General features: G+C 43.7%; 1 protein-coding gene across 1 annotated transcript; it reads right to left on the reverse strand.

Annotated features, from left to right (window-relative positions):
• Positions 1-10,024: 10,024 nt before the first annotated feature.
• HS3ST3A1 (heparan sulfate-glucosamine 3-sulfotransferase 3A1) lies at positions 10,025-103,561 on the reverse strand (the record flags this gene model as incomplete). Its single annotated transcript, XM_079796780.1, has 2 exons — positions 10,025-10,646; positions 102,969-103,561. 2 exons carry the CDS (start codon positions 103,559-103,561, stop codon positions 10,025-10,027), a joined length of 1,215 nt encoding a protein of 404 aa, XP_079652906.1.
• Positions 103,562-144,179: the final 40,618 nt, after the last annotated feature.

The raw sequence follows: 144,179 nt of genomic DNA on the forward strand, positions 1-144,179 counted from the left end.
TTTTGGAGGTTCCCTGGTAGCATTTTTCTGATGTCCATTTTCCAAGATGAAGCAACAGGAACTCATGCAGAGCCTCTCATTGGGTGACACTTCCATTGTGTGGAAGTGAAAACAATGCATCATGGCTCCACTTGTTTTTATTAATAGTAATCTTAGTAAGTAGGCTCCAGTTAAATTTTGTGCATTCCTTCAGGGTAAGAAAGAACTTATGACTTTGTATGCATGCATATGAGCATAATCAATGGACATAGATGGGGTGGGGGAGGGGAGGGCATGCATTGGGGGGTGGGGCAGGTGGGGAGAGATCAAGGGGGAAAAAGGAGACATATGTAATACTTTAAACAATAAAGAATTTAAATTGAAAAAAAAAGAAAGAAATTGTGACTGAGTAGAGAAGCCCTGGACTGTGCTTACAGGTTGACAAGCCATTGATGAATATATTATCGGAAAAAGGGACGTGGCCTGTGAACAATGGGGTCTGCTATTTGGAACTTGTGTGTTTATGGCTGGTAGTGAGAGACCTAGACCATTTACTCAAAGTCTGGAGTGGGTCAGAGGGCCACCTGAGTGTTAATACCATCAAAAAAGTGTCACCTGAAAAAAAAAGAAGAAAAGAAAAGAAAAAGTGTCACCTGTGTGCAAAACAAGCACCTGGCAATCTCAGGTCAGGGTGAGATTAAACTTAAACGCAGTCTTTGGGGAAGGACAATGGACACTTGGGTTGCGAGCGTGGGTGAGGCCAGTGATTGTGGGTGCCCTGGCCATGTGCTCCCTGGGACAGGAAGAAAAAAGGTACAAGTTGTTCAGCTGCAAGGGCCCCAGTGGAGAGACCGCCTGGCTGGGTGGCTCAGCTCTATCCAGGCGAGCCCCCGCTTGCTGTCAGGGCAGATGGTCAGGAGGCTGCTAAGGCCTGGGGGGTTTAAAGGAAGGCAGAGGAAGCAGTGAAGAAGGTGGAGGGTTACTCAGTTCCTGTTGTGGAAAGAAAAGGGGAAAATTCAGGGACAGAGAGGGGGAAGGAAGACAAGAAAGGGAAGGAAATGAAAAACGAGTCTGTGTACTTAAGAAGAAATAACAATTTAAAATCACCCTAGAAGGATGACGAAAAGGACAAAACAAAACAAAACAAAAGGACAGGGCATCCAGAAATAACGACTTGGAGTTCAAGAATAAGAACAGGACACAGCATCCTTTTTCTTCACACCTGTTAGGATGGCTATTATCTACACCAGTGATGGCGAACCTATGACACGTGTGTCAGCACTGACACCCGTAGCCATTTCTGATGACACGCGGCCGCATGCCGAGGATGAAACATTTGCTGCTCCTGAGGATGAAACATTTGCGACTAGAGTCTTGGAGTTAGTTTTTTCCTCAAAGTGACACACTACCCGAGTTATGCTCAGTTTTTTGGCGAAGTTTGACACACCAAGCTCAAAAGGTTGCCCATCACTGATCTACACTAATAAAAGGGAAAGATGCAAATTGACCGTACCTTCACGACGCCCACCAGCTAATCAGGAGTGAGTATGCAAATTAACCCAACAAAGATGGTGGGTTAATTTGCATATACAGACGCTAAGTGGCTGGTTCTGCACCACCCCAGCTGCTCTGGGCCTCTGGGCAGCGTGGGAAGGTGGAAAGGCAGCTCCAGGCAGGAGCAAAGGTGGTGCCAGCAGCCAGGGGAAGGAAGGTCCATTGTTGCATGAATCTTTGTGCATTGGGCCTCTAGTAAAAAATAAAGTGAAGAAAGAAGCCAGAAACAACAGTGTTGAAGAGGATGTGGAGACATGGGAGCTTCATGCTGTGCTGGTGGGAATTTAAAGGGTACAGCCACTGTGGAAACGTTTTGGCAGTTTCTCAAAAAGTTAGGCTCAGAACTACCACCTGATCCAGGATTCTGCTCTGAGGTGTGTTCCCTAGAACTGAAAGCAGAGACTGGGGCAGATATGTGCACACCCATGTCCATAGCAGCATTATTCACAACAGCCAGGTGTCCATTGTTGGATATACAACACACACACAATGAAATAGTATTCAGCCTTAAAAATGAAGACAATCTAAACACACAATGTGGGTGATCCTAAAAGACATTGTAAGTGAAAGAACCCAGACGCAAAAGGACAGATATTACATAACTCCATTACATGGGGTACCTAGAGGGCTAAGTTCCTGGAGGCAGAAAGTAAAATAGACTCCCTGGGGCTGGTGGAGGCTGAGTGGGAGTTCATGTTTGATGGGTACTGGGTTTCTGTTTGGGATGATGAAAAAGTTCAGCAGATAAATAGTACTGATGGTTGCACAACAATGTGAATGTACTTAATGGCACTGAATCATAAGCTTAATGGCTGACGCGGTAAAATTTATGTTATGTGTATTTTACCACATGGACTTTAAGAGACACCTTGAAAACCAAGTAAATTCTCAGGAACCAAAGCAGAATGGATTTAATTGCAAGCACCACAGACCTGGACTCAAGCAAGCATATTCACTTTTGGTCACTTGATGACCATCTTGGGGAACCCGAGGCTTAGAGTACAAGAGCATGATTGATAGAGGCAAGGAGCACTGTCCCTATTTCCAAAGGATGACACAGGCCGCCTTCTCTCAGTATTAGGATTCAAACGCCCGGATTCAACCTCCTTTTTAGAGCAGGGAGTGGTCCAGAAGGTGGAAAAAGTAGAGTATAAAAATTCAAAGGAAAACACCGTCTGTCTGGACCAGATCAAAGTGATGATGAAAGCAATGCTTAGCACAAGAATGAAGGCGCTTTTTTATAGCTCTATTTGACTGCTCAAGGTGGGGAGTAGTCTCTAAATTAAAGGGCCCAAAATGGATGGATTAAGATAGCCCCAATTTAGAAACTGTTATTAAGGACCTTTTTTTAACGAATTTTTTTCAGAATCCCAAGAAGGTATGATGGCCCGGCGTGAGGGAGCAGGGCTCTGCAGGGCTGCAGGAGCAGGAAGGAGTCCGGGGTCAGCGCGGGCACCAGCCTCAGCCTCGGCAATGTGGCTGAGTGCAGGGGGAGGGAGGTCTGGGGGCCGCCAGCACTGATTCTTATTAATAAAAGCACATTTTTGTTAAGAGTTTTCAGTGCCTCATGGGAAATAAGAAAAGTGATTGATTTAATGATAATCATTTTAAGAGACAGAAAAAAATAATGATTGTAACAGCCCCAAGCATGCGATGTTTGCAGACATTTCCGCTGGCATGAGGCTGCCAGCACAGTTGTCCTCTGCATTTTTTCAATGAATGAGAAAACTGAGGTTCATTGGTACCGAATGATTCATGCAAGACCTCATTATTCCCAGTCAAATCAGGACTATTCACAAAATTACACACAAAATATGACTTTTCATCATTATGGAACAAATGTCATTTAAAAATGGAAGGTAGAGTCAAGAAAATGAATGGAAAAACTATAGCTTCCTTTCAGTATACACACACACACACACACACACACACACACACACACACACACACACACGGTGGTAGGTAAATCTAATGACTGTGTAATCATATAATGTATCCATAGAGCTATATCTCTGGCCTCAAACAGTGAGTAGAGAAGAGTTAAATGACGTAGGAAATAAAGAAGGGCTGCTTATGAAGATGGTAGGTGTCAGGGAAAGACAGACGCAGACACCAGAGAGTAGCATTGTGGCGATAACAGAATAAGGAAGGCAATCGTAAAAATGATGACGCTCAGGCTGGAGAAATTGGCACCGTGAGTCAATTAAATAACGAAAGCGTCGTTGGAATGAATGGGCATGAGAAAGCAGAGAACACACTGGTGAGAACCGTAGGGACCAGCATGGAAGGATCGATGAGGGAAACGGGATCCGGGCATTGTTACCACGTGGGGGATTGCTGCCTGAGTTAGAGGACTGGGTGGGGCTGGGAAAAGCAGATTGCTTCCAGTTTTTCTGTGTATCCATTCTATATGGCTCTGGGGCGTAGAGCTTATTTTGTTGATACAGAACTTTTTGTTAATGACCTCATCAAATAGCAAGGGCCAAAGAGTCTGAAAAAGAGCTCATTGTTTACGGCTCGATGGAAGCAGAGCAGACGAGTTCAATGCATGCGGAGTCACCTCACAGTGGGAGCCCATGCCTCGGAGGACATCTGCATCTCAGTGGGCAGGGGGGTCAGAGGCACATGCTGGAGGCCAGGGGAAGGGACTTTCTCAGAGAGAATGGTTCCTACGAGGTAAGGGCACAATCTAAGGAAAGGGAAGGGAAGGAAAGGAAGGTAGACAAAAGGCTGAGTTTTGAAGTAAAAAAGAAGGTGTCATTCTGGGGCCAGATGGTTACAAAAAGGGAAAAAGTAGCAAGAGTCACAGTGAAAAGAAAGGAGGAATTAAAAAAAAAATTAAAGCCGCAAGATGACATTTTGGCATAAAGATTTGGATACAGGAAAATACTGAAGGGGAAAAAATTCCCTCCCAAGAGAAATGGCATGGGAGTAAGAATGATATGGAGGGACGAGGCTGAAAGATGTTTGTCAGTAACTCAGGTGAGAGGAAGTGTGGTGTGCTGGAGTGGGAAGGAGCTGTAGCAGACGGACACACTTTGTATCTAGAAAGAAAGAAAAAAGGAAAAAACTATTCAAACCTAAGTGGGGTATAAAGTGCTTTGAGTCATTCCATCTAAAGGTAAGATTATTATTATAGGATACTGAATTGGACTTTTCATGACAAAGAGCATCTGATCTGGTTTAAGATCAAGTCATCTGAAATAAGAATGAGGCTTCTCATGTTCCCTCTGAAAACTTGCAGTAAAATGACTGGACAATTGTCTTGCTTCCTCCTGTCCTCTGCTTGACCAGCTGTTGCAGGCCTGCAATAAAGAAACCTGAGCTTAGATAAGGGTTTATGGGAAAACAGGTGGGGAAAATGCCGCTGCCCAGACCCAAGGCAGACAACCTGTCAGAAGTGAAACGCCACGTGACTGACCCTGGTTCCTCAGGTCAGTGGTGAGGTGTGGGGCGTGGAAGCTGGTAAGTGACCTTCCAACAGCACCGCCATCTCCTGTCAAAAACGGGCCCCATGCTTTCCTACTCTGCTTCATCCTTCTCCCTTTGGGCCCCCTTTTCCTAGTGTAATACTCCTGGGGGAAGGTAAGCCCATCTGACCTTCATCGGTTTGGGGATATGCATCAAACACTTGGACAGCTTTCCCTAGGGCTGACGCTGAGGCCCAAGGTGGACTGAAAGGTTTTCCCCAGGAACCTGAAGTAGGAAGTAGACACATCGGGTTTGGTGCATTTGAAGAGAGGGCAGAACTGAGGCTAGAAGAGGCTGGGGTACCGGGCATCCTTGGACACAGCAGGGAGAGAAGGCACTACAAGGTGGAAGAAACAGGAGGTGGGAGGTGGGAGGTGGGAGGGAGGTAGACACATCCCTCCCCTTTGCCATGAAAACGAGACCCCAGGTTTACTATGAGTGACTTTGGGAGAGACCAGAACACATAGACTTCGTTTGTCACTGTGGGGACCAGACAGGGACTTGAAAGCTCTCTTAGGAATTACCAGCTTACACGCAGCTAGAAATCTAGCCTATCATGTCCCAGCCAGCAGAGCCAATCAAAGGTGCCACTTCTCAAACCTGATCCTTTGAATGCACTTAAGGTAGCAAACCCAAGAATTTGGGGATGAAAACTAGGTTCCCAATATATTGTTACCTTTTATTTGACAGTAAAAACTAGAGGAAAGTAGGTTGTGGAACATATAGCTATTAAAACGACACAACCAACAGTTAGAAATTAAACTAGAAAATTAGGGTGATAGCCTAATTTTACTAACTAAATATCCTAAATGCACCACAATGGATCCATATATTAGAAGCGATTTCTATTTCCAGTTTTATTTCCTCCTGGCATAATTAAAAATTCATTATTTTACTATTCTTTGTATGAAGGTGCACTGCTTTGAAATTTCCCAAAATTCACCTCTTTTTAAGAGGAAAGGCCTCCCATTCTCAAACTACATGATAAAAAGGTGAACCTTTCACCATCCATGTTTTCCATCCGTATAACTGTACTTGAGATTCTGAATGCAGAGCTGTTTTCCTGCTGATGAAGGTATTTTAAGGACCACAAATTCTACAGTCATGTCGTTGCTTCCCTCCCAGGGCTTGATGTTTGGGTTATTGAAGTCAGATTCTTCCTCAGTGACCCCGAGATGCAAGAGGAGGATAGGTAGGGTCCTTTATTCTGCACCAAGACTTGCATTGAATCTCAGCCTCACATGTCTATGTTTGCGAACCATAAGCTCTTCTCTCCCCCGGTTCTATGGTAACTAAATACTAAGTTCCCAGGTTTCTAGAAAATGTGTCCCAGTAAGAATTCTCCTTCCTTTGCTGTTACTCAGCAGCTCAGGGCATTTGTAAACCATGGCACATCCATCTGAAAACAGCTGCTTAGCAGAAGAGGAGTCTCGCTCTTGTCACTAGGTTGTGTCTGGCGACAAGAAATACTGTCACAGCATGTCATGGAGGCAAATCGAAACTGAGAGACTTGAACTTGAAAAGGCCTTTGGGAATGTCTTCTTGGAAGGTCATTTTCCAACTGATTCCACTTCACAGAAACGTAACTATTTGCTCGTTACAAGCTGCTCCTGTATCTCCGGAAATGCCCAGTTCCTTGCTGTTTCTCTCTGGTCCTCCTCCTGGCAAAGCGCACCAGTAAACGCCTGTCTGTTTATTATGGTGCAGTCACGTGCAGAGTTACAGAGAGAAGGATTTTTAGGAGAAAAACCCGGAGAGGTGAGTGGAAGAGTTACCAGTCAAGAGCCTGGTTTGTAGACATGGTTCAGATACTTACCACCTGGGACAGGTTTACTTCTTCCACCAGAGCCTCAGCACCACAGGCGGTTGGGTGGGTGACTGTGATGGGGACTCGCCTCTGCATCGTGAGATGTTTAACAGCATCCCTGGCACTCACCCACCAGAAGCACCCTACATGCCCCACCTTTGGGACAACCCAAATATCTCCTCCAGACACGGCCTTGGGATGCAAAAGCAGCTTTTGTTGAGAGTCACTGTCTTAAGGATTCGTTTCCTCAATGGTAAAGTGGAGCCAATGAGAGTGGAGAGCTGCTGGTGGCTTAAGGTGAAACGCTGCCACGTGACTATAAGGTGTTATTACTTACAAATATATTTATTTGTTCACACATTGAATTTAGGTACTTTCATGGGTAACAGATTTGGCAGGTCTCAGCTGACAGAGCAGGATCAATGTACAGAGAGGAAATTTATCCTCTTAACAACTGCAAAGCCAAGAGTTAAGAATTTCAGTTCAAGAAAGAGTACAATGTCAAATGGGGATGTGATCCAAAGGACCCTTGAGGTTTATTCTAACTTTAAGGATTTTTGGAAATGGGGAAATTGGAGTGGGATTAATACTCCTAGATTACTTAACATCCATTCTCTAGAAGCTCATTAATCCCAGGTTATAAGAATAAAATTATTTTTCCTTAAAAGTTTCTAAGTTATCTGGAGAATTTATACACAGATGTCACCTCGAAAGGAAACTACTGAGAAAGAAGCTGTGGACGTCTGGCTGTTCTGGAGACTATTCTTCCCTTTTAGGAAGAGTTAAGGAGGTCAGCGGGCAGGCTGAGCCAGCCAGGTGGAAGCAGCAAAACCTACTGTTTGGTGCGGCTACATGGACAGAGAAATCTGAGCCCACGTCCATGCACAGCAAGTGTAAGTACCACAGAGAAGCAGATATGGAAAAGTCCTTTTCTGGAGGAAACAGAGTACACTGATTCTAGATCTTTACACATTTTTTTTTTTTCCTGGAATCTATAACTTCTAACACCATCATGAAATCTTAGAAGTCAGGTTTTCCTAGAGTGCTGTTTAGTCACTCATTTAAAAAAAAATAATATGAACAAAAAGAAATCTACATGCAAGAAGCGATTATTTGCACTCAATTCTGTTTTTTTATTATTGTTTCTTAACACAAAAAAAAGATGAAGATTGCTGAATACAATTGTTTCCTTGTGCAAGCTACTTTTGCATTATGTCAAACAAATGTTTATAAAAGGATCAGAAGCACAAACAAAACGAGTTAAGAAAAACAGATAAAGAGTTCAAAATGAGTATCTTGCTGCTGGTAGTGGCAATGCTAGTGGAACAGAGACAGGCTGTGGCCCTGGAAAGCTGAGGGCAGGGAGGGGAAGGAAGTCACCTGGGAAAAGGGACCTGGATTGGGGGCTTACTGAACTCCTAAAGGTGGGAATTAATCAATACAGCCAAAGACTGGGAGCGATCATGAACTATCTAGAAACTTAAGTGATTTCCCCCACTCCTTTTAGTCCTGTGTTAGGCTTCTCAAGAAATACTTCCTTCCTGATGCAACCTCTGCGGCAAATGGCTAAATTGTACTGCATATTCAAAACAACTTTAGTTTCTTTTGATTGACAACACCGGAGAAGAAAAAGAATGCGCTTTTAGAATACTAGAGTGTTTGGTCCTTTAAATTCTGGCAGATACAGCAAAGTTCCATGAGATAGGAAACATTTTCCTCTTGGGTTTAAACCTGTAATAAAATGTTGCCGACAGGCTAATTATACATGTTTTATATAGCTCGTGCATATGTGTTCCTCTCTAAACCAATTTAATTCCCATTAATGCTAATCTTGTTAATGCCCACTCAGAGAGGAAAGGAGTCCTTTTAATAAACAATTGATTTATTTGCGATATTTAAGTGGGGGATGGGCAGAAACAGATGGGAGAGGAGGAAAAACCACCATTTTTACCCATCTGCACTTCTGAGACTATTTTCCAAATATTAATGGATATTAGGTTAGACTAGGTATGAATAGAAGTGAGGGAAAATAAAGTGTCAAAGTTGACAGTCCTCCACGCATGAAAAATAAGGGCATGGTAACAGATGTTTATTGATACATGTTTAGTGCTAGCTCCAAGGTTAGAAATGAGATATTACAAACAGAAGCAGATTTTCTCTGTTAAGAAAAGGGATAAATAAAAATGCGATTCATACTTGTAAGCTCTTAGAGAAATGGCTTTTTCTTAATTAAAAAAATGGGACAGTCAGGCCCAAAGAACAAATAGGATAGCTGTGCTCCTACCACACCTTGTCTGTTGCCAGTGGGACTGTGCCCCTTGTTCTCGATACAAGAATCCAGTAATTTCTCTCAGCTTCATTCAAACCGGGATTAGCTCTTAACAGAATCTGTGCCCAGGTCTGGTGTTCTCCTGGAGAGTACTGTGGTGTGACCGAGGGCCGAGGGCCGGCCTGGCGCTGAGAAAGCCAGAGGAAACCCTCTCCGTCCCCTCGAGCCCATGTCCAACCTGGCTAACCAATTTTAAAGGTACAGATGTTTATTTCCAATTCTCCTGGGGAAAGTGGCATGTAATAAAGAACAAGTGAAAAAAGCTTTGTCCAGGAGTCACCACCTGGCCCTAAGATAACCTCCCTGAGACTCAAGTTTCCTTATCTGTAAAGTGGGGATCATAATCTCTGTGTACCATGTTCTTGGACCACACAGTAGTATAAGGATCAAAAAATGTTTTGTTTTAAAAACACTGTGATAACTGAAGTGGTGTAAAACCATACAGTATTATTAATTGGGAAATAGTTTTAGAAAAAGTGGCACAAGAGAAGAACAACTTAAAGGGAGAAATACACAATACCAATTTTTGTCTGGGCCTTGTAAGCCAGAGAGAGAGACTGATTTCCCCTCAGAGTTCTCTTAAAAGGTTTAATGGCAACTGATGCTCTTACTTTATAATCATGTATACAAAACATAAAATAAAAATTAAGGATGGAAAGTATTTAGATGAGTAAAGTTTTCCTTTTTTTTTTTGTTTATCCAAATGTTTGGTGTAAGTTAAACACATGAAGATGGGGTCAGAGGTGAGAACAATCTCTTAACATTCATTGAAAAAACTAGTGAAAGGAATATTTTCAGCACAAATATTAAACTGCCTTTTCTCTACCGATTGGTAAAAAAATATATTATATTTGATTCTTTTTTTTTCTTTTTAAATTATATTGTTATCCATCCCAGCCGAAGTCGTGCCCGGTCATCTGGTAGAACTTGCGGTTGAAGGGCCGGTAGAACTCGCGCAGCCGCCGCACCACCTCGGGGTCGATGTCGGGGTGGGGCCTGCCCTTGGTCTTGCCCAGGCAGTGGGGCTTGCTGCTGCCCTCGGCCTTCTTCAGGCAGGGGAAGCCCTTGGTCTTGTTGAAGTAGAAGTGCTTGTCGGTGATGATCCTCTTGAGGCCCAGGAAGTCCTGCACGCGGCCCAGCTCGCCGGCCGGGTCGCTGATGAGCCGCTCGCCGCTCACGAAGAGCATCTGGCCGCGCGGGAAGTGGCGCAGCCAGTGCTCCAGGTGCTTGGCGTAGATGCCGATCTGGATGGCGCTCCACGACGTGTCGATGAGGCCCGTGCTCCGGTTTTTGAACGTCAGGCTCTCGAAGGTGGGGATGTTGGGCCGCTTGGAGAGCGTCTGCGTGTAGTCCGAGATGGCCCTGGTCACCGGGTCGCGCACCACCACGATGAGCTTGGTGTCCTTGGACATGGCCGAGATGCGCGCGGGGGCCTCCCGGGTGACGAAGTAACTGGGCGTCTTCTCCATGGTGATCTGCCCGTCCAGGGTTCTGGGCATCAGGTCCCTGAGGGAAGAAAAAGGCACGTGAGCCTGAAACCCAGCGACTGGCCCTGGTTTACACAGAGAGCTCATTCCAAGGGGAGGGGGTGGGTATATACTCAGAGCCGGACTGCCGCCCCGATCCCAGCTCTCCCACCTGCTAGATGTGTGACTGGGGCACCTCAGGTGCCTGTGCATTTAATGGGAAATAATAATAATAATAATAATAATAATAATAATAATCTCAGATGATTATTGTGATGATTGAGTTAATGTACCTCAATAACTTAGAAAAATGCCTGGCACAGAATACATGCTATCTAATTTTTATTTTTTATTATTACCAGCCCACAATGCTGTAGAAAATAAGCTTGATCAAATTCTTTATGTGAATTAGAATATTGTAATAAACACAATCACACTGCTATGAGATGCTATTAAACTACCCTGAACACTTTCTGTAATTTTCTTAAAAACAAAGCAACTATCCTATATAATAGAAGGCTAATATGCAAATAGACCAAACGGCGGAACAACCAGAACAACCGTTCGCTATGACATGCACTGGCCACCAGGGGGCATGCGCGGAACATGGCAGGCATTGGCTATGGTGGGATGGTGGAGCAGGTGAGCGGGGGTGCCAGACCAAGGTGGGTGCTGGTCGCTGTCATCGGGACGAGCCTCTGGCGGTTACTGAAAAGTCTTTGCTCCCGTGCGCTGAGGTCCTGCCTGCCAGTCACACCCGCTGTTGGTGCCCTGCACTGGTCCCGATCACTCGGTGCCATTAGCGGGTGCAAGCGGTGGCTTGCCGGCTTCTCCACCTCTCCCTGCTCCGGAGGGGCGATCGGGGCAGCAGCCGCAGCTCGCACCCGCTGCTGGTGCTGGCCCCAATTACTCCGCACCGTCAGCGGGTGCAAGTGGAGCCAGCACTGTCAGCACCTGGGAGTGGTGGCAGCAGGAGCAGGACTGCCAGCAGACAGAGGACTGGGCTGCGGCGGGAGGGGCAGGGTGGGGGTGCAGAGGATGGGCTGAGACCTGCCCCTGTGCCTACTGCAGCCTCTCGGCCCACAGTTCCTTTTAAGGTACACAAATGTGTGCACCGGACCCCTAGTATTTAATATCATACCATAGCATATTACATAAAGTACTTCTCTTTATAATTCTGGAATTTTCCTACAACAAACAAGACATTTAACAGTACACCTTTTATCTAATAATTTGAAATGTCATTATTACAATATTCTAAATATCTTGCTTCCTCTCTTCATTGGCCCAATTATAGGGTTATTATAATATTAGAGTACATTTTTATGTACACCAAAGTAAATTCTGACTCTATTCAAAAGGTTCTTGGCGAGTCTTGTCTGTCTAGTCTTCCTGATGAATGTTAGAATCACTTTGTCTCACACACACACACACAATCCCACTGGAATACAGTTATTTTAATATTGATTTGAGGAACATCTATTTCTTGTAAAACTTGAAAACTGGAAAACACTGCCTTAACATATACATATTTAATATGTATTTTTTCTAATAACTAGTGGATTTAATGACAGTACACTTAAACTGGAAAAGTAAATAGGGTTTCTCTGTCTGGCTCATAAGTTTTGACTGGCCCTGAGACCCAGCCATTCTCGGGAGGAAAGCATGTGCCCTGACAGGGAGTCAAATCCACCACTTCTTGGGTGAACTGGATGACACTCCAACCAACTGAGCCACCCAGACAGAGCCCACGGGACTCCCTGTAAAGTGGATACTGCCACCCAGTTCCAGCATGCTTTCCTCCCGAGAATAGCTAGGTCTCAGGGCCAATCAAAACTTATGACCCAGACAGAGAAACCCTATTTACTTTTCCAATTTAAGTATACTGTCATTAAATCCACTAGTTATTAGAAAAAAATACATATTAAATATGTATATGTTAAGGCAGTGTTTTTCCAATTACAAGTTTTACAAGAAATAGATGTTCCTCAAATCAATATTAAAATAACTGTATTTTGGGGATTTCCAATGACTGAATGTGTTTTGTCCTTTCATTCATCAATAAGAAAAATCAAACTTATAAATATCCTTATATTGGATTCACTTTTATTCCTGGAATATATTCTTTTTGATCATAGTATATTATTCTTTTAATATAGTCCTGCATTTGAATCATCTTTACTTTGTTTTAGATTTTTCATCTATATTCATTAATGAGATGTTTCTGCAGTTTTTCTTTTGATTAATAGCTTAATCAATTGTTAAAATATGAATTATTCTACAAACGAGTCCAGAAAAGTTTCATCTTATTATATATCCTAGAAAACTTTAAGTACCAAAATAATTTTCTATTCTTTCAAAATTTGATGCTTGTCACATACACAGCCATCTAATCCTGGCACTTTTAGAGTGAGGGTAGCAAAGGAACTGGGGTCTTCAAATCTCTTTTCAGTTTCTTCCCTGGTTACTGGTTTGTTGGTTTGTTTTTGTAATATTCTGCCTCATATTGTGTAAATTTTAGCAATAAATATTTTTCTAAAAATCACCCAGTTGAGGAGTTGATTTAACATTTTCTGCCTATCTTTCTGCTTTCTCTATTAGGCTATCTTCTTTAATTCGCTGATTTCCCTTTTAGCTCTTTGATGCCCCTCTATACTTTTTCTAGTTATGCTTTGTTATTCTTCTAGTTTATGTAATTGACTGTTTAGTTCATTTATTTTCAATCTCCCTTCTCAATTAATAACAGCGTTTTGAGGATTCTAATTTCCCTTTAAGTACAGACTTAGTCAAATTCCACAAGTTTTTTTTTTTGTTGTTGTTGTTGTTTTTAATCCTCACCCAAGGATATTTTTCCAGATTTTTAGAGAGAGTGAAAAAGAGAGGGAGAGACACAGAGAGAGAAACATCAATGTGAGAAAAACACATTGATTAGTTGCCTCCCACACGTGCTCTGACCAGGGCCAAGGATTGAGCCTACAACCCAGGTATGTGCACTTGGCCGGAATGGAACCCTGGACCCTTCAGTCCAAGGGCCAACGTTCCGACTACAGCAAATTCCACACGTTTTTATATATACAGTTGTAATTTTCATAACTTCATGATTACTTAGGAATTGCATTTTGCACTTGTTATTTCCATTATGGTCCAGGCATTATCTAGGATTGATTCTTTATTTTTATTTTTAACTCTAATGGCTGATTTGATGTTGTTGTTTTTTGTGGTTGTTTTTTTTTTTTTTGTGTGTGTGTGTGTGTGTGTGTGGTAATTTTGTTAATTTGTATGCCTTTGTAAGAAAAGAATGTACTTATGATATGTGAGTTTGCTTTTGTTGACTTCCTATTATTTTTCTCACCTCTACTATTTCCTAGCTGTATATTGTGAAAAATTTCAAACATACACAAAAATACAAAGAACTGTAACATAAATCTCAGTGCCCTACATCCAGGTTTGAGAAGTGATCACCTGTGGCCAGTTTGATTTCATTCATAGCTTTCCATTTCTACTTCCCCAAGATCCCAAGTGGATTCCCCGGAAGCCTAGCTCAGAGGTCACGATTGGTTCTTAGACATTGCATTGGATCTGGCATAGATTCTCCAACCTTGTGGCAATTCATGGCCTGACAGTGCCTCAGTTGAATGATGCAGGTTTCCCCCATTTTTGCTTTCTTTGATATTGCAGTCAGGTTATCTTAAAAAAAATTATTTTTTGAAAGGGAGAATGATAATTAGATTTCTGATAGCTGGTTGTTTTGTTTGTTTGTTTCTTTAAGAAATCTGCAATTTCCTTTTCAAATGAACTTTTAATGTGCCATATTCTCCATTTCTTAACTATCCTAAGATCTGGGTAACGGTAACGAAATAGTGCACAGGGAGCTGCAGGCTGCCATTCCTCTCTGAGCTACGCTGGTGCCACTGGGAGACACTTTCACAGATTTTGTCACTGCGCACCTCCCTTCAATGGACTCGAGAAATTGGCTAGGCCAACCCACCCTGGAAGCTTAGGTTACACTTTCATCAGATGAGGCAGGAGATCTATCCAGAAATTGTGGGAATATCTCAGTGAAAGAAAGTTGATCAGATGTGTGAAGAAGTTTGGACTGTAAAAGCAAAGATCAAATATCACTAACGTGATAAGAACGATTAAAAAAACACACCACGATTTTAAAAAAGGCAGCATTCTTGCCTCCTTTCCTGGAATCTCTGACTTTTAACTACTCGACCTCCTATTTTGGCCTGTGAAATAGAGATAACATCCTTCGCTCCGGAGCTGCTGGCGGGCGGGCTCAGCTTTCCTTCCCTGGGTCGCAGGGGGAGGCCGGTCCCCAGCAGCCCGTCAGCAGAGATTAAAGCTACAGATTGGGCTGGGCCAGAGGAAATACTACTAATATCTCTGAAAAAAGAAACCATATTTTAAGTTATCTCAACAGAGTAGGAAAAGCGCTATCCCAAAGAGGGGGAGGTAGGAGAGGAAAAGCTAAAATAGAATTTCAGAAGAAAAACACATTAATTACTGTCATCCACAGGATGAGAAAAGTCGCTGGGTTAGCATGGGGTGGGGTGGGAGGCCAGGTTAACCATAAACTGACTGCAAGCTACTTTTTCCAAAAAGGATGAAATGATAGTCTAAATAGATCCTTAATTGAGCGTACAGTGTAGAGAATGGTTGCTTTGTAAAAGGACTCAGGACAGTTTTTTTAAACCAGCAATGTCCCTTTTAATTTCCTCATTCATTGTCTTATTACAATTTGAATTTTAGTGTTCAGAAGAGGGCTCGTCTCTCACATTAGATGGAATGCACGTGTGCTTTGGAGTACCATATCTCAAAGTGTTTAGAAGGAATGGGACTGTCTTTCCCTACCCGAGTGAAGTATGTGCCGTGGCCGGCTCGGTGCCAGGGCATGGTCAAGATGGGCAGTGGTTGAACCAGCCCCTCCCTGATAAGAGCTTTGTAGAACTATAAGGCATGCTGTGGGGCAGAAAGGTCTGTTCGGCTGAAGACAGAAAACGCTGGGGTGGGAGTGAGAAATTCATCTGGACGATGGCAAGGATAGACCCCAGGAGGCCTTAGCTTCTAGGCCTAGCATGTCAAACTTGTGGCCCTCGGGCCGCATGCCTCGCTTATTTGGCCCATGTTAGCCTTTGAGTTTGACATGCTTGGTGTAGGCTATTCGAATTTCACCTCTAAATAATAAAAGGGATTTGAAGACGTTTATAATAAGTATGGAGATGCATAAATGTGTAGAAACCAAAATTACAAAGAAAACTAGAGAAGCTTATTTGTTTTCTCTGGAAGAAGACAAGGATAAGAAGGGATTTCACAAGCAAATTGAGGATTACTACAAGGTGGTGGCACATGTTTGCTCTTTGTTCCTAAAAAACATGAGAATTGACAATAACCAAAAGGTAGAAGCTACCCAAGTGTCCACATGTGGATGAATGGATAAGTAAAACGTGATGTGCACACACAGTGAGCTAGTACTTGGCACGTGCTACACCATTGGTGAGCCTTACAGAGGTCATGCTAAGTGAAACAAGCCAACCACAGAGAGACACGGACATGAGGAACTAGAGGAGCCAAATTCACACCCACAGAAAGTAGGATGGCAGCTTCAAGGGCTGTGGGAAGGGAATCAGCAGTTGCTTACTGAGTATAGAGTTTTCGTTTTTTGAGATGAAAGAGTTCTGGAGAGTGACTGCTTAACACTGAACTGTACCCTTCAAAATGGTTAAGATGGTAAATTTTAGGTTATGTCTATTTTACCATACTTTATTTCAAAAAGGACTCCCCAAGAAGACAAGGACTCCAATTGTATCCATAGAATTTAATTAAACAAGGGTATCATTTTGGCCTTGAAGATAATTAAACATTAGCACAAGGTACTCAAGGGGGCTGTGGTTTTGCTTTTCTCTTGCTGAACCAAAGGGGGATAGAATAATTTATAAGATTTTTGAGGAACTACATGAAATTAGAAATTGAGGTCTGTGGCCTGTCTCTGCCCATTCCCAGTTGGGTGACCACAAGCTAGTCACTTAACCTCGTTAATCTCAGGTGACTCACCTCACCAGAAGAATCAAGCCAAGGTTTGGGAAATCTGGGTTGTACACGGAGTGCTGGCACAGCCATTACTACAGGGATTATACCAAACCCTGCTCTCAGGAAAGTGACGCCTGCTGCTGTTCAGAATCCCCAGCTTCCAGGGCCCAGAGGAGTGGGAGCCCTCCAGCATGGCCCTCGGACATCCACACACCTGCCCTTTGAGGCCTCCTGTGTACAACATGCAGAGAGTGAAGACACCTGACGTGAGAGCCAGGAGCTGGCAAAGCCAAGTTCTGTGGAAGGACACAGGCTGGCCTGTTGTGATGTGAGAGAGGTGAGCTCAGGTTTTAAGGGGAATCAACTTTTCCCCAGGAGGTGTGGTGCAGTTGTGCCAAGAGGGAAAGTGTTTGGTCACACTTCCATCTGATTCCAGACGCTGTACCACCGCAGTGTCGTGGGGATTTTATTTTGGGTAATATATCCTGGTAAGTAGTTCGTTTTTTTCTACTCGAACTGCGCTGCTGATTGGACAGACCTGCCTCCAGGGCTATGCCCCATTGACAGTTATGGGGGCAAGGGCTCCTTTGGGAGAAAATGGCCCATCACGTTAGCGCTGTCTGCACCACCACCACCTCCGTGGTCAGGAGAACCACCCCAGAGGCAGTCCTCGTTGGCATTCAACATCATGTTCATTGTGCATATGACACATCAGGAAAGTACGGAATAGGAACCCACCTCACGTGCTTCCCCTTATATCTTTGGGCCATTTCCCCTAAATCCTCACTGCACTTCTATTATCTCCTTGTTCCCCCACCATCCACTGGAACTGCTACTGGCTCTCTCTAGAGGCACTTCTTCCTAAAAACCATATCCTTCCCCATCGTACTTTTAATAAACAGTGTTCGGTCAATTAGCTAATTACATAGAAAAATAAATCTTAATCTCTTACCATATGCAAAGATAAATTCCAAATGACATGAAAATATAAATAAAAATAATAAAAAAATTTTAAAAAGTTTGAAAGGAAACCAAGAGATATCTTAATAATTTTTAGAGGGGGTAAAGATTTCTAAAATTTCTTGAACGTATACTGAATGTAAAAGACAGTCTCCAAATGGTCAATACAAGTATGAGAAGATGCTGAACTTTATTAGCCCTCAGGGAAACCCAAATTCAAACACAATGAATGCCATATGATGACACCCCCTCCTGAGTGGCTAATATAAAAATCACAGAGCAATCTGAGTGTGGGGAGGATGGGGAACAGCTGACTCTCCACTGGTAGGAGTGTAAATAACATGACTTTAGCAAACTGTTTGGCACTATCTACCAAAGTTGAACATGTGCATGTACTATGGCCCAGCAATTTCGCTGCCAAGGATATACTCATCACCACAACATGTTCACCAAGACATGTTCATGAATGTTCAGAGTTAATCATGACAGCCCTAAATGCAAGCTAACCAAACATGAATATCCTTCTATTTGTATGATATATACATATATACACATATATGTTTATGTATAAATGTATATATGTTTATATACAGAATCGGCATGAATGACTCAAATCTGTGACTCTCATACACCCAATGTTAGCAAACACAGCCAGTCACAAAAATGTCTATACTGTATGCTTTTCCTTATAAAAAGTTCAAAAACAAGCAAAACTCACCAGAGTGTTATATGTCGGGACAGTGGACACCCATGGAGGAGGTAGTGACTGGAGGGGACATTAAAGAGATCTGGAGAGCCCTAACTGGTTTGGCTCAGTGGATAGAGCGTTGGCCTGTGGACTAAAAGGTCCCAGGTTCGATTCCGGTCAAGGGCATGTACCTTGGTTGAGGGGACATCCCAGTAGGAGGTGTGCAGGAGGGCAGCTGATAGAGGTTTCTCTCTCATCGATGTTTCTAACTCTCTATCCCTCGCCCTTCCTCTCTGTAAAAAAATCAATAAAATACATTTAAAAAACAAAAAGAGATCATGAGAGATGGAATTGTCCCTGGCCATGACCTGGGTGCTGGTTACACAGTGCACCCAACTTGTGAAAAGTCATTGAGCTGTACCCCAGAATCTGTATCCTTTTCTTAATTTTGTTATACTTCAACAAACGTTTACAACAGGTATAAAAAAATAAATGGACCCAAATTTTATATTCTCCAAGAAAAACATTCATTTCAGAAAACTGCATTTGCCAAACCAACTATACCTCCACTTTGTGGACACTCAGATCATAAAGGAATGGCAGTTGAGCTCCCATTCTTAGGAGTCAGTGGACATCTTAGTGGCCATATCTCACTCATCCCAGGGAAGTTATCAGAACAGGAGCTGCTGAGCCTCTGTCCCACTCATGGGCCACTGATTCTCATGGTGCTAAAAGCACAGTGTTCACAGAATCATAGAGGATGTGTCTCTAGAGTGTGGACACGAGTACAGAGGTAGCTGAAGAACATATTATATCTGCACAACAGTTTAACAATTACTTTCTCACTTAATCTTTACACAGACATAGGAGGGATAAGGTAGATATGCTCTCCAAGTTTTCTGACGAGAAAGCTGAGATGCAGAGAGGCCATGTGGCGTGTGCAAGTTCCCACAGTCTATGTATGGAAGGCCATGGCTGGTCTTCCCCAAGCCTAGGGCAAGGTTACTTCTGCTGCACTGGGTAAGAGAAAGTCAGCAAAGAGGGTAGGAAAATAACACGCAGAAGCTGGCTCAGAGCAAATTTGACAGATGGAGAAAGTGAGAATGTGAAAAGTTATCCAGTGGGGAGCTGTGAAGGTCCTGAAAGACCCCTAATCAGAATTGAATACAGACGAAGGAATCTGATTGCCTGAACTGGAAAATTGTGTAAAATTAGAATGAGAAGATGATGGTACATTTAACATCAGTAATAGGTTAAATCCTGGGTGATGCACAAATAGAATGAGCAAGAATAGGCAGCAGGTAGCGAAATCCTTTAGGAAGCTCTTCCAGGATAACCCCAGCTTGGTAGCTAACAAGCTGCATTAGAGGGATTAGAGTTGGAGAGAGGGGTGGTGAGAGCGTGAAAGGTACTGAAGGGAGAGCCAATGTGGCTGGACAGCTGATTCATGAAGGGAGCAAAGCAAAAGGAGATCCCAACACTTTAAAGTGGAAAATGATGGCAATTGTGCTAAAACAAACAACAACAAAACAGTCATTGAAATAACTAAAAAAGGAAAGAAACGTAAGTATCTCTTTCAGTAGAGTCAAGACTCATTCTCCAAAGTTAAGATTTCTGCCTAAGAATTCTAATGAAGACAAAAAACATTATTAGTTTTATCCTAAAACATGGCACAGACAGACATCTCCATGAGGACAACAGTTTCATCGGAAGCTCAAATCTGGGAACAAGCATGGGGATTCAGTCTTGATTCAGTCTTGATTGTTCAGTCTGGGTGATCTTAAACAAACCACGTTAGTTTTCTGGGCCTTGTTTTCTTCATGAGACGAATAAGACTATTGTCCTCCGTGTCTCCAAGGCCTTTCCACCCACTAATTAATTATTCACGTGTCAAATGGAAAGCTCCGCACAGCCTCACCCTGCTCTGGGCCGAAGGGAGACTCCACCAATCAAAGAAATAATTTTGTGTAAATCATCAGACAAGGCAATTCTGCATCAACAGAATGGATTTCAAAATCACTGAGGTCTGAAAGAATGCAGCTCATACAGTGGCTGCCAATAGAAAGCACTGAGGTTAGTTCAAATGGAGGCTCGCCTGGCACCTCCCTAGCACGTGGAGGGAAGGAAAGACCAGGCAGCCCATGAGTTGAGCGATCTCACTGCATCTGATAAGAAGTGACTAAGAAAACCCATCTCTGTCCCCTGCTCCTTCTGTGCCTGAAGCATCAAAGCTGTCATAGCGAGAAGATGAAGTTCACGGATAAGACTAAGTTAAGAATAACAGATACAGGGCAGCCAAGAATTCAAGTTCAGGTGCCTTAGACAGAACATGGTGAAGGCAGAGCAAATGGATACTTAGTAAGTATTTACTATAGACAAAGCTCTGATGCTTTATTTCCTGCCTCTCACAACAGTGAAAAGCTGGAATTATCAGAATTTCTCAGATGAGTAAGTAGGCTCAGAGAGGTCATGTGACTTGCCCAAGAAACACAGGGATGAGTGAAAGGGACAGCTCCACAGCACATATCCTGTCAACCGTCCAGACACCCAGGAAACGTCAGTGGCACTCTTCTGGTTGCTGCTATTGGCCGTCTTTGGCATTTTGTCAAAGCATGTGAGTGTTGAAGGCAAACTTCACTGTTCACCTCAGAGGGCAAATGGCCCGCCTGGAACGCTGCGAGGAGGTAAAACCATCGCATGTTTTTTCAGCAGCTGCTTCTTTTTTTTAAAATATATTTTATTGATTTTTTACAGAGAGGAAGGGAGAGGAATAGAGAGTTAGAAACATCGATCAGCTGCCTCCTGCACACCTCCTACTGGGGATGTGCCCGCAACCAAGGTACATGCCCTTGACCGGAATCGAACCTGGGACCCTTCAGTCCGCAAGCCGACGCTCTATCCACTGAGCCACACCGGTTAGGGCCAGCAGCTGCTTCTGTAGTAGAAGGACATGCCGCCAGGGAAGTCCCTGAGCTGTAACTAACGCAGAGGCAATTCACCTTGAGGAACAAATAAATCTGGCCCAGGGACACATCACATTTTTCTAGTCTACACAACCAAACAGAACCATGTGTCTGCTTTTGAGAGCTTTCTGTGAAGCCTTTGGCAGCAGAACATTCTAGGAAAACACGCTCTTTCCATGGCCACCGCATGAAGGCCGTTCCCGTGGGTCCCCAGTGGCATGAGGCTGGAGCGGAGGAAGCTGCTGCAAAGCCCGGAGCTCCCAGCCCGCGTCCCTCGGGCCAGGCCTGACCACATCAATACTCCTTTTCCTGCCGTTGCTACGTGCAATCCACTCAAAACGTGACTTGTCAAGCTGGAAAGAAGCCTCCCTCTAGTTGCTGTCTGACTTGGCTTCTGTGGAAGAAGAAGACGTATGTGGCTAAACCACCTCCACACTGACTGAAGGAAGATGTGTAATTCTAGTCATCAAACCACTGTCCAGATAAGTCACACGGTAAACCTGACGGTTGGCACAGCTCCCAGTGCCGGTGTTAACAGACTCCTTCTCAACCTCTGAGCTATCCAATAAAGAAAGAGAAAGAGATGGCTCTTACTCTCCCCGGGCTCACGACAAAGGGAGAAAGTTTATTCCAAGAAAGCAACGCCATGACCTTGGCCCTCCAGGAGAGGAGAGGAAGGTCAGGGATTCTGAGCTGATCATTTTGGGGAAGCTCATTAAAGGACAGCAGGTACCTCGGCATCCAGGTCAGAGAGAAGAGTTCTGAAATGGAAGGGGTACGAGTTATCCTGGGCCATCAATTCCAGCAGCAATGCTTTCTGTGTGTGTAGGCCCTTATTGTTTTCCAAGCAATCCCGCACGTTACTCATGCACCGACTCTTCGGGAATACAGGCTCACTGCTGCGCCCTCTGCTTTCCTCCTTCTCAGTCTACTTGACTGAGGAGCTCACACATTCATGAGACGTAATTATCATCTCTAACCCTGTAGACAGGATCCCAAACTCCGCCTGGCTCTTGGGAACCCAGGTGTTTCTCCCAGTGTCCTATCAAATTATCAAAGAATATCCAGAAAAAAAAATAACATTAAAAACTAAAACTCACAGACACACCTAATAACGTCAGAATATGTAAGCCAATCAGAGCCTCAGCAAGCACCTGGATAAAGACAGGGACGTGCCCCACCCCTGCACAGTGTCTCTGGATGTAAAACAGTCTTTATGCATCGAGCTAAGAAGTGGCGATTCTTCTGTTACTTCGTGTGCAGAGCTCAACACTCTGGGAGGCGTGCAGGACCCTCAGTGTGAGCAGCTCCTTAAATCGGTGCTGCCGGCGCCTCACCTCACTCCTTACTCTAGCGTGGCAGGGAGCCGCACCTTGAAAAACATTAGCACATTTTTTAGAGTTTCAGAATAAAGGAAGTATTTCCTAGGCATTGATGCAGAAAACAAACAAAATAACATAATAACTAGGCTAGTGACACGTGGGGAGAGGGAGTTTGGCCTTAGACTTTAGTAAGAAGTGCTCAATGGTGGTGAAAGATTAAAGGAAAAAAGACCTTTGTACTCAGCTAAGTTTTACTTCATTTGAAGTAGCCTCAGAAGGACTTTTCCAGAGAAGCAATGAGTCAAAAATCTTAGCACTCAGGGAGGCTTAGCATCTACATGAGAAAAGCAAACACTGAAGTTTCATTTCAGTTGGACAGAGCTCAAGAATGAAGGAAATCTAAAAGCAGGTGGAATAGAAGTAAGTCAAAGAATGATTCCAAATCTAGTTATAAAGAATGGCCATAAATAAATAGCAGAAATAACTACAATTAAACTAGTCAGGATCTAAAGCCTGATATTTACAAACCCTTAAAGGCAGTCTGAGAGAGAGAGAAAGAGAGAGAGAGAGAGAGAGAGAGAGAGAGAGAGAGAGAGAGAGAGAGAGACTGATTACTGGGATACAGAGAAGAGGAGACCAAGAAGGTGGAGGAAAGGGAATGTGCGGAAGAAAGGAGGAGTGAAGGGCTGTGTCCTCCTAAGCAGCAGCCTTTCTGAACATTAGACCTACGAGGAATCACAGAAATCTCCTAATCCAGCCTCTTCTCACGTAGCCAGCTTTCTCGAAATATAGTATGTGCAGGGCTCAACCACCTTGACGTTCCAGATCCCTGAAAAATAAAATTCACCTGCGGAGGAAAAACTCCCTTGAAGTGCTCCTGAAGGAGGGGAGTGCCTTCACCATGAGCCCGGATGAAGGGGGAAGCACCACATGGACACCGAGAACTGCTTTACCACCCACAGTCTGGAAGAGGAACTCGGAATTCTCCAAGTGCCCAAAGCATGGGTCAAGGATAGGCACCTCCCAGCTCCGTGGGATGGCCCAGCAAACACCCCGCCCGTCTAACAGGTCTAACAGCTCCTCAGGGCTTCTGAGGGGGTTTTTCTACATGATGGGTTTGGGAGCTGGGCTATCAACTGCGTGATGCTGTGGACAGAGGCCTCGGCCCAGTCTCCCACCAGCCGGAGTTACCAGGTCTCACAGGTGCTGCTGGAGATACGGGAAGAGCTGCTTTTCTGGCCTGGAAATCAACAATCTAAGGGCAAGTGAGACAGAAACATGTTGAGGGAAAAACCTAAAATTTTAGATAGGTTATTTGTTACATTTTGGCAATAATGGGTTTTTCACTAGTTTTTTTGTTTCCTCGATTTTTTACAAGTTTTTTTTTAATATGCGTTTATTGATTTGAGAGAGAAAGGAGGGGAAAGGAAGAGAAACATGGATGAGACATATCAATCTACTGCCTCCTGCATGCCCCCTACTGGGTATCGAGCCTGAAACCTAGACACGTGCCCTGACCAGGAATCCAACGGGTGACCTCTTGGTGCAAGGGATGACTCTCAACCAATTGAGCCACACCGGCCAGGGCTCCTTTTATTAATTTTTGTTTGTTTGTTTATTAGGTTCTGGACGCAGAGTAAGTGCTAAATCAATATATATTCTGAGTTTAAAACAGGAAAAGCCACCCTACACCATGATTTTGCATGATCTGGGGCCATGGCCTGCCTCGATGTTCTCCTGAAATTGGCTACCGGTTCCCTGACAGCAGCCTCCACGATTTTCAACAGTAGAAAATGACACAGTCTGTCTCACTAACAACAAAGCAAAACTTCCCAAATAATCGCACTCCTTTGGCATAAAACAACTTTGCAAAATAATAACATGATTATGAAATGAGGCCTGCAGACAAAACAGACTCCAGGAAGCAAATCAGTGCGTGTCCATTAGACACAGTCCATCAGCATGGCTGTACCACGTGCCGCCACGAAGGAGAAAACCATCGCTCCAGCAGGACAAGATGAGCCCCAGCTCCGCGTCCCACAGCGTGGGAAGTCCCACACGACAGACAAATGTATTAAAGAGATCGTCACTCCAGCGCTGCACGGCGCAACCCCTAAGCCCAGATACCCCCTCTGGTGACCGACGCTGCTCAGGTACAGGAAATGCTTCTCCCAGCCTCTTGCCCCGTGTTTTCAAAACAAAGCATCAGGATGCTGAGAACGGGGTGGGTTTGAACCTGGGCATTGAACCTGGGCATCTCTCTGCTGGGCATTGAACCTGGGCATCTCTCTGGGCATCAACATTGAACCTGGGCATCTCTCTGCTGCAGGCAGAGTTGAGTGAGGGAAGGAGTTAGCAGAGAGAAAAGACAAGTAAGTAACTTACCAAATCTTCCTATCAAAGAGCATGGGGTGGCTTCTTGTTAAAAGTATCATTTGCTAGAATTACTGACTGCTCCTATTCCAATGTATAGCCCCTAGAGGGGAAGGGACAATTTGTATTATTAAGCCGATCATGCTACTTGAAAACTTGTAAATATGTAAGTCAAGGTGAGCCAGGTGGGGCATGAATTGGCAACTCGATGGACATTTCAGCTTAGAACTGAAAACAGTTCTAATTTTATGAAAATCTCTAATAAGAAAAGGAATAAATATAATCAACAAAGAACCTATCTAAAATTTACAATTTTAAAAATGTATAAAATTCAACTTTAATTCTGATTTCAAATTTTGCTATTTATTAATTATAATTTATATTTTTGTCTTTGCATGTTGATAGATACCTTGGAATACTTCAGAAGAAAAAAATGACTTTTAAAAAGGTGAAAATAATTTTAATTTTTGTACCTACTTTGATTTGCAGTTTGGATAAAGATACATTTAAATTTGTACACTGCCCTTTAAAAATCCTTGAGACCAAGAGCTGCTGAACTGTGGCCCACAGGCCAGATCCAACTATTTTTATTGGAAAGTTTTATGGAAACAGAGCCATGCCTACCTGCTTACGTATTGTCTATGGCTGCCTCTGAGCAGCAACAGCAGAGTGAGCAGTGGTGACAGAGACCAGATGGTCTAAAATATTTACTATCGTGACTGTTTCAGGAAGTTTGTCAATTCTTGCTTTAGATCGTTATTGTCAATAGAAGAAAATTAATAGAAAATCTTGATTGTAACATAATTAGTATTTTGTTGAAAGTGAGCATGAAAAGCAAGTTGCACTGCATAAATAGATGAGCTCATGATTTGTGTAGATCTTTATTACTCATCCAAACATCGCTGGCCCATCAACAGAATACCCCGCTGAGCAATAATAATTAAATCGAGTCATCTTTGGTAGTTTGCCAAAACTTTCAGACATATAAAAACAGTAGATTTAAACATACTTTTCTGCTTTGTTGTTATGAAGGAATAGTTGTCAAAATAGGAGAATAGAGTATATTTCACTTAACAGTTTATTAGCTTAATTTATCACTTTTTAAATGCTTAGACATGTGAGATGTGGGGCCTCCATTTGGACTCTTGTCCAGCGACCCGACAGGGTGAAGGGTGGGCCTGGGGAGAATGTGCCAGGGCTCAGGGAAGTCATTACAAAGGAAAGGGCGGCAGAAAACGAGGCCCTGGTTCCCAGCCAGCTGAGGGCCTAGGAGCTGGACTTTGCTGTGAAGCAATTCCCGGGGACTGGGGCTTCTTCACAGCAGATGCCACAGACGGCTCCGGCATTTATGTGATTGAACAAGTTTCTCTTTTTCAGCGCAGAAGACAAAACACCACAGGCTCCAGGGGAAGACCACGGAGACAATAGCTGCTTTCCAAATGGACTTTTTTTTACAATTAAATGTTTCAAAACTTAAAAGTTACACAAATGACAAAGGCTCATTATAGAAAAATTGAAAGAAACACAAAATTCAAAAAAGTAAAATCACCCACCTAGCATGCAGATGTAGCATTGTGAACTACATCCATCCAAACCATTCTATTCTGATCTTTGTAAATTATTTAGAAAATAGATCATTTTGTACATAGGGTGTTTAAAATGCTTTTTGCACTTAGGAATAAATTGGAAACATCATTCCCGGAGTTAAATACATGTCAACTTCATTTTAAATGACGGTGCAGTATTGACTAGGTGAACTGTGTGATAAAGGGTTTAGTGCAGGCGTCCTCAAACTACGGCCCGCGGGCCACATGCGGGTGTTTTTGCCGTTTTGTTTTTTTTACTTCAAAATAAGATATGTGCAGTGTGCATAGGAATTTGTTCATAGTTTTTTTTAAACTATAGTCCGGCCCTCCAATGGTCTGAGGGACAGTGAACTGGCCCCCTGTTTAAAAAGTTTGAGGACCCCTGGTTTAGTGAATCCCCTACTGTTGGACACTTAGGTTGTTTCCAAAGTTAAACAATTTATTCATATGTTTAATTATTTCCTGGAAGGGAAAATGAAGGAATGCATGTTTAAAGGCATCCTTTAAAGAATCATATTACAAACTTCCTTCTGTGAAGGCATTTAAATTTTGTCTTTTGAATTTTAATATATCATTTTTAATATTTTATTACTAGTTCAATATATTAAAGTATATGTTTTCTCATGCACTCATTAACACTGTGTTATCATATTGCACAATTACTGCCAATAAACAAAGAAAAATGATTTTCAACATTTTAATACCTGTTTTAAACTAGTGAGCATTATCTCATATACTATTAGAAATATAAATTTTAAAGACATTTCCTGGTTGTGTGTTATTTTTTGCCTATTACTTTCTACTGAATGATTTTTTTCTTAGATCTTAAGTATTTCCTTTATATTAATTACATTTATTCCTTTTCTTTTATGCAGCATCTAATCTAGTTTATAATTTCTCATTTCCATTTTTGTGGCCTTTAATTTTTTTGTTTTTAAATCAATCAGTCTTTTTCTTTATGACTTTTGCATTTCTTTTATGATGTCTAAATAAGCTCTTTCTTACTTTAATATAATATAAATAAATATCCATCTTAATTTTATTTATTTTGGAATTCATTATCTCTCAGTCTTTAAAAAGAAAAGTATTTAAAATTCAACCTCAGCAATTATCTAAAATTAATTCCAATACTGATATCTACCAATTTCTTATAGTAAATTCCTATATAATCTGCATTTTGTATGTCAAGATTCTATATGCTGTTTGTATATTTTTTAGATTGTGTTCTCTGTTTATTTTGGCACTACTAGAACACTCTTTTAATTATTGTAATGTCCTAATATGTCTTAAACCTAACATAAAATTGCCTATCTATTCTATCCTTGAATATTTTTATTAAGTGTGTTCTATTCCAAATGACCTGAAGAATTATAAAATGTTTGTATCAAATCCCCTACCTTCTTCCATTGGAATTGGGATTTCATAAAATGTAGAGATCACTTTGAGGAAGAAATGGCATTTTTCTATATTGGGTTTATCAATCTGATATGGCTTTCATTTATACAAATTTTCTTTCATACTCCTCACTAAAGCCTTTATTTTACACTTAAATTAATATGTAGTAAAATTGACTTTTTTGGAGTACAAATATATGCCATTCAGTATTTGTATAGATTTGTGGAACCCAACCACAATCAGAATATAAAACAGTTCCATCACTCCAACAATGTGCTACCACTTTATAGTCTTCCCTGATTCCTGACAAACAAGGATTGGAATTGCTGAATAATTGCTGAATTATTTGATAAGTAATTTTGTTTAACTTTATAAGAAACTGCCAATTTATTTTAAAGAGTAGCTGTGCCATTTGCATTCTTCAAAACAATGTGTGATGGTTCCATTTGTTCCACATCCTTGTCGCATGTGATATAATCTTTGCCTCATTTTTTAGCCTTTCTAACAGTTATACTGTGGTCTCTCACAGTGGTTTCTAACTTACAGTGCCGAATGGCTAATGGTAGTGAACATCTTCTCATTTGCTTAATTGCCTCTTGGTTGAATGTTTGTTAAAGCCTTTTGCCCATTTTAAAAACTGGGTGGTTTATTTTCAACTGTTGAGTTTTAAAGTTCTTTATATATTCTAACTAGAAGTCCTTTATTGGATACAGGATTTGGAAATATTTTCCCAGTCAGTAGTTTGTCTTATCATTGTTTTTTTAATGAATATTAGACAACATTAACAATTAAATTTTGGACTTCTTTTTTCGGTTCTTTTCTTGTGTGAGAATATTTAGTTCTACTCTCTTAGTAAGTTTTAATTACACAATACAGTGTTATCAACTATAGGCATCCTGTTAGACATGAGATCTTCAGACTTATTCATTTTATAAATGAGAGTTTGAACCCTTTTACCAACCTCTCTCTACCTCCCCCATACCCAGCTCCTGGCAACCAGTTTTTTACTCTGTTTCTGAGTTAGATGTGTGTGTGTGTTTTTCTTTTCTTTTTTTAAAGATTCCACACATAAATGACACCACGACGTATCTGTCTTTTAAAAAATAAAAAACATATTGCTCAGTCTAGAACTGAGCAATATTTCTTAAAATTTTTATGAAGCTCAATTTATCCAATTTTATGGATTGTGCTCTTAATCATGTCTAAAAACTCTTTTCCCAGCCCCAGGTCAGGAAGCGTCAGTAAAACTTTTTACAGGCTACTTTGAATGTGATCCTGATGTTACATTTAAACTGTATATAGCTTAAAATGTTTTTAAAATGCTGAGATCATACTTTTATTTGGTGATGTTTTTCTTCTAATAAATCAAACATCCATGTATTTGCATAGTTATGGTTAAGTTGTGTCAAATAAGTCATGAGGCATACATGTGGGAGAGGTTTACATTTGCATCTATGGCATTATCAGTAGCCTAAAATAACATGGGTGTCTCTAAAACTATTTTAGGGGTAGGAAATATATCTACAATGTAGATAAAGGTATAGCTATGACAGACTCCTTATTCTGGCAACTTGTACAATTGTCATGCGTAAAGAATGAAGACTTTGATGCGTGGGTCTAAGCTCAAGGTCCCCAAATCTGTCCTTGGTATACCTTAGTCTGACACAGGGCCATGCTCTTATCAACTAAAGGCAGAGGTTCTTAATCTGAGTCCCAAAGAATGAGTATCAGAAAATAGCGAGCTCACTGGAAGTGCGTGTAAAAACATGAACAAGAGCATGCACGCGTTTTTTTCTGAGAGAAAAGCCTGAAATTTCATCAGATGTTCTTGAGAGACCATTCCATTTCGAGAAGGTACATTCACATTCTCTCCATCCTCTCATTTCAAACATGTCCAATTCACTGTACATAGTCAATACATATTTATTGAATGAATGAACAAATAAACATTTATTGAATTATTATTATGTGGCTACCTTTAGGTTTTGACCTCAAGTATAAAATTTTTATTTAGCAAACATTTATTGAGTGCTAACTTTGTCTAAGCACCCTATTAAAAAATAGAATTACATGGACAAAAAGATAATGTTCCTGTCCACAAAGACCTTACCATCTAGGGGGCATATAGACTTAATAGCCAATGTATTTCAATGGGAGAATTACTGTAATAGGAGTGTTTATCAGGTTCAGAAAAGGAACACCTGATCTGCTAAAGGAATTTAGAGATGGCTTCACAAATACAGTGGTGCTTGAGGGAAGACTAGAATGTTTATGAGGGTAGAGCTATAAATGGCTTCCCAAACAGTTCAATTGCATATACTGTAAAGCTGAGATGTTTCAGAGTGAGTCTGATATGGAAGCTTGGAGCCAACCACCAATCACGTTACATATAGACTTACTTTATCACTGTAGTTTAGGAGGGTCAAAGGAGAGAATTCTAGGGGATAAGTTTTTGGAAACATGGAAGTATTGGCCTTTGAGGCATGTTCAGGGAACTACAAATGGCTCAGTTTTCCTGGAGGACAAAGTATGAGGGAGCCCACAGACCTACTTTTGCAGGTTCAATAGAAAGAAATACAAATGTTTCTGTAAATGAGAGTCCACTATAGTACTTTTACAAAAGCCTCAAAACAAGAAACAAATGTCAATCATTAGGGGACTGGATAAAAACTTCTGGTGCAGTATATCCATATAATGGTACATCTTGGAACAAGTTAAAAACATTGACTTACATTTGTTTCACATTTTAAAAAATCTTCAAAATAGTATAAGCCATACAATGATAGGATATTATCCCACATTTTAAAAAAACAGGCAATAAAAAAAGAATGCTTGTGTGTTAATGCGTTTCAGTGATTATTAGGTTGAGTGTATTGATGGCCCCAATTCTTCATCCCTCTCTATTTTTACCCTTAACCATAGATTTTGCAAATGATTCATCATGAGTACAATCTATCTTTCCAACCCTTGATATTGAGTTCAGCCATGTGACTTGCTTTGGCCAATGGACACTAGCAGTTGTGATACAAGAAGAGGCTTGAAAAACTTCTTATATGTCCAGTTCACACTCCTGTGTCTGGCCACCACTCTGAGGACATGTCTGGACAAGCCTCTGGAGGATGAAAAACAAATGCTTGAGCCACCCAAGTTATCCCAGCAAAGAACACCCTAGTTCCGTCTTGAGCCAGCTGATTCCCCAGACATGTGAGCAGACCCAGCCAAGATCAAGAGAGACATGCGGTTGACTCACAACTGACCACAGGCACATGAGCAAGGCCAGCTGAGATCTCAAACTAGCCTGGATCCACCGAACTCTTTAGACTTGTAAAATAACTATTATTGTATGTTTCTGAGGTTTTGTGGTAATGTTATAAAGCAGTATTTGTATATAATATAGACTTGCCAAAAATCTGGACAGTTGTACACCAAACTATTAACAGTGGTTACCTCTAGGGAATGGAATTATTGGTTAACATTGTATTTCCAAACACTTGAAAGTATTGCTATACTCTCTAAGAAATAGAGTTGCTATTTCTGATTTGATCCATTTTCTTTCCTTAACTTGTTCTTAAAATGTCAAAATAGATTAGATAAAAAAAAATAGTCCAACTTCCAGTAGCTGCCTAGGGTCTTAAGATTAAGTCTAAATGGTTACAGTACTGACTTCTAGAATGGTTGGTTTTTGTTCTTGTCTGCCATATGGATGGTCTGAAATGAGTGAACAAGCCCCTTAACCCCTATTTTAGCCAATTTTTCTTTTATACAGATGCAAGTGGCTCTTGTTGGAGTGGAGTCATCAAGACAATAATTGTTTCTACTATGAACAGGAAAGCCATGATGAGAAACTGTTAAAACTACCTGAAATGCTGTACAAATGAGCAAAGAAGCTGAAAGCGCTTAGCGTGGACATGGAGATGATGATGATGCACTTATTTTTATGCACAGTGACAGCCAACTGCTGTATAATCTCTAAACATCTTGCAGTGGATCTACTTTGGACTTTCAGATGATTAAAATACATGAGATACTTTATAAATAACTAGATACTGAAGTATCTAGTTACTTCATTCAATCATGCCAATTGTCTGGGAGAAGATATGATTATTGTTTCATCTTTATCAAGTCTAGAAAAAAGAAAATAATTATAAACTACTAGAGGCCCAGTGCATGATTCAGTCATGCACCTGGTGCACCAGCGGGCTGGCTGTCCGCTGGTGCCCCAGGCCTTCCGAAAGCCTCCGGCGCTGCAGAGGCTTTCGAAAGGCCTTGCGCCGGAGCAGACAGCCGGCCGGGTCCCCCGCTTTGGCCTTTGATCGCAGGGGACCCGGCCGGCTGTCCGCGGGTGCCCCAGGCCTTCCGAAAGCCTCCGGCAGCCATGGCACAGACGCTGAGCTCGCGGCGCCAGTGGCGCCGGGAGCTCAGCGTCCTGCTGGCCCAATCAGCTACCCCGGCCACCCTGAGTCCCGCCCCCTGCGCCTCCTGCTGGCCCAATCGTGGGTGTAGCGGAGTGATGGTAATTTACATATTACCATTTTATTATGTAGGATTATTGATTTAGTTGGATTGTTATCTCCACATTAAGCTTCAACAAATAGTTAACTGCCTGAAATACATTTAAAATAACTGTAGAAATCTGAAATGCCAGAGGCTCATCCCCTGGTGTGAAGCTTGGAACTTAGAGGGAATGGAATGAAAAAATAGTAAGAAAATTGGACAGGTTTGGCGACTATAAGTATCTGGTTCCATTTCCTAATAACCGTGACCCATAAGTGTTTTAATTTATCTGACTCAGTTTCCTCATCCATTCAATGGAAATAATCAAGGTACCTTTGTTATAAAAATCAAATTAAGTCATTTGCCACCATCTCCCTATTTCTACCCTTCCATCAAATTAGTAAGAAGCCTGGCAAAGGGTCAGTGAAGAACTGATATGCTATTGCTATTGACAAGAGTGTCAATATTCCTTATAACCAAAACATTTTGACTCCTGACTTCTCTTCCTGCAATATGCCTCTGTTTTCTAATGTCTGCTAGATTAGTGATGTGAAACAGGAGCTGCTGTACTTTACAGTTCCATCATTACCCATCCTCTTACACCCATAGTATGTTCAAGGGGAAACAGGCCTTTAGCAATCACAGCAGTCCAAACATACGTTTAGATATTATAAGGGCCTGGCTGGGAAACAAAATAATTTACCCAACATTACACCAATCAAATAGGAACAAAAAGCTAGGACCCCACCTCCAGGGCAGAGTGACCTCTAAAACATTTCCCAACTACTGCATGCCTATAGAACTAATGCAGAGTGATTATGGCTAAGAATGTTGAAGAATATACAAAATATTTCTGTTTAGATAAAAATGTATTGCTTATTCATAGGAACACCAAAATATCATCCTTACATGTCAAGTTTGATGAGCACTTGCTGTGACAACTTCAACCTTCCAATCAAAAGCAGCTTCACATGCCCCCTTCCAAATTCTCTACTGTTACATGAATTTCATTGAGCTTTCCTAGTCCCACTGCCACCCTTTCTTGCTCCACAGCATCAGCTGTCCAGGGTGGCACGCCTCCCAAATCCATGCTTCTGAGTTCTGGTCACAGCCAGCTTCTTGGCCGGGCTGGTCCACAGACTACATTAGAAGTCCCTCCACTTGGTGATCTGCTTTCAGATTCTTTGCTAATCGCCTCGTTCTTTCAGAGGCACAAAAACTCCCTGAACTCCCCTGCCCCAGCAGGCAGGATGTTCTCTGCTTTCAGATGTCACAGCCCTTCCAAAATACTGTCTTGATCTTGGGAAAATAAGTAATTAGCCTGATGGGGAATAAACAGCCAGTTCAGCAGTTTTCTCACTACTGGGTTTTGAAGTAATAGAAGCCCAAGCAGGTCAGAAAGAAGGTGAGTGCTGTTGGGTCTCAATGCCTCACTGAGCTCTAATGCCAGCTACTGGCACCCAAAGCTCATTAGTTCCAACCCAACACTGCTAATCGCCTTGAGTGCTGATTCAGCTTTCAGGGACACTTAAGGAGGCCTTCATTAACGTTTTAACCTCACAGTGCCCTGTTCGGCCCGAAGACCCAAGTCTCACAAGTTGATGTAAACTTGAAGAAAGAGTACACCAAGCACTATAATAAGGAAAAATGGGTCCACTTTGTAAAGGCCCCAAAAGACAAAAATTGTTCTTATCATTCCTCTTGGAAAAACTTTGGCATATTATCATAGACAATGTTCTTTCCTTTTTGGTAAATGTAGAATGAATGTAATTTGAGATCTGTTGGCACAACCCTTAAGATCAGGATTTCTCAACCTCAACACTATTGACATTTTGGGGTGAATAATTCTCTGTTATGAGAACTATTTTGTGTATTGTAGGATATGGACAGCATGCCTGGCCTCTACCCACTAGAAGGATCCTCCCTAGATCCCTAAGGCATGACAACAACCAAAAATGTCTCCAGACATTGTCTAAAGTCCCTTGTGGGGAAAACACCCCTGTTGAGACCTAATGCTTTAGAAGATCACAATCTACATTAAAAATATAGAATAGAATAAAATAGGATAGGATAGAAAATATAAGACAAAATCACAAAAGGTAAGAAAAGTATTCTTTATGAACACATATTTCATACTTATTTGTATGTACATGCATAGAAATAATGTAGATAATGGTAAAAAAAAAGTGTGAAAAACACTGATAGAGTATTTTGATTCTCAAAAAGCAATTATTTATCTGCACTATTGCTAAGAGAAGGGTATTGTCTCCCACTTATAAATCTCTATTTTTGTCCCAGTAATTTATTGCATGCTTTTGTTTGATTGTTTTTAATTTAATGTGGTTTCATTTCAACAACTAATGGGCACTTTGTTTTCTACCTAATTACGGCAATTGTGGTTTATCTCTCTATCAGATGATACAAAATTATCAAAATAGAACATCACTAATCATCTAGCAGACTAGTGAGTCTGCTGTGTGCTGCAGGAAAATGTGGGAATAAAACCTTGCCCGCTCAGTGCCATCATCTACTTCAGGGGATGATCTATTCAAAATGTCTCTTTAGGTCTCACTTTATAGTCAGATCACAGAGTTAATTGATGAATATCAAGTCATACAAGAAATGCTATCTTCTTAGTGAGGGACATACAACATGAACATATAGAGACTGAAACAAGTATATAATGGTAAAATAATGTCTAACAACACCAAAGCTTCAGTTTCAAGTCAAGCTTCACAGACCACACACACACACACACACACGTACAGAAGATATGCTCTTAGTTTTGGCCATATTACCATAGAAAACAGAAGTGAAGTTTTATAAGCGGTGGTAGAGGAAGTTCTCAAATTGGAAAAAAAAATCTGGAGTGAGCTAGAAATGCTGGTTGTGTGGGAATGAAACAGATGTGGGTAAAAATAGGAAGCAGAGGCAGGAAGTATGGTCAAAAGTGAGAAGTTTTACAACCAAGGAGGTTCACAAAGAAGAGATGAGGAGCTAGGTCTCAAGGTTCCAGCATCTCAGACTAGAATCAAGCAAAAGAACAAGTGAAGCTTTGTCCATGTTTCCACTTACATATTTCCTTTCCAGAAAAACGGGATTTCAAGACCTGGCCATGTAGTTGTGCAGAAAGTGGGTGGAATCAGACAAAGACAAAGAATGTGACCTGGCCAATCAATTTCTTGAGTAGGAAACAGGATCAAGTAATAAAGACAAAGGACATAACAATTTGTAGGACAAAGCCTGGACCTTTGGGGGCCCACATGGGGTAAAATTAGGAAGAAAAGGCAATGAAAGAGGAGGGTGGTGTCAATGGGAAGTGAAACCAGGGGATACAGGATAAGGCCTTACAAAGCGGTCAAATCCACTGTGTCAGGTATCAAATGATACAAAGATATGAGTAAAGGTGGAGAGGATGACAGGCTGGCAGCACAGGGCACTGCTGCTGCTCGGAGGGAACGGTTTCCCTAGAACGTGTGTCCCCGTGTGGGGCCGGTTTCCTTGTGCTTCAGATGACAGAGGAGAGTGAGCCTGACAAGGAGAAACCCCTGACGGTTTCTCTCTGCAAGTTTTTGTCTGCTTATGTTTGGTTGCTTTTGATTTAATTTGGATTGTCTTTCAACAACTGATGTCCCCTTTGTTTGCTATAGTTTTGGTGATTTTTGTCTTTCTATAGATTATACATTATTTCAGAAATTCTTTGAATTCACTCTTACAGAGTGATGTTCTCTAATTTCTTTGACATTTGTAGCTATATCTATTCTCATTGTTTTATTATTTCTAGCTCTTTTTCTGTTTTTTTTTGGGGGGAAGGGGATTTGAATGCCAACATTACTCATTTTCATTCTTTCTAGCTTGATATTAAAATATATGAGGATTGGATTCATTTTACTTACATCACTGACTTTACAATAATAACAGGTATGTAGTGTTATCATTTGACTCTTACCTAAGTGCAGATTTCATTTCCTGGTAATTCAAGGGTTTTAAAGAAAATACCTTTTAACCTTGTAGTAATTTTATAAATTTTATGTTGCCCTCTGTTAAATTTTAATTTTTACTCAAAGTGTGAGTTTAATCTTAAACTTTCAGGAAACTTATTATGCTTTTGTGGCCATGCATACACATGCTTTTATAAATGTTCTTTGGACTTTTGAAAAGACTTCCGATTTTCTGTTTGTAGTATAGGTAGCCTTCTTATACCTATTTATTAAATTAAAATTAAGTTTATTTTTGGGAGTTTCATATGTTTATTTTTTAAATGCTGTGACAAAGATTCAAATGAGTATATTAGAATATTTCATCAAGTTCTGATGTTTTAAAAAAATCTCTGCTTGTTTGGTGGATTATATCCATGTCAATTTCCTGGTTTTGATAGCCTATAAAATAAAAGCCTAATATGCAAATCGACCGAATGACCGGCTGCTATGATGTACACTGACCACCAGGGGGAAGACACTCAATGCAGGACCTGTCCCCAGCCCACAGGCTCCAGGCCAGCCAAGGTGGGTGCAAGCAGGCCCACCCCCACCCCCCACCCCGATTGCCCCATTGGTCACCCCACAGAGGGAGGCGACTAGCGATGGCAGCAGGGGGTGGGGCCGGCAAGTGGGCGGCGCCAGGCTGGCCAAGGCAGGTGCCAATGGCCCCCCCTCCCCTGATCGCCTTGTTGGTCACCCCACAGATCGGCCTGTCAGGCCTAGGGACCCTACCTGTGCAAGAATTTCATGCACCGGGCCTCTAGTTATACCATAATTATACAAGATGTTAAAATTGAGGAAAGCTGGGTAATGGTACATAGGAATTTCTGTACATTCATTTGCAATACTATAAATCTATAAATAATATCAAAATAAAAGGTGAAAAAATAAAATAAAGTAAAAATCCGTTTGTATTTCTAACAGCTTTCACTTCATGTATTTTGATGCTAAATGGTTATGTCATCTCAGAAACTAAGTTAAAGGTTGTACTCTTGATTATTAAAAACAGATCTTTTATTTCATTTAGTCTTTATGTTGAATTTTACATTGACTCATATAGATGTTATCACTTCAGCTTTACTTTTATTTCCTTTTCTCAGTTCAGGTGTGTGTGTGTGTGTGTGTGCGTGTGTGTGTGTGTGTGTGTGTGTGTGTGTGTTAGCTTTGACCATTCTTATATTCCTAAATATTATTTTGTATTGCTTTTGTATTCCTCTTGTAAACAATGAATTCCCATCATAGATTAATTCCATGTTGTACTATATAATTTCAGCTCACTCATTTTTTGTGATGTCTTAACTTTCTGTACCTTAGCCATTTGAGATCATGTGGATGGTTAAAAATTCTTAAGTCACAAAATTTTCCCTTCAAAACTCTCTACTAAGCGGCTAAAGTTTTCTGAAATATAATATTTTGAGGAAGACATCTATTGCCAACTTCATTTTTCTTCCTTTGAGGAAACTGTTTTTGTCATTTAGATGATTGGAGGATTTTGTTTTGTACCTCCCTTCTCCCCCTTTCATCCTTTGATCAAACTTTCCTCTTTGGAGTCAGGATACATTTAGGCCATTTTCATTACTTCTGCATGGTATTCAGTTAATCTTTTCAACTGGAGACTGAAACCTTGTTGAGGAAACACATGAGAGCTTTCTCTGGTTTTCTATTTCATACTGAAGCTCTGCATCAGGGAGGGCTTGATGAGAGGGTGTTCTTTCTGATTCCTCCCATCGGCTATGTTCTTTTGAACAGCCAGCACTTAGGTCTGATTCTGTTTCTGCCTGCTGACCCTACAGGGCACCAAGGGTGAATCTGTACTTGCCCACATGTAGGCTGAAATGACTTATTGTTCCTAGTTCCTACTGCAATCTGTCAGGGCCAGAAGAGGGAGAAGAGAAATGTCAGGTATTTTCTGGGATTTACTTTGTCAAATTAAAAGTGAAATAAATGGAGAGGGCGGGCAAATGAGTATGCGGCTGGCTTTCTCAAGAGGGAGGGAGACAAAAGCTCCCGAATGCTCTGAACTCCAGTTCTGGGTGAGACTCTGGGGACCCAGACTCATTCGGGAAGAAACTGGACTGTCTGGCAGCGGGCGAAACTTGAGGGCGCTTTCTCTCAGAAGTGCTGCAGCGATTACTGCAGGACACTGAGACCCAGGAGCCTCTTAGGGCAGGGCTGATGGGAAGCCAAGGCTGTCTGCTCCACCCTGAGACTCCACCTCATCCAAGCTGAGCATAGAGGCTTTTGCAAGTCTTGTCTCATAAGGGTGTCTCCAGCACAGAAGTTCTCCCATTGTAGACACAGCTGATCCTCACAGAGAATTGGCCTGGAGGTCAATTCCTCCCAGTGATACCAACAACAATCAAGGCTTAACTACAACAAGGCTGTGCACATAGTCCACAAAGGGGTGTACCAAGAGTGTCCACCTCAGGTAACTGGGGAGGCTGAGCCACTGGGCCCGATTGGACACCTAGCACACAAAGCCACTCTATCAACTCAGGGAAGCAGCCAAAATGTGGAGGCAAAGAAACAGGTCACAAATGAAAGAAACGGAGGAAAGCAAATGACTGGATATAGAGTTCAAAACCACCGTTATAAGGTTTTTCAAAAATTTTCTAGAAAAGGCCGATAAATTTAGCAAGACCCTCGAGGATATGAAAAAGGACCAACTAGAAATTAAGCATACACTGACTGAAATAAAAAATAATATACAGAGATTCAACAGCAGACAAAAAGATCACAAGAATCAATTCAAAGATTTGAAATACAAAGAAGCAAAAAACACCCACCTGGAAAAGCAAAAAGAAAAAAGAATCCAAAAATATGAAGATAGTGTAAGGAGCCTCTGGGACAACTTCAAGCATACCAACATCCGAATTATGGGGGTGCCAGAAGAAGAGAGAGAGCAAGATATTGAAAACCTATTTGAAGAAATAATGACAGAAAACTTCCCCCACCTGGTGAAAGAAATAGACTTACTAGTCCAGGAAGTGCAGAGAACCCCAAACAAAAAGAATCCAAAGAAAACCACACCAAGACACATCATAATTAAAATGCCAAGAGCAAAAAACAAAGAGAGAATATTAAAAGCAGCAAGAGAAAAACAGTTAGTTACCTACAAGGGAGCACCCATACAATTGTCAGCTGATTTCTCAACAGAAACTATGCAGGCCAGACGGGAGTGGCAAGAAATATTCAAAGTGATGAATAGCAAGAACTACAACCAAGATTACTCTACCCAGCAAAGCTATCATTCAGAATTGAAGGTCAGATAAAGAGCTTCACAGATAAGAAAAAGCTAAAGGAGTTCATCACCACCAAACCAGTATTATATGAAATGCTGAAAGGTATTCTTTAAGAAGAGGAAGAAGAAGGAAAAGGTAAAGATAAAAATTATGAACAACAAATACATACCTATCAACAAGTGAATCTAAAAATCAAGTGAATAAAAAATCTGATGAACAGAATAAACTGGTGAGTATAATAGAATCAGGGGCATAGAAAGGGAGTGTACTGACAATTCTCAGGGGGAAAGGGGTTTGGAGGGTGCGGGAAGAGACTGAACAAAAATCGTGCACCTATGGATGAGGACAGTGGGGGGGATAAGGGCAGAGGGTGGGGTGGGAACCGGGTGGAGGGGAGCTATGGGGGGAAAAAAGAGGAACAATTGTAATAATTTGAACAATAAAGATTTATTATAAACAGCAAAAAAATAAAAATAAATAAAAGTGAAATAAATAGCCTGGCTAGGGGAGAAGGTAGGGGGTAAACACAGGAGCTACTGTGCCTGGGTTGAGCCCTGAAGCCAGCTGTGCTGAGCCCCACCTGTACCCCACTGTCCCTGGAGGCAGGGCATCTCCAGGCCCGGCCCCGCCAAGGCAGGTGTGGGCGCTGATGTTCATCCTGGCACTTGGTGTTTCCCAGAGTCAACTTGAGATCTCCACTCAGTCTCTGCACTGCTCCGCACCCTCTCTGGGGCTTCCTGATGGTCCCTGAGCTTCCTCCTCTGCTCCTGGCGTGACCACCCCTCCTCAATCCAGTTTCCCCTGCTTTATCTCTGCGAGAAGTTTCTTTGGCACGTGGAGGTGACTTGTTTCACTGCTGGTACTGCTTTTTTCTTATTGAAACGATTTCTTTGGCCATTTCACTGGGGATTTGGGGAACAGGGAGACTTACTTGCCAAGGTGCATGCTACCACAGTGAACTGGAATACATCTCAAGTCTCTGGTTCTCTGGCTAGCCCGTGATTGATGTTCATGCCCTCAAAGTAGGAAAAGGTGGATTCTCTTCACCGAGGACCCTGGATGTCTCAGCGAGGGAAGCGGGCTCTGGCGGAGGTCACCTCCTGTGGGGCCTCAGGGGGCCACCATGCTGTGCGGGCGACAGGGACCCAGGTTCCAGAGGCCTGCACAGTGGCATGTGCCAGACCCACGGCCATGCTGTGTCTATGCCTCGCCCGGAGCTGGTGGCTCTATGGAGAGGAGAGAAGGGCAAGTCTGGGACAGGAGCCGGCAGCTGGTGGCACTTCCCCCACCCTCCGCCTGATCCTTTCTGATGACTCTCCCCCTTTCTGCCTGGTTTTAGAAGCGCAGACCACGGCTTCCTCCTGCATGTCCCACTCCATGTCCACAGTGACGCTTTCGGGAAGGAGGAGGGACTAGAGCGTGAAAGAGGAAAGAGGCAGAATGCTCACGGGACACAGAGGTGGTTCTGTCCAATTATACGTTTTGTATCCCCCTAATTGCTCTGCTCAATTATTGATGCGGAGAGTGTTTCCTTGTAGGGAGCTGAGTAATCGAGCACCCCCAGGCCCCAGAAGACCGACCTCACCTGCTCTGGGTCTGGTAATTAAGGCGTCGGCAGTCCCAGCGAGGAGGGTGGCCCTGGGGAGATGTCCAGGGCGCCAAGAGCCCTGATGCCGGTCGCAGGAAGTGTGTCTAAGGCAGCCTTGGCGTTAAGCAGGTTCTAGAAGAGCGACTGACAACCAGGGGAGAGCAAACACTCAGCCACGCCAGGATTTGCTCCCCTCCTGCTCACGCAGTCTACCTTCCACAGACAAAGCCTTGTTCACAGGCTCTGCCCGCGGCTGCGGTGCCCCGGCTCCGGGCCCCACCCCTTCATTGTCTGTAATTGTCTGGGGACTTGAAGTCGCAAAGCCCAATATTCAGAGTGCCGGTACTGTTTGTGTTAAATGTGCAATTGAACTACGATGGTCTCTGCAGATCTCACTAATAATTTCCTCCTTTTTTTTCCCAACCTCCCCCAACATCATTCCTCTTGGCCCCAGGAAAAGGCAGCGCCTCCTGTGTGGCCAGATAAATAGATCCTGGAATGTCACTGGAATGAGGGAGTAGGAATGGGATGGATGGATTGATCCAGTAGATTCTGATTTGGGATTCAATTCAGTGTGGATCATACAACGAAGGCAATCCTGTGCAGTGTGGCTGGCTGGCAAGTGTTCCTGTCTCCGTGTCTGTAAAATGTGGAGGCTCCACTGCGTGACCTCAAAGGTCCCTCTGGTTCTAACACCCCGGGCACGTGGGGGAAGGAATGAACTGACAGGGGGACAAAGATGGAAGGCACCCAGCTGAGCCACTCTGGTCTCCCTCACCGGAGGACTGCGGCCCAGCTGTGTGAAGCGCGGTCAGCTGACAGGTTCCAGCTGTTAGAATCCTTACGGTCATTTCAGCTACGGGCACAGACTTGGCACAGGTGGCTTTTGGTCAGTGGTTGAATGGAGGTGACACAGGAGCGTAGCCCAGTCTGCCCTGGTTGCAGCTTCTCTGATGAGCGATGGTGGCTCCAGATCTCCTGGTGGCTGGCACTGCCCACAGGTCTGCCCAGTCGGCTCCCTTTTCTTCCTCTCTACAGGTGGCCCTCTCCTAACACCTTTGTATTCGTAACGCCTTCTCTGGATCTGCTTTCTGGAAAACCCGAAGAATGACAGAGAATGGGCTGTAGCCAACGAGGCATACAACTCAGAAAAGGGCATGGTAAGCCCAACCACGAAGGGGACACTGGGAAAAGCAAAGTCGCACTGTATGAAGAGGAAGGATGTGGGACAGGGTACTGGGCGGGAAGAGAGTGTGCCGTGGTGGGGGCAGGAGGAGGACTTGGAAGATAACGCTGGAAAATGTGGGATCCAGGATATACAGCTGCCACATATGCTCTACGTATGCAGCCTTGTTGGTTTGTAGACTCTGATAAGGAAAATGGTAATCCTTGGAGAATAATGAGCGACCTACAGCAATGAAATGTGGAAAATTCCATAGCACAGAACTTTTGACAGCCTTAAAAAAACGATGTTTTATTCTTCGTAGGTGGTTTCCTTGAATGAATAGCACCTGCTATTTGTTAGGGAGAAAACGAACTGCTTGTCCCATGCTACAGCAAAATCAATCATATCGTAACACCAGTCTCTCATGTAAAAATCAGTCTCTAAAACCAGGTTTCCAGGAAAGAAATCGGCAGTTAATATTCCCATCGCCATCTACTTCCTCAGGAGGAGAAAATGACCTGCTCATGGGATCCAGAATAGTTTCCTTGAGACCATTATCAAATTATAACAACAAAATTCATCCATCCTAGCAAAGTTTTCATTTTATAAATCACAATTTGCTATAATTAAAGAAAACACAGCGTTTCCCAAACTGTGTTCCAAGGAACACACAGTGCTGTGGATGTTCATTACAAACACTTTCCATTGTCAGAAACACTGCAAATGACAAAACCCATTTGACTTGTCACAGTGACCACAGTGAGGCTTAGAAACACAACTCTTAAAAGTCTACTGTAGCCCAGCCGGCATGGCTCAGTGGTTGAGTATCGACCTAAGAACTAGGAGGTCACGGTTCAATTCCAGATCAGGGCAGATGCCCGGGTTGTGGGCTCCATCCCCAGTGTGGGCTTGCAGGAGGCAGGTGATCAATGATTCTCTCTCATCAGTGATGTTTCTATCTCTCTCTCCCTTTCCCTTCCTCTCTAAAATCAATAAAATACATTTTAAAAAGACCTTGCCTTCTATAAAAATATAAGTCCACTGTAAAAAAAATGCATTTGAATTTATTTCCCATTCACAGTTGACCACAAAATCCTCCTACTTTCATAACATCATGGAAGTGACATTACAGTGAATATATTTTGCAGGCTGACTTTGAGGAATCCATAAACATTTCATATCAAAATGCGATCATAGTAAACAAAAGAACTGTCATCAGTTTCATAAAGTTTCATCTCTTATTCCTGAACTTGCTGCCCCTGGACTCAGAATAAAGTTAGAGAAGGTTTGTTCCTCGCCTGGTATGTGGATGGTCCTCACTGGTCACCTGTGGAGGGTCCTGTGGCAGTGGGACTGGGGAATAGTCAATGTGCTCTTTCTGTGTAGAAAGAGAGCAGCTTACAGCTGGAAACACAGTTTAAAGGTATAAATAAGAAGTTCAAAGCCTCTGGTTTGCTGGATTGCCAAACAATCATCTATGGAAAGAACCTCCAATTCTGCCAATTTAGGGAATATTTGTATAAGTCTTTCTTAGTGTTTGTGACCACAGTGAAATATTCTTGTGTTCATTTGAAGTTTCAGTGATGTGGTAAAAGTTGTGCATTACTAAAACAATGATGCAAACCTGTCCAACGCAGAGACAATGCAAGCCATTGAGCTGTGCATTCAAACTAGGCTGACGGCAACCCTAACGGCTGCTTGATAAAGTTTGAAGGTGTTGCCCTATAAAGTGAGAAAGTGGGCTAAGCAGGTGGGTGCCAGACACCCTCCCTCCCTCAGTCAATCAGCACAGATTCTATGATATGGTAAGAGTTGGCCACTAAGGATGAGTCCTAAGGGTACAATCATTTGAAACCACAACTGTAAACTATAATCTATCTACACACACACACACACACACACACACACACACACACACACACAGTGGAAGGTAAGTCTGTCATTAGAATAAGGGGGATGACCAGGGGCTTGATTGTGGGGAAAGAAATGCCTCCATTTTCAGTCTCTGAATAGTGACAACACAGAGTTCCCAAGGGATTCTCCTGGTCAGACACGGCCACAGTCCCAACTAAAATACATTCTCATTGCTACCCTTGAAACTTAAGAGAAAACTGCAGGGCCCAATGTCTCCAATCGCTTTAAGTGTAAAAGATGTCCACCAACGATGGGCTCGAAAATGATGGCTTCCTGAGGTCATGGGTCAAGTGATCAAAATCACAACAGTAACAAGACGGCTCTCACGCACCATCTCTGCTCCAACACAAGCTAACCAAGGCATAAATCATCTCTACCTTTTCAGGTGGCAAAACTAAAGTGTGGACAAGCTAAGCAACTGTTCACAGTTACCTAAGTGCTGGGACTAAAACCCCAGACAGGCAGGTTTCAAAGGCAGTGCTCTTACGAAAGCATTATCTGTTCAGATATGGGACAAACTAGATTGTTTTCAAAGCTTCTAAGGTTAGCTTGCTTTGAGGAACTTGGGGTAATCTGCTGTCACCCAGATTTAAGTGCTACAAGCTTCAGAAGCTCAAACCTCTGAGTCATGGCCTTTCTTTGCTCACTCCATTCAGTGGCCCCTGTCAGTCCGGTGCGGTCATTGTATGTGGAAACTCCTCAGTCTCCCAGTTTTGTATATGTGCCTTTTCATTTTCCTAGTGTGGTAAGCGAGTACAAGGTAGGCACTTCCTGTCTTCTGCCATGGCTATAGAGCACCCCAAGTCTCTCCTCCGCCCCTGAGACCTCTTTGAGGAGGGCCAGTGCGGGCTGTTCCCTGCCGTCCACCCAGGAGTGAGCCCGCTGCTCTCGCACGCCCATCAACAGAATCAGGATGCTACTGAGTGTCTCCATGTGACCCAGCCAAGCAACTCTTGAGGGCACTTTAGTGTCGTCTGGAATTCCAGAGAACTCATCTATTGCTAGAGCCTGAGAGTCTTGATTAATTCAATCAAACACTGAGGGGATAAAGAATAAATAGATGGCTGAGTAATGTTATCATTACTTTGCTTCTAAAGGAATTCAAAGCGAAGCGTGGATTGAATTTGTTTGAAGAATAGCCAACTCCTTAGACATGCGTATTAATAAATAGCTTATTCTTCAAAACCCAGAAGCCAGGATTATGTTTTCAACAATTTTTGTTATAGGTGCAATTCTGGAGTGAACAGCTGTGTGTGTTAGGGTGCAGGGGGGGTACCGATCCTAGTCACATCCCTATATCGGAGAGAGGAAGACTAAACAGGTTTGTTCCCTTTAAAAGTGCTTCAGACAGGAAAGACCTCTGTTAATGTTATAAACCTGAATAGGAAAAATGTCTCTTCTCCTTCCCAACCCCCACTCTGTTCCCAGCAGCTTTGTTTGAACTGAGTCTCAAAAAAACATGTAAATCTGGGCCCAGACTAAGCAAAGCACCTTAAAAAGGAAGGTTAGAGGACTGTTTATTATTTGAAATGTCTCCCTGGACCTTATTTTTGATAAATTGGCTTCAGCTTCATTACTTCATGATATATCTCCCTTGACATTTAATTATACTCACTCCAAACACATTAAGCGAATCAGTCTGAACAGCTTCTTATTAATATGCAAATTTCTCCTTTGAAAACCCATGAATCTGTGAAAAATCTCTTTAGGCTTCCATGAAGCCCCTCAGGAAGTTGTATACCTCACACAGACACTCGCCTCATTCAGGGACTCAATGATTCAGCATTTACTAATTGTCTCAGTTCACTATTCTGGCCACATCAAGGGGAGGTGGTAGGAGAGACGGGACAGGGGACCAAATGGGAGTCAGAGCTGAACACTTCAAGATGAATGACCAGAAGGCCAGGACTGAATCAGCGCTGTAATTAGAGTTGAAAACCAAGCCTCTTTGCAGCACAATCAGCCAGATGAGTTGAAACAGCCCATTTTGAGGCCATGTAGCTGTGGGCAGGGCTCACCAGTGACTTGTCTGGCAATTGCTGCTGCGCTGGAGTGGGGACTGCTGAACTGGGACCTAGGTGGTTTCCTGCACACAGAGAGATCTCTCGTGCACTGGCAAACCCTCCCTGCACACCTGCGCCATCAAAAGTGCATTTACTAAAGACCTGGTTATCACGTGACATGGGCACCAGAGGCAGACTCTCCTGTGCAGCAGAGTAACACGGGGCAGGATGGCCGGGAGCAAACCACCAGGAAGTGCAAACTGCAAACTGGCAAATGAGTGATCCTAAGGCAGGAAGGAAAAGAAGCAGCAGCCACGGTTCCAGAACTCTGGAACTAAAGGCCAGCGCTTGAGGAACAAGCAGGAACAAGCCACGGAAGACCTGGCCACAAGGAGACAGGGGCATCTGGGAAGGGAACGAGTGTTCCTGAAGAATCCAAAGCCTGAGGGTCAAAACCAAGGGGAACCAAGTGGAGATAACACAGAGAAGGAATCTGGATACTCAGAAAGTAAGAGAGAGTTAAGAATTTCGTTGGTATCTGTTGATAAGATACCCCAGATGAGGGGAAACAACCATTCTCCGGAAGTCCTGAGGCCAAGTGTGAATAGGGATGTCTGGGCAGCAGACAAGAGGATCACAAAGCAGCTTCTTTAAGTTGGGTTCTGCTGGTTTTACAATCTTGGTGGTTTTGACCATTTTTAAGAAGCATTCATTTACTAAAGCAATATGGTGACTTATGAACATGGAGGAAGTAGAACAGGTTCCTTCCAGGGACATGTGTGATCTTTTCCTGAGCGCTCTCATCCTCTGTAGACCCCCATGTTATCATCTTACTAAAGAAGGCAATGACACCTGCTTTGTCCTTTTTCAAGGTTGGTGTAGCTAGCTAGTTATTAATATTAATAATAGAAAGAAAGCAAAGGGGGAGGGGGCAGACATTGTAAGCACGATCATCTGGGCAGCTTCACCAGGAAGCTGCAACTTCACACTCTCCAGGGAACCACGGGTCCACTCCCCACAGATCACTGGGTGAAGGGGTCCAACAAAGGGGACGATGGATGCAGGTGCAGTAAAGGCTGGGTGGTGCAGGGAAGGTGCTTGCCTGTCAGTCTAACCTGGGACAAACATTGGCTAGGAGGGTGAACCCCAATGCAAGCCAGTGAAACTTTGGGAATACAAAATCCCCAAAGGAATTCTGTCTCTTGTTCGTCGTTTCACTCCTGCTCCCTTGCTCCCATATTAACCACATGGTCCTACCTAGAAGCCACACCGCCATAGAGGCCCTGCACACAATGGGCTGCAGCTGGGGACACAAGCCACACTAGCTGGCTGGGCTGTGCCTCATGTGGAACGGAAACTTGGGGCCATGGCTTTCATCTTAGCTCTGCTGAAGATGAAATGGGAGCTTTTCCTTGGCAGGTGGAGGAAGAGGGGACCTTGAAAACTCGGGGCTTTAATTCACAGAAATAAAGCTTTCCATGATGCCTCATTCTCCCATGGGATCCTCCGGAAATTCTTATTCCAGTGGCACCCCAAGACTCCCACTTCCACTAGCAACTGGTAGGGACCGATAACACTGTGGGGATTAAATTGAATAAAATATGTGCAGGCGATGTGAGGGGGCTCTGTAAACTGTAGAGAATTCTGCACAGCAATATGTACAAGTTGGGTTTTCTTATTTACACACTAGCCTTACAAGTGGCCTTGACTGCTAACCAGAGATTAAGCTGCTTAGTAAGCGGAATAGAAAATAAACTAATATTTAATGAGTCCTGCTATAATCAGGTGCAGCTGAAGGTGATTTTTATGTTATTTCCCTTTATCCTTATAGCAACCTTGAAGGAACAGGACAAAAATGTCATTAAGTCCTGATTGGATGGGAAAGTCCTGGACACAGACCCTGCTTTAATAGAGTCCCCAAACCTTTAAAGGGAAGACAGGACAAGAGATTGGAAAACTATTACATTCATTTTTAAGGCAAAATTAAACCACTCCATGTATACCTGTCCTTGAGTTTGATTAATCTATTACAAAGGGTTTAAGTTAAAATAATACAATTGGAGGAATCTGATAGTTTGGGGGTAAAAAAATGTTACTTTCATGGAGACAGTTTACTAAAAGTTTGGATACAATCTATAAATTGATAAAAAAGGACAACAATACCCCCCAAATTAAATAATATTTATTGTAGTAAAGGATCATAGTCTTGAGTTAAAGTTGTTTTCTTGCTTGTTTAAAATTCCTGTGGTATATTTAATCCAACAACTCAGAAAAAACAGACTGATATGAAGAACTATAAATTTTACAAGAGCTTCTCTGAGAAGATTTTTATAAATATCTCAAAGCAAGCTAGAGGGAGAAAGTAAGATGGGCTTGGTGGTTTTGAGGAAACAAACCAGAAATATGTATTTGGTACCTTCTTTTTCTCATTCTCATAGTGGCAGCGTGCATGTTTCCTTCTCCTTGACTAGACAGCAGAGTTTGAGAGGATGAATGCATGATTTGGGGAGTCAATGATTCGGGTCCAGCTCCTGGCTGTGCCACTTAGGAGCTGTGCCAACTTGAGTCTAAGTTCCAACAAATGGTTAAATGCCCAACTTACAGGATTATTTGGAGAATTAAAGAATATCCTATATAATAAAAGGCTAATAAGCAAATGGACCAAATGGTGGAATAACTGAACAACCGAACAAATGGTCACTCTGACGTGTGCTGACCACCAGGGGGTGTGCGCAGAACATGGCGGGCATTGGGCGCGGCGGGATGGTGGAGCAGGTGAGCGGGGGGTGCCAGACCAAGGTGGAGCACCTGTCGCTGTCCTCGGGGGGTGAGCCTCTGGTGGTTACTGGGAATTCTTTGCTCCTGCACACCACAGTCCCGCCCGCTTGTACCCATTGCCAGCACCTGGCACTGGCCCCAATCACTCGGCGCCATCATCAGGTGTGAGCAGTGGCTGCCCAACCCCAATCACCCCTCAGGGCTTCTCCACTTCACCTTGCTCCTGAGGGGAGATCGGGGGCCGGCAGCCACCTCTTGCACCCATTGCCAGCGATGGCCCCGCTAGCACCTGCAGCTGGTGCCAGAGCCACTGCTTGCACCCGCTGACAGTGTCTGGCGCCGGTCCTGATTGCTCGGCACCATCAGTGGGTGCAAGTAGCAGCTGCCGGCCCCAATCACCCCTCAGGTCTTATTCACCTCCCCCTGCTCCTGAGGGGTGATCAGGGAAGCAGCTGCTGCTCGCACCCACTGATGGTGCTGGCCCTGCTCACACCTGCTGCTGGTAGCGGTCCCAATCACTCCACGCCTTCAGAGGTTGTGCGAGCGGGGCCAGCACTGTCAGCATGTGGGAATGGTGGCAAGGGGAGCGGGGCTGCGGCAGACAGGGGACTGAGGGCCGAGGCGGGAGGGGCCATGCAGGGGCATGGAGGATGGGCCAAGACCCGCCCCTGTGCCTACTGCAGTCTTACAGCCCACAGTTCTTTTCAAGGTGCACGAATTCATGCACTGGGCCCCTAGTACTGTATAAGGTGCTTGGAATAAATGGTAGTAAGAAATGGTCACACTATGATTCAACACACTCCCTGAGGACGGGATGCCCTCTTCTATTGCACGTTGCAGCTTCAGGACAGCTGAGCAGGGTGGGTTCTCAACATACACAATGGATTCTCATTATTCAGTGTAGTTATGTCCTATAAAGTGAACACTGAATCAGCAAATACTGACCTGCTGTTCCTAAGGGAAACATAGGGTGAGGTTCCCAAGAGCCTTTGGTCGCAGCACTTCATCAACCAATCAATACCTAATAACCGTGTTTTATGTGTTTCTGTTTAAAGACACCCTTTTAATATATATATTGTTGATTCATAACATTGAGCTCACAGTCCACTGCACTATAACTCATGCCTGAACAAAGTTGATCTAACACACATACTTGCTCTGTGGGATATATCACAGCTTCCCTGAGCTTAGGTACACTAGACAGTACTTTAGCATTACACTTGGGGGCCACTTAAACAGTGAAATTGCCAAAAAAAAGCACAGAAATGCAAAAAAATATATTAAGCAAACCCAAAAAACCCTCATGGTACTAAATAGACCAGAAAAAGGACACTTGTTTGCAGTACAAGGGCTAAAACGAGAAGCAGAGTGTGTCCCTGTTTGACCTCTGCTGGGAACACATGTGCCCTTTACTCGAATGTTTTGTTGCTCTGTACATGCCCATCAATGACCGAGAATGTGCTGCAAGTACTAATTTTGGGATTACAAATAAATTTTAGGAAGTAGACAAATTCACAAATACAAATCTATGAATAACAAAGGTCAACTGTACTTGCTAAGTGGATGAATTAAAAACCTGTAAAAGTATACCAAATGTATTGCAAGAATTCTTCCAAATCAGGCTTTCCCTATTACAAGACAACAAATAAATAAATAAAAGAAAGCAAAACATGAATTGGTCAGAAACACACCCAAAATGGCAAGTCGATGTTAAATCATTTTCCCTGTGCTAGTGAATAGCTTGACTGTCCCACTGTCTATGCCCTGGGTCCTGAGGGGGGAAAAAGAGCAGATCTGCAGAATTATATTAGCTTCTTTCATCACAACCAGAAACTGAAGCAACAGCATGTTTTCCTGGCGACTCCAGAACCTTCCCTAAATGACCTAGAGAACCAGAGTTACTCATTTCGCAGCTGCCAGACACAGAGTGATGTTTCTCAGGACTCACAATCCAAACCTCGGTGCTCAGGGTTAGTGATCCTGTTATGGTCACAGAAAGAAAAGTGAGCCTTCATCCCATTCTCATTTGTCATCTCCCAGAAGTTCAATCTCAGAGCCCAAGCTTTACAGAAGGTACTTGGGTTTCAAGGTCTCTTTTCAAACAGATAAACCTGCCAGCGTGGCCTAAAGAGTCAGGTCCAAGATAAATGAGCATGTGCTATTTTTAAAATCTCTGTTGGGAACCCAAAGTTGTTTTAGAAGAAAAGCAAAGGCTAATTTTCAATGCAACTGAATGGACTTGATTTTATTTTATAGACTAGAGGCCTGATGCACGGAATTCGTGCAAGAGTAGGCCTTCACAGCCCCACCCCCCACCCACTGGTCATTCTGGAAGGTTGTTCCACGTCCGGTCTAATTAGCATATTAGCTCTTTATTATATAGGAATTATATAAGATTCGAGAAAATATTCTCTTAACTTTTTAATTTCTTTTTTTGCTTTATGAGACAATGGCCACAAGCTTTCTACTCCCCACCTCTTGGGTACCTGAGAGAATCCATGGATCTCCCTATACAAATCCATGGTTTGAAGAACAGGATGGGGAGTGGGTTTTTGGAAGTAAAACTTGAATTCCATTAATAATGTTGCTGACTCCATCCATGTTTCACCCCCACCCCTGAGGTTAACGTTGCTAATCACATCTCATCAGTGCATGTTAAATACATGGAACCTGACAACTCCAACGAGAAGCTTCTTGTTACAAAGTCATGGAGCCCGGATGGCCTGATGGGCATGAAGCCCGTGCAGTCTCGCAGGGTCCACGCTTAGAAAGGCTCTGCCCTCTGTTTAGTGCTTTGATGTTGCAGCCCAAAATTCTCAAAACTTTTAAACAAGGAGCCCTCCATGTTCATTTTGCACACTGCCCACACATTATGAACCTGGTCTTGCCGGGAGCCAATTACTGAGAGAGGACTACGGATTCCTGGTCCGGTCCTTCCCGTCTACTCTAAGTGGTCCTACAAGGTCTGCAAGACAGGTCGCAGACACTTCTGTGTGGCGTCAACTTCAGGCCTCCGAACCCATCCATTCACCAGGGTGGCTGGGAGCCAATCTCTCGCACTACCAGACTCACACACTCTGGGACCAGCGCCTGGGCTCTGCTCTGCACAGACTCCTTTTATCTGAATGAAAAGAATGAGCGAACAGTCAGGCCAGTTAGGAACACGCTGCTTCCTGGACAAACACCGTGGCCTCCAGTCACTCGGGCAGCATCAAATGGCATATTTTATGCATATGTATTTTCATAAAGTAGCTGGAGAAATGAAGTGATCTTCTATCATCTAAGAACAACAACCTCTCTATTTGGCAGGCTGCCCTGCATCCCTTCCTCGGCAGCCCCTCGTCTCCTGGGGCTCCTGAAGCGGCCTCCCTCCTGTCCCCGTACATTGCACAAAGGTGAATAAATCAACGTGAAACTCTTATTATCTTATTTTCTCTCTGCTCCCTCCCACTCTGTCCTACCAATCTTGAATGGTCTGAGAAGAATTAATGCCGGTGTCTCTGGAAAATGTATTGCACCTATAATTCAGCTTTAAAACAAGCACAGCAGCAGTGGCCAAACCTTCGGAGAAGGTTCATTTTTCACAAGAGTAATTGAATCTTTCCTTTCCATTTTCTCTCAAGTAGTAAAGACAACTGATGCCTCACTGAAAACTCTTATAAAATTTCCACCAGACACTTGTCAACTGAGAGTAGAGCTGTCTCTTATACAGGACAGGAGTGGGGGGAGGGGAATGCAGAGATGACGGTGGGAAAGCAGTGCCCTGTTCTTTACAGCCAGAGGTCATTCCGAGGCAGTGACAGTAACGAGAATCCTTTATTTCATCAGCCCCCGCTGTGGGCGTCAATACTTCTGTAAGGTTAAAATCTGGGTTTCGGTGTTTTCCTAAGTGACAACATTGCTCAATTTAACTGAGTTTCAACTAATACGATACACATTCTTTAGCAGATTGCTTTGCCCTGCCAAGGTTTTAAATGGTGTTTTATATCAAGAAATATGTATTTGATATGAAGTGCAGCATTTGTGCATTTTAAGTGATACATCAATTTTATAGTGTTTTCGATCCAACAAAAGGGACATGGCTTACTGCTTAATGGTCAGGCATCCAGCCTCTGTGTTTCCCGGAGTGAAGCTCGCGGTGTTACTGCATGGGCAAGCCACCTTTGTGTTTACTAGGACAGGGGGGTTCCACTTTTTCCCAGACAACTTTCTTTCACAGTTGACTTAGATGGCATGGCGCAGTGACTGACCAACCCCCAGCCCTCGGATCCGCCACTTCGCAGGCTCCACCTGCCCTGGTGGAGTTGTCATTGTGCAAGTCACTGGAGTGGATTCTGGGTATTTTTGTGGTAGCACTTTCTTTTCCTGGAATTCATTTGCCACCCTTCCCCTATCATTGTCTAATTTCTCACTTCTGATCCTTATCACTGCCTTCTTCTCCCTAGGTTTTAAATCCTTTAGGAAGTAATTGTGTGCCAGCTGTCACTATCTTCCTTTGCAATGGGAGCTGAAAACCAAGCAAAGTAAAATATGGAAGAAAATAATATGGAATGTATAAATATGAAATGTATAAAATATACATTAGTGACCTCTCCTACCCAGCTGAGAGCCACAGGCAAACACTGTGGCCAGGTCCCCCAGCCCAATCACCCATTCGGATGAAACGGAAGGTTGTGCAGGGCCCACCACTGAGGAAGTCCCTGAGGCTTTGTTTCAGTTTTGCTTTTTCTCACCAAGAATCTGGGCAGCTTTGGGAGACACAAAAGCAGAAGACTCTACTGGAGGAAGGAAAAGTATCAGGGCAGAGATATCTACTGTTTTCTACTGTCATTCACTGTTGCCTAACAAAGCAACAAAATCCCATGCTTAAGACAACACAAAGCATTTAGTTCCTCATGATTCTGCATTTTAGGAAGGGCTTGGCTACGAGGTTCTTCTGCTCCATATGATGTCTGTAGGACTCACACAGCTTCATTCATCCAGGAGCTCAGCTCAGCTACAATGATCAAGATGGCTCCATTCATGTGGCTGGGTCTTCCACTGTGGTGGCCGAAGAGTTGGGGCTGGCTGGCCTCTCCCTCCAGCAGGGTGGCTGGCCTTCTTACATGGTGGCTCAGGGGTCCGTGGGAGCAAAAACCGAAGCTGTCAGGCCTCTACATGGCTAAGCCTGGAACTGGCACAGCATCGCTTCATTCAATTGGCCACTGCAAGTCACAAGGCCAGCTCAGATCCAAGGGGAGAGGAAGTTAGATTCCCCCTCTTGATGGAAGGAGTGGAATGCACAAATAAGAATGGGAAGAATCGCTGGTGGCCACCATTGGAGACAATACCAATGTTCTTCTAAACCCAGATCCAGGCTCAGGGGAGGGTAGTAAAGGTCATCCGAGGAAGTTTGCAGTCACCCTCCATAATTTCTCTTCACAGTTTAGAAACATTGCCAAAGAACACCTTTTCCATTAAGCATCACTGCATATTTGTTACTACATCCTCATTTTAAATTTATTTGAGTTACAAGTCAGTCCTATCACCATGAGTCAATTTGTGGGTGAAGTGGGACAGTTGTATAGTGGAGTCAGATCAAGGGCAATTCCTCAACACAGTCAACCAATGAAGCTCCAAGCATATAACATAGTTATGCTGCCTTGCTCAGGTGAAAAATGACCTTGGCTTCCCGCATCACAGGAAAAGTAATATATCAGCCAATTCTCTAGAGACAAAATACAGAACTTGTCTTTGAGCTTCTAGGAGCCTGAAGGATTCTCAGAGGTGATTTTGATTTTGTAGGATCTTTACCTTTTACACTGATTTTAGAAGCTCACCACCAACAATGTAAGATGGGAGCCCACTCTGTACGTCCCAAACTTGCCAGTGCAGAGCTATAGGGAGGGTGCCCCTCTGCCCCTCAGCTGGGCTTAGGTAAACGAGCCTAAAATCCTTCCATGAACATGTTTTATTTAGACTTGTGTTCCAGGCTGATAGACTTATCTTTTGTGTTCCAACCAAAAGCAGTTCCTTGGCATTTATCTCAGGTATAGATGAAATACATTTCTGCACAAGAGAAAGCAAATGGTTGATTTTAAATTTCCTGTTGACCTTTGATTACTAGGTTTATACCACTGATCGAAATGTCCTCAAGCAGCAATCAATAATGTTCTAGTGTCCTCTACATCACTGACTAGCTGCTTGACACTGAGCAAGATGTTTTTACCCTTCTCTGAGCTCCAGCTAAAGGCCCAGGGGTTAAAGATCAAAGGGATATTAAAGTTAAAGGAAGGGGGTAGACATCATCATCATGAATGCTTATCCTTGCAGAATGTTTTCTAGGTTAGAAAGCACTTTTATCTAATTACCTCATTTGATTTCAATTTCCAGGGTCCCTTTCATTTTCACCATTGTATGATTTGATAGATTAAAAATGCATGCTCAATTGATGAAATACACCTGCTTTCAGCAGTTTGCTTTAAACAAAGAATTTTAAATGTTCCTGCTATGAGGGAAATCTACTTTCTTTAACCTCTACATTTATTTTGGAAGACAAACTATAAATTTAAAAATGTTTTTCAAAACATAAGAAGTGTGACTTACTACTTAATGATCAGCTTTGCTCACATATGTTCTGTGCTTTACTGGAGAAATTCACTGTAGAATAAGAATCTCCCAGAGAAAAGGCATTTAATCTATCTTCTTGAAAGATCATGGCATTCCTTCTCATTAAGGTCTACCCACAAGAGTGAAATGGAGTGGTGGGGGTCCTTGAGACCGCACATTCTTATTTAAACGGAATTTTACTTCAATGAAAAATTTCATTTGAATCCAGAGTTCTAAGAGCATCAAATGTTTGAAAACTACTGCTTAAGGGAACACATGTAGCTTTGTAAATCTTGCTAACTCTACTTACATATTGTGATATGAATCTCCCTACTGATACTGTAAAATACTGTTTTTGTTTTACTGAAAGCTATGATATAAGCTATTCAGACTGACCCTGCATACTCCCCAAAACCTCTTTTATAGTTCTGCCCTGTAGTTTGAATGAGTTCTGAATGGATGCCAGACATTTCCTATCTCACTAGATTAAGAGACTAAGACTACAAAAGAAGTCAGGACAGAAAAAAAAAAAAATCCCCAGTCATGAAGTTTTAAAGAATTCTCAGATGTTAATTCTGACCCAAGTGCCAGAGTGATTCACTTGTGGGCAATGCTGAGTCATCTTACTCTGGACTTCTTAATCCATGTTCTAGTAATGGATTTGAGCCACTGCACCAAAGGTTAGGAGTGAAAGACCCCATTTCCACTTCTTTTTATTAAATTATTCTAACCTCATCCTGGGTAATTCATCACTGTCTCACTCACCCTTAGTATACATATTGGGAATGGAAGAGCCAGTTATATAATTACCCTCTCCACCTTCTACAACGAAGAATAAGAAAACAAAGCCTGAGTCTGGTTTCTTTGAGGTTGGAGCAGGTGACCTTCCAATTTTCCACCCTGTGCTACAAAACAACCAGTTCCAAGAAACCCGAGATCCTTGAGAATTCTCTTCCTTTATGGAATCATATCTCTTGCCTTGGGCTTGATCATTTCAATATGAACGTAGGTTGAGTCTTTGAGCATCATGGCTGGAGGACCATCTGTTGGCCGTTTACATCGCACATTCAGGGAAACAACATCTGAAGGCTTCTTGAAGAAGACAGAGGGCGGGTCCTTCACACAGCTCCAGACACCCCCTCCACTTGTGAAAGGTACTGGCTTTCTCTGTTTCCTGAACAGCAAAGTATGCTAAAGCCATGGAGGCCTTCACCTAATTGTACCTGGTATGAACTGAGTTGTTCCCCCACACCCTGCTGTATTTGTCTGTTAAAGGCTTAAGCCCAGGTGTGACTATATTTGGAGATAAGACACTTAAAGAGGTAATTAAGGTTAAATGAGGTCATAAGGCTGAGCTTTATTTAATCTAATAAAACTGGCGTCCTTATAAGAATAGAGTCACCAGGGATCTGCAAGAAGGCCCAGGAAAGAAGCTTCAGGAAAAACTATCCTGGCTGACATTTTGATCTTGGACTTTCAGCCTCCAGAATTATGAGAAAATAAATTTCTGTTGTAGAAACTATCCCATGTTTGGTATTTTGTGGTGGATCCTTAGAAGACGAGTGCAGTACACTTAACCTCCATCCCGGGCATTGGCCTTCGGAAGGAAAGTTTCTGGAAGACGGCGTGGCTGTCTTTAATGGTCTGAGAGGCTCCTGTGTAGGGAATCAGATTTGTCCTATGTACACCTGGGACGAAATCTAGAATCAGCTGGAAATGATAAAGAATTTGGCCCAATTACAAAAAAAGAATTTGTAATTTTTAAAGTTTTTCAAAAGAAGAATGAGCTAGACACCAAAAGGGAGTGAATAAGTATTCGCCAGGATTGAAGCATCACGTAGAATGTTGGCTGCTGCGACTCCAGGATGCTTTTAAGGTGGTAAAGCTAAGAGAGAGGACACCTCACATAAGGGGTCACCACTAACCAACTCATGATCCTGGGCAAGCTGCTTGAGGTCTCTTAACCTCTGTTCCCAAAACCTTCTTAGAAACAAGTTCAGCTTTTGTGAAAAATCAAAAAGGACTGCGCTGGTGAAGCATTACATGGACGGAGAGCATCAGCACCATCACCATCACCATCATGTCGCAGGTGCCGCCAAATGAAACCACTCCAAGGACAAAGCTCTTTGTTCCCTGTGGATTGCTTAGAAATAGAAATGTTTATTTACTAGAAAGGCTATCATCTAGACCAGTGGTCGGCAAACTGCGGCTCGCGAGCCACATGCGGCTCTTTGGCCCCTTGAGTGTGGCTCTTCCACAAAATACCACGGCCTGGGCGAGTCTATTTTGAAGAAGTGGCGTTAGAAGAAGTTTAAGTTTAAACAATGTGGCTCTCAAAAGACATTTCAATCGTTGCACTGTTGATATTTGGCTCTGTTGACTAATGAGTTTGCCGACCACTGATCTAGACTCTGAAACTTTGTATTCATCAGAAGAAGAAAAAGTCTAGGTGAGAGTGGACGGATGGTCTCCTTTCCAACATGGTTGAGATGCAATCAGAACAAGCTGTGCCTGTAGAGAGACAACTTAAAAGGGTCATTAAAAGGACCTCTGACCTTGGGAATGGGGCAGAGCTGCCTTTTCTGTGCGTCGCCCTTTGAAGGAAAGGCTTGTCTGCTGGGAGCAGCTCTGCTGTGCCCCATCGCTTTCCTTCACCACCGTCAGGCCCCGCCACGTCTGGCACAGCCCCACCCTCTTCACTTGCGCGGCTTGACTCACATGGCTGCGGAGAAGTGAGCAGGGGCTCTGACTCAGGTGAGCAATAAGGAGCAGATGGTGCCTCCACAGCCCCAGAGCCCCTCTGCATGCCCCGATCCTTTGAACAACAGTAATTATTATAAATGGGTGGGTGATAGGATGAGCAAAGATGCAGGTTTTCCAAGGGGACCTGCGAAGCAGCATCCTCTAAAGAAAGATCCAGCCACCGCCGCAGGCAACACAAAGGCATTCTGATTGGTGATTCTGATTGGTGATTGTTTATGGACGTGGTGCTCACTCCCGGGTGATTGTCCTAATCTGATTAATGAAATGATGATGCTAACAGGGTGTCAGCTTGCCGCATCTCGTGGCTGACCCACGTTAGCCAATTCCCCACAGAACATCCATTCTCAGTGCCCTTGTCAGATAATTGTTTATGAAAAGATGAACGCGTGTGGCAGTCCTGGGCGAAGGAGGCTGATGTATGCCTTGCTAATGATTGAAGTCATCAGTTTGGTAATAACGGGCACGTGTGTGTCAGTGCGCGCTCGGGAGCATTAGCATTCCTCAGGCACTGCCGTCTGACAAGTCCCAGACCACCCTGAACAAATGCCCAGCCTTACCCAGACATAATTAAACTGCCAATGCAGATACCCCTAAATAACACTGATATCTTAATGACACCAGATAGTGTTCAAGTAATGAACAGGGTGAGGGGGACGTGCACAATGAATGGGGAAATCAGAGCTCTCCATTCCACAGGGAGCGTGGGTGCCTCCTCCCAGCGTCTGTCTGTCCCCAGGGGAGGAGCTTTCCTTCTGCGTGTTTCTCTCTCATGGTTTGCCTTCGCCATCTGAGCAGCCTTCCCTTCCCTCGCCCTGGACCTGGGAGTTAAGCATCTCTTTGCATGGAAGAGGTTTTATATTTTCTGCCATAGAAGCTGTGGTCACATGGCTTCCAAAGGACCAGGCTGTGCTTGGGATGTGACCCGTTGCGGACCCGGGTCTGAGGCTGTGCCATCTCTCCGTGAGTTTCTGGAAGGGATGCCCTCTTCCTCATGTCTGCATCACCCTGAGCATCTAGCCTGAAACTCAGAAACCCGGTGGATCTTCACTTCCCAGCCTCTGTCATTTGGGGAGCGCTTGAGCAGTGGGTTATATATGTGTATTTCTCTGCTTAATTTCCACTCCTTCCTCTCCAATGTCATAAAACCGACTGTCTACTGGTAGACCCTCTCCAATCATTGAACGATGACGGTGCATATTCCTTTTCCATATGCCACCCGAGAAAAATGTGCCTGCCCCCCAATGTCGTTCCCGCCACACCACTCGCTCAGTTCCAAGATCCTGCGTGGACTTTCCCACACTGACGTCCGTATGGAAATTAACCTCCTCCTCAGCCTCTCTCTTTACCTCCTCTTTTTACTGAAATCTGACTATTCACAGGCTTAACTTCCTCTTCTGAAAAATAAAGAGGTTGGGCAAGATCAGCATTTCTCAGTTGCGTTTTCTAGGTCACCAACCTTTCATAGCACAGTCCCAAGTAGTAAATGCTCAATAAATATGTGTTGAATACATAACATTACATGTACCATGAAAAAGATGGACTTCACAGACAAATAAGTTTGGGAAGAGTTGAGATAAGTGTGTTTAATCTTTAGGAGCTTCCACACCCTCTGAGTGCTAGCAGGCACTGTGAAACTCCAGGATCACGTGGTCTGTGACACTTAGCAAACACATTGAACTGTCGGGTGTGCATGTGTGGATTGCCTAGGAAGCCCTCCCAGAACACACACCAGACTCGGTGATTACTGACTTTCCTATTCTGTTAAATATTCACAACCTATTCAATTCTATGGCCAACTATCTCACATTGAGACCCACCTTCCACTCCCATCATCTCCGAGGAAGTAAAGGAGTCTTCAACTCAATCGCTGTCCTCAGCATCTGGCCCTGTGCCTCACCTTTTTAAGTCCCCATCATTTAAGTACACCAACAGCCCAAGTCTCATTTCATACTTTAATGCTCCCCAGTAGCCATTTCCTTGGTCTTTAATGATTTTCTGGCTGCATTGCTTTTATATATTGTCTTAATCAGTTCAGGCTGCTAAACAAAATACCATAGGCTGGGTGGTTTAAACCACAGAAAGTTCTGGAAGGTCCAACATCAAGTTGCCGGCAGATACGGTGCATGGCGAGAGCTCTCGGTTGGCAGACATCACCGCCTTGCTGCAGCCGCACTGGCAGGTAGGGCACTGATCCCAGCACGGGGGCTCCTCTATCATGCCTTCACCTGAATGCAATCACCTCCCAAAGGCTCCACCTTCAAACATCACCACATATAAATAGGGGGGGGGGGGGAGGGGGGCCATGGATATTCAATCCAAAGCATATATTCACCATGTCCCTTAGCACCCTATATACTAGTCAGGCTAAGGACTCATCTATAACCTTGATCTGCCGTCCATCCTCCTCAAAGACTTCACTGATAAATCTCCACGCCGCATCTGTCAGCCACAAACGGGGCACACACTCAGCTATTGCACCACGCAGTCTCCGAGTTCTCCAAACTTTCCTGCTTTCTACCTGCACATTTTCTCCTGCGATGTTTCCCTGCTCACCGCTGTGTAATGATTCTCTGAGCGCAGGGAAATTTCCCCAACACTGATCCCTCCCAGTGAACCAGATCCATCTGGCTTCCTCTAACAGTAGCCGCACCTCACTCTGCCGGACTCCGTGCCCGACACATTCCTCACACTTCCTCACACACGTCCCTCCAACCACCACGTGGACTTAATCCGTTTTACCTGTTGTCACATTTGGAACTCCCGAGCCATAGGCCTTTACCCTTGTAGCCTCAAGGAAAGGTACCCGGAAAAGTCACAAAGCTACCCTTAGTTCACCATAAATTCTTGCCGACTAAACGACTGAACCCATTAATGGCTAATGGTACTCAGAGGACCTTTTATTCATTTCTTATTGATTATCTTAAGACTTCCCTTTCCTTTAGACACCATTCCCCAAGGTGCTCACAGGAGATTGACAGATATTCTAGGAAAAGAAGATTCCATGGCTACCTATGTTTGGGGAACATAGAGTTAAATTAAAGTTTCATTTATCCACCCTGGCCGGTGTTGCTCAGTGGCTTGGGCATTGTTCCATGCACCAAAAGGTTGCTGGTTGGATTCCCAGTCAGGGCACATGCCCAGGTTGCAGGCTCTATCCCCAGTAAGGGGCATGCGGGAGGCAGCTGATCAAGACCAAAATTTTAGCATAAGTTTAAATTTTTTTTGCAGGACTTGTGACAGAGGGGTCTGGCTAGCTGTTCACCCAACCTATTTCCTTTTCTTCCTGAGAACACAAATACACCTATTGACCACCCACTGCCCACCATGGGTGGCAGGTGCTGAGCTCCAGCCGGCGGTCCGAGAGCAGAGCTGACTGCACCAGCTCCAAACCTGGTCTGTGCAGACCTCCCCTCCGCAGCCTCCCTGTTCTGTCCCACTTCCAACTGCTGGACCAGAGGTAACCCCAGAGCAAGCCGGGCGGTATGTGTACGTCAGAATCACCGCTTGCAGCAGAGTCACCTGACCAAAAACACCTGCACTGTCGGTTACCTGAGTGACAAGTACACTTTTCTGTAGATGCTCAAAGTTGAGGATTTATTCAGGGCCATGGCTAGGTGAGATGACTGAGGTATTTTTCTCAGGTGAAAAATTTAAGGGGGCACCAAAAATTCAGGAATCAAGATGAGCAAGATTTTAACGCAATATTTAAAAAAAAATCAAAATTGATGAAAAAAATCCCTCAGGAACACATTGTCAATATGTTAAATGACGACAGGATCACCATTTACCTGCTTCAGCAGCCACACTTTCCTACTTGACAGAGCTTTGCACGTGCACACAGCAGCCTGTGAATCACACACCACTGTGGTCACATCGGCCCCATCCAAAGGGCTCCTGGGTGATGCTGACCTGCTTAGCAGAGCCCTTACTTTCAAGCTCTGAAATATTGTCCCTGCTTAAAGGAATCTCATTCTCTGAGAAAAAGAAGTAATTTTCAATCCCTATTTTGAATAAATTGTATTCACTTCTGTCTCTATGCTATGCTTCAACTGTTTCCATTCTTACATTTCCATTCTCTACCTTCTCCATCTTGCCTCACCCTTCCCCATTAAGGTCCCACTATCTCCTTCACGTGCCTTTATCATAGTGATCTCTTTGCCTTGTGGCATGTCCTTTTCCTCATTTATGTTTTTCATATATTATCTAACTCAAGAATTACAATTTAACATTTTAGGTCAGCATCTGTTCTACCCAAGGAAGCAGCCAATTTCCTGAAATAAGACCCTGTCTTCATCTTCTTTTTATCCCACACACAGAGACATCAATTGACGGCACTTACTGATCTGATTTAGACCCGAGTTTATGGCTGTCTGATGGCCACTGCTATATGTGGTGCCTGAACCCTTTCATTTTCCCTGGCTGACCATGGTGGTATGACCCCAGAGCCAGGCATGTCAGGGGAAAAGATGACGGAGGCATTGATCACTACAACTTCCCCATAAAGGCATTCTCACGGGCAGCATGGGAAGTGGATGTGTGCAGGGGATGGGGGCAGCGTGGGGGGAGGGTGGATGCTCCTTCTGCCTCTTCTTAGGTGGCTGGCTTATGCCCTATCATCTTATTTGAAATTTATTTACAGAAGGTTCCCATCTGCACTGAAATGTGTTTTTCACCCAGAACCCTGCCTGCTAGCTGAAGGGACAGTGCCATATCTGCCTTCACGATTATTCAGAGCTGCACTTACCATGAACACTTCAGGTGGGCCTTGGGGACTTTTCCAAAGGCAAATGAAAACAAAAATGGTACAGCTACAACATCCTCAGCAGCAGCCCCTGTGCCCAAGAAGGGAAATGGAAGCAGCAGATGAGGGTGGGCCTTCCCAGACCTTACCTCTCCCACCCAAGCAAGTCACCTGGACCTTGACTACACCCCGATGGGGAGTTCTCCCCTCCGGTCACTGACCAACACTGCTCCCCTTTAGCAGGGAGGAGGACTGTCAGCTGACCTGTGGATCCCTAGGCCTAAGGCTTCCTGGTTTTCCATGATCAACTAACTTCAACTCCTGTGGCTGTTTCTTGGTCATGGGACAGAGTGTGCACAAGAAGCAAGAACTGCTGTGGCCCAAACTGAGAACAAAATGCAGAACCCAGTCAGCACCAGATCAGATGACGTCTCCAAGCCTGAGTGTAGAGCTGGAGCTAGTTCCTCCCTTCAGCTTCTCAGTGGGGGACTGTGGTTGCACAGGACAGGAAACATGGTGCTGCCTGGCCCAACTGGTGCAACCCGGGGATGACCAAGGAGGGCGTCTCCCCAGGCCCCGTGCAGGAGAGGCTGCTGAGGAAGGGAGGGGAGCTCCGGGCCGCCCATCACGAGCCATCATTGCAGATGCACAAGGGCAGTGAAGAGGATGCCTGCCATGATGACGCTGTGCCTTCCTCTTAGCTGCAAAAACTAAGCTCTTCTCTACCTGTGGTTCCCTCAGGGTTCTCAACACTTGTCCATGTACCAAAATTCTAAAGCATAGCTCAGATCTCCCCGAACATCTCTGAGATTGTCCTCAGGAACCAAGTTCCCATCCACAGCCCTCCTTGCTTTAAAGACTTTTCTTCTGAGCTGCCCCTGGCCAGCTGATACACAGCTTTCTGAACGCTCCTGGAGTTCTTCCAAGGCACTTGAAATAGTTCTGATTTCTTTAAAAAAATGTTATGTTCATCATCCCAGTATTTCCTTCTAAAAGTGTAAGTAGGCTCTTGGACTAACTATCCATCTTTATCAAGCATCCCTTAAAATGGTGTTCAGAAGAAATTGTATTCCTTTGATACCCTTTATAGAGAGGGACTTTAGAGCAATGGATAATCTGATAATTTCCCTATGAATACTCTAGGCAGCAATCTGCAAAGGAAATTAGGCACCAAGATAAGGGAACGATGCCCCTCACGTGCTTGCCAGAAAGTACGGAGGCTGGAGACATCAACAAAAATCAGAGATTCCAAGGGAAAAGGACGTTCCTGGCGCATTAACCAGAGTTGGGGACTTCTGCTGCAGAGACAGGACATCTTATCCATTTGACTGATCGCAGGCTTGCTCCTTTTGGTTCTCTTGTGGGTTAGTTTGTTTCCTTCTGCTCTATTTCTAAGAGTTCCTGTTGAGTAGCAAGCCTGTGCTCCAGGCTCAGAGCGTCTACCTGCCCAGCTGCAGAGCCCGCGGCCCAAGCGCTGCAGTGTGAGCAGCTCGGAGCCTTCTGCCGATGAAGGAAAGTAGCAGGAAACTCACAGCACTCAGAGAAGCAGCTAAAAATGGGGAATGCAAGCGTTCATCAGGGGAATGGCAAGTCCACGAAGACACAGTTGTTGCCAGAGCCACCACCTGACAGCATGAGGCCCCATGGGGAGCGGATGTCTCTGGACGCAGGCCCTGGGGATGCTCAGCATCCATGCACGCCCTGACCAGGCAGCTGGTCACTGCCTCCCTCACTGGGCGCAACTGTCCAGTCTCTAACCTACAAGGACAGTCGAGGTAGAGCACACTCAGCCGTCCTTCCAAAGAGACAAAGCAAAGGTTTGTTTTCAAACAGGAAGAGTCAAGTTCCTCCAGATTTTCAAACCCTGCCAGGTGGGTAAGATACCATCCTTGAGGCTGTAACACGCCACCTCCCTTCACCACCATCCATCCCCCACTCCACTCTGCCTTCTTATCCTGCAACTACCCCCTGCAGGCAGACTGCCCACCATCGGATTCCACCCTGAACCTCCATGCTGCCTACTCTTCCGCAAGCCCCTGAGGATGATGTCACTGGAAATAACTCAGTGGCACGTGGCTGATCAGCACATTATGAATGGACATCTTAGTCTGGAAGTCACAGTTGCCCCAGATCTCCTGCCTGTGTAGTGTCACAACACGCTCCTCCCCAGCCTGAGACCCACGTTTCTGTGACCCGGGACGCCCAAGGCTGCCTGAACACAGACCTAGGTTTCATGCCTCCTCTGAGCTGCCTGCTGGGAGCGCACCCGCTGCGGAGCACTCTGGGAAGCGTCCCCAAAGCCTTGCTCTTATAAACCCACCATGTGGCTCATGCAGACACAAAGGAGGGCAGCTAGATGGAGCAGTGCAACCACCCTTGTTTAAAGGGGCGTCACATTGACACCCATTTCACTTACACAGGGTCAGCGTGGCAGGGAGGGCACACATCTGAAACAATGCAGGGGACTCGCCCTGGCCTTCGCCGGGAGCATATGCCCGAGAAAGAAGGAATGGTCCCTGCTCGCTGCTCCCCTGGGGCCCTGCAGAGCCCCTCGCCACGCAGCACGCTACACTTGACTCCAGGTTCCTCAAGTAGACGACTCTATGAGAATTTACCTTCCATGTGGAGTTTAAGTTAACATCCAAGTGAGACTATCCCCCTTTGATATGAATGTGGCACATTTTTTATGAAATAATGAACATAAGAAAGGTGTTTACACTCATCAGAAGGTGAACTACCTATTTGAGACAAGATATGAAGTTCTATCTGCACCTCAAACCACACACCCAGTAAATTCCAAGTGTTAAGAGTTCCACGTGTAGTTGGATATGTAGAACTGAAGATATGTAGTCACTCCTGGAGAAGTGTTTTCTAAGCAAAGGAACAAATTCTAAGGTAAAAGATACCTGAGGCTGCATTAACACCCCTGCCCCTCACTCCTTCCCCAGGCTTAGGCAAAATGACCAGAGGCAGGTGGATGTGTGCAAACCCCTCCCCTGGGGCTGACAAGTAGTAAGGTGACCTTGGCGTGCAGACACAGACAAGCCAAGTTAAGAAACGGTAGCTATGGCCATCGTACCTGGGCATCTTTCCTAGAAAGGTAGACTGTATGGTGAGTAGTAAGTAGGGGCGCCCCACAAAGGACTCCTTGAATCTCGGGAGACATCACACAATAAATGGAGACCCACTCGGAGACACGATGGCAATGGGCCGGACCCCGTGGAAAGCTCACTGAAAAGACAGGTAGCAGCACAGGGAGCAGGGCAGACCCAGCTTGTCACTGACACAGAGAGAAGGCTCAGCCACACCAGATCCAAACAGACGAAACACCGCTAAGACACAAAGGCCACGTGGAGAGCGGCCGCCCAGCCCAGCACATTTACAACAATGAGGAGGGTGGGGGGCGGCCAGAAACGGCCCTGGTGGGTGCTGAGGCGTGGCCTCTTCCCTCCTCTCAGTTGCTGAGTCACGTCATTAGCTGGACCTCCTATGTATCGGAGGTGAGTCATGCATCCTATTTTGTAAGCAAATTAAAGACCTGAATAAAACCTTGAACAGTCAACTGTGAGTCAAAAGAGGACAAAGGACATCAGTTCTGAAAGAGCAGCCGCAAAATTAAAAGAAAGGAAAAAAAGTCCTAAATAAGGAGAGACTACAAAGGTACATTTTGGAGAGAGAGAAAAAATGATGATGTATAACAAACAAACAAAACCTGAAGTTTAAGGGCTCCCTACCAATATGCTCACAAAACTTAAATATAGACCTTCTAAAACCAGGGGGAAAAAAATGAAATACTAAGGATAAGACAGGCTATGAAGATGCTACTTGAGTGGTAAAGAGAAATGAAAAGGGGATAAGGAAAGTAATTAAAAGAAACACACAAGTAAAAAGTGAATGATCACTGTGGAGGCCAAATGAAGCCGTCTCCCCTTAAAGTGCAGACAAACCCTAGGCAGAGACGACAAGAGGCTGGAGAAGGGCGGACACAGACCCATAGATCCGGGAGCAGAGCTTCTGCCGTGGGCTGTGCCGGCACAGTCCTCACGGTCAGATCTGCAGCCAGGAAGGTCTACCTTTGACAGGAAAATTCCTGAAAGGGGACAAACACAGGATGCCCTGGTAAATGCTTCAAAATTTTAAGAACAAATAAAGAATACAATGAGTTGCCTAAGGCAAGTCAAAGTAAAGTAAAAGTAAAGGCAAAGAAGTTGAACAAGCAAAAATGAATGGACAATTTAAGCATAAGAGAAACACCAAATAAGTCTGAGTTTATGGATAAATGACCTAAATAATGGTAAGAATGAAAACCCCTGGTTGCCCATAAGAACCTTGATGCAAATTTGAAAAAGGACCTTATTGCTGGGCTCGGCGGCCCTGCGCCAGGATGCTGGGTGTGGCCGCGAGCATCGCCCTCAGTGCCTGGCCCTGTGCTGGGCACTCTTGCAGAGGGACCCGAGGGAGACCATTTCACATACGGACAGTAAGTACCTCCCCAAACACCTAGGACCTCAAACATTCACAGGTGAAACTCTAGTTCCAGATTACATTTACAACTAGGAGGGAGATTAGATGTATATCACACACACGGTCCATATCTGTGGGTTCCGAATACACGGATTGAAAATATTCCAAAATAGTTACATTGTTGCTGACGCATACTATGTCGTCAGGCCTGTGATGCGTCCGTACTGAACACGTACAGACCTTTTTTCTTGTAATAGCCCCTAAGCAATACAGCGCAACAAGTCTCTACATAGCATTTCATTGTATTAAGTATTGTAAGTAACCCAGAGATGATGTACAGCATACAGAACAAGTGCATAGGTTCTGCGCAAATATTGCATCATTTTACATGAGAGACTTGAGATTTTGGTATCTGTGGGATGTCCTGAAACCAATCCCCTGGGGGTACTAAGGGACAAATGTATTATATACCATATACTAGAGGCCCATTGCACGATATTAGTGCAAGAATAGGCCTTCCTTCCCCTGGCTTCACTCCCGGCCGCCCAGGAGCCTGCAAGTCCTTGCTCCCAGCCGGAGCACCACTCCTGTAGCTCCCTCCGCCACCCCCCTCCCCCTTATAGCAGGTGCTCTGCCCCTCCCAGCCACTCTGTGCCTGAATATGCAAATTGACCCACCATCTTTGTCGGGTTAATTTGCATACTCACTCCTGATTGGCTGCAGGCATAGCGGAGGTACAGTCAATTTACATGTTTGTCTATTATTAGGTAAGATAGCTATATGTTATACATATATAAAGGTTTTAAGCAATTTATTATCTCTATGATACCATTCCCTTCTGAAATTCTAGAAATGAGCTCATTGCTAGTAGACAGCCTCAGCTAACAGGCAGCTGACAGCAACTAGCACTTCTTCCTCACATTCTGGGCACAGAGTGTAAGCACACACCGACCTCGATGTCACTCAGGAGGTTGGCAAACGGCACACAAATACAGATTTTTATTTACTTATTTACTTTGCTCAGATTGTACAAACAACTGCATTCATTTTTCAAAGAGTTTAAATTATAGCTGGGCCACCATCTTTTTAAATCAAAGTCTTGATTTAGAAAATTTTTATTTTTAAATATTTCAAACTTACAGGAAAGTCACAACCATAGTGAGAGTGAATTGTCCATATACTCTTGACTGATTGACTGTGTTTACTTGTTTTTTGCCACACTTACCTCTGTGTGTGTGCAAACACATATGTTCCTTTGCTGAACCATAATATGGTTGCAGGCATTGTGACATCTCACGTGTAAATACTCTGGGTATATCTTCTGAGAAAAAACAATGCTCCTAAGGAATCCTAATGCAATTATCACCCTCAGGATAGGTCACATTGAGACCTTTATTTTATTTTATTTCTGGTCACAGTATGTGTCTATGTTTAGGGTTAGCCTGATAATGCCCAAGCTAAAGTGATCGGACCTCTTTCAGCGCAAAACACTGCAGGCTCCGTCACTCCATATTATGGACAAACACCTCAACATAATATTGTCATTCTGTTTTACTCAGAGGACAACTGCAACCCAGCGAGGTGCCTAGTAAAGAACCTGACATTGAACTAGAGTGCTTAGTGCTCCAGGAAAACCATTTAAAATGTTTCCTTCTTTTAAGAAGATAAAGACACCAAAGTTTAGGAACTTAAAGTGGCATTCCTGAGCTACCCCTGGGTGAAATTCAGACTAATTCCAGCAATGCCACCCCGCCCAGCACAGAGCCGAGAAATGCTTACCCTCTGGGGGCGGGGGAGCCACTCAGAGCAGAAAGGAGCTGCTTCCGTGGCCTAGTTTCTGCTCACACATCTGAGCGAGGGCGCCGCCCTGGTGCCCAGCAGAAGCAGGGGGACCTCTGAAAGGACACACAGATGCCTTCGCGGCCCCGGGGCCAATTAACCAGGAGTCTCTGGGCAGAACCAGGGCACCAGTGTTTGCGAGCTCCCCAGGTGACTCACAGCCAGCGTGGGGCCCATGCCCGGAGCAGTGGGAGCCCAGACATTGGCTGCAGCTGGGTATGTCTGTCCACCTCCAGCCAGTGTAAGTCTCTCGCCTGAGGAGGAACACCAGACGGCATTTTTCTCTCCCTGCTGCTAATTTTCTGGCCAGCATTCACCCTGAGAAACTGCCAAGCCGCAGCCCTTCCTAAACTCACTGGCCACAGCCCTCCCACCAGGCCGGAGACTCCAGGGATTTTAGCAGGAGGCAGACACAGTGGCCAATGGCAGCACTTTCGCTCACACAAGCATCCAAAAGACAACGGTGTGTTTCACCAGCACAGATGCCCCAAACATAGGCGAGGAGAGAAGGAGCCAAGAGCAAAGTGAGGATGCCGTGCGGTGTGCTGGTCTGGCTGAGGCTGAAGGCCCGTCCTCGGCGATGCTGGCATCCTGGCTGGGCAGCGAGCGCAGCCACAGAGAAAGCCGTAGCTGACACAGCACAGGCAGAGGCCCCTGTGGGCAGCCGGGTCCTCAAAGGCCGGTGCTGGCACTGTCTCAAAATACCTACAAATGGGAACAGGATGGGTGGCCATTACCACCCTGTCTTTGGGGGACAGGCAAGTAGTAACTCAGGCTCATCTCTGGGAGAGGAGAGCCACAGCCTGCCACCTGCCAGGGTCTGAGTCAGACGCCCGGGTGGCCAGGCAGTGCGTCCAGGGTAACTCACTCTGCAGAAGGCAGCAACCACCAAGTCTGCCTCGGACAGACAGACACCCAGGCCGTTCTGTGAACACGGCACATCCTGTCACCAAGGTGGTGGCCGGGGCAGTAACCCTATCCGATTCCTGACACTGCAGCCCCTCCCACCCACTCTGATCTCCCTACATCCTGGGATTGAATGGCCCATAAAAATGTCCAGCGTGAAAGACAGGTTCAGAAACCTTACCCTGATGAGGCCCTTCAGCATCCTCCACCTTCCGCCTCAGGCCCTGCCCCTGAACCCCACCATATCACCCCCCTGGCCAGGAGACAGTCAATGGCTGTGGGGTCCCATTTCCCTACATGGATAAAAATCACTGACAAACACATCCACTGGCCACACTCAGCCCAAGAGTCAAATGTCCTGGCACCCGGCTGAGCTCCAGAGGGCGGTTCATGAAGCCAGTCCACAAGCCTGCGACCATAAACCGTCTTATGTTTACGATGACGGGGCAGTGCGCACGCTGATAGGAAGACGGTTCTCGTCTGACTTGCCTTGCCTGCAGGCCCCAGCTGCTTTTCCAGGGGACTGTGCAGCAGGAGCGGACACGGGACCTGAAAAGACAGCTCAGCAGCTGTTGTTTGCTCACTTTGTTGGAGTAAAGGAGCAAGTCAGACCTCGGGGTGCCCTGCAAGTAAGAAAATGCGTGCCTGATCTGCACATGCTGCGGAGAAGGCAAGGCAGGGAGCCCACTTCACCCACACGCCAGCTCCCACTCCTGCAGGGGGCAGGGTCCCACGGGAGAGGGGAAGTCACTGGTGGCTGCAACTGAGCTCAGAGCCCAGGGAAGGGAGACCACATGTCATCATTCAGGGTGGCTGCAATACCGAAAGGAACTGAGGCTGGAGCACAGGAAGTGGGGGGAAACTAAGGCCTGGAGCTCAGGAAGTGGGGGGAAACTAAGGCCTGGAGCACAGATAGTGGGGGGAAACTGAGGCCCAAGACCGTGTTATGTCTCACTTGGTCATTGTGCAGGAGGACTTGGTGTTGGCTGGGCCGTTCAATGGGAGCAGGGATTTTGAAAGTGGGAATCCAGCCAAAGTGAGAAATGTGAGGACGCCCACCTATTTTGTGAGGGGGGGATTTCGCTCCCTTCATCTCTGCAGCAGACTGACAGGTTGATATTCGGAAGGTTCCTACCAGCTCTGACCAGCTCTGCTACCAGGAGTGACTAAGTGGACCGAGTCCAGAGGTGTCAGCCCAGCAAAGCATCAGGAAACGGCCCAACCTCCAGGCACAGGTCCCGATGCTGGCCGGAGGCTGCCGCGCTCTCTGGCTGGGAAATGTGTCCCAGGCAAACACAGCTGCAGCCCTTCCTTCCCTCAGCCTATGCTTCTGAACTTTGTAAATGCTTATAATTAACTGTGAGAAAGCAATTTAAAATCACAAAATTGCAACTTTTAGCACTGGTGCCAGGAATAGTTTTTCTGAGTTATCAGTGAATGAACAGTCTGATCTATTATTACACAGTGAAACATTTGGACTCATCCCATTGACCAAAATCTGCATCGCCATTGCTCTGTAGGAAGCTAGAGTTTAGCATTGGTTTTAGGAAGTTTCTAATGTTAATCCAAGAAAAGCAATTCTTGCATCAGCAGCACCTCGGGACATGTGTTAATAATATGTTTCTATATACAGATCTCTGCTCTCTGCACAGCAGCATGTATTTTTATCCCTTGGTGAAGATACGGGTGGGAAGTGCATTGAGGAAGCTGGAAGAGAGAGTGACATTTCCCCAAAGACCCAGGATCTTCTTGATGGAGATCCATATTTCTGAGAAAATTATCCAATCAGAGAATCTCTCCAGGTTTACATTTATTTTCATTACTTATAAATTTGGCCTCGTTTTCTAACGTCTTATTGGATTGGTCAAGTTTAGTTGTAGTTTGGCTTAGCATCTCTCCAGTTTGAAGTTATTTTTATTCTTTTAGTGGTTACATTGAAATGTTTTTCATGACAATTGACTTAAGAAAATCTAAAGCTGGTATCTCTATTCTTCGCCCTATCAACACAGACTTTAAAATACTTCAATGCTGCCCCCACTTCACCTTCCTCTTTCTCATTAGTGATCCAACCAGTTTCTTACTTTTATTAATCTTCTAGTCTTTGCTCATTTAGATGCACTAGCATGTTTACCGATTTCTTGGCTTAACGCTGCATTTATTACATCATGGTTTCCTCTGGATTCAGTCTTTCTGGCTAAAGTATGTCATTTAGTCATTATTTTAGGGGAAGTCTGTGTGTGGTTAACTCTTTTTGTTTATCTGAAAGTTCTCCAAGTTCTGTCTTATTAAACATATATTGGACCTAGTTATTCTATTCTCTGTCTCTATAAATGACCTTTTGCTAGTCCCCCATCTCTTTGGTAACTTTATCAAATATTTCAGTGATTAATATTACATGGCTGTTTTGCTCTGCTGTTTATCAAGTCGATATTTTCATTATTATGTTTCTCTGCTATTTTATTTTCACTGAGTTTTTAATTTCAACTCTATTTTTCATTTCACATTCTATTTGGTTCTTTTTCAAATCTTTATGCTGTCCAACCTTTTCATTATGATTTTTATATTTTCTTTTCTTTCTTTAATAATTTGAAACAAGCATGTAAGTATCTTTCAGAGTATATATTTTTGAGGTCTGTCTTGGGGTTTGTTGCGTCTGCTGCCTACCCCTCATGGTTGATTTCTTTCCTAAATTGCTAACTGTGCACTTGTCCTCAATTGTGGTTGCTGACTGTGGGGAAGTCTCCTGGGAACCAAGTTATGAAAAATTATGGGACAGGTTTCAGTTTCCTTTTTGCCAAAGATACCAGGGTGTCAATGGTCCTGAGACCAGTCCTTCTGTTGACGTCTGAGCTGTGGTTCTCACACTTCACAGGAAGTATGAACTCAGACTACATGCGAACATACAGCTCAGACTGTGGTTTTCATTCCCTACGGTCGATTTTAAAAATTTGTCCAGAATCCTGTCTCTTCAGCACTGTGTTCTGGTCCTGGGAGCTGAGGTTTTCTAACCCATAAGGTCAAGACCATGGGGTTTGGGCGTTGGACATTCTGGAGGGAGCACAGTTTTGTTTCTCTTGACAAACACAAGACCGAATTCCAGCCCTGGGCTCCTGCCTGGCCTGCAGGAGCTGAATTCCAGCTCCTCTCTCCCACTTACCCTCTGTGGGTTCCTGCAGCTCAGCCTCTACTTACTGCTCCGGCAGAATTTCCTTTCTTTGAACTTCAGCGTGGTGAACTTGCTTTTGTTGTGGTGGTTATATTTATGCAACATTCCTATGTGTTTATTGTTAGTGGGCGGAAGGGCAGGAATTAGATCACATCTTTCCTCCGCTCAGTCCATCTCGTTGCTGGAAGTGTTGCTGAGATAATGAAAGGTTTTAATTATGAGGCTATATTGGTACCACATCTCATGAGCGAGAAGCTAACCACCCCACATCCACTGCATTGCTGGAATGCTCACAGAAGCACCAGCCTGGGCCTTCCAGTGGGGACTGCTGGGGGTGCTGGCCGGTACCAGGTACACACACCTGGATGTCCCGAGGTGACACAGAGCGAATCGGATCACTCACTGCTCATGTCCCCAGGCTTGCCTGCCAGCTCCTTCCATTTTCATCTGTCTGCACAACCATTAATGGTTTCTGAGGTGCTCATTTTTCACAACTATCAACTTGTGAAACTTTCATTCAGGAGACTAGTCTGGAAGCAAAATCTGATGTACATTCATTCCCTTGGGGGATAAAACTTAAAATAGAAGTCTTGGATAGCACACCTAAGGAATCTCATTGCTGCCTCCCCCTTTAGCCTCCTGGTCTTCACATGCTCTGGTCTATAATCTAAAACGGGTCTCTAGCCATTCCACACTCCTCCCACCTTCCTGTGCAGCAAGCTGTGTCCTACATGGGTAGATGGGAAGTTCTATTCTGGGAGTCGCCACTAATCCAGCTTGGACCGCAGCACAGTGCAAAAGCTAGGAGAGAGCAGGTTAACCAGCAGTTCCTCTGGCCTCCCAAAGCTTTCTTATAGTTCAAAACTAATGAAATAGTCCAGAATTACTGACATTTGAATATTTTCACCACATTTGAGAGATTCCAGCTGTTACCCAGGAATGCAAAATAAAAGATATTCTTAGGATATCCTATATAATAAAAGGCTAATATGCAATTGTCCCCTCGACTGGGAGTTCAACAGGGAGTTCCACCAGGGGGCAGGGCCAGCCGACCAACCGCCTGTGGCCCCTACCCCTGGACCTGGCCCTGATCAGCCACCCCCCCCCCCCCCGCCACCCTGATCAGGGAGGGCCAGCTGGACCCCACCGATGCACAAATTCATGCACCGGGTCTCTACTAGAAGGGATAAATCAACAGTCAGTACCACATTGGGCAAAAAGTGTTCATCCCTATGATATTTCCATTTCTCTCTCAAATGACTGGTTGTTTCCTTTATCTACTATCTACCACAAAAATTGTTTCTTGCTTTCTGTTCTAAAATGATAAGAACACAGATGTTTAGTCCTAATCCCCATTTTCACGATAACAGTAATAACACCTTATAAACAATTTTGGAAACAAGAAGAGGAAATCATCACTCATCCTTTTTATTTATTTTTTAATCCTCACCTGAGGATATTTTTCCATTAATTTTTAGAGAGAATGGAAGAGAGAGGGAAAGACAGAGAGAAATATCAATGTGAGAGAAACACATCAATCGGTTGCCTCCTGCACACGCCGTGATCAGGGCCTGAGCCAGGGAGAAGCCTGCAGACAACATATGTGCCCTTGACCGGAATCGAACCCGGGACCCTTCGGTCCCCAGGCCGACACTCTACCCACTGAGCCAAACTGGCGAGGGCTCGTCCCTCATCCTTAATTCTAGCCCACACACACATCTTAATGTATTTCTTCTCAGTCTATTTTTTGCCTTAGAACTTTTCTTTAAACAGTTAAAATCATAGTGCCCCATGTATTTTTAATGCCTTTAAGAAAGTTTTGGGTCCCTAAACATCTCACTCTTTTTGTCATCTAACAACCTCTAACCAGAGCAAACCAAAATTTCTTGGCCGAATTTTATAGAAAAGGAAACCGAGGTGCAGGCATTTGATGGCGAGTTGCTGGGCGTGACCGGGAGACACGGAGAGCGGTTGTTCTCAGGCTCTTTGTGGGTGTCCACAAGCCCAGGGGCCTCACCTGCTGGGCCGCCACGGGCTCCTGGGCAGTGAGGGGAGGCTGGGGGAGCTGCGGGGAGCGAGGGGACGGGGTGGCTTGGAGAGCAGCAATTACATGTCTAATCATTCATTACAGTGTCTGCCTCCCAAGAAGCAATGAAACCAGCTTTCCTGGGAGACATTTAGCTCCTAAGGGAATTCCAAAAGAAAGAATCCCCCAAAACCTCTGTGAGGGCAGCACAGGGCAGGCAGCACGAGGCTGGGCTCGCTGATGAACCTGCTCAATAGGATCTGTAATTTCTCCACTAACCGCCCTGCCCCCCCCCCCCCCATCTCCTTAGCTTCAGGTTTTCCATTGCAGAGCGGGGTATTAGCGCAGCAACTTTTCTGCTCCGCGATTGCAGGAAGAGCAGCTCCCTCAGAGGGCATCCACAACAGTGAGGGCTGTCCATGTGCCAAGTCCTGTGTGTCTGGATGGTAATTAGCAACCGTCCCTCCCTCTACCACAGCCCTGGGAGGGAGTCCGAGGAGTCACGGGCCCTGAGGAATCATGAGAACAGAGGGATCCACACTGGAGCGAGAAGAAATGGGTGGAAAGATATGCGATAAAACAAGTGTAGTAGGATGTGAAGAATGAGCTCTAGGGTGAGCAGTTGTGTGTTCACTGTAAACTCCTTTTAGCTTTGCTACGTACTGAAATTTCTCATAATAAAATGCTCTTTAACCGCAAAACAAGACAAGACAGAGAGTTCACAGAAAAATGGTCTTCTAAATGACAAACTGCTCCTGCATAGATTTTCTTCTCTCTTCACCTCACCCTCTCACGTGTCCTTTTTACTAGTACTTCTATGAATTGCTTGAAAACATTCCTCTAAAGGTAAGCAAATGTGATCAAAAAATAGTGAGTCAAACCCATTTATTTAAAAAACATGTTTATTGATTTTAGAGAGAGAGAGAGAGAAGAATGGAGAGGAAGAGAGAGAGTAATATCAATGAGTAAGATTGATTGCCTGCCTCCTGCACGCCCCCTACCAGGGATCCAGCCCCAAAACCCGGGCATGGGCCCTGACTGAGAATGGAACCAGCGACCTTTTGGTGAACCAGACAACGCCCAAGCAACTGAGCCACATGGGCCAGGGCTCAAACCCATTTCTGAGAGAACAAAACTGAGTCCTAAGGAGGGGATTAAGGTCCCAAATCAAGTAACCAGAGCGGGGTTGGAGCAGAACGCAGGTCCCGTCTCCCAGCTTACACGGCGTCCCCACACACGTCTCCCTCGGGGTGGAGAGCTGATCTCTTCCTTGTGAACCCTCACCTGGAAGGACTAGGAAGCTAGTGCATTTGGAAACTTCCAGAGGAGGTTTAAAAGGAGTTAGGGTGCTAAGGACAGCCCGGGAGCGAGCAGAAGGGAAGCAAGAGCGTCTGTGACTGGATGCTGCGGTTGAGACAGGGCTCACAATTGACCTTTGGCTTCTGTTCCTAGAAGCTGGCTCCCTGGACAGATGTCCGGCTGTGTTTTAATCTGCTGAGGTCACTTCACCTGCTGACCTTTAGACCCATTCTCTCATTTGAAAGGATTTAGAAGATGGAAATGCAACAGCCATTTTTGGAGCTTCTACCAGGTGCGAGGTACTGGACCAGAAACCTCAGGAAAATTATTAAAAATGAGCAAGACACAGATACAAGGATATCACCACCCTATTAGGGATCTGGGAGAGCAAAGGAGTAAGTGAAAATTTTATGTACTGAACTGCAGAAAAGCGATGACCCTTTTCTACCATAGGCCACACTTAATGAACACCTTGACCCCCGTGGGCAGAAGGAATTTTTATGGAAAGGCCTGGAGTTCAGAAGGTCCTGCAGAAACTGTACAACACACTCCATTAAAGCTTTCCCCTTACACCTGGATTGCAGTCAAAATATGCATGTCCTTGCGAATGCTCACCCTGACCTGCTAAGTGCCAAACCTATTCGATCTGCGGAGGTCTCGGCTGCCCCCAGCCTCCTTCCTGTCTGCATTTAAGATGACACTCTCCTGGCCGCTATGGCCTTTCAGTTGCCCTGCGTCTCGTCTGACCTCTTGAAATGCACTTTAAAATATTCTCCCAGAGCCCAGGGCCCCCAGCAAGGCTTCCTCGGAGCCTCCTGCCCTCGGTCTCTTAAAAGCTCAGTCCACCTCTGGTTTCTCCTCTCACTGCTAAGAGCACTCCATGTCCACATTGGTCGTGTTACACCTCTGCCTCCCCGCCGACCTCTGTGCATTCAGATCCACACCCCTCAGCCACTCAGCCTCATGCATTTCCAGACTAACATGATAGCATTTGGGGAAGAGTCATTTTTAATTCCTTTCCCTTCTCCCAAACCAACCAGACACCACAATGCGATGCTTCTCCCGTCCACTCTCCCCTGGCTCAGGTCTTCATTAGCTGTGGCCCAGTGACCGCAGGCGGTGCCTCGGTGAGTTCCCACCTGCAGTCCAACCCCACACTGAACACCAGCCTAATTCAGTCGGCCTATCTAGCTCCTGAAAGCATTTAAGGGCCTATACCACTGCCTTGCTCAAAACCTTTTCCTATTTCCACAGGGAAAAAATTTTAAACTTTTAAACTAACTTTCAGGACCCCTACAGGGAGGTTCTAGTTTTCTTTCTCATCTTATCTCACAACACTCCTCACAGGCAAATTATCCGCTCCGGTTAAAGTGGCCCACCTCCCACCACCCCTCACGGCACTCTCTCCCCCACTTGCAGTTGCCCTCCCTGCACTTTCTCCTCCAGGTCTCCCTGTTTATCGAAGTCTATTCATTTCTGAGACCCCATCTCCTCCCGGAGGTTTCCTCCATTGTCCCAGCACATGCAGGTCTCTACTGCGCTCTCCGCTCTGAAATGTTCTGATGCTTATCATCTGCACGCCCTCAGGCAGCACTGCACATGCTACCCGACACGGCAGCTTCTTCCTGATTCCCCAACCGAACGGCAAGCTCCAGCACTAAGGGGAAAAGTTATCTTTACTGGCTCAAAAAAGTTGGGTAATGATGGTTGAAGTCATAAAGCAAGGGAATTCCCAGCCTGCATTTTGATTTCATAATTTTCCAGTTCATAAGACAAATTGTATGTGACACTGCACAGCTCAGATAAAGGTGGGTGTGTGCGTTAAAGAAAGAACCACAGACACAAGCTTGAGTCTGCATGCAGTCGACACCCAGTCCCAACAACGGGAAAACCATCGTTAACCTTCAACTCCCACAATTTCAGCTTCCAGCTTATTCTAAACATCACTCAGAGATTTTAGCTTCTTCCACATTTGTTGAGATTCCCAGACAACGCAAGACCATACTAAGCGCTACCAAGAGTCTGCCCACAGAAGCTAAGAAAGGAGGGAAACTGTATTGGGAAAGAGTGAACTGAAAACAGACTCACTGCTGGAATGGCTACCAGCAGACCAGCAGGCTGCGAAGCCTCCAAAGCGTCCATTGGAAGTATTAAGCTTCATTCCAGCTCCAATGCTGGGCAGCAAGGGGAGGCAGCAAGTGGCTGGGAGGCTAGAAAGTTCTCCCAGGACAGCACCACGGAGAAGCTTGCCCTGCTGTGGCCACGGGGACAGCGAGGTTCTCTGGGAGCTGGTGACGGCCTTCTCATTTAAAGGATGGCCCCCAAGCCAGCAGCTTCGGCATCATTTGAGCACCTGTGAGAAGTGCCCACTCTCAGCCCCACAGGAAGCCTCCTGCATTGGATTCTCAAGCAGACAGACCATGCTGGTGGTGTGTCAGCAACTGCTGTGTAACAAATGATCCAGAGCTCAGCAACTTCAATAACAGACAGGTTATCTCACAGCTCCTGAGGGTCAGAAATCCTGGAGCAGCATATCTGGGCGGTTCCTGCTCAGGTGTCCCCTGAGATTACAGGCCTGTGGTCAGGGGGGTTGCGGTCACAGGCAGGCCGGATGAGGCTGGAGGACCCATTATAAACACACTAATACTGCCTGGCTGTTGGCAGACTTCTGGCCCTTCCCTGTGGGCCCCTCTACGGGCTGCTGACTTCCCCATTGAAGTCATCCAAGACAAAGAACACACCCGTGTCGGAAAGTAGTCCTTTTACAACAGAACCCGAGAGTAGCAGTCTATCACTTTTGCCACACTCAATTTGGTCTGAGTGGTAGACCCAGCCCACACTGGGAGGAGGGGGTTAAGTCCAGCCCCTGAAAGAAGGGGTATCACAGGATCTGTGGGCACAGCTTCTAAGCCACCAGGACGGCAGTGTCGGAGAGGTCCAGAAACCCCGAGCACAGAGCAGCTAAATCATCCCATTTTAATTAGGATGTTGCAGTTATAAAATACATACATCATGAGGATGTACTGTATAGCTTGGTGGCTATAGTTAATAATCTCATATATTTAAGAGTTTCTCAGAGAGTAGATCTTAAAAGTTCTCATCACAAGAAAAAAAAAAATGTGTGGCTATGTATGGCGACGGATGTTAGCTAGACTTATTGTGGTGATCATTTTGCAATTCAAAAAAATAAAATCTCCCCAGCACACGATCCTAAAAATCAGTTGTTTATTCCTAGATATACTGCCTGGCCGGCATGAGACGAGAGCTGGCCAGTGCAGAGACCTCTAAGCCGTATGGACATTCCACTGACAATGGGCCCATGGAGTGGCTTCCCAGCTGCTCACCACAGAGGGCCTACGCCTACCTTCTCACCACCTTCTGCCCCAAAGAGCCTTTAGGTCTGGCTGTGGAGGGACCCGTGAAGCCAACTGGCCTACTGGGTGAGAGGAGGAATGAGAGCAGGACTGTTCACAATGACGGGAAAGCCAGGCTTCCGTGGTCCACATCCATACACCAGGACATACAACATGGAGAACGGTGCACTTTCCGGCTCAGTGGGAACCAACAGAAATCACTTACACATTCTTGCTTTGCAGATGAAAAACCTCAGTCACGAGGAAGTCTAGAGCATGGTATAAGTTCACTAATTAGTGAGGACGCCAGGCCCGAATTCCAGGCTTTTCCATGACCGTCCACATGACTGCCATTGGCATCAGCTCAGGCTTTCACTCCACGTTTGTGCCCATGGCTACGGCAGGACCCCGGGCAGGGCTGACAGCAGCGCTGTTATTCATAAGGAAAAGATTGCTCAGGGTAGCTGTCATCTGGAATGCTATCGAATGCACTCGCTCACACCACCAGTAGGAGCATTTGAAAACAGTGTTTCCAAAGGGTAATTTTGCAGTGTCTACCAAAAGCCTCAAAAAATGTGCCTGCCATTTGACCCAACCATTTTTCTCCCAAGAAGTCACCCTAAAAAATAACCAGGAATGAACACTCAAGATCTGTTCCTGAGAGCCCACTTCAGTTTTGTTTGTCATCTTATCTAATAAAGAGGTAATATGCAAATTGACCATCACTCCAATACACAGATGGCCGCCCTCATGTGGACACAAGATGGCCACCACAAGATGGCCAGCAGGGGAGGGCAGTTGGGAGAGATAAGGCCTGTAGGGGAGGGCAGTTGGGGGGGACCAGGCCTGCAGGGGAGGGAAGTTGGGGAGAACTAGGCCTGCAGGGGAGAGCAGTTGGGAGGGATAAGGCCTGCAGAGGAGGTCAGTTGGGGGCAACCAGGCCTGCAGGGGAGGGCAGTTGGGAGGGACAAGGCCTGCAGTGGAGGGCAGTTGGCGGGGGGGTCATCCAGGCCTGCAGGGGAGGACAGTTAGGGGTGACCAGACTAGCAGGGGAGGGCAGTTAGGGGTGACCAGGTCAGCAGGGGAGGGCAGTTAGGGGCAATCGGGCTGACAGAGGAGCAGTTAGGCGTCGATCAGGCTGGCAGGGGAGTGGTTAAGGGGTGATCAGGCTGGTAGATAGAAGCAGTTAGGGGCAATCAGGCAGGCCAGCAGGCGAGCGGTTGGGAGCCAGCAGTCCTGGATTGTGAGAGGGATGTCCAACTGCCCATTTAGGATCGGGCCTAAATGGGCAGTCGGACATCCCTCGAGGGGTCCCAGATTGGAGAGGGTGCAGGCTGGGCTGAGGGACACACCCCCCATGCATGAATTTCATGCACCAGGCCTCTAGTAGTGAAATGCTGGACTTGAACAGTAAGGAGTTCTTAAGCGCCTCAGGGCACAGCCAGACAACAGAATCTCTGCCACATTAAGCACCTTTAAGGGTGGGGGTTTTGCAGTGGTGTTTGGAGAGCTGTACTTTCCTCACTCACGGCCTTCATCCAGTCTGGGGCCTGGGCCCCACCCATCTCCTCCCACGGAGACCCAGTTCCAGCACAGTGCTCTTGCGGGGAAGGGGTCTGGAATAGTTAATGAATGAGTAAATGAGTAAATAACAACTATTCTTACCGTGACACCAAAGTGCCTTAATAGCAAAGTCATACTCGGGTAAGAGAAATTACAAATACCATGTCAATAACAATAATTATTTGCAAGTATGGTGATTATTGAAGTTTGAATTACTTCATGTATTAAAAATAGCATTGACTTTCCATTATTATGATCCCCAAATTTTCTATTTATATTAATTGTACAAAATGTATGAATAACATGTCTGATGTCAGAGTACCTAAGAAAACATTTTACTATTAGGTAAGCTGGAGATTCTCTGACCACATCACACAACTATATATTTAAATATCTGATGCCCAGCACTGTGCATCTTTTTTTTTATTAAAGTATTTGTGTAATTGGCCACATTTTGGCATTCAAATGAAATTTTCTCTTTGTTGTTTCAATCAATTTAGCAGTGTGTATGAATGTTCATAGCCTTTGACCTTATGATTCTATTTTTGGGAACACATTCCATACAACTTGTACTCAATGTAACAAATAACATTACAAAGATATCCAGCAAGGTACCACTTATAATAGTCCCAAACTTAAAAAGTACCTAAAGGCTAAATAAGTAAATTATGATATATTCTTAAAACGGGATTTAGAAGTCAATACAATATATATAAAAGGCCTATCAGTAAACTTAGAAAGGTTTATACTATTCTCCTAAGTGATAAAATGATTGTACATCGTATATATGCCCTGAGCCTCATTAGGTTCAAACGTTTTTAAAAAATGAGTGATACATAGTAGAATGCCTGGGAGGAAGTGCATCCAGTAGGCTGCAAGGGTAGTCTTTGCTGTATTTGCTACGTTTTCTGTCATGGGTCAGCTATGCAGAGCTTGTGCGAAGAACTCCAACATATGCAGTCCTAAAATCATCACACTGCATAAAACCACGCAGTAAAAGTTACAGGGCTTATGGGGAAAATAGAGTTAGGGTACAACACTCAGAAACGTCACCAGTAGCACCGTAAAAAAAGGTGGGAACCTAATAATAATAGTAGCACAGTTTTACACACCTTAAATGGTTATGAAATTCATAAATACTACAATAAACATGGCACTTAACCTGGAAAACACCCTAAAGTTTTCTTGTGAAAGTGGGCACTGGAAGGCCGCAGCTTGTCAGTTGCTGTGAAGTGGTACCTAAAGCTGGACACCACACACGTGTGTGCCCTGTAACATGTGGTGAGATGAGGGCTGTGTGTGTGTGTGTGTGTGTTTGTGTGTGTGTGTGTGTGTGTTTGCATGTGTGTGTTTCCTTGCATGGCTGGGTCCAGCTGGGTACAGTTTTCTGCATTCCTTTAGTCTTTCTTGTGGATGAAAATGCACATAAACAAATGCAAAATTCACTTCATGCTCAAATTATCCCCTAATATCCTCATTCCCAGGAACAGATTCACTTGATTAAAACAAGCATTAGAGCAGAACTGCCTGTCCTGTCTTCCTAATAAATAACTTTGATACCGGCAGTAAAGGCATACTTCTACAGTTGTCTACACACGCTGTACTGTCTCAAAACCACTAGCCACATGAATAAAGAATAAAGAATAAAGACATATGAACCTACTTGTCAACCAGTAGGCAAAGGAAGCAATGGGCTGACTAAATATTTTACTCTTCAAACACGTTATATCACTGTTGTGAAGACATATCTCAGAAGCATTACTTGATGACTAGAAGAGCTATGAGCTGTTTAAACAAACTCTGGTCTATCAGGTAAGTGTTGGACTAAATGGCCTGGAGGCCATTTCCAATGCTGATAATGAGATTTGACGATAGTGGGCTTTTTTCTTATTAATAAGGCACTTTATTTTGGATAAGAGGAAACAAGTTCAGTTCCCAGTGGGCTGGGATTTAGTGCTCCATGAATTTCAAACAGGAATCAAATGCAATAAAAGTAAATCCAGTCACACCATTCTGAGCCTAAATATTTCAAATTTATAAAAATATGTTTAAAGTACATTCTACATTTTGTTGTGTGTCTAAGAAAACTGCAAATATATGGACCATCTCTTATTTCTGCCATTTTTATATGAACATATGCTGTTAAGTAGTCCAAGTTACGTTCCTCTGAGGATGGAAGACACTTGTTTAACTACTGTCTTAGCATCTCTGTGCCAACAGAATGCAACCCAGAGACTCAAACTTTTTTATTCCCTAAATGTCACTCAAGAACAATAGGAAGTTTTCCTCTATTTTAAAATCACTGTGACTTAAACAAACACAAGAAAAGACCTTTCCTGGGAAACAGTTTGTCCAAATGAACACTTCCCTTTTTTTCTGATGGATGTTATAAAAGGGGAAACGACTCATTTGGCAAAGCAGAGTACATCATTACTCAAATCGGAGTTCAATAGTTCAGATTTTCAGAGGCCATGGGGAGGAAGAAAAAGAACTTTCTGTTTTCAAGGAAAATGATTTTGCCCAAGCTTTCCAAACTGAGCTAGTATATTCTACAACATTCCAATCATAGGCACTCATAAATCAATATATTGAAATTGCTTACATATCTAATTATTATCTGATTTTGAGAACTTCCTGTTTTGAAGGACAATGATGTCACCCAAACTTTACAACTGTGCTGGCATCTATATACATAAAAGCCTAAGCGACCGTTTGACCATTCGACTGGTCGCTCTATGACACGCACTGACCATCAGGGGGCAGATGCTCAACGCAGGAGCTACCCCCTGGTGGTCAGTGCACTCCCATAGTGGGAGCGCCACTCAGCTGACCAATGGGCACAAGATGCTGGGCTCACGGCTGGCAAGCGCAGCTGCAGCGGCCTCTCCTGCGGACACTCCCCTAGCATGCCCCTCTCCCATCCAGACTGGGACCAGAATTGGGACCCGCATCTGGACTAACGGGGCGTGAGCCTGCAGCCGCTTCTTGGTCATGGGCACACTGGTATTGCCCTAGGACGGATGTGCAGACCACAGCAGAGCGGCAGCAAGCCTACCGAGTGGAGGCACTGGCAGGCGCAGCTGGGCCAGGATGAGCGGGAGTGGCACGCCCGGCCTGGGCTCAGGCTCCTCCCCGGCCACCTGCCACTTTGTGCACTGCTACATCCCTCAGGGGATGTTGGACTGCCAGTTTTGGCCCAACCCCCGAAGGCCCACAGGGGGGACCCCACCAGTGCACGAATCCTCTAGTATTCGTGCACCAGGCCTCTAGTATTATAATAATAGATATACATAAGTCACATATTTAAGCCAATTAGTCATCAATGAACTATTAACTTATTTACTTTTTTATAAATGAGGGAAACATGCTTGCAAGAAGACAGCTGAAATATAACCCATCCATTGGCATACTTTGCTAGACAATTAAGGGGTTTGCACATGGAACGAGACAATGAATGGCCAATGGATTTCTAAGCATTTCGTAATAGTCACCTTCTGCGTTTGCACAGCACTGCTCATACATTAATTAGATCACTTAATTAATGATTTTCATGCTTCCTCTGCCTGAGAAGTTAATCATCTCTTATAAGAAACCATATTTGAAATACTGTCATATCTCTCTGAATGCCTTACTTTTCAACCAGCACTGTCATACAGAGTAGCCCCCGGCAGAGACTTTGATGATGTGTAAGCAGACTGAGCTGTTCATGAGATCCTGTCACTGTTAATTTTGTGGAGACAGATGACTGGCATTCCTGTAAGGACGGTACATGTCTTCAGCTCCACAAACATCGGGAAATGTTACTTATAAAAAATAAACCAAAGAAAAACACGATCAAGTGAACAAAATTATGAAAAAGCAATAAATTTAAGGCCTGAGGAAATTTACCAGAAACCCACGGCCGGCCGTAGAAAGGATGACCAGGAAAACAGACATGGGGAAGCAGGGACAATGAACATTTCCACATCTAAGAATTTCAAACTCACAAAAGTCTCTGGGGGTACCCACTGCTGACCATGAACGATCTCGGAAACTGCTTCCGCATCCCACTCCAATGCACGTGGTCTCCTTGACCCTTCACTGGTGGCCCTCCGAGCACGTATTTGTTCAGTGCTGTTTTCTACTTTCGCCCCTGCTGCAATTATGGCGAGTTCTGGTCATGCAGCTCAACCTTTCAGAGTTCTCTCACACATACACAGAGGGTAGCATGGCAGCTGCTTTATCTCAGGCGGGATAGTAGATGAGTAGAGTGAAAATGCAGCCATCTGTATAAACATAAGCCCACTAGCTTTTTAATTCTTCAGCTCTCTGGACTTCACACACTCTCCCTCTGCTCTCCTCCCTCATCCTCTCCAAATGGATCCCCTGAGGTGCTGCTTGCTGCGGAGGGCCCACCTTGCGTCTCTGGGTGCACTGGGATCACAGGCTGGTGCAATGGATTCCTTACTGCAATATTCCAGCACCAAATCTAGAGAGATGCCATGGAAAGCATTCCTGACTTTAGATGCAGCAAGTCCCCTTGTTTAAGCAACTCTCACCTTGAAACGTCTTCCAAGTCCTTTCTCTAGGAGTTTATATGAACTGGAGAGAAATTATCACCATCAACTAGTAAATGACAAATAAAACACTACAGTTTTTCCATGAGCAATCAATTTGTGAGTCAGATAATTGAGAAATAAATTGGTTTGGTTTTCTCAGGGTTTCCTTCTTCTCTATCTCTCTTTTTTTTTTTTTTTTTGTGTGTGTGTGTGTGTATTCTCATCATTACCAAAGTTTCCTGAGAAGAGAAAGTATCAGGAACATAAGAAAGAATGTTTGATATTTGGCATTCATACAGGAAAAATAAGAATGTGTCACTGATAAAAAAATATTCAATGGCTGAAACTTCTTTAAAAATTTCAGTGTGGGTGAGAGAAAATACAAAGCATTAAAATTTCTTCATTCTCTCATGGGCCTTTCAAGTGGGGTTAAAAAGATGGAGATTCTTTTTTTAAATGATGTTTTTAATCCTCACCCAAGGAATGAGGATACTTTTTCCATTGATTTTAGAGAGAGTGGAAGGGAGGGGGTAGGGTAGGAGAGAGAAAAATATCCATGTGACAGAGACACTATTGGTTGCCTCCCACACATACATGGAAAGGGGAGGGGAGATTGGCCCTTGAACCCAGGTATGTGCCCCTGACCTCGAATTGAACCTGTGACCTCTGGTGCACAGGCCAATGCTCTAACCGCTGGGAATGCCAGTCAGGGTAGACGGAGATTCTTAAAGCAAGTTTATGTTCCTTCCACTCCCACAATGCAGTTTAGCATAGGCTATTGCAGCACACCTTAAAACAGAGCCACTATGCTTTTCCCAAAATTTTCAAGAACATTAAACAGGCATAGCAGACACTACTTGTGTTCAATAATTAATACTGAAACCTTAGCATCCATCCAAAGAGCACAATCTGCAATTTAAAAAAAAAAAAATCTGTCTAGAAACTTCTGATAAAAAAAAAGGCGTTGATCCAGTCACCATGCACATGTAACCATGTCAGTGCAGAAAACATTACGCACAAAGGCAGTAACCAGGACAAAGACACACTAAATACATTCTAAAGCCTCCTTCCCTATAGGGATTTTTATACCTGGGTGACTAGCAATGATGGTCCTAAAACAAAGATAAGGAACTCACTGGCCAACTCCAGTCCAGCGAAGGAGACGGCATAGAGCAGACACCTGGTGAAGTCCCTTACACTCCCGTCTCTCTGAAGCATTTCCATTCTCCCGCTGCCGGCTGGCTCTGTCACACCACAACAGCCCGCCTGGTCGCAGGGTCGCCAATCCTTCCTAACAGAAGACACACATCCTTTCATTCTGGACCTCCTCCCCTTTCCTTAGCACTCGATACCACTGACCCTGAAACCATCTCTGCCCGCTCCCCCCCCCCCCAACCCTGTATTATGAAAACTTTAACCGCGGCCACAGTAGGAGAGAATGTACAACAAGCACCATCTACCTACCAACTAAATTCTAAATACATATTTTTATTATCATACTTTCTATATTTTTATTATCATATATCTATTCATCCATCTATCCATGCTGTCATTTTTAATGCATTTCAAAGTAAGTTATAGACATGAGTACAGTTCCCTCTAAACACTTCTGCCTTCATGGCATGACCTACGGAAACTGTCTCCCTTTGGGGAAGAATACACACATGTTTTCCTGGTCCTGCGCCCCTTCCACCCCCTCCTCGTGTTCTGCTACACACATTGTGACCAAGTCACGGCTGGCACAACCTCAGCAGTCATGCCCTTTGATGGCTCCCGAGCCTGACCTCATTCATGAGCTGCAGCTCACCCCGATGCACTTCTCTCTTCCCGGTCTACAAGAAACCTGTTTGTTCTCCTTGACAACTGTTATTCCTATCAGTTCCCTATCATAGTCACAGTTACTACTAAACACACCTGAGCTGGAAATATTCTCCAATTTCTCCCCCTTTCCTCATTGCTAGCATCCCACAAAAAGCTTTACAATTCCTATTACCGAAATGTCTAGCAAATCATCCCCCCAGCCCCATGCCTACTGCACCGCTCTAGCTCAAGCCTCCATCGCCTTTCTTTTAGGCCCTTTAACCGTCACCTGCTCAGTATCCTCCAACTGTCAGAGGCTTAGGCTCCACAGCAGAACCGGAGAAGATCGGAAGACTCAGTCCTCTACCGAAAGTCTTCAACACGCACTCCCAGGCCCTGCCCCCAGACAGAGCTGTGCTGTCCTGCTGTCCAGCCCGGTAGCCACTGGTCTCATGGGGCTAGTAAAACCTTGAGATGTGGCTGGTCGGCACGGAGACTGCTGCATGCATAAAACCCGCACTAGGCCTGTCATATCTTGTACGAAAAGGCAAAATAACTCATTGATAATGTTTTATTTTTTGTTTACATATTGGAATGTTAATATTTCAGACATATTAGCTTTCGTAAAAATATTATTAAAATGAATTTCACCTCTTCATTCTTACTTTTTTTTAAGGTAGCAACTAGAAAATTTTAGATGACATATGTGGCTCCCGTTACATTTCTATTAGACAATGCTGATTGAGAATAAGGTCCAAACTCCCGAAACATGCCTTGTAATAATCCTCAATGATCTTTCCCGGTGTCTCGCTCCTCACTTGCCGAGGCAGGTGGTTGAATTAAACCACATGGTGGGGCCATTTCTCAGAGCGGAGGTCAGATGATGAGCTATTCCCTCATTGTGTCCTCTATCGCCATCCCAAAAACAAAAGGGAAAATGGGAAAGAAGGGGAAGATCTGTAAATTATACATGTATTAAAGTACAAAGTCAAGGAAATATCGATGAGTTATTAGGTTTTTAAAAATGACCCAAGACTGCTTTGTTTTGTGTTTATGTGGTGCCTTTTCTAAAACAGAATGCTTGTAGTGGAGCATATAATCACTTTACATGAAGTGCCATCACCCCAAACAACTCCAACGATTTCAGAAAGTTCCCCAGGTCACTGCCCTGCAGATCTGGACGGACTGTCCCCTCCTCACACAGCTGCAAGGAGCTCTGTCATTTCTGAGCTATATCACTTCTCACCTACATCAGGCACTCACACCTCCCATGAATCAGATGGTGGGCACTCACCTGAGAGTGACAAGGTAAGTAAAGAAGGAACCACCTTTAGCCTCCCTGGAAGTCTGCTCACTATGACCAGTGAGCTGAAGGTTTGTGTTGGTAAATGCAGTTGTTTTTAAGAAGTGTTAAATACTCTTTATTTAATATTATACATAAACCACACTAAAATGCCTTTCATTCAGTAAAAGGCAACAGCTTAGAGACAGGGAATTTTATTAAATTGGCATAGTTGGGACCAAAAAGATAAAATGGTCACTGCCAGCGTACCTGCAGCCCTTGCCTTTTAACAGGCTGATGAACACAACTTGAGCAAGTCTTGCAGGTCTAAGAGACAGTGAAGGGTTTTCCTCAGAATTTAAACATATTAACACAACCAGTTCTATAAATCTACATGTAAGCCAATCTCCTGCAGTTTTGAGATGGCACGCGCCACCTCTGTGAAAAGTTGAACACCAGGAATCAAGTCCAGTCGTGTTTTTAGAGGGAAGGACTGTGACAGCACTTGCTGAACCCAAATCATCATCAAAGATCAAGAAGCTGCCCTAACTGGTTTGGCTCAGTGGATAGAGGGTTGGCCTGCGGACTGGAAGGTCCCAGGTTCGATTCCGGTCATGGGCATGTACCTTGGTTGTGGGCTCATCCCCAGTAGGAGGTGTGCAAGAGGCAGCTGATTGATGTTTCTCTCTCATCGATGTTTCTAACACTCTATCCCTCTACCTTCCTTTCTGTAAAAAAATCAATAAAAATTTATATATTTTTTTTAAAAAAAGAAGAAGCTAACTATATTCATTTAACCACAAGCCAATCTTACTTAAATCAGGACTGCCCGAAAGACATGCTCTGTTAGCCATCCATGATCTGAATTCTGGTGTAGGAGGTCAATTACACATGGTAAATATGGTACACATAAAAAAGTCATGAGACACTCATAATAAACAAGGCCGTGGCCAACTATTCCTCATGATAGCTTTTTTGAAATCAGTTATCAAGTCTGCCCTTTCTGCACTCTTCTCAATGCCAGCGAAGAGCATTTTTGTTCTAGGGACGTACTCCTGGGGATTCTCCAAACACTCCATCAGAGTAGCCTCACCCCAGGTGATACCTTTGTTCTTGCTGGCATCCGTGTAAGACAATCCAGGGGCTGACCTGTCTTTCGCCCAAACAGACCATGGAGATTTGGCCCAGACTTGTGCTTGCCTCCCTTCTCCACATTATGGCACTGGGCACACTTCTGAACAAAAATCTCCCTGCCCTTCTCAACATCACCCATTTTTAAATCGCTCGTTAGGCACGCGCGACACGGAGGTTCCCACTCACACACCAGAGGTTCCACTCTCCGATAAATACAGTTTTATTGGGCCATCACAATGCCCACTCACTTACGTACTGTCGAAGGCTGTTTTCCCGCTCTAAAAGCACAGCTGAATAATTGATGGCGACCATATGGCTCACGAAGCCTAAAATATTTGCTACCTGGCCCTTCCCAGAAAAAAAAAATACTGACCTCTGCCTTAAAGGTCATTTTCAATATTTTTCATTAAACAAATAGTGAATCTATTACCTGACAGGTACAGTTTCAGGTCCTGGAGATACAAGATTTAGATCCCCAGCACAGAATGCAGCATATTCGCCTTAGTCTCTTCACACAGGACTCCTGCTCACACCAGCCAGAGTTTCCCAAACTATTTTACCATTGAGATCCACTATAGCAAATACATTTTATGCCCAATCCTTTCTGCACACACTCACACACACACACACACACACACACACACACACACACACACAACTGAACCATGTTTGTCAAGATGCATGGATTGCTAGCTACCTGGATTCACTCTTGTAGTGTATCCTATTGTAGCCCCTTCCATTAAATCGTCTGATTTTATTATACTTGAATGTCTTGTGACTCTGTTTGAAGACTCTTGGTTCACCAGCTTTTTATTGTCTCCAGCTCTGGTCTTCCCCAGAAGCCACAGTTTACAAACTAACAACTATTCCCCTCAGATAAGAATGATCTGCTTCATCCAGGCAGAATTTTGTTTTGTTTTAGATTTGGTTTTGGTTCTAAATATATGAATTATTTCCCAATACGTTTTTTTAAAAAAACATGTTCCCCAATATGTTTCTTCTTTAGTGTTCCAAGAGCATTTGAAAAATCAGAGGGCATGGCAGTCAGGAGTCCACTTTCTTACTTGGTCACCACCAGCTGGAGCTGGGAAGTCTTTAGTCCAACATTTGCTTCCAACCTGCCAGCCTTCGCCACAGGAAAAATGCACCTGAAAATCCCAAGAATTTTTATCACAAGCATTAACTCCCCATGACTTCCCCCCCATATAAATATAAAACAGATCCAATTTGTTTTCTTTCCATCGTTAAACCTGGCAGGGCTTGGAGTAGGCCCTCTGGCTTTGGGGAAAGCCGTTTTAACAGATACTGTTGGAATCCAGGTCCTCCTACACCGAGAAGAAAGAGTAAGGTCTCATTAGAAAGAAAAACAAGTGGCCTTTATTTCTTTAAAAAAAAAAAAAAAAAAGAAAGAAAACACACACCCACAACATTTGATGAAAGAAACTACAAAAATAATTAGAGTCCACCAGGAAATTAAAAAAAAAAAAAAGGAGATGCCCGTTTTTGTTTATTGAAAAGCGTTGTTTGTGAAATGAAGTCACTGGTGGCTGCAGCGTTTTCCTACCAGACTTTTCAAAACAGCGAGTCGGGGAGAACATGGCTTCAGTTAAGAAAGGTGCCGAGGGGAGCAGCGGGCTCTGGGAATGGAACTTTAGTTGCTGCTTAATCCAGTTCCCTTTTTAAATACCTGAACTTAATGAGACTCTGCCAAGATTTATGACCGTAACAAACACATCATTTCTGACTTTGTCATTCAAACCAGCCTGGCAACTTTGATATTTTCTATTGAAAAGAGAGGGCTAATCCAAGTAAGAACTCTGTAAAAGGGAAACGGAATTTTATTCCCATAATTTGATTGATTACTTCCTACCCTGAACACTCAAGAGAGAAAAAGCAAACTTTTTCCTGCCTGTGCTCGGATTTCTCCCACTAATCTTTTACAAGCAGGCAACAAGCATAAAACACAAATTACTTACAAGGATCCATAGGCCAATCGTGCTAGCGGGCCCCTAAAATCTCTAAGCATCACTGATTCAATTCAATTTAGTACTTTAATTCACCAGTTCTGGGAGGAGAAAAAAATAATGCTATAACTTGTTCCATTCTCTGGAATATTTTTTTGTCATTGGTGCAAATCCTCCAAAATTACACTTATGTAATACAGAGCCTGCAATTGTTTCCCACTTGTATTCTCCAGAATTAAACCCTGGCCATCGGGAGCCTCAAGCTCCTGTGGTTCGGCTTAACCCTGGGCCAGGCACCTCAGTTTCTCCATACGAAGAAGACTCTAAGTGGCTTTGAATTCCAACATCCTTTATAACTTACCACTCTATCTGACTAGAGCCACATCTGATGTGGCAAAGACCTGGCCACTATACTGAAGGGTTGGGCAGCTGGCCAGAAATTAATTAGATGAAAGTTACTAATAACAATAATGAAAATAGACAGAATAGTGTGTGGAGGTAATAAATGGGCCCTGCCCTCATTGGGAGTATGAATATATCTAAAAAATAAAAAAAAAAAGTATCAGTCACAAAGTGCAAATACAGAAGTAAGTGAGAAAGATGGACTTAGGCAATGACTCAGCCACATTTGGGGGGGGGAGGCTGTGAGGGGGGTTTGGGGGGGTTCCTACGTTCTCAGGAGCAGGCGTTGCTGACGATAGCCAAGGGGCGCGGCCCCCAACTCACCTTGCCCCGATTCCAGGAGCAGCAAGCAACTATCCGATTATAACTCTGATCATATTTTCGTTTTCCGATGCAGCTGTTTAGAAGGAAGAAGCTTGCTCATTTGGACCAATGACGAGCTGGATTTTTTCACGGTTATTGTGATATTTTAATGGGTGAGGAAAACAATCAGTTGAATGACCCAGGATTTCTGATATGCTCAGGACGGTGAGTCCTGTGATCAGATTACTTCTTAAAAAAAAGAAATGCACCAAAAGCAGAGGTGGTCTCCGTTATTCTATGCAGGCCAGTGAGCGCGCAAGGATATTTATCAACGACTTTAAAAATTCACTGTTCAACCACATGTTGGTATGTTGCCTTGTTTTTTAACAGAAGATTCAGGACCCAGAATCAAACATTCCAAGTCACTCTGCCACATGGGCCAGTCCTTCCGTCCCTGCCATCGCCAAGCCACCGAGGCCTGCTGTGAGGGCAGCAGCCACACAGGAGCGGCTGTCCAAGAACATGGAGAATGTCTCGTGGTAGAGCAGGGGCATGCTGGGCCCAGCGCCAGTCCTACTATTTGGCTGTATGAGTTCGGGCAAGTTACCTTGAGCCTCTGTTTCCTGATCGATAACTGCACCTACTTAATAATACTAATCATATCCAGACCATGCAGCAGGGCACACAGCAGCACCCAGCACACTGTGAGGGCCCAGCAAATGTAGCCATTCTGGCACGTCTACCATGATAAATGAATCATCCAGGAAGGAATCAGGACGGAAACACGGGCTTGAACCGCACTTTAGAGCAGATGGATCTAACAGACACACAGAACAGTCCGGCCAACAGGAGAACGCACATTCCTCTCCAGCGCACGGAACATTCTCCAGAGGGATCATAGGTGGGGCCGAGGATAAGTCTGAACAAACGTAAGAAGACTGAAATCATAGCAAGTATCTTCTCGAATACAACAGTACGAAACTAGAAATCAGTAACGGGAAAACCCACACATATGTAGAGATTGAACAATCCACTCCTGGACAACAAGTCAAAGAAGAAATCAAAATGGAAAATAAAATAAAAAATTCTGGAGACAACTGAATAGGGAAAGACAATTTATGACAGCAGCAAAAGCAGTTTGCAGAGGGAGGTTTACAGCGATAAACGATATGTCAAGAGAAAAGGAAGAGCTCAAACAACCTGGCTTTACCTTTTAAGAAACCAAAAAAAGAAGAAACAACTAAGCTGAAAGTCAGTAGAAGGAAGGAATTAACAAAAAACAACAACAGTGGAAATAAATGAAACCAGACTAAAATGACAGATTTTTATCAAATGTGATTGCAGGGTTCAAGTGTTTTGCTAGTTAAAAAATGGTTCAAAATGCACGCAGAAAAGAGTATACCAACCAAGATAGAAAAATAGCAAACAACAAGTTGGGAATGGCATTAAATCACAGAAATTCACTTTACCTACATAAGCATAAGTAGCCTGTCTTTTTGCACGAAACAGGTTCATAAAACAGATCCAATAAAGATAAGTGACTCAACGATTAATGGGAAATACCGTTAAATTCTCTGCTTTTAAGATATAGCTTATGTACGGTTTTGTTTTGCTTACGTAAACATGTAATGACAGTTGTGAAAAATGTCAAAGGAAATGCTTCAAGTCAGATTTTCATTCCTCTATGGAGCTGGACTCTCCGTTGCACACTGTGTGTTTAAAGACAGAAGCAGAGAATGCCCACATGCCCCTTGTTAGGGACTTTGAGCCTGATGACCGGCCTCTGGTTTGGTAGCTCCAGCAGGAAGAACCGCCCGGATGCCCAGGCCTGGCCCTCCTGTGCTCTGGGGGTCAGAGCTTCTGTACCCCCTGGTCCTTTAGACCCGCGATTGCTCCAGATCTGCTTGCTCCTGTGACTGACCTCCTAACCCTCGGGCCTAAACCAAAGGTGAAAAGCGCAGAGTACTAGTAAGCGGGTAGGATGTCTGAGCTGGCCCAGGAAATCTGGGCTGTGCTGTTGCCTTAGCCACAAGGCGTGTCCACAGCCATAAGCCCATCTCTTCAGCCCTGGCAACTGCTCCGCCTGTATTTGTAGCAAAAGAGCCAGATGCCCACGTCTGACTTTCCTCTGACCCCTACCTCGGTCCCCTGTGTCCCCAGGGCCCTGTCATTTACATCAGAGATTTGCTCTCCAGCAGGAGAGGGATGCAGTCGGGGTGGGCAACTTCTCAGACCTTCCTCACTTTACATTTGCCGGAGAAAGAAAGAAAAACAAAACTATCTCTGTGCTGGATTCAGGGACAAGAGAGTAGGAGGGGAGCCATGAGCCGATTTTCACATGAAATCAGCTGAGGGAGGCTGAGCATGTCTGAAGCGACAGGTGCTGGGGCGGCGGGGAAGCCTGCGCTGGGGCCTTCAGAGAGGAGACAGGACCCCGAACACAGGGCGCTGCCAGCAGGACATGCCAGCACGAGCCCTGTCCCTCTGTGCTGACGCATCTCCTGCCGTCTCTGTTGATGGAGCTGTTTTTCCTTTTGTTTTACAATAATTTTAGATATTAAACTTGTAAAAGAAATAGTAGAACCCATTCTCATATGCAACTCTGCCTTAATTCTCCTAAGCTTGCAATCTTACGTAACCCTAGTGCAATGAACGAAACCAGGAAATGAACCTCGGTAGAGTACTATGGGCGGTCGCCAACCGGTGGCCCGTGGACCACTGGCGGCCCGTGAGGTCCGAAAGGTTGGCGACCGCTGGACTAGAGCACTCACATTACTCACATTTCCCCTTTCCCATGAACGGCCTTTTTCCGTTCCAGGATCCAATCAAGAGTATCACCTTTATTTACTCATTAGCGATCAGTCTCGCTTGCCTCCTCCCATCTGGGATAGTTTATCAGTCTTACATCATCTGGACAATTTTCAAGAATACTGGTCAGGAATTTTGTAGATGCCCCTCCATTTGGTTGGTCAAATGTCTTCTCCTGATTAGAGTGAGATTATGGAATTGGGAGGAGAGGGGACATCCACATGATAACAAGGCAAGGTTAACCTTACCACTTGATTAGGGTGGTGTCTGCCAGGTTTCTCCACCGTAACATTCCTATTTTTCCCTTCCCGCCTGCATTACTTTTACCCTGACCCCCTCCCCCGCCATGCGGCCCTGGCTGGGCACTGGGCTGTGGTCCCAGAAAGGCCTCCTGGAACTCTACAAGCACTTCCCATACAGCATCCTGGTGAGCAGGGCCTTTGCAGTGCATAGCGGGACATGAAGGGTTAAACAGACTTCTGTGTGCTCCCTGTTAGGAATCACAGGACCTTCCTCCAGAGCCTGTACAACACGGGAAGGAATAAGGCTGCCTGCTGAAATAAAATCATCTGGAAGTATTTTCATTGGAGGCTGGCTTTCAGAAACAGAGGCAAAACACACTAACAAAGCTAATCTGGGGCATATGGCATTCTTTTCAGTCATGTGCATTTCTAATATAAATCTCCTAATCATTTATATCTTGTTTTTCAGATTTATTGTGAAGGCAAGTCTCTTTTATTCCTCTCCAAAGAATAAACTCCCTACCCAAAAGCAGCAAGCTCAGGCAGAGAGTCATGCAGCTCAGCCACACTAGCAGATCGTACTTGCTGTAAGTGCTCCCTAACACAGCCCCAACCCACCCCCCTTTTTCAGTTGAGACTGACTTTATATTCTGATAATAATGTTTTCAAACTTTAGCCATTTCGGTTCCTTGCTGACGCTCCCTTCCACTAGGTGGCGCTACAGGTCACATTCAAAGTAAGCTGCTCTTAAGAGTCAGTGAATAGCTTAAAATTTTTTTCAAGAATACCACAAGCTTAATGTCAAGTACTTCATTCTTAATAAACACTTCCCCTTTTCTTTTTACATTTGCTGTCATCTGACAACTTCTAAATCAAGCCTAATTTGAACTTCTGAAATCCCTTCCTGACATGTTCAGAGGATGAAATGTCAATGTTAGAGGCATGACAGGGACCACGTGAATAATGCAAAAAGCACAAGTTTCTATCATTGGAGGCAAAAAACTGGGAAGATGCTTCTATCCACTGAACTTGGCATTTCCTCAGTTTCTAAGTTCTGTTCACATAATTTTATTTGTAAACTATATCAATATCCCCTGCAGATATTTTTAAGCTGCCTCACATTTAAAGCGCTGGCAAGCATTTTTAAGACAGTTTTATAAATGCAAAGCCTAGGAAGCTAAAATAATACTTAGGTGTAATTTCCTCTTATTACACATTAAAAATATATTTAATAAGAAACCTCAATTTCACAATGTTAGCTCATCACTTCAGCAGAAACACATTTCTAAAAGTTTGGAGTCTATCTAATATACCTGGGAAACACGCCAAGAAATGGTACTTTTTAGCAGCCAGGTTACTATTACTTGATAGAGAAAGATGTCCCCCTAAGGCAGTGGTCGGCAAACTCCTTAGTCAACAGGGCCAAATAGCAACAGGACAACGATTGAAATTTCTTTGGAGAGCCAAATTTTTTAAACTTAAACTTCCTCCACTCCACTTCTACAAAAATAGACTCGCCCAGGCCGTGGTATTTTGTGGAAGAGCCACACTCAAGGGGCCAAAGAGCCGCATGTGGCTCGCGAGCTGCGGTTTGCCGACCACTGCCCTAAGGAAACGTGCTAAGTATATAAAATTCCCAACTTGGCCCAGACATTTGACTGGTGGTAACTGCAATGTGCGATTGTTCAGATGCGTCCCTTGCAGATGTGAGGCGCGCTGTGGCTTACGCCTGGCGGGCCTGGCTGTCCGTGACTCCCTCCTCAGGACGGAGCATCAGTCTGTGGAAGGTTAGCCCCGTTCTCACTAACAGCACCGGCTCAGGGCGTTCCCATGACCCCTCCAAAAATACAGATCTGACACATATTTCCTAACCAACCAACGCATTTATAGGAGACAGCTACTTTGCCAGAGTGTTCTCCTTTAAGGGGAAGGCAGAAGATTTTAATATTGTGGAGGATTTTTACTCATAGATGGCTATGCAGTTGACATAAAACATGACAGCACATTATAAATCTCGTTGTTACGAAGAGATATTTGCTCACATGAGGTATTCCAGGACCAAGCTGAATGTGGCTTGGTTGTTGTTACTGCTTTTAGGGCCTGGACTCATTAGTCCCAAAGCCTGTCCCATAGCGGGGTAACTGATATTGTTCAGAAGTTTCCTAACCGCTTCATAACTTTCCTGTTATCAATGCCATCCCTTTCCCCTCCTGTAGGTGTCTGGTCTTGCACCAAGTGCGTGTGGGTATGCAATCCACAGACACACAGAGTGAGGCTACCTGACTTGTTTGCTGGGCAGGAGGTGCCCAGGGCAGGAGGAGGTGCCCAGGGCAGACGCTCAGCAAACAAGTGGCAGCACTGTGGCTTCTCCACGGGCCAGTGTGCCACCTCTCAGGGATGGAGGTGGCCATCACCGAGAGCTCCTGGGAATGTATGTATGAGAGAAACTGTGCCGTCCCCCCCCCCTGTAGACATGTGCCTTAGACTCAGAGTCCAGAGCAACTTCGTCCTGTTTTCCTAGACCCTTCCCCATGTTCTTAACTCGGCCCTAGGGACAGAGAGACCGCTCCGGACTTCACCCATGTGACCGAGCCCGGGTGGCCAGCCCTGCAGCTCCCTTGGCTCACATTTCGTTTCCAAGCCTCCACGCAGAAGGGCCTGCGGCTCAGGAGGGTGGGAAACTGCGCACGGAGGTCCTCTGCAGCTGCTCCCAGCTGCTGCCAAACGCCGACTGCCCCGAGAGGAACCAAAGCTCCCCCGCTCAGCCTGTCCCGCCCTGGACTTGAAAAACAAGGCAGCGATCGGTGAAGGCCAGAAACCTTCGGTCGGGGGAGAGCTGACTCCCAAATACCAAGCGCCGCAATCTCTGATCTTCCTGAATGCTGCGGAGTAAAACGATTTAGGTGATACCGATCTCCGCTGAAACTGTCCAGTCTCACTGAAGGAAGCAAATCAAAACGTAGGAAATAGATGTGCCAGCATAAAAGATTGGATAATAAATACTTACTATCCTGTCCTAAATATGAAACTAAAGTGCTACAGAAACCAAACATTTATGTGCATACACACATATAAACGTGTATGTGTATATATATTCATATATATATGTAGAGAGAGACCCATATATATAAATAACCACATCTTTAAATCCTTCATGAGTAGGTATGTCTTGTCTTCAGAGAAAAAAGCACACCTTCTGGCTGGTGCAGGAGAGAGGGAGGCCCTCCTATCCAACCCTAAGCTCACTGCTCTCGAACCCCATAGAGGCATGTGGTCTTGACTTCCAGAAAAGATCTGAAAGCCTAGAAGCCAATGAAGCAACTCCCCGCTCTCCTTTATGAACCCACCACGCAGACAATGGAAATGGAGACTATTCATTGCAAAGGATTGCTTTCCCGGGACGTGCAAGCCACAGACATTTGTTGTACTGATATCATGTCTGCTATTTTAAACCCATCCGTGTGGAGTTTCATATCCAGAAAACTACACCGAAGCAGCCTGAATTATCACTGACAAATCTCCTAGAACATTAAAATTTGCTTTTGTTTCATTTATTTTAGAATAATGTTAGGACATTTTAAATTAATTAGAAAAAAATCCTTTTTAAATATTTTAAATAAGTTAATTTTCTTTGCCTTCACTATCAATTTGTTCAAAGAAACCATTGATTACACTATTCTTGGGGTGCAGTTTATAAAGTACTTTCTTTTCCCCCAGCATGATAAATATATTGAAACATCCCAGCAAGGCATTGCTAACTCTCAAACTCAGTCCCCAAGGGATTCTCTCCCACTTCCTAACAGCAACAGATTGGTCCCTTTGTCTGGACAGTAGGGGGCACTGCCACAACAAACTACTATGGGCAGAAAAACAGGGCTACACATGTATGTATGATTCTCCCGTATCATTGAGCATCTAAAAGCGATTACACAGATTTTTCTCTTCCACAGTTCACAGCAGGGTGCAAATACTAGGACTTCCTGTTTGTGTGTGTGTGTGCACACACATGTGGTCATAAGTGTGGATTAGAAGTGCTATATTTCAAATTTTGGTCTAACTCAAGAAAGTCTAACTGAACCCCTTATTCTAAAATACTGGCTAAATACAAGCAGCTGAAATGCACTTAACAGTTAACCCCTGGCAGGGTAGTTGGTTAGAGTGTCCACTGGATACACCAGGGTTGCAGGGTCCATGGCTGGTCAGGGCACATACAAGAAGCAACCAATGAATACATCGTTATTAGTGGACCAACAAGTCGATGTTTCTCTCTCTCCCCCTTCCTCTCTCTCTGTCTATCTAAAAATCAATAAACACACAAAAAATTAAAACGCGCTTAATAGGTAAGTGGCATTCTGTGAGGGAGATTTTTTTTCAAGGTGAAGTCTTCAGTCTTTCTCACAAACATCAAACTCTAACTTCAGGGCCAAATGAAAGGGAACTGTGGCAAAATTTCATTAAATAATCACATAATCCAGGCTCCACAGCTTGGATCTTTTTTTTTTTTAATGAGTTTCCTATGTAATTGAGTTAAACTTAAATTTATGCGTCCAATAAAAACCCATTGCAAATGGCAAAACAAAGACATTGCTCCAACACTTGGAAAATTAAATTCACCAAACCATGAAGTCTACTGTGCAGTTATTTCTGTAACCACCATAAATTGCTTTATAGAACTCCTCTGCTGGAGTAAACAATCCAAAGAAAGATTTACTTTACAACATGCATCCAGTTTCCAAAGAGAGAGCATTCTAAATGTTTATGACTTTTCCCCTTCTCTCTCTCTCTCGCTCTTTCTCTCTCTCTCTCTCCCAATACTTGTGTTTCTAGTTACCTTGAAGCCTTCCTTCTCTCTCACAAGCTCAGAACGTGCCTCAGAAAATAAGATCCAGGTCTCCAGGTCTCTACATGTCCTGGGCCCTCAAACACTCATTTCTGGAATACGAAGAAACAATCCTACTTTGTGGAAATAAAGTCTAAAAGGTAAAATTTAAATAAAGTCTTTTAGTACTAAACATTTCACCATCTATAATAGCACCTCAGAGCCAAACACTGTCTCAGCTATTCGGGGCACTCAGCTTGCAATGCGTTCACTTATACACTGGACGAGGCCGAATTCAATGGGAACTGCTACAGATAAGAGTTTTAGGGGTCTTTAATCACTTCTTTCTTGTGTCCTTGATGGAAAAAACAGAGCTGCCTTTGTGCTAAAAAGAAGGACCTGTTGTTTTCAGATTCAACAGGTCATTTTTATAAGAACTTCCCAGAGGATACAACATAAATGACAGAAACACAAGGGGATTTTTTAAGAGACTGATGATTTTCAATGATATATATTCCATATTAAGGAAAGGTTGTTTGTTTTTCTTTCCAACCAATGAAAAGTTACTGTTTTAAAGTATTTAATGTTTGAATTTGACTTTTAGGACCCAATGTTTTCTCATGAGTTGGGTTACTGTAAATTCAGCTCCTGAAAGCTATCTGAGAGTGTGTTTGACCCCTCATGTAAATAAACTTGTCAAATCATGTCCATTTCTGTTTGGGGGGTGCATGGTTGATTTAGTGGGCTTTTGATATATATTTAAAATGTGTTGTAACTTTTGTAATATTGTTTCTGTTAAAATGACAAGGAGACTGCACATTTAATGAACAAGCTAACACTGTGAAATGGCAAGTCCTGGCTACGTGATTTTTCCTTGTTCCCAGAGTAAAGAAAAAGGCCAATATTTTATGGCAAACAGAGTCCAGGTGACACGAGGATTTATTAGAGTTTGGCTGATTCTATTATTAAAAGTGGGCTGAATCGGAGAGGACTGCTAAATTTAAGATTAAGATCTAAATCAGACTTGTTTCCTAAACTGTATTAAGAGGGTTTTTCACCATGTAACCAGAGTACTTATATTTTGCCCTTTTCTTCCCTTTTTTTTTTTTTTTTTTAGTTGACTACCTAATTTCTAAAAAGAATTGTTTGAAGCGCTTTGGAAAAGTTTCTGCCACGCCAGAGACAAAAGGTACTTACTTTCCCTTATAAATATAGATAGCACCGTACAGAACTCATTCCTCGCCCCCAACAAAAGTTATTGCCAAGGAAGCCTTCTTTGAAGCACAGTGACCCATTGCTGGCACTTGCTCCAACATATTTTTCCCAACTTCCTAGACTCTGATTCTTGACACTTTTACGAAGTTTCTATATTACCACCCAGAACAATTATCTGGGGGTCAAGGTGAATAAATGCATGGTGGCCAACACTGCATTTCGCACAGGGAATTGCCCAGGAGGGAAAGGGGTAGAAACAGGCTTCCTCGGGGGAGGGGTGTCCACCCAATAATTGATAAACAGGTTCTAGCTTGGGTGAGATTTCTTTTTCCTTTGGCTAACAAAGATCCTCTCACAGAGCAGGAGGAAAAGATGAGATTGGCTATTTGGGGGAAAGGGCATCCTGAGGACTAAAGAAAAAATCTTGAAGGCCCAAATTTCCCACCCACCCACCCACCTGCAAAGTGGATTATCACCCACTATCCTGGTAAAAGGAAGGCGCCCCGCGAGTTAAGGACAATTGCTGAGGACCTGTTGCCTTCTTCCTGAAATGGGGAGGGAGGTGAATTGGGGGTCAACATGGGCTCTTTAGAGCCCTCCCTCCCCTGCCTCCCCAAACACACCAGCGCTCTGCCGCCCCGCCAGTGCCCCGCGCCCGCTCACCGGTACCAGGCGAGGCCCTTGTCGTAGCTGCGGTCGAAGAAGTGGGGCTCGGCGCCCACGGCGCGCACGTCGGGGTGCACGCGCAGGAACTCGAGCAGCGCCCGCGTGCCGCCCTTCTTCACGCCGATGATGATGGCCTGCGGCAGCTGCTTGCTGCCCTCGTCCAGCAGCAGCGCCAGGGTCCCTGGCGGGGGCTCGGCCACGCTGCTCCCGGCCCCGGAGCCCCCGGGACCCCCGGCCAGGCTGGGGGTCTCCTCCTCCCAGGCCGCCTCCTCGCCGCCGTCGCGCCCCGGAGGCCGCCGGCGCCTCCTCCACGGCCGCGGCTGCCAAAGGCGCTTCCTCTGCGCCGCGGGCCATGCCGCCAGCTCCCGGGGGCCTCCGGCCAGGGCGCCGCGACCCGGGGCGCGCACCTCCTCGCCGCCCGACAGCCCCACGACGGGGCCCGACAGGGTCCGGCAGCGCTCGGCCAGGCAGTAGAAGACGTACAGGGACGTGAGCAGGGAGCAGAGCATCAGCAAGAACTTCCGGAAGATGCTGCGGGACAGCGGCTCGGCCGGGGCGGGGTGCGCGCCAGCCGGGCCCGGAGGGGCCATCCTAGCCGGAGGCGACGTCGGGGAGCGCGCGGGCCATGCTAGGCCGGGACTCCTCCGGGTGCCAGGACATCCTCCGGGAGCTGCCCCCCGGCTGGGGAGCCGGGCCCCGGGAGCCGGCGCGGGAGCCCTGCCTCAGGTCGGGGGCGGGACGGGAGACGCGGTGCCGTGCTTAAGAAACCATCGTCTTAGACGCGCCAAGTCCGGAGCCCGGTGGCAGGTTTCGGCGCCCAGTTCTCAGAGTCGCGGAACAGAGGGGTCTCCGCGGCGGTGGCGAGGGCGCGCGTCTTAGCCCGGCCCGAGCGGCACTCGGCCCCGATCTCTGCTCAGCGGCCGGGCATCCCTCGCTCTGTCCCTTGGGGACGCGCTGCTGCGGTGCCGCCGCGCTCCGTGCGCTCCAGACAGCGGTAGCGACAGTGCTTCCCGGCCCCGCTTCCTGGCCTCGGCTTCCTAGGGCCCTGGTGCGAGGTCCCCCGAGTTCCACTGCCCGAGAGGGAGCCAGGAGGCCCGCCCCCCGCAGTCCGCCCCTCTCGGCGAGCGCCCGGCTGCTCCCAACGGCGCGGGCGCCCTACCTGGGAGCCGCGCGGCCGGTCGGGCTGCGAGGGACCTGTCAGCGCCGCGGCCGCTGCTCGCAGGCGCTCCCTCCTGCCTCCCGGGCCGCCGCTGCCGCCACACGTGGGGCGCCCAGGGCAGCAAACTTGGAGGTGACGTCAACGGTGGGCCCGACCAGCCCCGGGACCAGCCGGGTGGGATGGAGAGAAGGTGGCGCGGACCCCGCAGCCGCGGCCCAATGACATCGGAGAGGGCGGGGGCGGCCAGGGAGACGCCCCTTCCCCACGCCGCTGTCCCTCCCGCCCCCGCCGGCGGCCGCGCCCCTATCCCTGGAGCTGGAGGCGGCGGCCCCCGGGGCGTCTGACTGACAGCCAGAGCCGCCAGATCCTGGGGCCTGACTTCCACCCGGCGGACACTCCCTGAATTCGGGGTTCCCAACGCCCCAGGCTCGGCTCAGCCCTTCGCAGCACTGACCGGTCCGAGTCCCCGGCGGCGCCCCTCTCCCCTCCCGCCTCGTCGGCGTTGTCCTCCCGCGCCCCGCCGCTCCTCCCCGAACCCTCCGAAGTTTTGCGGCGCAGTCTCTGCGCTGGTGCGCGCTGCGCCCGTGTGTCCCGGGCGGGCGGGATCCCTCCGCGGCGGCTCCGCGCGCACCTCTTCGGCGCGGAGGCCCTGGAGGGGGGCTGGTCTCCCCGCGGCAGTGTTTGTAGTTGTTTTTCCTTTTGATCGTGCTCCCTTCTATTAATTTAGGATGATCAGGAGTCCCCTCGACCTCTTAGGAGAGAAGCCAATAAATCAAGAGGAAAAATTAAGATTAAAAAAAGTCAACTTCGATTCCAAATCCATATGCCCAGTTTTTGATGTCGGATTTTTTAAAATGGTGTGTGTGTGTGTGTGTGTGTGTGTGTGTGTGTGTGTGTGTGTGTGTGAAGGAGTTAAATGCCCTTTCATAAATGGCGATTTCCCCTCTCTTGCCTCCTCTGACCCCACATCCTCTCCTTGCGCCCCTGGGAGATCAGGTCAGGAAGGGATACAAATCGCCTCGCAGTTTAAAGGAGGGAAGTGGGCCGTGGAACCTGCATGAGGCAGGTTTTTATTCCAATCCGATTTGTTCCTGGTTTCTTGGCTTCCTCCTCTCAGCAGGACGCCCCGCAATGTGGGCGGTAGCCTGGCTGGCACACCAATCCCCCTAGCCTGGGCCAGCCCTGGGTGCTGACCAGGGCCCGCAGTGGGCGCCTGTCAGTGCGGCAGGAAACTTGGGGGATTCCTGCTGCCCAGTGTTGGGACTGTGCGCCCTTCCCCTCTGCTGAGCTCTGTTTGGCCTTGAAAGTGGCAGCCAGGAAGTCCTTTTTAACCTTCCAAAGGGACCCGAGTGGTTCTAGCTGTGCTGGGCAAAGTGAGGCGTGTGCCCGCTGGATAGATAAATGCGCAGTGCTGGACGTGGCTTTATGTTTATGAAGCACCAATCCCAGACTCTTCTACAAGCCAGCGAAGAGCTTATTACATTCTGATGCCATAAAGCAGTGGGCTTTTACAAGGATAACAAACAAATCCTGCCAAGTTTTAATGCCTCGTTGTGTGCTAAAATTGGATATCGACAAACCAGTTGAGGTTTAATACTAACTTGAGATTTAGTGTATTTTAAAGTTTTTCTCTAGGTATTTCAGTCTGCGTTCCAGAAGAAAAACGAACAACAAAACTCAGACCATTTTAAAGTTCTGAAGCATTTGCAGTCCAGCAAGTGCTTACAAACATGCCTCGGTTTTCTCCTCCTGAAAACGATAGCTTCCAAGCTCCCTCCCAGCTCCCACCTGGTGGGATATTGTGTGTTTCTGCTTTCACATTTCCAGCACCGGAGATTCCTCCATGTGGGTGTTAGAAATACACATTATGTAGGAGAGATGTTCGTTCGGGAGATCACTCACTAGTTATCCAGGGCCTCGCTGTACGTTAGAAATAAATATAAGCCACAGCCCAGTGGGTGTGGCTGGGTGGTTGAGCATAGACCTATAAACCATGAGGTCAGGGTTAGATTCCAGGTCAGGGCACATGCCTATGGTTTGGGCTCTATCCCCAGTAGGGGGTGTGCAGGAGGCAGTTATATTATATCTAACCCACCTTTAAAAAGGTAAACAGAAGCATGTGAAATTAAATTTAGTAATATATCTACTACACCTAGAAGTGTGGTTCTTACATGTAGTCAATATAAAAATAATTGAGGTCATTTACATTCTCTCTTTTCATACCAAGTCTTCAACATCATGCTTCTAGCACTTCTTTTAAATATATTTTATTGATTTTTACAGAGAGGAAGGGAGAAGGATAGAGAGTTAGAAACACCAAGGAGAGAGAAACATTAATCAGCTGCCTCCTGCACACCCCCCCACTGGGGATCGAGCCAGCAACCAAGGTACATGCCCTTGACTGGAATCAAACCTGGGACCCTTCAGTCCACCTGCCGAAGCTCTATCCACTGAGCCAAACTGGCTTTCCAGCACTTCTTTGTTGTGACTAGCCACATTTCTGTGCTCAACACCACATGTGGCTAGTGACTCCCACATTGGACAGTACAGATGGGCGAGAGGGGTTTATCTCTGAGTCTCAACAGAAAACAGGTAGCACATTCAAATTCGGGTAATTCTTGGAGGGCTTATTTACAAAAGCTTTGTTTACAAAGTAGTAGGAAAGGCAACTATGAGGGTGCCATGCAACACCCTGGGCTAGCGTTGGGGTTGTTACCACACTTCAGTCTCAGGAATGAAGGAAAGGAGAGGTTCTCACAACCAGAAGGAAAAGGCCATCTAAGGGGGCCCTTGAGAGGAGCAGGAGCTCAGCCTACGCAAGGCAAGTTCTCAGCAAAGGGTCCGGGGGAGAGAAAGATTTTTGACAAAAACAAAGAAAACACACACACACACACACACACACACACACACACACACACACACACACACAAGACAAGACAAGACAAGAAAAGAAAAAACCACCACCACTAACAACAAAACAATAGGGGACAGATATGTGGCATATGTCTAATCTTAAGGAGATTGATTAAAGTCCCATGAATTCCCATGATAACATTAGTTACAGTCACACCACAACCCTTTACTAGTAGAAACTGCTTCTTTCCATTCACTCAGGGGCATCTGTTAGAATGAAGCCAGTCACAGCTAACCATTATTATGGAACTTTGGAGGGAGAAATACGGCTACCGAAATCCAAGACACGCTGTGGGCGTTGCCGCAGGGCCTTCTTGTCTCTCCCTTGCTCTTTGTCGTGCCATGGGAACGCGCACAGCCACTCCTCACAGGTTCTGCCAGGAAAGCTCCTGTGGCCATGGAAGCTGCTCTGTGCTCAGTGGGGAGGTAGGTGAGGGTGATGTGCAGTGCCTTCCAGCTTCCTTCTCTGCAGCCTTGTCTCCCCTTGGTGGGTGCCCACTTCTCCATCATCCTCCAAGGCCTCCTACCCACTGGCCCTTCTTAGCCCTGGATCTTATAGACCCATCACCCTACTGTGCCAAAGATCACTTACCTTCCTTCATCCCTACCCAGAGTGTTAACATTTTAAACTTAGAAATATAATTTCAGCCCAGCAGGCATGGCTCAATTGTTGAAAATTGACCTATGAACCAGGAGGTCATGGTTCAATTCCCAGTCAGGGCACATGCTCGGGTTGCAGGCTTGATCCCCAGTACAGGGCATGCAGGGAGCATCCAATCAACGATTCTCTCTCATCATTGATGTTTCTATCTCTCTCTCCTTCTCCCTTCCTCTCTGAAATCAATAAAAATATATTTTTAAAAATATATCATTTCAATGACTTTCTTCTAGCATCAGTAATTCATGTTTATTTAAAACACTTAATATACAATGAAATAGAAAGAATAAAGTAAAACAAAGCACACTCAAAATTTCATTGCCTAGAGATGACTGTGATTAATATATAATATATTGGTTAGTTTCCTTTAAAGTATATATATATATATATATATATATATATATATATATGCGCAGTGGGCTTTTAACAATGCAGGGGTTGGGGCACCATGGATACCAAAATCTGCAGATGCTCCAGTCCCCAGTATAAAATGATCTGGAACAATGCATACAGTCGGCCCTCCTCATCCACAGACTCCTGACTGGCAAATGAAAACAGTATGGGTAGTGATCAAAAAGATCAGCACATAGGCAGACCTGTGCAGTTCAAACTTGTGCTGTTCAAAGGTCAACTACATATATAGATATAGATATATTATAATATATAGTGCTACAATAATTATATATAATAATTATATAACACAAAATATATTTATATAACTTATTCTACATAATGTATTATATGGGTATATGATTTATTATATAATATAATAATTCATCTGTAATTATTTGTAACATAATGTATATATAAACCTCTATATAAAATTATACATATGAATTATATATATATCCATCTATAGATAGATGTAAAGCTAGCTATTTTTTGAAAGACTAAGACTTTCTAACAATGTGAAGAGCATCCTTTGGCCACCGGAAACAATGAGAATAATTGATGTTTGTGAACTTAGGGTACTTCACTGGATCTTTACCCTCCATTGCCCCAGGAGCCCAGCATTTCTAAGAAACAATCCTATGGCCATCCACTGCCTGGTTTCTTTCCTTTCCTCTCTGTCTCACGCTCATCTCCGCCTCCACCTCTGCCAGGGCACCCTACTGGCCAAGCCACCATGGGAGCCAGAGAACTTGGGGGCCCAAGGATGTCATGTATCCAGGTCAGGGGGTAACATGGTTCTGGGGGAGCAAACAAATTATGTTCTGCATGTGGGGAAACACAGGTTTTTGGATCTTATAATCTTAATGAGACAAAACATGCACACATTCCTTGGAATGCAAGATCGCATTGCATTCAACTAATTCACCTGAGTTTCAGATGTGCCCAGTACTTCCTGTCCCAAAGCACATGGTGTCTACCTAGAGTTCAAATCCCCTTCATCCTTCAAGTATTATAATGCTCAAAATGCATCTTCAAGGATGTCTTCTTGTCCATCCCCTGGCCCTGGTTTGATCTAGTCTCCTGGTACAGATTCTCAAAGTTCCCAGAAGTTCTCCCTACAGACTTTGTGAGGGTTTGTTATGTTATAGGTGTGTTGTGATGTCCAGGCTTCCCTTTTAGACCACACAAGCACTCCACAGAGCCCGAGACAACTCAGTAGTTCCCCTAGAACACCTACCTTATTACGTGGCACAAGGTAACTGGTAAGATTTGTTGATGACCTATGATCCTAGAAGAGTTGGGGGCTGGGCATTCAGCCTGAGAGCACACAGAAAAGCCAGGGACAAGAGAGGGCCTGGTGTGCTGTCAGCTGCTTGTGCTTCACTGTGAATAAAGTGTGGGTTGGCCTGGGGGAGGCATTGAAAGGAGCTAGAAGTAGCATAAAAATGAGAATGAGAAGAAACAGGAGCGAGATCCTAAGGGCCCTGTATGATATTCTTTGGAGTCTGTACTTTTGTCACACATCTGTGGAGGCTGGCATGACTACATTTGCTTTCTGAGCAAAGTTTCTCCTAAAAAAGCTGTCCTTTATTACAGCTGCATAGTATTCCATGGTGTAAATGTAACACAGCTTTATTTATCCACTCATCTACTGATGGACACTTGGGCTGTGTGATCAATAGATATATTGTAATATATCTATATCTATATCTATATCTATATCTATATCTATATCTATATCTATATCTATATCTATATCTATATATGTAGTTACCCTTTGAGACAGGATGGAGGGACCTGGAGAGCATTATGCTAAGCCTAAGCCAGTAAGAGTAAGACAGGTATCACATGATCTCAGGTATCACATGATCTCACTCATATATGGAATCTAATGAACAAAATAAACTGATGAACAAAATAGATCCAGAGACATAGAAACATGGAACAGATTGACGAATCTCAGAGGGCAGGTGGGGTTGGTGGTAGGAGGGTAGAGATTAAACAAAGAACTTGTATGCATACACGCATAACCCATGGACACAGACAATAGTGTGGGGAAGGCCTGGGGGAAGAGGGATGAGCGTGGGGTGGAAGGGGTCAATGGGAAAAAAAATTGGGGACATTTGTAATACTTTAAAAAATAAAGATACATTTTTTAAAAAGCTTTCTCCTAGCATTGTCAAGACTAGAGGGCAAGATTCCAGTTTTCGGTAGAACAGAGAAAGTGTGATAATCTATAATTAGCTTGCAATTAGGAGGGAGATTTAGTGGAGGCGGTGAATTTAAGATGATTCCCGAGGAACTGGTTGAGGGGCGTGATGTTTTGGGTCACCAGGGCTAAGCACCAATGCCGCCGTCGCAAGAAGCAGTCAATGAATGTGGATCGTGAGCTGTGACCACATCTCCCTTTACCCTCCTCTCAGCCTGGGATGTGTTTCCGTTATCTGTTAATGCAGGAAAGTTTCCTAGAAGCAGAAGTGTGATTTTCGCAGCTTTTGGAAACTGCCTCAGCTTCTCCGTGACGCTGTAGTGTCTGCCTGACTAGGCAGCCTGTCTTTTCTCTGGGTTGTTACTCCAGGTAAGAAGCCACGTTCTCCTGTCCTCAGTGTCCACCCAGCATGCCTGCCCCCGCCAGTTCTCTCTGTCTAAAAACTTGCCTCACACATCGTGTTGCCACAAACTACCTTGAAGACACAAAAGGATTCAAGAAATGACCAAGGAACCTCACAAAAATGCCCCTGTTCATCTGAAGGGGAATGTGAGGACCCACAGATACCAGCCTCGGTCCCCTTCATTCATCCTAGAGACACTCGCATGGGAGTCATGCCGATTTGTAACTTATGGTAACCATTTCTGTGAGGTGGCAAGACAGCATTATGAAAAAGAAGCATCTCTTTTTCTTTTTTTCTTCTTTTTTTAAATCCTCACTTGAGGACATTTTTCCATTGATTTTTAGAGAGAGTGGAAGGGAGAGGGAGAGACAGAGAGAAACATCGATGTGAGAGAGTCACATCGACTGGTTGCCTCTCACATGCCCCCGACCAGGGCCAGGAGCCTGCATGAACCCTTCAGTCCACAGGCCAACACTCTATCCGCTGAGCCAAACTGGGTAGGGCAAAAAATAAGCATCTTTCTCTTTGTCAAGAGGACTCACAGGGATGCTGAAACTCCGGACTGAAGTTTGCCTATGACACGTGACGTCCTGGGAAGAGGTGCTTCCTACCATAAACACCAAGAAGCCAGACGAGAGACAGGAAGCTCCCATACATATTCTGGTGAATAGCCACACTTTTGCCTGCTCTTCTTCTAATAGCAGCACCTGGACTTTGCTCCTGCCAGCACTCCTCCTTATACCCAGGCCATAAAATCTGGAGACAGCTACGCTCAACTCTTGGCTTTCTCTGTCACAGTGGTCCATGTTCCAGTGCACAGGGTCTGTACAGAACAGTGGTCGGCAAACTCATTAGTCAACAGAGCCAAATATCAACAGTACAACGATTGAAATTTCTTTTGAAAGCCAAATTTTTTACACTTAAACTATATAGATAGGTACATTGTTATTAACTTAATTAGGGTATTCCTAAGCTGGCCTTTGCTAAAAACTCAAGGGGCTAAAGAGCCACATGTGGCTCGCGAGCTGCAGTTTGCCGAGCACTGGTATAGAGAATGTAAGTAAATCAAGCCAGCCCCAAAGGTTCCGAGGCAGGACACTGCTGGAGTTACTGGAAAATCTTGTCCTTAGCCCTAGGTTTGCCCAGCTTGCGGGATATAAACCCGAGCTGCTGGCGGCCATACTTTCCTCTCTGGAGCGAAATCTACCTGGGGATGAACTCAACACAGGAAACAGAGGTAGATTCCAGGAAACTTGGTCTGATCTCAGATTCATGCATGCCCTGGAGTACATTCTGCTGGAGTACATTCAATGTTCATTGGGATTTTAGTGCAGCATGTCTCCTCGATTTCATCATGTCTGCTTCTCGGCTCCCCCGAACAGGCTTGTGCCCGGGGCCAAATAAAGTCTCCCTGTCCTATTAATGCCCCCAGTCTGCATCGCTCAAGCTCACCAGCATAGATCTCCCAGGAACCACCTGCTCCCACCTGTCGGATTGTACCTGTTCTCCGGCCCCCAGCACATCAACCAGACCTACACTGTGGTCACCGAGCCCGACTCTAGGGAGACCAGCTCAAAGGCAGTAAGTTAATCCTGACATTTAAATTGTCTTTTTATTAACCTTATGGGAGGTTTAACACATTACTAATTTTTTTTACTATAAATAAGGAATGTTTGCTTCGAAATTCAGTTGCTGACTCTTATACAACAGATACACATATTGCTTTCAACAATATGTGCACATCATTCCAATACCATTTTTAAAGGATTTATTATTCATGAATGGAAATCTTTGCCTCTCTCAACTTATTTCAATCACAACACTATTAGGAGAATAAAAGGTTGATTCACCACTGCTTGGGATATAAAACTACCCGATACCATAAACTCTTTATGATTAAAATAAACCAAAACAAAGAGACAAAAATTGGGGTCCAGGATCTTCAGATTTTTCATTTAAGTGCCGATTTCTTGTTCTCATCCCCAGAAATTATGAAAGCATCATTTTGGAAAATTGCTTTGAAAACAGAATGCTATACAGATTAGGAAAGTTTACAGGGGACAACTCAATGGAGAGGCTGGAGTTCGATGCTGGCCATGAAATCACAGAATGCCAATGGCAGTGTTGACAGAGGGCACAAACAAAAAGAGAGAATCTAAAATATCTTACAGAGAAAGAAACATAAGACCCTGTGATAGGGTAGATAGAGCAGAGGAAGGGAAAGTAAGAGTCAAAAGCCACTCCCAGTGTTCCTACTGAATCGGTCCTTCCACAACTGGCCTTGTACTGGTCTGTAGTTGGTTTATACTTCTCTGTCTGAACAGTCAGGATGCTGGTGCCTTGCTCTAGGTGGACTTGGGGATGGGGACCTGCCAGTGGGACTGGAGAGATGAGTTCAATGAGTAGCAGTCAAGTGGACACCTGGGATTGGAAGCTGGGTCCAGTCACTACCAGAAGGACCTGCACTGCCTTGGTGACAAGCCAGAACTCCTCAAAGCTGGATCTGGCTTGAAATGAAATCACGGTGACTATTTGATCACAGTGACTTTTTGTCTAACTCATACATGATTCTTACTCATTGCATGTTGAGGGCAAAATTATTTTCTCAATCTCAAGAGACATGATGATTAAAAATATATTAATTGCTAAGCTATGGGTTATTGAGAATTCAAATAAAATAGTAATATCACTAAGAGTTCCCAAAGTAAGTGAAATTTAAGAAAAACCTTGTTGAAGAAGGAGTAAGATTTTTGCAGATGAAGATGAGTAAGATGGTTGTTCCAGGTTGAAAAACAAAAGAAAACAGAAAGTTAGGCAAGGCAACATTCAGGAGTGTTTTCATCAACAACAGTGAGCAAAACGCTTTGTAGCTTGGACAAGAAAAGGTGATGAGGGAGAGAGACTGAGCAGGGGCTGATGTTTACTGATGCCAGTGTGCTGGGCAGCACGTCTTAGTCAGAATGGATGGGCAGGTCTTTCCTTGTCATTTCCAATGTTGGAAGAGGACAGAGTTTCCCTCAATATAACCCTAGTCCTGAGAAATTCTCCATAAAGAACTAGCCTGTAACCAAGTAAATTTGGGAAACCATTTTTACCTCTTGAGCATTCTTGATAAACAGTAGCATTCCTCATAGAAGTCTCTGAGATGACTTTTCAGTAAAGAAACCGGTTCAACTTTGCTTAGTATACTGTTTGCCAAGCTTTTGGGACCATGGACTCCTCTAACCCCTGCCCTGTCTAGTAACATTCACTGTTCTGAGGAACACACATAAAGAAATAAAACCTACTAGGGAGTTTTATAGGATTGGCTATTGCCAGGAACCTCGGAGGACTAATGTTTGCAGAACATACTGGGGTCTCAGCTGCACATGGTGAGACCTTGGTTTAGCTTGAGGCCAGGGACATTTCACCGACGATCTGGGATTCTCTTTTGTTCTGTTATTTCTTCAGAGACCAACATTCCCCAAGGGATAGGGTTTTAAATAATGTCTTGACAAATGGCAACTTTCATGAGTTATTGATTTGACCAAAAATAATGGGAAAGGTTGATAATTACATAGAAATTTCCTCAGGCTTCCTGCTTCTGCCCTGAGTCAATTCTTTTAGATTCTGTGACATATTAAAAAACTAGGTGCAGGTTTTGAAAAAGACCGCATCAAGAAATGAATTGACATGCAAAAGGGTCAAGAAACTTTTTTTTTCAGTCAACTGACCATCCAGTTTTTAAAATCTCATGGTTACAATAAAAATTAAGCAACAGAAGAAAGATGAACTGTTGGTTAAAAAAAACAAACGAAAAATGGAACCTATTCAAATAAGTAACCCGAGGCTAAAGTTGATTCAAGGAGGGTTGTTTAGTTATTTTATTTGTTCTCCTCTCAGTTTCTTTTCTGAAAGTAGAGACCACAGAGTCCATAATTCTCTGTGTTTTATTATAATACTGATAACTTGTTTTATTTTAAGATATCATACTTTTCATAGTAGACAAAATAAGTTAATCTTTAGGTGACTTTTAGAAGATTGTGGGGCATAAATAATAGAGGTGAAAAATAAGGGGGAGTCAGAGTTTCCATGATTCCCCACTTCTAGTGATTTCTAAAACATTCCTTGTGCTAGAGAAGAGAGAGGCCAGACAGAGGGAAAGTGAGAGATAGTCTGGGGTTTCCTGAGCAGGAGCCAGTGTCCTGACACTCCCACTCCCAAGACATAAGCCCGCCAGGCATGGGAGGGGAGACATAGACCTCCCAGGTAAGCCTGAGAACAAAGGAGACATGTGCCCCAGTCCTCAGGGAGGGCCCAGGGAAGGGGCAAGCCTCAAAGAGATCCCCCACCTCAGAGTGGCATCAGGCGGAAGAGGAGCGGGCTGTGTATTCCTTAGCTGAAAGCACCAGCCACAGCTCCCCCGGGGGCCCCAGAGGCATTGGGAAAGGGCCCTGGCAGATGCAGTGGGAGCAGGTCTGGAGGACTGAGCACAGACTGGAGAAGCTGGGGGCCAGGAACACGTCCTGACACATCTGTAATAGCATGAGCTGCTGCCCATGAACAGGTGGGAAAGTGCAGCTCATCAGGTGCCCATGGATGGGAGCATTGGTCAAAGCCCAGATTCCCCGTGATATCTTGGAATTCTCTAAGCCATATTGGAGCTGTAGAGTGAGAGCAGAGGAACTAATAAAGGTGTGGGAACAGGGAGAGTCCGGGGAGACCCTGAGGTTACCCAGAGTGGACTGAGATTACGTTTTTCACAATCAAAATGGAAATTCAGGTCAGTCTTCAAAAGCACAAAAGAGTTATATTTGTACACCTAATTTCCCAGCCTGACACTTTTGTGCCTGCACACTCATGGAAGTAGGTATAAGCCCTATGCTTAGTTTACTCATGAAAACATAAGGCATGCCTTAAAACACCTACAGATACCACTTCTTTTAACAAATGGTATTTTAATTTTTCTTTTCAGTTGTGATATTATTTCAACCTAATCATATAGCTTTTTTCAGTCATATTATTCATCAATTAGGAGTGCAAGATTACTGCTGATTTTTTATGCACCAGAGGGAACAGAAAATAAAACATGGTCAAAGTTAAGTACTTACAGTTTTAAAGTTTGGATGGTTTTGATCTCCTGGAATATAAACAGGTCTTACTTGATCAAGTTAATAAATGTTCACCAGGCTTTTAAGATCTGGTACTTTAAATTCAAAATGAGAGATCACTTCTATTCTCTTTGCCCAAATAATCTCCTTTCCATTGTTCCCTGGAATGACTAGATAAGACATGTGCATATCATACATAAACATGCAGACACAGAAACATAAATAGCTTCATATTTATAGGATGAGATTTAAATTGATTGTTCTCTTAGGACCTATCTCATTTACCCTGCTAGTGATTGATTTTTAAAAACAAAAAGAAAAAAAAATGACCAATCCAGCTGAGCAGGAATAATAACTGGACATAGAATACTCATTGTGGATGCTCCTCAGGTTATGCAATATTCCACTTAAGTAAATCTGCCTTTTACTTAAGTTCATAAAGCATGTAGAATACAGGGTGACAGTGAGAAATAAATAAAATTTCATAGATGATAGAAAATATTGCATTACCTGCAAAATCACACACACACACACACACACACACACACACACACACACACACACACACTACAGAGCTAAAAAGGAGGCAGACAGTGGCTAGCAATAGGACATGTTTTATTCTCTGTCCCCCAGGGGTTTCTGTTTCAGGTCAGATATATGGTAATGTGATTTGCAAACACACCCTTCTTTACTGCTTTCTCCTTCATTGCATCATTACAATCCAAGAAGACCCAAATGATGCCAACCTAGAAAACTAATGTCCATCTTCTCTCTTTTCTCATCTACTAGTTTTTTAAAAGTTGTACTGAAACTTCTGAAACAAAATGATTGCATCTTTTTATTTTATTTAAATACTAGAGGCCTGGTGTACAAAATTTATGCACTTGATCAGGGGAGGGAGTCCCTCAGCCCGGCCTGCACCCTCTCTCAGTCCGGAGCCCTTAGGGGATGTCTGATTGACAGCTGTCAGTGAGACAGCAGTCATTTGGATATCCTTAGCATTTCCACCACCACAGCTGTGAGCCTGGCTCAGGGCTTCTGGCTGACTGGCACTCCCACTGTGGGAGCGCACTGACCACCAGGGGGCAGCTTCTGCATTGAGCGTCTGCCCCCTGGTGGTCAGTGCACATCAAGCAACCGGTCGTTCTGCCGTTCAGTCGATTTGCATATTAGCCTTCTATTATATAGGATTTTTATGGATTTCTAGAGAGAGAGAGAGGGAGGGAGAGGGAGAGAGAGAAACATCTATGTGAGAGAGGAACATTGATCAGATGCCTCCTGCATGCCTCCTACTGGGGATCCAGCCAGCAACCTGAGCATGTGCCCTGACTGGGAATTGAACCAGCAACTTTCAGTGCTCAGGACAGTGGTCCACCAACTGAGCAACACCAGCCAGGGCTGACTGCATCTTTTAAAAAAATAAAAACACATGTATTACAACAGTAAAATAAATACATATTTTTAGTTCTAATTATTATTTTCTACATAATAATATAGCTTTTTTAGTCATATTATTGAGCAACTAAATGTACAATATTAGTTACTGCACATTGTATTATATTGTTAGGGCTGGAACAAATTACCACAAATTGGATGGCTTTAAAAGTTATTTTCTCAAAGTCAAGGTGTCAGAAGAGCAATACTCTCCAAAGGCTCTAGGGAAGGACTTTCCTTGCCTCTTTTCAGCTTCTGGTGGATGCCGGCAATCCTCAGCATTCCTTCACTTGTATGTGCATCACTCCAACTTCTGGCTCTGTCTTCACAAGGCCATCTTCCTCTGTGTGACCATGTATCTTAGGAGCTCCCCCCACCCCACAAACCAGTATGACTTCACTTTAAATATCAATTACATCTGTAAAGACCCCATTTCCAAATAAGATCACGTTCAAGGGTACTAAAAATTAGAACTTGAGCATCTTTGGGAGGAGACAATTCATACCACAATAAACATGCATCAAAGTGATTGGTTTAATAATAATAGCTAACATTTATAAGCTCTTACTTTCTGTTAAGTTCTTTGCAAACGTGATCTTGTTCAGTTTTCACATGGTCCCCTGAAAGTAGGTTTCATTACCCCCATTTGACAGATGGAGAAATTGCAGCCCAAAGAAAACAAATTGCATAGCTCATAAGTAGTAGGATCAGTTCTAACATATCTGTTTAATTCCAAAGCCAATGCTCTTAACCATTAAGGCTGGGCATCTCCTAATGAAACAATATACTTAAAGATTATTTTCATCACAATTCATCAGAACTCTTTATTTTAATCTCAGAATTCACGTTTCCAGTTTGGTTTGCAGCATCCTGCTGTATCTTGTTAACACCTGGAGGACAAATAGAAATACCTTCAGATGTTAGAACTCCTACAAACTTTCCTCTCTTGGAGCATCTGCTCATTCTGTTTTATTGTCAATCATTGTCATTTCCTAGAAAGACCTGGAATTGATATTCTTGCAACCTTGATCACCTCCATAATTCTTGCAGTTTTTCCACCATGAGAAATGAGAGGAGAGAGAGAGAGAGAGAGACTTATTTTTGCTAATGTCATGTTGTCACTTCTCTGGTGGTAAGCATTTTATCCATCTGACCACCTCTTCTCTTTAGCATTCTGCCCTTTAACTGCTGGAATAATATTAGCTAGGATTGCAAAGATAATGCTTATCTTTACTAATCAAACACTAAAGCCCAAGCTTTTTATAACTTGACCTCTGACACAAGTTTCACTTTTTTAAAGGACTTAGAATAACTCAAGTCCCAGATTATAAAAGATTGTGATTTTTATGGACCATTTACACAGACAAAATAAGGTTTTTATACATGACAAAAACAGTTATTTAAAAAATAGTCCTTTCTTTGCTTGTATATGATTAGTTCTCTTTTTTGTTCATAGACAAGAAAATTCAAGCTAATGTACTAAATATCCTAAAAGAGCATGAGCAAGTTGAGGAGAAGTTACCAAGAAAGAGATATTCTGCCTACAATTCTTACCTAATCAAATTATCTATGTGTTGTGAGGTAATCACGCAAAATTTTTTTTTATTAAATGATGCATTAGTTTTCCTAATAGCTATTATTTCCTTGCTAATTTAAAATGACACATTTACCTTACTTATATTTAAATAATACATCTTCTCAGATTACAATAGCATGATATTATAAAACAATCACAATAAAAAAAAAACATTCACACACATGGAGGCCAAATAGCATGCTATTAAACAATGAATCAGGAAAAAACAAAAATAAACTTCCTGGAAACAATGAAAATGAACAAAATGTGTGGGACTCAGCAAAAACAGTCTTAAGAGGGAAGTTCATGGCATTACAGGCCTACCTCATGAAGCAAGAAAAATCTCAAATAAGCCATCTAGCCCTACACCTAAAAGAACTACCAAAAGAACAACAAGAAAAACCCAGAGAGTGTAGAAGGAGGAAATAATATCCCTAACTGGTTTGGCTCACTGGATAGAGCATCAGCCTGCAGACTGAAGGGTCCCAGGTTGGGTTCCGGTCAGGGGCATGTGCCTTGGTTGTGGGCACATCCCCAGTAGGGGGCGTGCAGGAGGCGGCTGATTGATGTTTCTCTCTCATCAATGTTTCTAAGTCTCTATCCCTCTCCCTTCCTCTCTGTAAAAAGTCAATAAAATATATTTTAAAAAAGGAGGAAATAATAAATATCAGAGTTGAAATAAGTGACAGAGATAAAAAAAAAAGTACAAAAGATCAATGAAACCAAGAGCTATTTCTTTGAAAAGATAAACACGATTGATGAACCTTTAGTGAGATTCATCAAGAAACAAAGAGGACCCAAATAATAATAGCAGAAATGAAAGAGAAGAAGTATCAAATGATATCACAGAAATGCAAAAGATTGAAAGAAAATAGTATGAACAACTGTATAAGGACAAATTAAACGACTTTTACAAATGGAAAAATTTCTAGAAACATACAATCTTCCAAAACTGAATCAGGAAGAATTAGAAACATGAATGCACCAATAACAGCTAATAAAATTGAAGCAGTAACTCAAAAAACTCCCAGCAAACAAAAGTCTTGGCCCAGGTAGGCTTCACAGGTGAGTTCTACCAAACATTCAAAGAAGAACTAACACCTATCCTCCTCAATCTATTCCAGAAATTCAAGAGGGAAGACTTCCAATCTCTTTTTATGAGGCCAGCATTATCCTAATTCCAAAACCAGATAAAGACACTACAAAGAAAGAAAATTATGTACCAATAGCCCTGATGAATATAGATGCAAATATCCTCAACAAAATACTAGCAAATGGGATCTAGCAATAAAAATATCATATACCATGACTAAGTAGGATTTATTCCAGGGATTCAAGGTTGGTAGAATATTCACAAATTAATAAATGTGATACATCACATAAACAAAATGAAAGATAAAAATCACTTAATTAAGTCAATAGATACAGAAAAAGCATTCAATAAAATCCAGCACCCATTTATGATAAGAACTCTCAGTGAAGTGGAAATGAGGGATAATACCTCAACGTAATAAAGGCTATATATGAAAAAACTACAGCTAATATCATACTCAATGAGCAAAAACTAAAAATATTTCCTTTAAAATCAGAATCAAGAAAGGGATATCTGTTTTCACCACTTTTATTCAAGATAGTACTAGAAGTATTAGCCACATTGATCAAACAATAAGAATAAATAAAAGATATCCAAATCAGAAAGGATGTAAAACTATCATTATTCACAGATGATATGATGTTGTACATAGAAAACACTAAAGACTCCACACACAAAAAAACTACTAGATCTAATAAATGAATTCAGCAAAAGTAGCAAGATACAAAATTAATATCCAGAAATTGGTGACATTTTTATACACCAATAATGAACTATCAGAAAGAGAAACTAAGAAAACAATCTCATTTACTATTGAAACAACAAAAATTAAAGTACCTAGGAATAAACTTAACCAAGGAGGCAAAAGACCTGTAATTGGAAAACTATAGGACATTGAAGAAAAAAACAGAGGAAGATACAAACAGCAGAAGCATATACCATGTTCATGGATTGGAATAATTAACATCATTAAAATTTCCATACTACCCAAAGCAATCTATAGATTCAACACAATTCCTATTAAAATACAAATGGCATATTTCACAGATCTAGAACAAATATTCCAAAAATTTACATTGAACCAAAAAAGATCCCAAATAGCCTCAACAATCTTGAGAAATAGAACAAAGTTGGAGCTATCAAAATACCTGATATCCAACTAACCCTAATCCTAACCTACAAGGCCATGATAATCAAAACAGACTGGTACTGGCACAATAACAGGCATATAGATCAATGGGACAGAATAGAGAGCCCAAAAATAAACCCATGCCTTTATGGTCAATAAATATTTGACAAATAAGGCAAGAGCATATAATGGAGTAAAGACAGCTTATTCAATAAATAATGTTGGAAAAATTGGACAGATGCATGCAAAAAAAAACCCCAACAACACAACAACAACAAACTTAGACCACCAACTTACACCATACACAGGAATAAACTCAAAATGGATAAAGTATATAAATGTAAGTTGTAAAATCATAAAAATCCTAAAAGAAAACATAGACTGGCAAAATTTCAGACATCTCATAGCAATATTTTTGCCAATATATCTCCTAGGGCAAGGCAAACAAAGGAGAAAATAAACGAATAAGACTACATCAAAATAAAAAGCTTCTACACAGCAAAAGAAACCATCAACAAAATGAAAAGGGAACCCACTGTATGGGAGAATATATTTGCCAATGACACATCTGATAATGAGTTAATTTCCAAAACATATAAAGAATTTATATATCTCAACACCAGGAAGACAAACGATCAAATTTAAAAAATGGGCAAAGAACCAGAATAGACAGGTTTTCAAAGAGAACATACAGATGGCCAATAGACATATCAAAAATGCTCAAAATCACTAAATAATCAGAGAGATGCAAATTAAAACTACAATGAGATATCACCTCACACATGCCAGAATGGCTACAATCAATACATCAACAAACAACAAGTGCTGGTGAAGATGTTGACAAAAGGGGACCCTCTTGCACTGTTTATGCTGCTTTATTTACAAGTAGAGGCCTGGTACACAAAATTCATGCATGGGGGGCGGAGATCCCTCAGCCTGGCCTGCACCCTCTCACAATCCGGGACCTCTTGGGGGATGTCCCCAAAAGGATTGCGCCTAAACCAGCATTCGAACATCCCTCTCACAATCTGGGACCACTGGCTCCTAAACGCTTGCCTGCCTGCCTGCCTGATTGCCCCTAACCACTCTGCCTGCCTGCCTGAGCACCCCTAACTGCTTGCCTGCCTGCCTGATCACCCCTAACCACCTCTGCCTCAGCCCCTGTCACCACGGCTTCGTCGGGAAGGATGTCCAGAATGACGTCCAGAAGGTCGTTCAGCTGTCAGGTCTAATTAGCATATTATGCTTTTATTATTATAGATAGCCAACATCTGGAAACTGTCCAAGTGCCCATCAGTAAGTGAATGGATAAAAATGCTGTGCTACATTTACACAATGGAATGTTACATGGCTATAAAACAGAAGGGACTCTTACCTTTTGAGTCAGCGTGGACCTAGAGAGTATTGTGCTAAGCAAAATAAGCCAGTCAGAGAAAGACAAATATCATATGATCTCACTAATATATGGAATCTAATGAACAAAATAAATTGGTGAACAAAATGGAATCAGAGTCCTGGATACATGGAACAGACTGACTGATATTAGAGGGGAGGGCAGTGTGAGGTGGGGGGGGACTGTAAAGAAGGTAAAGAGATTAGCCAAAGAACATATATTCATAACCCAAGGACACAGACAACAGTGAGGTGAAGGCCAGGGAAGTGGGCAGCAGGGGTTGAGCAGAGGGAAGCAATGGTGGGGAAAATGGGGAACATCTGTAACAGTGTCAACATAAAACAAATAAAAAAATAAAAAAATTGATACATACTTGAACCATTTCTGGGACATTATGTTTTATTAACTTGTCATTTTCATTAGTACTGCATATTATTATCATGGTATTCATTATATACTTTTATTAAAAGTCTCCAATTTCTAAACTACCATTTCAAATTTTTTTTTACTATTCTCACATATTTATTTTCTAGAAATTTTAGGCTTATGAGGCCAAATCACCAAAAAAAATTCTTTTTACATTTTTATTAGACATTCATTATCTTTATTGATAGCTCAAGGAGGAATTTATATATTTACTAGAAGCCCAGCACCAGAAATCATGCAGCCCCGCCCACCCACTGCCAGTCTTTGGTCGTTACAGCGTTAAGGCAACAGGCCTTTTATAATATAGATAATATAATCCCTTCTGAGAACATGGTATGGTTTATTATGTAATTTGTTATATATAGGGTATAATTATTCTATTGTATGACACAAGAAAATATTTCTAACTGCTTCCTGAAATTTCTGTATTGTTTGCCATGTATGCTTAAGTGATTTAGATGTATTATTGTTTTGTGAATGAATATTTTCCTGTGATAGTTTTCATGGTTTTCCTGATATCTAAGCAAGCTATTAACTTCTTCTTATACATTAACTAGTACACTTTCTAGGCACTCCTATTAGTTTCAATATTTTTCAGTAGGCAATCATCTAATCTGTAGTTGATAAAATTTTTAAATCCTCTTTCCAAAATATCTAACTCATTAATTATTCTTGCCATGTTACATTGATTAAAACTGTAAAAAATAATGGCAAGATGTCAGATAACCTTCTATTATTAATGGAATGCTTCTATAGTTTGATCTTTAAGTATAACATTTGTTCTTTTTTTCAATATGGATTCTTCATCTTATTAAAAAAACACTAACTTTATTTCTAATATTAAGAATACACATTAATTATGAATAGCTGTTGGATTTTGTTTAATGCCTTTTATAAATACTGAGGCAATTGCTTTTTCCTCTTTTTTTCTGTTTATTTATAATACATACTAGAGGCCTGGTGCACAAATTTCATGCATGGGCGGGGGAGAGTCCCTCAGGCTGGCCTGCACCCTCTCCAATCCGGGACCCCTAGGGGGATGTCCGACTGCCTCTCACAATCCAGAACCGCTGGCTCTTAACCACTCGCCTGCCTGCCTGCCTGATTGCCCCTAACCACTTCCGCCCTGCCTGATGCCCCCTAACCACCGCTGCTTGCCTACCTGATCACCCCTAACTGCCTTTGCCTTGCCCCACACCCAGGACCCAGGATTCTGTCCTCTGGCTGGTTGCAGGCACCTGGAACCCAGGCTTCCCTCTCGCTGGCTGGCCGCAGGAACCCAGGACCCTGGCCAGCTTCACCCAGGCCAGCGCAGCCACAGGGGGCCATGGACGGGTGGCTTTGCCTGGGCCACAGCTGCAGGCATTGGCACCCGGGACCGCGGGGCAGGTGGCTTGTCCCTCTCCCAGGCCATGGGTGCAGATGCAGCTGCTGGCTCCCAGGTCCGCAGGGAGGGTGGCTTGTTCCTCTCCTGGGCCGCAGCCTGGCTGGTCCCCATTCCTTTCTCATGAGCTCATTTGTGCCTGGCTGGTTCCCATTCCTCTTTCCCCAGTGTTGAGTGTCTGAGCCATTATGGTGTGACAACCATTTGCATATTAGCTCTTTATTATATAGGATACCTGAATTTGTTTTAATGTTGCAGTGTGCTCACATTTCCTACTTTGTCAATGTGGTATTGTTATTATTATTTTATTTTGCTATTTTATGTGTTTTGCTAAGATTTTATTTGGGATACTTGCATCTACATTCATTAAAAAATCCAGCTTTTTGTGGTGTTCAATTTTTGTCATTTTATTAAGTGTGATAAAGCTAACTCTCTTTGTATTCTTCATGCTCTATAAAAGTATAAATAATTTATGGGAAGTATATTTCTTAAAAGTAATATAAAAATTAGGCAGCCAAGCCAGTATTGCTTAGTGGTAGAGCATCGACCTATTAACCAGGAGATCATGGCTCAACTTCTGGTCAGGCATGTGCATGGGTTGTGGGCTCAATCCCCAGTGGGGGACATGCGGGAGGCAACTGATTGATGATTCTCTCTCATCATTGATGTTTCTATCTCTCTCCCACTCTCCCTTTCTCTCTGAAATAAATAAAAATATTTTTTAAAATTATGCATACAATAATTTAGATCTGGAGCCCAAATATTGAAGGTTACTCATTGACAAATTTTTTTTCATGATTGTTATATTCAGGGTTTTCTACCATTTTCTGAATCGGTAATTATTCCTTAAAATAATTCATGAGAAATTACATCAAGATAGTTAACTGAGCACAGTCATCCACGTTTTCATCCATTCAAGGTGAATCTACAGAGAAGAGAGTGTAACAAGTAGATCAGAAATGCTGCAGAATGCAGGACAGCAAGACAGAGAAATAGATTAGGTATATGGAGGCAAATGCTGTCCAAAACACTGTAGGAAAAACTGTTGTAGAAAAAGAGAGTAGCCTCATGCAGTCCTAATGCTGTAATAAAAGGGAGAGTTCAAGAAGTGGAGGGGAATTCCTCAAGGTGATGAAAGGGGAAGTGACACTCAGCCCTCTCCCTCTGCCCCTCCCACTACCCACCTTGCTGTGTGGCCCCCCGCAGTGGGAAGCCCTCAGAGCTCTGGTTCACAAGGTCCAGCCTACCCCACCTGGAGACAGCTCCCAACTGTGACCAAACTACAGAGAAAGGCACAGGCAGAAAAACAGATTCTTATAAGACTTGCCAAATATGAAACTGCTTTTTTTGCAGCTTACAAAATAGCCAAACATCAACAATGACATTTGGCTTAACATGATTTGAACACCCAGAAAAATTGATATTTAATTGCATTAAGAGAAAACACAATACCTATAGGTAAAATGACTAAAAGAGGAAATAACAACAGCAAAAACACTCCAATAAGTAAGATTAATATCTTCAATGAGGATCAAGATAATATTGTATTTATAGAAAAAATAAACTAGACTTCTGCCTTAAGTTTTAAATTTATTCACAGGAAATATATTTCCCAATACCTAAAGAAATGAGTAAAACAGCAATCAGACACGAAGAAGGAATAAAAAGTATTCAAATTGGAAAGGAAGAAGTAAAACTGTCATTATTTGCAAAGGACATGGTACTATATATAGAGAACCCTAATGATTTCACCAAAGAACTACTAAAACTGATAAATTAATTCAGTAAACTAGTAAAATACAAAGTTAATATTCAGAAATTGGTTGCATTTCTATATACAAATAACTAACTTAAGAAAGGAAAACTAAGAAAACAATCCCATTTACAATTGCATCAAAGAAAACAAAATACCTAGGAATAAATTTAATGAATAAGTTAAGACCTGTACTTAAAAAAATTATAAGACACTAAGGAAAGAAACTGAAAAAGATACAAATAAGTGGAAGGATATACCAGGCTTATGGGTAGGAAGAATTAACATAATTAAAAATGTCCATTCTATCCAAAGAAAACTATATAGATATTATGCAATTCCTATAAAAATACCAGTGATGTATTTCACAGAATTTGAACAAATAATCCAAAAATGTAAAGACCTTGAATAGCCACAGCTACCTTGAGAAAGAAGAACAAAGTTGGAGATGTCATGCTACCTGGTATCAACCTATACTCTAAGGCTATAATAATAAAAACAGCATGCCACTAGCATAAAAACAGACATGTAAATCAATGAAACAGAATAGAGAGCCCAGAAATAAACCCATGCCTTTATAGTCAATTAATATTTGACATAGGAGGCAAAAACATACAATGGGGTAAAAATAGTCTATTCAATAAATGGTTTGGGGAAAATTGAACAATACATACAAAAAATGAACTAGACTATCTTCTTATACTTTATACAAGAATAAACTAAAAATGGATTAAAAATAAAAAATGTAAGACTCAAAACCATAAAAATCCTAGATGAAAACGTAGCTAGTAAAATCTCAGACACTTAGCATAATTTTTCTGATATATCTCCTTGGGAAAGAGAAACAAAAGAAAAAATAAACAAATGTGACTACATTAAACTAAAAACTTTTTGAAAAGCAAAGGTAACCATTACAAAATGAAAAGGCAACCCACTGAATAGGAGAACATATTTGTCAATGACACATCTGATAAGGGGTTAACCCCAATAAATTCAATAAAAATGAAAACCAAAATACATGAAGAACTTATACAACTCAGCACTAATAAAACAAACAACTCAATTAAAAACTGGTCAAAGGATCTGAATAGACACTTATCCAAAGAGGACATACATATGGCAAACAGACTTATGAAAAGATGCTCAATATCACTAATCATCATTGAATTGCAAATTAAAACTACAATGAGATACCAGGTCACACCTGTCATAATAGCTATCCGCAATAAATGAGCAAACAAGTGTCGCAGAGGATGCCGAGGAAAGAGAGCCCTCATGTTCTGTTAGTGAGCCTGCAGGCTGGTGCAGCCACTGTGGGAAACAGTATGTAGTTCCCTTAAAAAATTAAAAATGAAATGTTTTTATGAACCAGCATATCCCCTTGTGGGTATATATCTGGAGAAACCCAAACACTAATTCAAAAGAATATGTACATCCCTAAGTTCATTGTAGTGCTATTCATAATAGCCAAGATATGGACACAAACCTGAGTGCCCATCAATAGAAGAGTGGGTAAAGAAGAAGTGGTACATATATACAGATGAACATTACTCGACCATAAAATAAAATGAAATATCACCATTTGTGACTGCATAAAGGGCATTATGCCAAGTGAAATAATATGGAATAGAAAGAACAATATAAACAAACAAACAAACAAACAAACAAAACAGAAATGGACTCGAAGATACAGTAAGCGGACTGATGAGTTCCAGAGGGGTGAGGTGTTGGTGGACTGGGTAAAAAAGATGAAGGGGCGCCCTAGCCGGTTTGGCTCAGTGAATGGAGCTGAGGACTGAAGAGTCCCGGGTTTGATTCTGGTCAAGGGCACATGCCCAGGTTGTGGGCTCGATCCTCAGTAGGGGGTGTGCAGGAGGCAGCCAATCAATAATTCGCTCTCATCATTGATGTTTCTATCTCTCTCTTCCTCTCCCTTCCTCTCTGAAATCAATAAAAATATATTTTTTTAAAAAAGATGAAGGGATTATGAAGTACAGAATAGTCACAGTGATGTAAAGTAGAGCATAGGGAATAGAGTCAATAATATTGTAATAACAATTTATGGTGCCAGGCGGGTGCTGGAAATACCAAGGAACACTTTATAAAGTGTGTGGTTATCTAACCACTATGCTGTACACCCGGAAAATAATACAGAATAACAGTGAATGTAAAAAGAGAGTAAAAATTGAAAAAAAAAAAAACTTTACTTCTCTCCCATTCTAAAATTCATCAGTAAATAAAGACAAAGAGTGGAAACCTAATAGGGCAGAGCTGGGTTAAGGCTTGATTCTGTTCCTATGTCTGCTTTCAGTCCCCTGAAACCATTCTTTTGAATGGACATAATCCTGAGAATTGTTATGAATATTCCCAAGTCTGGAGAGATGAAAACTGAGATAGCAGCTTTGTTATTTGACCCCTTTAATCAACAAGTAGAAATTGCTTCTGGGGAGCAGTGAAAACATAAAGTGAATTACTGGTGAACTCATCCAATTGGCAAGGTAAAAATATTGATAATAGAAAATATTTTCAAGAATGAGCCAAAAATAGAAAAGCTAAATGAGTATGTGAGAACCATATTGTTGTTACATTTTAGAAAGGCAAGTTGCCACCCTCTGTCAAAACAGAAATGATAAGTTCTTTCAGGAATTTATGCTAAAGAATTACTTGCACTTGTGCCTAAAGATGTATATCAGAGATACTCAATGTTTATGTTGTTTGTCATAGCAAAATTGCTATCTTAAATGTCCATCAATAGAGAGGTGGTTAAGTAATTTAAAGTCTACCTTCCTCAAGAACACTCTGAGGCTGTAAAATTGGATGAGATGGGTCCATATGTCATCAACTAATTTGCTTAAGTGAAAAAGTAAGTTCCAGAGCATTATGGGCAACACTATATCTCATGTAGATTTTCCCATATGACATGGAAGACATGAATACACAAATATGTAAATGAATCAGTGGCAAGGAGGGATAAACACCGAACTCTTGAGATTGGCTACTTTTAAGAAAAGTGTAAGGGAAGGGATAAGGGAAAGAGGACATTCTTGCTTTTGCTATACTTGTTTGATTTTGTTCTATGACAATATATTCATGTTTCATTTGTGTAATATTTGCTTAATAAACATTAAAAGCATGTTGAAATAATTCTATTCATCAAGGTATTCACATTGTGTATGATACTCAATTATAATTTTTAAAATATTGTGTTTATACCATAATTCTAATTCTTATTTAGTGCACTGTGTTCATCCTCCCTTTTTAAAAAATTAAGCTTACCAGTGTGAATTTATTTATGTTGTTCAAAGTAGCAACTGAGAAGTACAACTCCCATTTTCTATTTTCTGATTCATTGATTATTTCCTTTCTTCTTTTTCTTTAGATAAATTTTGTTGTGCTGTTCTAGAATTTTGAGCAAGAATAAAGACCATATCTTATTTATTCTTATTTTTTCTTATTCAGTGATACAATTTTTAGGGTTATATATTTTTTTAAATCTAAGTATAACTTTATCTATATTTCAAAAGTTTTCTATGTGCTGTTTCTATATGACTAATAATTACTTGCTATATGTTTGGCATTGTGTTGTGAGCCTTATACACAAGTAGAAACTACATTTTACATGTCAAGGACCCAAAACATCTTTTTGGGGAGCTAGCATTTCCCATTCTTAACTCATGTGGTTTGGAAAGCATGGATCCAGTAGAGGGGTGGGCACATGATCCAGGACTTAGCCACAGTAATTGGTTCACAACCAGGCAAATGACCCAAATCCAGTCAATTAGAGTCATTCATAAGACTTTCCCTAAAACTCTCAGAAAAAAATACTCTTTACTGTTGAATCTTTAGCTATATAATAAAATAAAACAGATAACTTTGCCCCATTGTGGAGAGAGTTGGCCTGAGATTGAAAAATATACAAGGGAACCTGTGCTGATTTATGAAGGAAACAAGACAAATTCCCAATAATATCTGAGCACCTACAACCAAATATACCTGAAGACAGAATCAGCCTGTTGAATGTCCTGGTTAAATGAGCCAATGAATTTTTATTTCAGATATTTGAGATGATTTATATCACTTAAAATCAAGAGTCCTTAGAAAGTTGAATCCCCCAGATCCCATAACTGTTAGTGGCACAGAAATATGACCACAGGTAATCTGATATCAGATCCCAAGCTCATAATCATAAACTGTATTGTTTTTATTTTTATTTATTCATTTATTAAAAACACTAGAGGCCCAGTGCATGAAATTCTTGCATTCAGGAGCAGGGGGGTGGTTTCCCTCAGCACAGCCTGCACCCTCTCACAGTCTGGAAGCCCTCGGGGGATGTCCTGTGGGGAGCGGGCCTAAGCTTGCAGTAGGACATCCTGAGCTCTGCTGTGGAGGCAGGAGAGGCTCCCACCACTGCTGTTGTGCTTGCCAGCCATGAGCCCAGCTTCTGGCTGAGCGGCACTCCCCCTGTGGGAGTGCACTGATCACCAGGGGGCAGCTCCTGTGTTGAGCAGGATAGGGCCTAAACCAGCTCCCCGACATCCGCTGAGGGTCCTGGATTGTGAGAGGGTGCAGGCCAGGCTGAGGGACCGCACCAGTGCACGATTGGGTCGGGGAGGGAAGCGGGAGGTTGGCCAGCTGGGGAGGGTCTGCAGGAGGGCTCCAGGGCATGTCCAGCCCATCTCGCTCAGTCCTGATCAGCCAGACCCCAGCAGCAAGCTAACCTACCGGTTGGAGAGTCTTCCCCCTGGTGGTCAGTGCACATCACAGCAACTGGTCTACTGGTCAAATGTCTGCCCCCTTGTGGTCAGTGCATGTCATAGCAAGCAGTTGAGCGGCCTTAGCATATCATTAGCATATTACACTTTGATTGAATGAACGACCAAACACTTAGCATATTAGGCTTTTATTATATAGGATTCAATTGAAGATGTATGGTCTAGTTCATTTAGAGTCTTTTAAGACAGAAAAAGAAATATGGAGAACGTTCTAGTTGTGATGAAAACCATTAAGGGATATTGAGTAAGAGTAATGTGATATGATCTATAGATTTAAAAGGTCACTCTAGTAATGTGTGGAGAATATACCCTTGGCTAGGGGGTAGAAAACAAGCAGGAATACCAGTGATGAGGCTATTATAGTTTTCTAGAAGAACAATCATGATCTCTTGAAATAGGGTGTAATTGGTGATGGTAATGCAAGAAGGGATATTTGAAATGTATTTTTTGAAGTAGAGTTAATGGGATCAGTTGATGGATTGAATGTGAGGTATAAGGAAAAGAGGAAACAAAGATGGCTCCTAGGTCTTTGGTCTAAACCAGTGGTCGGCAAACTCATTAGTCAACAGAGCCAAATATCAACAGTACAATGATTGAAATTTCTTTTGAGAGCCAAATTTTTTAAACTTAAACTTCTTCTAACACCACTTCTTCAAAATAGACTCGCCCAGGCCGTGGTATTTTATGGAAGAGCCACACTCAAGGGGCCAATGAGCCACATGTGGCTCGCGAGCCGCAGTTTGCCGACCACAGGTCTAAGCAACTCAGAGAATGATTGGGCCACTTAAATAAATGAGGGATATTTAGGGAAATCAGTTAGATAATAGTTTGCCAGCAGTAATCAAGAGTACAGTTTCATACCAAGTTTGAGATGTTTATTAGACATCTACATGGAAATGTCAAATAGTCAAATATAAATCTGGAGCTCAGTGAAGAAATTGGAACTAAGGATAGAATGTGGGAGCTACCAGCTTATTGAATGCATTTAAAACCATAGACATATATTTAATCATGGCCTGAGGAAAGAGCATAAATGGAAAAATGAAGAAGACAAAGTTCTGAGATGTGAGGCATTCTATAAATAAAGACTGGGTAAAGAAAGAGAAATCACAAAGGAAATATGAGAAAAAGCATCCAGTGGGGTTGGAGGAAATGAGCTTAGCATGATAAAGTGGAGGAAAAACTTGTTTTGAGAAGAATCAAGTGAGTCCTGGATCAAATGGTGCTGTTGATCAAGTAGAATCAAGAGTGAGAATTGGCCAGATATAACTTTTTTTTTGAGCTTAACAAGAATGGTTCATTGGACTGATAGGGTCTGGGGAGGGTTTCATCTTTCTCAGATGGGAAATATTATACACATGCAGCATGTTTGTTTCCTGGTGGAACTGATCTAATAGAGAGAAAGGTAGTCATACATAACCTTTGAGGGAGGCAAACAAAAGGAAATAGAGAAAAGGTCCATGAACTGGAGAAAGTGGGGGATAGTTTTTGAAAGGTGAGAAACGTTATATTTTATATTGATGAGAATGACTCAGTCCATAGGAAAGAGAGGTAATTACAGAAACTAAGCGCCTGGGTAGGTGAGAAATGAGGAGATCTGGTACCCGAGTGGAGGAAATGACCTTGGGCAGAAGCAGACATTAAGGCAGAATATTCGGGCACAGGTACAGATGAATCGAATGTTTGGTGGTGAGAGGATAAGGCATGGCATTCTTTTAAGTATCTCATACTCTGAGCAGTACCACTTTCTGTAATGCAAACTCACTTAAGTCAACCCATTTCAATCTTTCTTTAGTCTCTTCAGGACATACAACACATTGTTCTCTTTCCATTTTGTCACTGCTCACTTCTATTTCCTCAAGGCAGAGTAAGGGGGTTGATGGAGGAAACTTGAGGTAGGGGAAGATGGTGAGAAAATGTATTCTCTAAGAGCAGGAGAGTGAAATTACTGGGAAATAGAGTACAGACAGACCACTTGGCATGTGTGGTCATGAACTTCACATATAACAAATAAGTACAGTTGCATTTTCTTGAACTAGGCTCAGCAGTTTGACTGCAGGCTGAAATAGATCAAGATTTAGGACCAACCAAGGTAGAATTTATTAAACAAAAACTATGACGCCAAAAAGCAAAAGGGGGCTAAGGGATGGGCTGGGCTGTTTAAACACCATGGAATCTAAGTTGAGTGGGAGGAAACAGAGGTACGAGTGGATATGAAGCAGTGAAAAATGGTAAAACAAATTTAAAGAATATGGTAACACATATCACCAAACTTAATGTGATATTATAGAAATTTGGGGCATAATAAGACCAAAAAAAAAAATAGCCAAATTGTCACTGAACATCTTTTTTCAGGGAACAATTTTAAAATTGGAATGTCTTCCATTTCTTTCCTATGGGCACTTTCTCCTTCCCATGGTCCTATTTTCCTCCCAGTGGGTGTGCTGATGTCAGCAGACTTTTAAGAAAGGCCTCTACTCAAGTTTTTTGGTATTTATAGTAACTGCTCCAGTAATCTCTTGAGAGCAATGCTGCCTACCTATCACCATGATTAACTATCCCTGCATGAATTTCTTTGTCATCAATACACAGTTATTAAATGTCAGGCATTATTATAGAGAACTGAGGTATAAGAAGGTCAAGACCCATTTCATGTTAACAAGACAGCATGATACATGAATTTTGAATTGCTGAACTTTTGGCAAAAGAGCATGTAAATGTTTTGCTACCATGTAAGATCCTTAGGACATTAAGCATTGTGGAAATGCTGAAAAATCAATTTAATACAAAAAAAGGTAAAATATATGAAAAGCTGAGGGACTCATTTAGTCTTGTATTTCAGATCAATAATAATAATAATAATAAAATAATAATTTGTTCATTTAACAAGCATCTGTTATGTGCCTTACATGTACGAGGTACTAAAGATAGAGTAATGAACAAGGGTCAACCCTGGCTATCACCAAAGAGGTGCTGTGAAGAAAGACATAAAGCAATATAAGGAATAAATAAATAAAAATACTGAATAGTTGCTATAAATAAAAATATATAGATGGATACTATGCAGGGATGGAGGGGAAGAGGCATATAAGATACTAGAGGCCTGGTGCATGACATTCATGCACTGAGGGGGAGGGGCCTCAGCCTGTTCTTCGCCCTCTCACAGTCTGGGACCCCTCGGGGGATGTGTGCCTGCTGCGGAGGCAGGAGAAGCTCCCGCCACCACCACTGCACTCACCAGCCATGAGCCCAGCTTCTGGCTGAGTGGCACTCCCCCTGTGGGAGTGCACTGACCACCAGGGTGCAGCTCCTGCATTGAGTGTCTTCCCCCTGGTGGTCAGTGTGCGTCATAGCAACTGGTTGTTCCACCATTTGGTTGTTGCATATTAGTCTTTTATTATATAAGATAATAATCAGGGAGGCCATCTCCTTTATAGAGTACTTACTATGTCACACATTCAGCTAATGACACTACACATTTTTTAATTCTTTTCACCACAGTATTTTTCTAATTATTTTCATCACAACTCCTCCTGATATTATTCTCAATTTATAGATTAAAAAAACACACCTGAGAGGGAGATATTTAAAATAACTTGACCAAAGTCACTTACCTAGAAAGATGGTGCAGCTGGATCCATATCTAACATTCTATAACTCAAATCTCAAATTTATGTAAATTCTGCCTTTTACTGCCTTTGAGTATTATTCATTGTGATACATTAATTTTAATATACAGTATTTCCTCTCAAAACATGCAGCAGGTAATATTCCCTGTATGCTAAATGCTTTTTCTATATCAATGCTACACCTTTCAGCTCTTCTATAGGATCTTAGAAATGCGGGACTGGGTTCAGAAAGTTGAACAGGCCTACATAGGGATGCATTCCAGATCTGTCTTCACGTTTTCCACTGGACTCATGTACTTGCAGGAGTCTGAGGGCGAAAGGTGTGCCCCAGAAGACTTCTCAGCAAATGTTCTTTATCAATTTGGCCAGTACACAGGGCTTCACTGAGCAGCAAGCGTTTCCACCAGCACACTGCTCCTATTGTAGAACTAACCTTGCCTGGTCTACCTCCAGCACCCTTCAATCAAGTAACAATTATAACTGAAATGCATTGTCATCTCTCATACAATTTTCAGTTGTAGAAGTTTTACTCCATTAAATTTACATCACCAAATGGGCATAATGAGAAAAGTAGGTATAAATTATACTTTAGTTTGAATCATGTACTTTTGAATCCTGGTTAAGTCATATGTAATACTCAGTCACCAAATGTAGACACTCTTAATTCAGTGAAGTTATTTTTCTTAAAAATCTTTGGGACTTATACACAGATGAATTTCTGATCCTAGGCCCAGTCTAGAAATAAACTTAGATATATCAGATCTAATCTAACATTCCCATTTTGATCTTTGCTTTTTTAAAACATTTATTTCAGACAGTTCTATATATGGGAGTTCCACCCAAAGTTGTTTACATTTTATTTTATTTTTTAAAATATATTTTTATTGATTTCAGAGAGGAAGGAAGAGGGAGAGAGATATATAAACATCCATGATGAGAGAGAATCATGGATAGGCTTCCTCCTGCAAGTCCCCCACTGGGGATCAAGCCCACAACCCGGGCAAGTGCCCTTGACTGGAATTGAACCTGGGATCTTTCAGTTCCCACGCCGACGCTCTATCCACTGAGCCAAATCGGCTAGAGCTAAATTTTAAATTAAACATATGAAACTTCTCAATACTTGTTGTCAAGATTACTTACAGAATTTATTGACATATGTCAAATCCTATTTGAAAGTTTCAAATTATATTTTTATAGCACCTCTTAATCCTCTAACCTGTTTACATAAGAAATGTCCAAACCTGTAGAGAATTTTTATGAGTTTATTTGACCAAACTGATGACAAATGCAGGGGAGCAAGATCTTTCAAATGCTCCAGAAAATAACAGTGTTGCAGCTCTTGTTATGCATTTGAGATTGAAGAGGGAATGTAAGGAAGATTACACGAAGGAGGAAAAAAGCAAGGCAGGGATTAGATTACAGAATACGTAAGATTATATGCTCTCTTGAGGGTGTCACTGCTTATCTCAAAAGTGTGTTAACCTAGATGCACAGAATCAGTGGACAGGACTTGCTTAAGGCAAAGATAAGCCTTTTCCCACCATGTCCCGGTGGGGATTTATGAGCAGATCACCCTGTGAGGTTACTTTCTGTAGAAATTCCCTCCCCCGCCCCTTTTTTTCATCCACAAACCACATACAATTTTTTTTCTTTTTAATAGTCATTTTTCAATACTCCAGTCATTTTATAAAAGTTCCTATTACTTTTTACTTTTTATTCAAATGGATTGTTTTCATAAATACAATGTTTTCTGGATTCCTGAATATATATATATATATATATATATATATATATATATATATATATAACTATATTTCTCTTCTGCAGGAAATAGCTTTATAATACTTTAAACATTTAAAATAGTTTTTCTTTCATACTTGTTAAAAGTGCCTCCACTTTTTGTTAGTATTTAAAGTTGCAGTATTTAAAGTTGAATGGGTATTTAAAGTTGGCCTGAGACTAACTGAGTTTTTACTGTGTTTAAATAGCCTTGCTTTTCCACTGGATTTACCCAGGTATTTTCTTCTTATTAATCTTGTCTGGTATCTGTTACTTCTTTTAATCTGAAGATTTACTTTTGTTTGTTTAGCTTTGTGCAACGCAAGAAAGTCCTCATGTGCTTATTTTATTTTATTTTTATTTTGAGAGCACTTTGATGAACGCTGGAGACAGTGAAACAAGGCAGGGCTTAGCATAGAAGAAGCAGCAGGAGAGCCAGGGGCGAGAAGCTTCAGGAAGAGGTGAGCTATGAGCGATGGTGGGGCTGCTGATGGCTCACTAAGGAGTAAAAGGCACAGTGCCTGGAGTGAGCCAGGGCTGCTGTCCCCTCACTAAAAGGTGAAGGGGCCTTGGAGACAGGTTCAGGGGGAAGCCCGGGACGAGCTGCTGCTGCCCATTGCTGTCCTGGTAGCATTCTCCTGGAGACCCCTAGAACTTAGGGGGGGAAGGCACGCCTGAGAAAGAAATGGGGCAAAGGTGTGGGCCTGCTCCAGAGAGAGCCCGCCTATAAATTCTCACCTATTTTACATCGACTCTGGAAGAGTAACATAGTCAATCTTTTAATTCTTTGATCTCCATTTCTGTCACCTCGTATTTTAAATTATCTTCCTTTTTCCTGCCACCTGGAATAATGACTTCACTCCCCATTTTCCAATTCTATATTCTTTTTTATTGTTGAGATTATTACAGTTGTCCCTCTCCTGCCCCCCCACCCCCCATAGCTCCCCTCCACACTGTTCCCACCCCACCCCAGGCCCTTGCCACCCTATTGTCTGTGTCCATAGGTAATGCATACATGCATATAAGATCTTTGTCTAATCTCTTCCCACACCATCCCCTACCCTGCCACACACACACTCCCTTCCCTCTGAGAATCGTCAGTCTGTTCCCTTTCCATGCCCCTGATTCTATTCCATTCACCAGTTTATTCTGTTCATCAGATTTTTTATTCATTTGATTTTTAGATTCACTTGTTGATAGATATGTATTTGTTGTCACTTTGTTGTTCATAATTTTTTATCTTTACCTTTTTCTTCTTCTTCCTCTTCTTAAAGAATACCCTTTAGCATTTCATATAATACTGGTTTGGTGGTGATGAACTCCTTTAGCTTTTTCTTATCTGTGAAGTTCTTTATCTGACCTTCAATTCTAAATGATAGCTTTGCTAGGTAGAGTAATCTTGGTTGCAGGTTCTTGCTATTCATCACTTTGAATATTTCTTGCCACTCCCTTCTGGCCTGCATAGTTTCTGTTGAGAAATCAGCTGACAGTCATATGGGTGCTCCCTTGTAGGTAACTAACTGTTTTTTTCTTTCTTTTTCTTGCTGCTTTTAAGATTCTCTCTTTGTCTTTTGCCCTTGGCATTTTAATTATGATGTGTCTTAGTGTGGTCCTCTTTGGATTCCTCTAGTTTGGGGTTCTCTGCACTTCCTGGACTTGTAACTCTGTTTCTTTCACCAGGTAGAGGAAGTTTTCTGTCATTATTTCTTCAAATAGGTTTTCAATATCTTGCTCTCTCTCTTCTTCTGGCACCCCCATAATTCGGATGTTGGTACGCTTGAAGTTGTCCCAGAGGCTCCTTATACTATCTTCATGTTTTTGGATTCTTTTTTTCTTTTTGCTCTTCTGGTGGGGTGTTTTTTTGCTTCTTCATATTTTAAATCATTGACTTGATTCTTGGAATCCTTTAGTCTACTGTTGAATTCCTGTACATTATTCTTTATTTCAGTCAGTGTATGCTTAATTTCTGACTGGTCCTTTTCCATTTTTTTGGCATTCTCACTAAGATCCTTGAAGGTCTCACTAAGTTCCTTGGATGTTTCTAGAAAATTCTCGAGTAACCTTATAACTGTGGTTTTGAAATCTACCGTGAGTGGCCAGATTATTATGATCTCTGAACACATAATAATCTGGCCACTCAGTGTGTGTGGGTGTATATATATATATATATATATATATATATATATATATATATATATATTAGAGGCCTGGTGCATGAATTCGTGCATGGGTGGGGTCCAGCCAGCTTGGCCAGGGGAAGGAGACATGGGCAGTTGGCCAGCCTGCCTGCTGGTCGAACTCCTGGTCGAGGGGACAATTTGCATATTAGCCTTTTATTATATAGGATATATACTGAGTGGCAAGATTATTATGCATTCAGAGATCATAATAATCTGACCACTCAGTGTATATCCAGTAGTTTGCTTTCTTCCATTTCTTTCATTTGTGACATGTCTCTTTGTCTCTTCCACATTCTGGCTGCTTCCTTGTGTTTGTTTCTATGTATTGGATAGCTGCTAAGTCTCCTTTAGTCTATAGAGTGGCCTTGTGTGGTAGGTGTCCTATAGGGCCCAGTGGCTCAGCCTTCCCAGTCACCTGAGGTGAATGCTCTTGGTGCACCCCTTTGTGGGCTGTGTGCACAGTCTTGTTGTAGTTGAGCCTTGATTGCTGTTGGTGTCACTGGGAGGAATTGACCTCCAGGCCAATTGGCTGTGGGGACCAGCTGTGATTACAGTGGGAGAGCTGCTATGCAGGAGACACCCTATGGAGCAGGACTTGCTTCAGTGGGGCTTTGGTGCTCACTGAGTCTGCCCCTTGAGTGTGTCTCTTATGGATGTGAAGAGCTGTAATCTGGTATGGTCTCACACTGACCACTGGGTACACTGGCTCTTGGATCTCCAAGGAGGTGCAAAGTCAGCCCCTGCCTGGGGCCACCTGGCAGGAGCTACAGAGAGATCTGCAGATTCCTTCTCTTTGTATCAGGTTTGAAAGTGCCCAGATGAGGCCCAGCTGTGAAGCAAGGCAGGCTGGTGCTGGTGCTGGCATTGAGCCTTGATAGCTTTGGGGCTCCCTGACCCAGCTGAGGCTTGTTTGACAGGTTTTAAGCTGAGAAAGGACAGGCCATTCATATGCAAAAACCACTGTGCACAGCTTGGGTATGGTTGTAAATTGGGTGGGGCAGGGTCTCAGGGAATATCCAGGGCAGAGCAAACAGAAATGTCTGCCAGTCAGCCCTGCACCAGGGAGGTCCCAGCACAAGGACCACTGCAAGCACCTCTATCTGGAAAAAAGCTGCCCCCGCATTCCTGCCCCGATGCCAGACAGTCCAGTTTCTCCCTGTATGTGTCTGGGTCCGCCTGAGCACTAGAGCTCAGAGCAAGCAGGGGCTTGTAATTCAGTTCGTGGTGCCGGCCTTTTAAGAGGAGCAGGTGGGTCTCTAGCAGTCTGTGGGTCACTTAGCCCCAACCTGCACTGGTTTTTACAGTCCGTAGTTCTTACTGCCTGTAGGGACTTCTTTCCCCAGCTCTGGGACCCTGGGTTGGGGGTCTGATGTGGGGCTGGGACTCCTTGCTCCTCCAGGTGGCCTCCAAAGAGGCGATCTCCCTCCCGATTAAAAAAGCGGCACACACACACACACACACACACTCACAAAGCGGCACAACTGGGTACCGGACCAGCCCATTCCGTGCCTCCGCACCTCCTACCAGTCTCAATGTGCTTTCTTCTTTACCTCTCTAGTTGTAGTACTTCCACTCAGCCAGCTTTCCCGTGGTTCTGGATGATAGTTGTTCTGTATTTTAATTGTAATTTTGATGTGGTTGTGGGAGGCAGCAAGTACAGGCGTTTACCTATGCCACCATCTTGGTTCCTCTCCTAATTCTATATTCTTGAGGCTAAATTTTGTTTTTACTGTTTCTAATGACTTTCAGATTTTTAAATTAATTTTAAAGATTATATCATCAAGCCCCTCTTTTGTTTCTGTTTTGTTCTACAAACCCTCCCCCCACTTTTAATCTCAGTTTATGATCCTGCTTTCCTATTCTTATCTTTAGTTTCAGGGATCCAGTATGTTGTGTGTGTGTGTGTGTGTGTGTGTGTGTGTGTGTGTGTGTGTGTTTGTGTGTTTTCTTTTCAATTTTTTAAAGAGCCAAGCAAAGGTACTCTAAAATATATCAGAAAATACCATTAGTAAAATTATATGTTTCATCATGTATGATGTCCTTAAATTCATTTTTCTTTTTATTCATCTATATATGATGACTTCTGTCTAGGGGTTATATTGAATTTCCACCTACAGGGGAGAGAACTGAGTGCCAGACATCAGGAGCCAGGCAGCCAAGGATTCAGGTAAGGACAGCAAAATGGAAAGAGGACCCCAAGGTTGCAAAGGTCCAAGTTGGCCCCCAACACCTCAACTGCGAAGGTGGGCTGACAGCACCATGGGAAAGGGGCAGAGGGCAGGGCCCCAGGTATTTGTCAGAGCCCTGCTCGCCCAGAGGCTGCTCACAAACACTCGGGCCACGTGACCCAGACTCGCCTGCTGGCCAGACTCACCTGGGACGCTCGTTAGGCCTGTTACAGACACTGCCCATCTACTGGGTAAGAATCTCTAGGAGGGGCCCAGATGTTCTTTAACAAGCACTGCAGGGTATTCTCGCCACTCGGGAGATGTGGGCAATGGTGATGGAAGAAACTTTGAGAAGGATACTAGTGCAAGGGTGGGAGGTGGAGGCCTGGACACTTAGCATGCAGAGGCTATGGACACAGCAGCACTGTGAAAGTGAGTGATGCTAGTTGGTGGCACGTAGAGGACATTTGGGTGAGGGCTGTCAACAATTTCGAGTTGGCATGCTTTGCAGGTGTCAGGCTCTGTCTGTGGTATGCATTAAACAGGCCACAAATCCTGGGCAAGAGGGACAGTCTGCCATCAGCAAATGCATCATAAGTCTTTCCCCCTAAGAATTTTCTTGATGACAGTGTAGGAAACAGACCTAGATATTTCACTGAATCAATGCTGTCATTAATAGATTTACAATTTAATCAATAATATCGGCACTTTCGTCAAATGAACCACTCAGGAATAGCAGTATTAAATGCCTGACAGCTTTGGAAGTTATTTATCTGTTTCTCTCTCCATAAATCGATGCATATTTTTCTATCAATAGAAAAATGGAAATACACAGAAATATAGGTAAATTCCTTTTAACAACGACCTGTGTCGACTTAAACTAACTTCAGTTCTCAAATGATATTCTAAATATAAAATGATTGAAGTGTGCCATAAGTTTGTCAAGCAAATTTTGGGGGAACTGAAATAGAATATGCTAGTCCCAGAAGGTGAAGCTGTGGCACGAGGCAGAGCACAGACTCCTGCAAGCCCCTGAGGAGAGAGACTGTCTACTCCTTCCTGCCTTTGCACTCTGTAAGCATTGTCTGTTTTGCAAGTTGCAGGTATTTCACTATTTGAACATTACTTTATATGTCCTGTCGCATTTGGCTGGACTGGAGTTCACATAAATGCAGGACTTTGCCCACCATGAAAGAAAGCCCTTCAAGTAAACTTTCCTTTCTTTCTGGAATTCACCCCGTTGCCCTCCTTCCCCTCTCCCCCTTCACCTTCACCCCTTTCTCGGCCCAACTCTCCCCTTCCCTCTTTTAAAAAGTTGCATTAGTTCTTTACAAGTGAGCAAGAACAGAACCAAATGTTTCACATCTGCTCCCAGAGTTCAGGGATTAGCATGAGAATGAGCGGCCAGTGTTTCAATGATGCACAGTCCAGTGGGTGAGAATGGGGGCTCCAGCCCGCTATCAGAGAGCGCCCCGCTCCTGCCAGATGTCCTAGGCCCAGGACACAAAGGCAGCGGACCCAGCACTTTAACAAATCACCTTTCTCTGGGGCTAATCACTCAAGAAAAGGTTGCTTTGTTGTGGGCTTGGAGAGGGTCAGACTGGTATTTCTCCAGTGATCTGTAGCCTTGCCCAGCCCCTGCAGCCTTCAAGGCTTTCTAAAGAGGCCTCTTATTTCTTCCCCGGACCAGGGCTGTGAGGGCAAAAGCTGCATGCCAGAGTGTCCCCAAGGCCCAGAGCGGCAGGGGGCTCATTACTGATCGGTGGCCATGCTGCTGGTCTCTCTCTCTCTCTCTCTCTCTCTCTCTCTCTCTCTCTCTCTCTCTCTCTCTCCCTGAACAATGAAGACTGTAGTGAGAATAAAATGGCTCAATGGGCATGTACAAGGTCAGGCTTAGTGGCAAGATGGTGCTGCTGTACCCGCAATGGAAGGACTGCACTTTCTCAGGAGAGGGCTGTGAACTGGAGCACGGAGGTTTGCAGAGCGTGGCCCCTGGGCCTGCAGCAGCAGCAGCATCTGCGTGAGAATGGTCAGGAGTGCAAGTCCTGCTCCACCCCGACCTGAATCTGAAACTCGGGGTACGTTTAGTGAGCTGTGTTTTTTTTTAACTTTGCAGGGGATTCTCAGCTATAGAAGGTTTCCTCAGTCCAAAGAAAAGGAACTCGAGGCAAATGCCTGTGACTAATTTACACTCATTTTACATGCATACCCTCCTTTATCCTCATTTCGGTAAGACAGGGTGACCTGCCACCTGATTCGTCGGGGTCTGTGGGGACTGATGCAGGGCTTTCAGTTCTAAAACTGAGGAAGTCCCAGGGCAGACGGACAGATTGGTCACCACCTGAGGAACAGGCCCGGTTTGGACCTTCCTCGACTAACTCCCATCCTTCCCTGCCTGCATGCTGTTGCCCCCATTGGGCTGGGGGAAGACAGAGCAAAGAGCTGAGAGAGACCCATCGGCTAAAGGAGAAGTTTAAATAACACAAATACAACAGAGGGCTCAACAACAACAACAACAAAACAAAAAACAAACAAACAAAAGAAAAACAACAACTATGAATATGCTACATGCTCTACACATTTCAGGGAGGACCTGGTACTGTTTTGTACAGATTCACCCCCACTGCTGCTCTGTGGGAAGGTTTTATACATGTATGGGTTCTGAGGTCAAAGGGGAGAGTTGAGCCAAAGATACAGTTTGGGGGAGTTCCCTGGACTTGAGAAAGTATGTGGGAAAGGAAGAGCTGCCTTGGAAAGTCAGGGGTCTGTTAACTGATGGGGTGTAGGGATCGGGCGGGGGAATGGTTAGTCCCACTCCGGATCAGAGGAAAGGCATACAAAGGTGTCAGTGTAGCCAGCGCCTTGACCTGGAAGTCCTGTGTCACAGGAAAAGACGTGATCTGATGGCTGACCAGGGTTAGAGAGGCCACACATGATCCCCAAAATACGAAGGAAAGGTCTGATAATGACTGTGAGGAATAGGCTAATTTACATGGATGGCGATTCATTCTTAAACTCCTGATGGGACTTGTTAAAAGAATATTTAAAAAGATAGGGAAAATTATGATGCAATAAAAGAAGCATAGGACTTGGAACTAGACAAAGTCAGGTTCAAATCTTAGCCTAAGATTTATTATGTGACCTTAAGCAAGGTACTTAAGCCTTCTTTTAGTAGACATCAGGACTAATAGTTCCATTTCAAAAGGATTCTCTGAGGATTAAATACGGCAATACCAGTATATATGGCACGCATCACAGAACACTTGGTACACAGTAGGTGCTCCATAATTGCTGAGAAACAATGTGACCTACTAGTAAGGGTTTCGATTTTTGCTTCTCTAATGACTCAGGTGCCACTTCTGACTCTGACCCTTTTGCGTATATGACTTTAGTCATTTAAGTTCCATCTGGGATGCCATTTAGCTATATTGTCTCTCTGAGGATGCTTTAAGGATTAAATGAAATTACATGCATGAGGTGCTCAATCCTCTACTGATGTCGCCTCCCTCCTACTCCACAGGAGTTAACCACACCCTTCTTTGAATCCACAGCACTGCGCTTGAACTCTCTGCCCGCCATGCATGGTCACTGGGTGCTTGCCGTCCCCCAATTCTAAGTTCCCTCTGTGCATCGTGTGTCTCTGCACGACACCCGGCAATGGACTGAG

This window comes from Cnephaeus nilssonii (genome assembly GCF_951640355.1).
Source record: "Cnephaeus nilssonii genome assembly, chromosome: 19".
Taxonomy (NCBI): Eukaryota; Metazoa; Chordata; class Mammalia; order Chiroptera; family Vespertilionidae; genus Cnephaeus; species Cnephaeus nilssonii.